We start from the raw sequence: 135,233 nt of genomic DNA, 5'->3' as shown, positions 1-135,233 counted from the left end.
ATCAAAGCTTCTATGACTTCTGTACTGGGACATGCCCTTAACCCACTGGAAGGTGCCTCTCAGTGGCCTCCCTTACCTCTCCTATTAGTTAAGCCAAGCTCCTTTCTCAAGGCTTTCTTCATTGCTGGTGGACACCTGCCGCAGACCCCCAAACTCAGGGGGTCTTCACAGCTACATGTGACGCTGTGGCTCCCCCACCAACCCTACCCAGCTTCTTTTCTGCAAGCTGTCTCATTTTTGTCTGAGCGAGACTGTGGTGGTTCTTTACTCCTACAGGAACAGACATGCTGAGTATATGGTGGGGGAGACCACATCGAGGATCATGAGCTTATCTACCTGTCCATGGACAGGTGAACATGTAGGCAGCAAACAAAGACACCCCTACCCCGTCACTGGATTTCTTCTTGCATTTTTGCATTTTTCCTACTGGAAGACAGAAATAGCTGGTTGTCCTCTTTGCCATGGTCATCTGGTGATTCTTCCTTGTGCGACCATGTCCCCAAAGTGATTTGGATCCTGTATTGCGGGGGCTAACTCTGGATGCTGGTTTTAATCTCCTGTCTCTGGACAGGGGTAGGAAAGGGGGCTAATGAGAGGCAACGGGAGTGCTTGGGGCTGCAGGCAGTGCAGCAAATTTGGGTGCAGAGAAGCCATATATGCCAGCTGCCCTGTGGAGCTACACAGAGATAATCATCTGTGTCTACATACCCAACTGTCCACCTCTGCCAGGCTGCAGCATCTCTAATGCGCTTCAGTTCCCAAGCCGGCAGAAAGCATCTGGCATTGCATGTGGAAGAAAATTGAAAATTTGGGTCTTGCGTTGCACTGTGGCAAGGAGGCATCAAGCTGAGATTGAAATTCTTCTATCTAAATGGAAATGAGCAGCACCTCTGCCACAGGGGAAAGGATCACCTGTCCCCAGTCCCCAGTCCTGGCACATACAGAGACCGCACACAGACCAGCTGTACTGCTGAACGGATGATAGCAGAGCTGGGCAGGCACAAAACAGGGATGCCCCCACTTCCAGCACCACCATGAGAGACCCTGTCACATCCCTGCATCAATCCATGGGAGACAGATGCTCTCACTCCATGACCTGAGCAACCTGCAAGCGTGCCAAAATTATCACCCGCCACTGGGTGACCCAACCTTGCGTCCTGATGGGCGTTTGGCCTCGCTAACAGGCAGCCATTTACTGCAGCTGCTAAGATGGGAATGAGATGTATGATGATAAAAGAAGAATCTTGCTGCTAATGACCCTGAGCAGGACCAGCCCAGCAGGTACAATTATCACAGTGCTGATAAAGGGAGCAGCTGCTGCCAGCACGAATTACCATGCTGTTTGTGGCGCTGGCAGTGCCAAAGCCACAAAGCCTGGTGTTGCCATGAATGATGGACTTCCAGAGGGACACTCAGCCGAGCCCCTGCTCAGCAGTGTGGGGTCTGCGATGCAGAGGCGGCGGAGCAACAACCCTGTGCTTGCTCTCTTGCCTGCCCTGGTGTATAATGTGTTGCTTCCTTTGGGACTGGCTGAAAGTCAAACACAAGGGCAAGAACCCTCACCACATGGGTGATGCACTCTCCAGCCCTTCCTAGTCCCACCTGGACCACTTCCCCCAGCCCATGGCTTCTGGGAGCTCAGCCAGACGTCACAGCAGAGAGGGCAAGATGCATTTTAGCTCAGCCCCTCTCTGGGAAAGAAGAAAACCAGGAACCACCTTCCCTACAACAAACTGGAGAAGTCTCAGCTTGTACCTCCTCCTTCCCAGCCCCAGCCAGCTCCAGCTGGCAGCTATCCCTGCATGCTCTGGTCACCAGTATCACAAACAGGGCTGGAGACCTTGCCAGGGCAAGGAATGGGACACCCTGCCTCTCCCGTGCTTGCTTCACAGGTTGCTGTAGGTCCATCGGTGTGGGTCATGCCTTCCTCACCTTTCTTGGTGTAGGCCTGGATGGGCACATTCTGCAACTTCTTTGAGTGACAACAGTCTCATCTGGACTGAATGGTCCCTTCTGCCCTCTGAAACATTTCTGGGGTCTCTGATAGCCCAGTTTTCCCCTTTTGCTCTCCCAAGCCAACAGGTCAGTAGAGGAAGCCATTGGGATCCCATAAACATCCCCTGAAAAGACCTCAGTTACTGGAGCTGCAATGTGGGGAGTGCCTGGGACTCTGCCTTAAATGGCATCCGGCAGGACACCAGGTCTTGCTGCCCACCACAGACACCCTCCATTACATCTGGCAGGACTTTAACACCTAGTCACCACACAGCTCACAGTTTCCAGAGCAGGAGACGAGCCAGGACAGCCCGGGATGGTGGTGCCAAGCTGCATCTTAGCTCTTGTAAGACAGAAGAGGGGCAGAGCAGATGGGGGTAGAGGAGGCTTGGACAGCCTGTGTATGCAGAAGGAAAAGGGAATTAGGTGCAGCACAGAGCCCAGAGTCTTTACCATAAATTACCAGCTAGAGCTGGGGGGTTGCTCAGAGGTTGGGACATGATGATAGTGCCTTGCACACATGCAGAAAGCACCACTGTGATGTGCCTGCCCAGGGGCCACAAGGCACATGCATGGGAAAGCAGCTAAAACATGTGCAATGAATTAGGATGTTGTGAGCACATGGAGGCCACACTACACCGCGTGAAGTGCCCACCCATTGCACACACAGTAAATCCGAGACTGCCGCATGCACAAGGGGCAAATCAGGCAGACTGTTCCCCCTGGAGAGGGGCAGTGGCATGTGTAAGCAGTGACTGAAGGCTATCTACACAGAGGCAAAGAGATGCAACAACCTTCCCTGTAAATCAGGACACGCCGTGCATGGTCAGAGAGCACACTGAGCACAGGCATTAAAACCAGACGTGCTGTGAATTTGTGGAGAGGTAACACTTAATGTGTGCAGTAAATCAGAATACACTGTGCATGCGCAGAGAACCTGTAATGCTGCATACGGGCAGTAAATCACAGTGCACTGCACATACACAGCAAGGCTACTCCATACAGGAACAGTGAGAGAGGACACACATGCACAGAGAGCCCATCGGTCCCATGCAAGCACAGATCAGGACTTGCTGTGTGCTGCCATTTAATGGAGAAAAATTCAGCATGCATACATTTATCCTGGAAAATAAGAGAAAGACTTGTAGTTGTGCAGGTCATCAGGCAGAGCATGACGTGAAGGACAGGGAATTCCTGAGGCAGGACCACCAGATGAGGACACACTTTGAATGCATGAGATGAGGGTCAACCAGGAGGTGCTGCATGAGACTGGGGAGGAAAGGAGCAAGGTCACCTCACTGTGAAGGAAGGACCATATTTAGGATAACCTTGATGTGACTCAAACAGCAAACAAATGCAGCAAATGTGCCTCCTATGGCCAGAAAAGGGAAAAGAGGGATTAAAACACATATAGACTTTCATCCCCTTCTGAGCTTTTTTTTAAGGAAACCCAGATTCAAGAGAGGAAGGCAAATGGAAACAGAATTTATCACAGATGCATTGTCTCAGTGTAATGTAATGATTTTTCTTTGATAATTAACTTAGACAAGGCGATGCAGGCATTTAGGCTGGTTAGATTTAAGGAAGGAGTTTGATTTGCCACCCAGTATGAACCAGTTTCCAATACTGGAAGTCAGGGGTATGGGTATGGATATAGCAGAGGAGGAACCAGCTAATCAAGTAAATGATAGATTGTATTAAAAAGGGTGTCTCTGAGCAAAGAGATGCTTCTAGCACTCTTCCTCTACCCTAGTATTGGGATGACCCCACTAATGTTAATAGCAAGCAGTGCAGGGCTGGGAGTGTGGAGTCGTCATGCCTGGGATTCAGTTTTGGGAGGGACACAGCCACATCACCAGCAAGACACTGGGAATATCTCACCTGGGAGATCTGCCCGAGCATGCTGTTTTGGAGACGTGCCTCCAAAATTGTGCGAACAAAAGGAGAGAACTGCTCACAAGCGTAGACTGAAAATGAGGTGGAGGCAACAGGACCCAGGTATGGATGCTTTGGGACAATTTTCAAATAGGGTACCAGGAGCAAGTAACTGATTTGAGACGATGCTGGGCAAGCATACCAAAGGGACAGGGCAAGGGTGGTCTCTGCGTTAGGAACGGAAACTTGCCCCTTGTGTCAGACACATTGGTCTTTATGAGCAGATTTCAAAGGAGGCATTCAGTTGGGCCATGTGTGTGCCACATGCATGTGCATGCTATGTATGTGCTACACTGCACGCTTTGGTGGTAGCCTGCAGGGATCAGGAACAAATTTCTCTCCTTCGCTATAAACATTGGCAGCTGAGTTATTGGGTAATTTGATCCTTCTGCAGATTGCTGTGGTGGGAGACAGAATACAGGGCACTGTGTTTTCAGTGACATTCAAGCAACTTAGGCATCACTGCTAGGCCTGGGGTTTTAAACTAATCATTAGGCCTGGGCTTAAGGGAACTTCTCCAGGCCAGAGGGGTAAGGAGGGGGCATGGATGGTGGACCACACCCTACACTCATCTGAGGTTTTTACCCAGTCCCACAAGGATCAGTTACTCATGATGCTCTCCAGCCTATGAGGTGTTCAGGAGCCCTGATGCCTTGTGCTGGGGTGGGCGATGAGGCTGATGTTGGGCTTGAATCTAACCCAAGTGCTTCATTTCCAGCAGGTGGGAGACATGAGGGACTATGACAAGAGTTCCAGCAAACACACCCCAGCTTCCAAGGAAGGCAAGCTCAAATTTTGCCCTGAATCAGCCTTTCACCCCTCTTGGTTGCCTTCCTCCTGCAAGACTATATCTTTTGGCCAGTGAAGTCCTGTGCAGGAGTAAGCGCAGCCCCAAGCTGGCCCACAACCACACGAAGCAGCACAGGGCTTGGGGGCCACGCCAGCTCAGCCCTGACAGCCATGCAAGAGTGTTCCCAGCAGTGCTAATCCAATTACGAAACAAACTTACTTCATTCATTATCAGGGCCTGCAGCATGCTAAAACAGCTTGGCGATTATGGAGGGCTTAGCAAGGGACTAGAGATCAGGCTATGAATGACAGCTGTTTCACTTGCAGGGAAGAGGGACAGAGAACAGAGGATTGCCGGGACACATGGATTGGGAATTGCTACAGACAAAGGTCTCTGATCAACCTTCATCTCCCAACAGGGTTAACCTCAAAACTATATCAGGTTGCTGAGGCCCTTGTTGGTCCTGGGGTTAGTACCCTCATGAATGGGGATCCCCCAGTCACCACTCTAGCTCTGTCATACAGCTGCCCCCCCTCTGATTTCCAAACAACACTCATTTCAGTCATGTGACAGCAAAAGGTAGCACTAAAATACCCTTACAAGAGAGATTCAATCCAAATTTTCTGTGTACATCCTGATCAGCTCACATCACAGAGGATTCAATGCACCAGCCAGACCCAGAGTGGGTCTTCCAATACTTTCTGTGGGAATCTCAAAAATGAGACCTCCCCAGGTCCAAACAGGACCCAGGACCTGCTTGCATCTGCCCCATTTGAGATCACATCCATCCCCTGACCTGATGTCAAGGTGTGGGCTGGCTCTTTGCTATGGCTCTGCATCCTGCTCCTCCATCTTGTTGGACGTCCTCCAACACATGAGGGCCCACATAGAGCTGGAGGCTCCATTGGGCTGGAGGTGTTTCCCTCAGGTTGCAGTGAATTTGCAGCCCTCTTCATTCATGGTGCCCAGTCCCTCCTGGTAATGCTATGAAGAGGGGGAAAAAAATGTATCTGTGTTTAGGGCAGTTCTGCTGCTCTCAGAAAAAAAAACCCTTCTTTACTCTGGTCAATGCTAACACTTGTTGGAGCAGGAGGGTGGACTAGAGGCCTCCTGAGGTCCTTTCCAACCTAAGTTATCATATGACTGTAGCCAGCAGGTCAAAGGAAGTGGTTGTTTCCCTTTATTTGGCATTGGTGAGGCTGCATCTGGATACTGTGTCCATTTTGGACCCCAAGTACAAGGACAAAGTCCTGCAGAGGGTCATTAGGATGGTCACGGTTGGAGAACATGCACAAGGAGATGCTTGAGGAGCTGGGCTTCTTCAGCCTAGAGGAGAGAGGGCTGAGGAGGGATGTAATTGCCACAAGAAGGATTGAGAGCTGCTTAGCAGCACTTGGACACAAAGCCCAGTTCCAGAGCAGTCCTGCTGGTCTGTGATTGTTTCTGGGGAGCTGGTGTGGTGCACACAGGTCTCACACCCCTTAGCACTCAGCAGGGATGCCCCTGAGATGGAGCCAGGCTGCTTGAGCAGGATCTCACCATAACACAGTGAGCTCACTGCTACAGCCAGCACTGGCTGCCAGGCAGTTTGCTCCCTGCCAGTTTCTAAAAAAAAACAAAAACAAACAAAAAAAAAAACCCAAAAACAAAAACAAAAAAAAAAAAAAAAAAAAAAAAAAAAAACAAAAAAAAAAACCCACAACAGAATATGTGGGGAGGCTCTCCTCTGCTTTCATTCCCTGGCTGCATGGACCCAAGAAGCCTCAGCTTTGCCAGCCACAGCCACAGAGAAGGCAGAGTATCCCCTAGGATACTCTGGATGTGCTGGAGCTGTCAGGGCACAGCAGGGCTGCTAAGGGCCCTTGAAACCTTTCAAATGCAGCAAGGGCACCTCAAGATGCAGATTTCTGCATCTCCAGGCCTTTCTGCAGGCTCTGGTATGGCACTGCTGGGAGAAAAACCCTCCAGCTGCAGTCAACTCTGTTCCCACTGGACAAGATGCCTCCCTGGGATGGAGAGAAGCAGCCAGAGAGTTGCCAGCAGCCAAGCAGGGCTGTAAGGAGACACCGGGTGCTCAATGAGCTCAAACTGCTGCCTTTTAAGGAGCGGTAGAGGCTGAGGCATCCTGGAACAAACCAACACAGTTTCTGCAGGCTCCCAACTGCAGCCTGCACTCAGGGACCACACTGGCCGTGCCTGATGGTCCCCACAGCAGCTCAAAGCCATATTGTGCAGCTGGGACAGCAATCTCCCAGCTACAGATTATGTCTGGAATACCCCAGAGCCCAGGATGGTAGAGCAGGGTTCCTGTTGTGGCTGCAGCGCTCACCCATGCAATGTCCACACAGTCCCATCAATAACCGCTGTGCCCAACAGCAAACCTGCAGGAGCAGCTCCTTCCTGGGAGCAGGCAGTGGGGAGGATGGTGCTTTTTCACAAACCCTTCATCAAGCCACTGCTAACACATGCCACTAACTCCCCAAGCACTTTGCTCCACTGATGCAAAAGGTTTTGCTGGTCCAGCAGCGAATTTGCAGCTGCCATCCCCTCTGCTGAGCACACCAGAACACCTGGGGAGCAGAGGGGAAAAGGAACATGCTGCAGGGGAGTAACAGGGAGTCTGCGCTTAGCCTGAAGTATGGATGGAGGAAATGTACGTGCATGAGTACAGTTAGCAAGCAACATTAGGGACAAGGTTAAAAGGCAACGTATGCATTAAATGCTACAGAGCACCAGATGTAGCTTCAGCCAAATGAAGAGAAGGAGCAAGCTGGCCCAAAGACAAGGTGTCAGGAAGACAAAGAACAGGGATGGAGTCACCCAGAGGAGGAGAACAAGAGGTCTGTGAAATTTAGGGATATTGCCTAAGATTTACAAGGGATGAAGGAAAACAAGGACACAAAAGATCCCTAAGAGCACTCCGTTCTCCAGGGAATAACAGGCAAGTCCAAAATCAGCTCATTGCTGCCCACAAAGGGTCCCAAAGACATAGCAAGGACATGACCACTGACATCCCCCATCCCATGTCTCAGACGAGTGAGCTAGCTGATCTGCTTGGGCACACAGGTCTCAGTGTACACAAGAGCAAAGGGAAAATCAATTCACTTAGAGCTTTTGTGTAATAAAATCCCCCTCCCCGCCATTTTGCCACACTGATCCCCCACTCAATGTTGTGGGATGTGGGTGCGCTGTCCACATGGAGCAGGAGGCGACCATGCACCGCTTTATTAGGCAGTAGTGCTGCATGCATGGCCAAGACCAGTAACTATTTACATTTGGCAAAGGATGGCAGTGAGTACCGAGCACCCGTGGGGGTGGGGGTCACTGCTGGCCTGGCCCCCTGCTCGCCCCCCGCCCCCACCCCCAGCCTCCTCACCTGCGGGCACAGCCATTTTCTGTCCTGTAAGCAGAGCCAGACACCCTCATGGAGGCACCTCAGGCCTGTTAACGGATTATGTATCCCCCTTTTCCCACACATTGCCCCCTCCAGGCCTCTCCAAGGCCCCAGCTCCAGTCCTTCCATCCCAAGCTCTGCCTGGAGGCAGGCAAGGGCAGGGGGCAGCCAGTGAGCCCCTCTCAGCTCTTTGCATGAGGGAGCACCCTGGGGCCATCCCAGCAGGCAAACCAGCGCACAGGAGCCCCTCTGAGAGAGCGGGATGAGGGGTCCAGCTGCAGCAATCCCCAACAGTGCCGTCTGTGCCCAGAGGGCTGCCCATGGGCTGCTGGTCCAGAGCCTGTCCTTGGCACGGTAGTGCTTGGCCCTGTGGACAGGCCAGTTTCGGGTGCATCCAGCCTCAAGCCTGGCTCCTGGTGGGTGAGGACTATAGGGTGCGGATAGCCACTGGGTAAAGCAAGGACATGTGCTCAGCCCCCTTGATGGGCAACTTGCGGCTGGCATAGTGATGAATGATCTCTGGCACGCTGTCGAAGGGCGGGCTGTGCTGACCCAGCACGTACTTATTCTCTTGGGTCCGGGACAGTTTCATGTGCATGAAGCCCTGGCTGCTCCTGCAAGGAGAGATTGAGGCAGGGTTACAGGTGTAGTTGGCCCCAGCATCCCATCAGCTCCTGCACCCCCCAAGACAAGCAGCCTGCCCCTACAGCTGAGGGGGACGCTGCTGGCTCCTGTCCCCAGCCTCAGCCCTGCCCGCCCCATTGCAGCTCTTGGCTGACTCCAGACAAAGCCCACAGTGCAAGGGAGAGACATGGCTGGCCATGCTGCACTGTGTCCCCTGCAGGGAGCACAGCCACACAGTGGGGTATGAGTGGTCCATCCGGGGACAAGGACAATGCCCAAGGCTGGGGTGGGTGCGTGCAGGCAGGGAAGCAAGGGCACAGCCCAGGCAAGAGCAGCAGGGGCTCTCGCTGCAGGGTGACATAAGGGCAGCAGCTTTCACCCCTTGCAAGTGGCAAAACCCCTTTTGCAACCGCCATGTTCACAGAGGAGGACCATGGCTCATGTATCCCCAGCCTCACTGTGGCAAAGCAGGATTTTGTCCTTCAGCCCGCAGCCCATTACCCCTCCCACACCAACACTGCATACTCCATAAAACCCACTCAGCATAGAGAGGCCATTTCCCGGCACAGCATGGGCACGGAGCCATGTGAGGCTGCACAGGCAGACCCTGCCACAAGCACTGATTCCAAGTGACGGGCTAATGGCCCTGTTGCTATTAATTTGCGTCTCCGAGGAGAGCCACAGCCTGTCTGCAGTGTCTGGAATGCACATTACGGCAAAATATTGATGACTTAAAAGCAGACAGGACCTCATCAGCAATGCTGAGCCCCTTCCAGCATCGCACAGGCCAGTCCCATCCCCCCAGCTGGAGATGGCGCCCATAATGGACAGCCTGTCTACATTAGCAGAATGGGTTTGCAATCCATTTAGCAGAGAGGCAGGGAGCTGACCGCCCCAAGGGAGGGCAGGGGGGAGAGCTGCAGCCCCCTGCCAGGGGCCAAGGAAAAGCGATAGCCAGCCGCATCCTGAGTCCCAGCAGTGGGGTGCAGGGAAGAGCTGTGGGGGCGGCACCATACATGGCACCCCATGAAGGTGCATGGGTTTATCCTGCACACAGTCGCACTGCTAACACACAGAGCTGCCCACAGGTGCTGCCTTTGGCGCTGCACCCTGTCTGCAGGCGGACCCAGCCCTTGCTTAGCACCAGCAGGGAGAGACACACAGGACCCCAGTGCAGGATCAGTGCCAGTCCAGAGCCTTAGCACTGCCATACAGGTCGACAGAGGTGATGCTTGTTGTGTTTTGCCCAAATCACTCATTGGGGCTCTGTCACAAGCTGAGGGATGTAACTGAGACCAGAGCATCAGAGATATGCCCAAGGGAGCATGCTGCAAATCCAACAGCCTCACAGCCAGCAGTGGGGATGGGATGAGGACAAGGGGCAGGCACTGCTCCTGCCGAGCATCTTACAGACATGAGGAAGGACTCAAACCTTTGCAGCATAGCCTCAGCCACTCTAACAGAAGTGCAAGCCAGGAGGGACTCATTCCCCAAGCATTTCAGGCAACACTACAACCCTGCCCACAACAGGCAACCCCCGGGGCTGCTAGCCTGAATCAGCCAGGACTGTCACAGCAGGGTTAAATCCTTCCGACTACTTGACACCATATGGGTACAGCCACTCCTGCTGCTCTCATGTATATTTTTTTTTCCTTTAAAGCAGCACAGAGGGGCTTTAAGTCAGCACAAGAGCTCTCTTTCAGACCATCTCCTCAGCTGCACCTCCTTCTTCAAGGGAAAAAGGAAAGAGTTAAAAAAAAAGAAAAGACATATGCAGACAGTCACCTTACAGCTGTATAAAAAGCATCCCAGAGGATTTTCCTTGAAAACAGTCTACAGAGAAAGACAACAGTGTAAAAATCATGCTCGCAAGGCTGCGGGCTCTCTGCAAGCATGGGCAGTGAACAGGCAATGCCTGAGCACCTCCTGGATGGGCTGCAGTCTTCTCTGGGGAGGTGGCACGCTGCCACAGGGCCACAGCCTAACCACACATTCCATTTGAGAAGAGGATTTTGCCATGAGGCTAAGGATGGGGAGTAAGAAGTAAGGAAAAAACCCCAAAGAAAAGGGTGACTAGCTTGTACAGAGGTGATGGAAGGGGGCACCCATGATGGCAAGGGAGGAAGGCCCATGCACAACCCCAATGCCACGTCCCAGGTTCTCCAACATACATGCTGACTAATGCCACCCACGAGGCGATGGCTGAGAGGACCTTTCACAGCCTCAAATACAACCAGCAGAAGCTGTTGCTTCAAAATTGGTTGCAAGCCAGGGCAAGGAAAAAATATTGAGAAAATTAAAACATCGGTAAAAATTCTGAAGAAAAAACCAGAGCTTTTCTGGAAAGGTCTGTTGCCTGATCTGAAAGCTACAAGTGCAGAAGAAAGTATTTTCAGCTAAAGTTCTGCCCTGGTTTGGTGCTGAAGGCAGCAAAAAAGTGTAAAAAAAAAAAAAAAGAGAGAGATGGAGCAATCTAATTCACAACTGTGCCACTGGGAAATAAACAGGGGAGGCTGAAACCACCAGGGAGCAATGCAGGTACAGAGACCACCGGGGAAACAAAGTATATTGAGAAAAGCACAGGGATACATGGCCTATTGTTGGGCAGAGATGACTAAAGTGCTCAGTAAATACTTTTTTCACATCTGCTGGGAACAGAGCTAATATACTTGTCCAGCAGGAGGGCAAGGAGGTATTTGCTAATCCATCATCATCTTCAGGACAGTAACAGCTTTGATTTCCTGGGTTTAGTCTGCCCCAAGAGTCCCAAAAGAGCTGGATAAGGAGCTATGGGCAGCTTCTCTCTGGCAGAACATGTGCAGCGATGCTTCATGCAGTTTTGGCACTAAAGGAATCTGGAAAACTTGGGGAGGGTGCAAACATCCCCCACAAGAACCCAGGCAGAAACCAAGCCATGCTGTGGGGGTGAGGCATCCCCGCTGGGAAACCAAAGCAGCGTAATGCCCTCTGTACATCACGCTGAGCAAGGGCTTCAGTGGTTACAGGGCTGGGAAGGCAGGGATGGCTACCTGCATTTCCATCAACAATGGGATCACACTAACTTTATTTTCCATGAAACTAAGCTACAAAAAAACAAAAAAGGAAATGGTGTAACAAGAAGCCAGAGCTGGAAGTTGTAACCAGACACATTTGAGTGAGCACATCATTTTATCCAACTGAGGGATTACTAAAACTCCCAAGCATAGAGCAGCGTGTCTCTAGATCTACAAGCCCTCCCAAGATACTTTTGCCAGACACCAAACCAGAAGCCTGTGCCACACCATGGAGAAGTGCAGACTTCACATTCCAGCTATTTCTGACCACCCCATGGTCATCTCAGTTACTCCATCGGCACAGGCACACATTCGCATGGGGCACCCACCCACAAGGGGTTACCCACAGCACTGGGTCACCTCTGCTGTGAGTCCGCAACCCCCCCAGCCCCACCCAGGCTCACTCACTTCAAGGAAAGGGAGAAGTCGTTCTTGCTGGTCTCGCTGTTGCGCACCAAGTAGCTGGCCTCCTTGCACAGCCTCAGCAGCGTCTCCGCATCCGTCCGGCTGATGGCCCCATGGTACCAGCTGCAGGCGAGAGAGGGACGGGCTGTGCCAGGCAGAGAGTGGACACCCCAGACAGGACTTTGCCCCACGGCAGCAGCAACACCAGCACCCCGGGCACCCCCCCAGGGACAGCAGCCATGTTCAAGGTCAGGGATGTGGGTGGCACCACCAGGGTTGGAGGGCAAGGGACAGAGCTCCTGCTGGGCAGCTTGCGGGGATGCAGAGGGTACATGGGGACACCATGACTGTGAGAAGGGCAGCAGGGACAAGCAGGCAAAAACACAGGGCCAGGGGAGAAGGAAAGAAGCAGGTCTGCCCCAGGGGTCCTCATGGCATGGCCACATGGATCCTGGAGCAGGTGGAAGGGTTGGGCAGCGCTTGGGGCAGGCAGGACTCACCACTGGCTCTCTAGGGGCAAGGCAGGGTCAATTCTCTCCCCAACAAAAGGGCCAGGCTCAGTGATGAGTGTCTTCGTGCTCTTGAGGCTGCTGGAGCCATGCCTGAGGGCAGCCCTGGCCTTCTCCTCCCTGCAGGGTGAGGTGCGGCTGTACCCCAGCCCCTCCGATGGACCTGCAAGACAGACACGTGTCACAGCTGACAGCAGAGACAGGTGGACAGGCTGGGCTCCCAGCTTTCCCCCCCTGGGGGGAGCCCATAGAAAGAGCCACAGCATGTCACATCACATCACACTAGGTCCCCTCCCCCTTTAAGCAAGGGCAGGGCAGCTCTTGGACTGCTGCTTACTGCAGTGTCCCAGGATAGACAGGTCGGGTCCTCACAGCACCTGAGCCCCTGGAAACATTTTCCAGGGAGGCTTCAAAAGCTCAGAGAGGTTTTGCTAATGCAACCAAAGATTCAGCAGTTGCGGCATAGAGTTAAGTGAGGAGCAGTAAGGACAGGCTCTAAATCTTGGGGGGGGGGGGGGGGGGGGATTAAATTAAATTAAAAAAAAAAAAAAGAGGAGGGGGGAAATGGAGCTAAAGGGAACAGTCAGTTTGGAAATGGTGGACACATTTCTGCCAGCACAAGTAAACCTCCTGGGGTGAAAAAAATAATTCCCCAAGGTGAGAATGGGACATTTCAACTGCAAGGTCCCTCCCCGACACAACCGCCTGCCCAGCACCAGCCCAACCATGGCCCCCGCACACTGACAAAGACAGCAGCCTGGTGCATGCTGCCCGGGGAGTGGCGGGGGATTAACCGAGACATGCTCCAGGGACCCAGCCTCCCGCCAACTATTATTTCCATGCAGGATGATTTCAGCAATAACAATATTGTTTCTCCCACCTCCAGAGAGTTCATTATTGCTCCCCTGCAACACAAGCCCCCTCGCACAAATTACTTATCGATCCAATAGAGCTGCCTTGACGTGAGGCTCCCAGTGGCTGATGCCACGGAGGCACAGGCGCCCTGTGGAAGCACAAGCACCCTGCGGAGGCAGCCAGGTGCCGCAGCTCCCCTCACCCCCAGGACAAGCTGGACTTCCCCAGCTGGGCAGCTTCCCCTCCTCGATGTGCTGGGGAGGCTGGTCCTGGCTCAGGCTCCTGCCCACTGCTGGTCACCAGGGCTCCGGGCAGGGACAAGACTTTCGGAGCACCCCCATCTCTGCAGGCAGCAAGGGCATGCTCCAGCATCCCCCCGGCCAGCCCCGGCAGCAAAGCAGAGCAATGCAAGGCCACACTGCTGCAGGGCAGAGGCAGAAAATACCCAGAGAGGGACATTTTTCTCTCTAGCAGGACATCCCCTAAGATAGCTATTTGAGAACAACCCTGTCTGGGCCCTGCACAGGCAAGCAGGTCTCCAGCCCCGCCCCAGCACTGAGAAGAAAGGAAGGCGGCCAAAAGGAAACCCAGCCAAAATCCTCTGCAGCTTAGCATGGCTTAAAACCCCCTGAGAAGGAGCTTGGGGAGGAGGTACCCAGCATTAGGGTTTGACAAGCCCTGCCTCTGCAGCAGTCTGGCTTTTCACTGGCCAGGCTTGCCCTTGTACATAATATCCAGGCTTCAATTTCAAGTCATCACCTTAAAAAATTGGGGCTATCGTTAAAAAGCCAGACAACAAAACACCGAAGTGTTTGCTGGCGGCACAAAGTCATCATGTTAGAGGCTCACAAGAAATGCACTGCACCTGTCAGAGAGAGGCAGAGGCATGTGCATGATTAAACAGGATATTAAAAACAAGCCCCTAGGAGTAAGAAGATATTCTTCAAGAAGTTCAAGTCGCCCCCAGACAGTGGAAGTAGAAAATGATATGAAAAGTCTGGCAAGATAAACTTAACACAACAAAGCAAGTCAGGAAAAAAAAAGAGACGCTGTGTCGCTAAAACCAGGAAAAATGACAAACTGATGTGTTCATCAGGGGCAGAATGCATGTCAGAGCAACTGTGGGGATAATAAATGATGGGGGAAGAGAGGAGGCTGTGTAGCAAAAAAATTAATATTTCTTGACACCTGCATTCATTGTAGGAAGAGGATCAGGAAGTTTCTGCCTGCCAAGATGTTTCTTTTTCTGGACTGATCTCAGCCTTTAGAATCCCTATGAGTTTGGGACAGTACCCTGATGTGGGCCTGGCAGAGCAGCCACATTGCTCTGGGGTGCCCCTTTGATCAGCAACAAAATCAGCTGTCACATACAGCCTCATGCTCAAATCCAGCTGGGAGGCAGCAAAAGCCATGCTGTTGGATTTGGTTTGGTTTTGGTTTGTTGTTTTTTGTTTTTTTTTTTAACAAAGCTCTGCAGGGATCTGGGTAAATGCAGATAAGGAAATCAGACATTTGCACCTGGCATGTCCCGGTGTCTACCAGGAGCAGCATTAGTGATGCACAGGCAGACGCAGCATGCCAGGGCGCAGCTGCCAGTTTGCAGAGAAAAAGTCACGTCTCACAGATCCATCCCAGTTCCCCGCAGGAGCAGCAGCACATGAATGAGACCAGTCCAGCCCTGAAAGCCTGGGTGGTTTTCAACAACCCCCCCACCTAATGCCCTTGGCAAAAACCTAATCCACGACAGCATAACAGCAAAGTCCTTAAAAATATTAATAATGGGTCAAAAGAGAAGCAGCAATATCTGGCTTTCATAAGCGAGACTGCTAGTGGAGTCCAAGGGGGATTTACACAGGGCCTCTGCCACTCGGCACACACAAAACGGACTTGACAACAAGGCAAACCTGAGATGACAAAGCATGCCTGGGAGATTTAGCTGTTCAGGATAGGAAAAACGAGAGCGAAGAATCCAGAGGGACCTCCTGCCACTGAGCAGTACGGTAATAAAATAGCGGAGGAAACAGAGCAGCACTAAATGACGAAGTGAGGCGCATGGGGGAAAAAAACAACCTCAACCTCAGCAGCAGGATCTGAATTAGCTGCTACCACACCTGTAAGGGATCTGCGTATTAAGAGTCACAAGAAAACATCAGCTAAATGCTCAGAGCAGTTGTCAAGAAGACCATAAAAGCAGCCATCAATTGGGAATTTGGAGTCAAAGAGGAGAGAACAAAAGAGAAGGTAATATCTCTGCCACCAAATAATCCCCTGGTGCAGCTTGGCTGCTGCATGCAAAGAGGTGTTGTGGAGCTGGAGAAGATGCAGAAGAGGCAAGGACAAATGTCTGGTATCCAGCACAGGACAAGTAAATGAGCCAGGAGGAGCTGGGGGAAAGGTGGAGGAGGAGGATGGATGTCTGGCAGCGCCCACAGACAGCTGGAAGAGCCCTGCCAGGTCTGGACAAGCTCTGAGGCATCGCAGCATCCCGGCACCAGTGGGGCAGCAAGGCAGGGTCCAGCGAGCGCTGGCCACAGCCCCCCTGGACACCCCACTGTCACGCGAGACCCACCGTTGGCGTCTTCATAGCTGGGCTGGCCATGCTGCGGAGGGACGGAGGCACTGGACTCACCGTCCAGGGGGCTTTCACCGCTGTCGAGCTGTCCCACCGGTGGTGGCCATGGCAGGTCTTTAATGACCTTGATTTCAACTGGATGGGGGGCAGGGAGGTGGCAGGGGTTAGGGGTGAGAGAAAGAGAAAAAGAAAGAAAGAAAGAAAGGGCTTAGAAAAAACCATCAGCAACACCAGGCCCATGGAGAAGGAGAGCAGTTGTGGGGGAAAGACCTGAGGACTAAATTCCCGGGAGCCCTATGCCACCATAACCATCTCATTCCCTCCCCAGCACAGAGGAGGAACAGGCCTGACGTGGGGCACATTCCCATAGGAAAGACCCTGCTCCTCCATCAGCTTTCCCAGCCGACCCTCTCTGGGGTGGGGGGGACCCTGCAATCACCCCTGTCCCACGTGCACATGAGACTGGGGAACCTTGGCCAAGCATCCCATTGCCATCTGTCCTGCCTGTGCATCTGTCACCCTGGGAGCTTCCCAGCCACCCCACAGGGTCCACATTCCCTGCCAGGCACCAGCAGGTTGCTCCTTTGTGCCAGTACTGGGTGCCCATCAGCAGGGCCCTTGCAGGCCCCCCAAGGGGGGAAAAGGGCCAGCAGAGAAAGCCCAGCATTGCAGAAGAGGAGAAACATCCTGCAAGCCACAGCAGGGCCTGCTCTGGCTCTGGAAGAAAACAGGCAGCAGATCCTAACGAGGCCCAGGGCACAGCAACCTGGCTCCATCAGGACTTGGAGCAAGCCTGAAGCACCCTGGGGTGCACCCATGTGCATCCACGTGCAAGCTAGGCCTGTGAACACGCCACTTCCACACAGAGACATCGAGCAAGGTGGCTCATTCACCAGAATCCAGAGCGCAGATCCCTCAGCTCAAACCCAGCCCGGCAGTGCACTGCATTTCATGACGGAGCCCAACAGACTGAATCCTCGGTAGCACATGCCACCAGTACTAGCCCCACACCTGGCTGAGTCCCAGCGGCACGAGCACAACCCCAGGCACAAGCAGACGCCACAGCATCGAGCCCAGGACACACATCTTCAGCTCACAGAGCCCAAACCCAAAAGGTGAACCACTCCCAAGCCCAAGTCTCCACATCTCTCTCTCCACCAGCATCCCTGCACAGCACCAGTAACTACCAGCTCAAGCACCTTGCGCACACTGGCTGCAGCGCAGACACACACTGCTGCAATTAAAATGCATCCTCGATAAGAGTGTGGCAATTAGCCAGTACCAGCGGAGGAGCCAGGGCTAATGCACAGCATGGATTTCCTCATTAACAAACACAAACACAATTGATCCCACAGCACAGATAAATAGGTCACGGAGCTGGACGATCACCTAGCCAAAGGCTCCTGGGGGAGCACCCAGCTCTCCTCCTGTCCTGAGGGAGAAGGGATCTGCTCGAGCCCAGAGCTGAGCCTCTCCCCTGCAGTTCGGGGGGGGTGTGTCAGTTTGCACCAGAGACTGTGATCAGTAGAAGGGGAAGAGGCAACGAGATGGGCTCTGGACAGGCTGCCAAGGAAGCTCTATCCACCACTCCACCCAACCTTGCTCCCTGCTGAAGAGGAACAGCCTCTGCAAGTACGTGGGTGCTCCCCAAGCCACGGAAATGCAGAGGCCAACACTACTGAACCCCAAAAGACAAAGGAACCTCAAGGACTCAGTTTCCCCCCTGCAAAACACAATGCAGCATCAGTTGCTTTATGGCTGCTATTCATCCTTTACAGCTGCCCCCACCACTCACCTGCAAAGGCTTTGGAGATGCGCTCCTTCTTCCACTCCCAGGGCTGGTCATACTCCTCTGGTGGCCGCTCATCATCCTCAGGCAGCCGGGACTGCCTGGGGCAAGCTGGGCGGTCACTGTCCATGTCCAGCCCACCAAGCACAGGCTCATAGGGTGTGTCGTAGAGGTGCAGCGGCCGCACAGGAGCCTCCCGTAAGCCCTTCTGGCGGATCTCTAGCCCAAGAAGAGGGAAAAGACCATGAGCTTTTTTGCCCAGCACAGCCCAACCATGGTCCCCAAAGCCCTGCTAGGTGACATCGGGTAGGGAGAATCAGCGATGGAGGAGAACCCCCCAAACCTGAGAAAGCACCTGCCAGAAGCAGGGGAACTGCTGGGCAGCCAGGTCCTGAGCAGTCACAGCACCAAGATGCCTTCTGCCCCACAGTACAACATCCCCACTCTCAGACGGCCCTGCAAAGCAGGATCCTTGGGGACAGACCATCCCAGAGCCCGATTCCCTGCGAGCAGCAGGACTGGGTTTTCTTCCCTGGACACCCAAAGTGGCTAGTTTAATAAAATGCCCTTCGCACCAGCAGTACAAAAGTCTTTCCCACAGACACAAGCAGCCTCTTCACCACTTGCTCATTTTTCCAAGAAATGAAACGATCTTGTCCAAAAAGCCGCATGAGCTTTCCAGAAACCACTCACTCCAGCAAAACCATGGGACTGTAAAGCAGAGCCAGAGCCTGGAGCACACAAGCCAGCGCTGCAACCCTGCGTGCACTGGAGTGGTAACAGCAATGCTTTCAGGAGTGCACACTCTCCCCTCACCTCCTTTGCAGCCATAAACAAGCCCACTGGGGACCCTACTGCTGCAGCAGACAACAGCATGCTCTGGCCCAGTCCTAACTGAATTAAACAGCTCCCACATCCATCTTAGCATTATGCCAGACGCATGCATCAAATGTCAGATCTCTCCTGGCTCAGCCAAACAGGCACACACTGTGGTCCTGGGGGACAGCACTGCAGGCAGAAATATCAAGGGGCCTTTATTGCTTGGGTGGCCTTTGCAAGTGCTCTGGCTACAGCAAGCCCATTGCACTCGGCTAAAACTGTGAAAATTTGCCTGCAAAAGCAGCGTGCACCACCACAGCGATTGCCCAGGTTTGCCCTGTCTGGAAGACCCAATGCCATCACAGACTGCAAGGAACAGAGTACAATGGCCACCAAATTCACACAGCAGGCATCAGAGGCACAAAGAGTGGTCTTTGCACAGAGCCTTCCACTTTACCAGCCATCATCTTCTGGGCTTCATATGGCTCCATGTATCCATCATTCTCCATCACCTTCTCCAGCCCTGCCTGGCTACCAGCCACCTGCGCCGCATCGAAGGGATCTGCGTAGTCCTCCAAGACAGCCAGCTGGAAGAGGGGAAGGGTAGGAGAAGGGTTAGGGTACTCCCTGCTTTTTTGGGGGAGGTCAGGGACCAGTTGAAGACCCTTGAAACCTCACCATGAGCTCTGCTAGCAGCAGCCAGAGTGGCAGCCGGGACCCCAAGCCCGCATCATGGCAGCCCTGTAGAGCAGGTGCTAGCAGCCGGCGGCTTTCCAGGCACCGGCACTCAGCTGTGGAAATGCTCCAGCCTTTGTCCCGAAAGCTGGGACAGAGCCAAGCAGAGCAGAAGGCAGCCTGGCTGCCTCCCTTACCATCAGCTTGGCACTGCCTGCGCAGACACCCTGGCAAGGCCTCCAGCCATGGTGCAGGGCTGCCGGCAGTGTCACCCCCTCCCATCGCACCCAGATGCTCTCCCTGCATGCAGCCACATTTCCTCACCCAAGGTAAAGAAGGGGCACAGATCTTAGTACAAGAGCGTCAGCTGACACTGGCACAACTGGGAACTCACTGGTTATTTTCCAGGGCTCCTGCAGGCTCATTTGAAGACATTCTTAAAAGGGCTGCAGCCTACAGCTTCTTCTCCCCTCCCTCCCAGGCCCCTGCAACATCCCAACTCATGTCCCAAGTAACACAAGACAGGCTCCTCCATACTATCAGAAGTCACTGGGAAGCAGGACCAGGAGCCTCTCAAGTGCCATGTCACAGGGACATCAAAAAAAGCCCAAGGTTTACCTTTACTAGCAAAAAGGAAACAATCCTGCAGTAGGATATGGGGTGTGTCCCAGAGCTTGATCCCCTCCAGCGCTGGAGCCACACGTCTGCTCCAGCACCCCATCACATGATGCCACAGCCTCTGGCAAGCCTGAAGCTGTACACACCACCTCCAGCCCAAAAGCCTGGTCCCAAAATGGGGCCAGGAAATATTTCCAGCAGGGTCCGAGTGCACCCAAGCACCTTTGCCAGGGTCTGCTCACCCACCAGGATGCAAACCCTAGGCTGGACCATCCAGTAATATGGGTTTTGTCACCACAACGCGAGCTACACAGCGCTCCTATAGCAAGCACCAAACAGCCTGAGCACGGTGTGGCGGCTGCCTAATTCCACTCGGCATCAGGCTCTGTCCTCACTGCCATGCTGTCCCTTCTCCTGGCCAGCCTTGGAGACCAGGGCCACTCGCGCATTCCCCTCCAGCTCCCATAATCAGCTTAAAACAAAACACTTCTTCCTCCTTCCTGTGTAAAACGGCCCGACAATAGCCTTGAGCACCAAAACCCAGCAGGAAAAGGGAACAGGAACTGGAGCTGTAAACACCTCCACACAGCCCTGAGCCTTCACATCCCTCCAAGCTGCAGGAGTATCGCAGCTCCCTGTACCCCAGCTCACTGCATCCTCCGTAAATGTCTCAGCTCCACGCTCCCTGGGGTGGCCAATGCAGTGGGGAGCTGAGGCAGCTCTCCAAGCCTGGCCCCTCCATACTGGGGCATGAGCGAGCAGCAGAACATCATCCCCAGAGCCAACCCTGCCAGCCAACAGGCCTTGCAGCCACCCCAGGCAAGTGCAAAGAGGGTTCAAACATGAGAGCAAGCAGACGCTTTCACCCCTCTGCAAGGCAGCAGCAGGACAGATGGCTGCTCAGGGTATCGGCCTCTGCCAGATGAGAGAAAAAGCAAAACGTCCCGCTGGCTCTGCAGGCAGGGCCCGGTGCCAGCAAGCCGGGATGGGGCTGCAGGAACAGCCAGCCCCTGGCTTTGCATTGGAAGACAGGAAATCTGCTCTCACCTCCATTATCTGAGGAAGACACAGCATTGCTCAGCCACTGACAGACACCAGGAACACCAAGGGGCAATGCTGAGCCCAGGGGGCTGCAGCCCTTTCGTTGCCACCACTGGGGCGAAATCCCCCAGGGAAATCTAGGTTACTGGTGACTTTTGCAGCTGCTTGGTCGCTGGCGCCTGACCTAACACCTGTGGGGTGGGGGAAGATGAGCAACAGTGACTGCAAATTCACTGTGGGAAGCCCCTCTGTTTTCTAAAGACCCTTTTCTTCTCCAAGGCAAAGACAGGTTCAGCCTCCAGCAGGCGGGTGCTTCCCACCCTCTGTCTGCGAGATCCCGAGGGCAGATCAGCGCCCACCACTCCAAAGAGCTGGGAGAACCTGTGGGCTGCTTTGGATCGGGCTTTTGCAGGCAAAAGCCTGCAAAGAAGCTTTTCCTCTGCCGCAAGTGACACCTGCAGAGCACAGCCCCACACCAGCAACAGCTCATTCGCACATGTGCTAGTGCCAAGGGAGGCGCAAGCACGCAGGCAGGCATCCCGACATGCACAAATGCACAGGCTTGAAGTGCAAGCAGCTGCAAGACAGGTGGATGGGCAGTGCCATGCCCAATGCTCACCTTTTGCGAAGAGCTCTCACAGCTCCACATGTGCTGCAGGGCTGGGAAACACAGTTTGCTGACCCTCCTGGCCTGCTCATTCCTCCTGCCCCAAGCCCAACCTGCCCACATTCAAACCTGCCATGAACTCTATTTCCTAGATGCATTCTGCTAGATAGACGTAGACCCAGCTTGCTGCTGGTGCCGGCCCTGGATCCCCCCTCTCCCACCCCATAAACACAGAGCAGCTTCAGACAAGACAGGGCACCAGCACAGCAGCTCAGCAGCTGAGAGGCTTCTCCACAAGCGGTGATTGTGCTTCCCAACCAGAGGAAAGCCCCCTCTGTATTTCCTCAGTGCCTGGGTCTATCTTCCTAGGGAGGGAGGGTCACATGAGCCCCAGCAAGCTCACAGGGCGGCCCCCACTCAGATGCTCCAGCTCCAGGTCTAGAAAGCAGAGGATGGTTGAGAATCCCAACACATCTCTGCTGAGAGCCCTAAAACTGGGTATTTTGCTTGCAGGGAGTTGCAGAGGTGCTCAGCAGCAGTTAGATGGGATCTGCTGGGCTTAGCTCAGACCCAGAGCAAATGGCTCAGATCAATGGCTCCCTGGGTATGGTGGGGTTTTGCCATACCAGCTTTAATCCTCAAGGATGACTCTCCGTAGGAGCTGAGCCTCCCCACCACACAGTGCCAAGAACGTAAACCCATTTCTTTTTTAAATGGCCAGATATTACAGTGGAGAGCAATGCAAAAGTTGGGAAGGGAACTCCTAACTGTCTCCAGGAATACTGCAACCTCAGGACGCACATAAAGCAAGTGAGAGCCTGAGTCCCAAGGCTGGAGAGGCTGGAGGCTTCACGCAGTACCAGGAATGGGGCAGGGCTCTTAGAGGGCAAACAGCGGGGATCACGCAATTACCAATTGCATCCTAATGCCCTTGCACATGGGGCCGAATTAAAGTTGCCTGGGAAACTGCATCTCTGACAATTCCTAATCCAAGCGCTGGATTTTGCAAGCTGCGTGGGGCGCTCTGCGGCAGCCGCGGTGCATGAGGCGCTCCCCCAGCGGAAGAGGGGGCTGAAGCCACAGGCAGGGCAGCTCCCAGTGGTGCCTCAGACCTGCCCCACTCCAGTCAAAGGCCAGGCATTACCATGCTTTGCTCACCTCCCATGTCACAGAGGAAGCTGCTCACTGCCTGGCCAATCCCAGCACACCGCTCAGATGCCCGGGTATCAGGGCATCACCCGCTCACACACAGCACAAGCTTGGCTAGATTTGAAATAATTTGGGTGCAAAGCACACGCCTGACATGCAAAGCCACCAACCCCAGACAGCTCTGGGTGCAGAGTAGCCAGGCACCACCAGCACTTGAATGCACGTCCTCTCTGTGCACGCGAGTGTTTTTCACGCATTTGTCTGCTGTGGCAGTGCACACCCAGGTCCCTGCTGCAGTACCGAGGCTGCTCTTGCCCTATTATTTATGTCCACTGTAAGAAAAAAAAAGAAAACCAAAAGAAAATTAAGGCAAAGGGACAGATCATCACTGGGTTCTCACAGTGAAACAGTTTTTATGCTGCCCACCAGGGACAGACAGTGGCTCTTCAAGAGAGTTCACAGTTGAGACACAGAGATCCCAGGGCAGAGCAGGGGCTCTGCACCCCATCTTGCCTACAGACATCCCACCTGCCCCCACATTTTGCACAACATGATGCTCCACTCTACAGAGAGGTTCTGAGAGGACACCTGGGGAGATCCTTTACTTTATAAACAAGTTTCTTGCCCTGGAGATAAAGCGTGTTTGGGGTCCCCCCAGGAGATTGCTGGGTTTCATGCTGGAGCAACTCTGAGTTACAACCAAACTTACTTTGTTCTTTCTGTCAGGTGAAAATTTCCTCAGTTTTACCCATCTTGCAGCTTGGCTTTCAGTGGACACCAAAGCCAAACCCAAAAGCAAATCAAGTGCTGGCCTTCCAAAAAGGGTCCAGCCCCCTGCCCTAGGGAAACGGCTGGGCCAGACAGTGAACCCACAGCTGCACCTTTGCCACAGGAGGAGGGAGTGTGGGCCAGACAGCATAGCATTGCACAGGATGACTCAGTTCGGGGAGGCTCTCACAGGAAAGACACACGCCCAAGAGCTTCCTGGCTGGCGTTCCCACACCCCACGGCACTGACCCTGCACTCCCAGCAAACACCAGCGGCTGGTTCCAGCAGGCATGAGGCAAAGCCATCCCCAGACAGATGCCCAACCTCATCCCCAAGCACACTGCGCCCTGGGTGTAGGCGTCCCCAAGCAGGGAGGTCCCTCACCAAATCTCTCTCCACTGCATCCTTGTGGCATTGCTCCTCACGCCTAATTCAAACACGGCAAAGAAGACACCTCTGGGGTATCTGCCTCGCTCAGGCAAGCCATACAGGGCCAGTCTGTTGTCCACTGCTGTAGGGAAAGGACTGCCCAGACCAAGCAGATGAAGAAGGACCTGTGCTGGTCCCCACCATGTCCAGCAAGCATTTGTAAAGGAGCAGGAGCCACTGCAGAGCTCGCTCTAAGCACATCCCCACAAGATGCTGCAAATCCCATGAGAGGCAGAAAGGTGGGACAACTCATGCTATGATGGCAGAGCATCACATGGCCCAGGCAGGAGGGACACCATTACAAAGATGCTCCTGCCCATCTTCAGTTCTCCAGAACAGTCAGGACAGCTACAGCAGGCACTGGGCTCCCAGGGAACATGGTCAGTCCCCCAACCTCAACACAGCGCCTGTATAGCAAACCACACAGCCTCAGCCAAACCACACAACCAGGAACTGATGGCTGCTCCTTCCACTTCTGTCCATCCTCGTCCTCCCTGTTCTGCACATTTTATTAGTCTTTTTCACTGTCAATCATTAGCAAAAACCCTCTCTGCTCCAGCAGCCTTGCCTGTACCTAGAATTGTACTTCTCCCTTCATCTTCAGCATCACCACAACTCAAGGCCCACACCCATGGGCTTTCTGAAGTCCCAGTCTCTGCAGCAAGTAGGGAACACCTGCTCTTCCTAAGCCCACCACCTCTTCCTAAGCATGGAAGCACTGAACCCCCACTCCCTCCCACAACTATCATCTTGGCTTGAAGAGCTCAGCAGTCTCCAGCCTGGCCCTGGCATGCTTTCCTTGCTCCAGGACATCTTGACATTGTCACCAAGAACAAGAGCCACAGGCATCAGCAACCCCCCAGCAGGTACCTCCATCCTCCTGGACCACCTCCAGAAAGGACTACCACAACCTTGCAGCAAGCAGGGAACCCTCCCACTACTCAGCCGAACGTCAAGGCCAGCAGATGGGAGCTGCAAAGGGTGCTCAAGCCCAAAACAGACACTCCATGTGGCAGACATTCCCTGGCTCCTCCAGGGGAACCCTTTTAATGGACTGTTGCATGCACTATCAAATATTCCCACCTTATCCCCAGCTTCAGCCAGCCTCCAGAGCTCTGCCTGTGTCCATCATGTACTGGAACCCTGAAGAATTAGAAACCTCCTCCCCACAGAGGCATGCAGGAGACCAGGAGATAATCTAATCACCGTCGATCTTGGATAAGATGAAGGGTCGTCTTCAGCCTCTTGCTGTTAGCAGGGTTTCCCCAAATGTATCCCAGCTTTTGGCTCTTCTCTAAACTTCCAGGCTTCTCCCCAGCCCTCAGATGCCCTTGGCTGTACCTGTTGGCAGTCCCCGCTTCCCGCAGCTCCTGCTTAGCCCTATGCACATCTCAGACCAAATCCTTCCTACAACCACTACCCACTGCTGGTCCCTCTGATTCCACAGTTCTGGAAGAAAAACCATCCAGCCTGCCTCAGCAAACCGCATCACTGCAATGGCACCTCCGGTCCCTGCTGCCAATGCCCTCCTCCTCCTCTGCTGCCTGCAGCAGCAAACGTACAGGACCCTAGCTCAAAAGGGGTTTCATGCAAGGCCCCTCCAGAAACCTCCTGGAAGCAATTAGTCAGTACGAGCAACTTTCCAAGATCCAACAGCAACAAGTTTTTCTATCTGCTTAAAATATTCCCGAGCAGGTTTTGCCCAGCGCTTGTTTTGTTGTGCCGCGTGGGAATGCCAGGACCACTGATGGGATCATTGTATCCACCATTCCCTCCGCCACCCAGATCTGCAATCCCATTGAATAAGCTTGACAAGCCCCATCTTGCAGGCAGCAGCACTGGCGGGCACTAATTACCCCTCCTGCCTTCATTTGCGCACTCACCACACCAGCCTCTCCGCAAAGAAGCCTGGCACCGATGCCCACAGCCCTGGTGGGTTTATTCCTCTACCAGGTCCTTGTGTTGCTCAGAGCCCATCTCCCCACGGGGCGCTTCTCCCCGGCTCCTGCCTCTCACCGAGGACGTTTCTTGCCTCCTTTCTGGCACCAGCAGCACCAGGCTCCGCTCTCATCCCCAAAGAAGCCGGCTGGGAGATGGCAGACAAAGAGGCCCTGGGTCTCCCTGACAAAGCAGCACGGCAGCTCAAGGGAGCCCGTCCGCCACCACTGGCACTGGCAGGCCCTGGCAAGTGGGCAGTGGGAGATCCACGCCACCAAGTGCAGGGTGGAAAGAAGCCCGGGGCTGCTGGCCCCGGCCTCAGAGGCCACCAGAGACAGTCCTGTGCCATGGTGGGGCCTTCCCGGGCTGGAAGGTCTTCACCTCTATAGAGCACCAAGCACTTGGCTGTAAAGAAACGGCAAAAAGGGAAGGGTAAAGGTTGCCGGCAGGCCCTGCGCTCTCACGCTTCGGCAAGAGACACTTCCTGCTGGGGATTATACCTGCCTCCCGCGGGAGCTGGACGAGAAGCCGGAGCCGCCCCTGCAGCTGACGTGTGCTCGGCATGTCGGTGCTGCACGGGGGCACGCAAAGTGGGAGACCCCGCGGAGCCTGGCCCCAGCAAGCCCTCGGTGACCGGGCTCCGCCTGTCCCAAGGGTCCCGGCCCTGCTCCCGGCAGTGGGCAACGAGGGGCCGGCGGGGCAACCCAGAGCAGCCCCACCACCACCACCGCCACCCTGGCCGTGGGGCTGGGGCACCCCGGGGGTGCCTGTGCCGGGCCACTCACCTCCTGAGGTGGCTCGTCGGGCGGCTCGGGGCCAGCCGGGGGCGAGCTGGGGGTGGCGGGTGTCAGCGGCGGCGGCGGAGGACTGACGGGCACCTTCTCCATCGCTTCCACCTTGATGAGCCGGTGCTTGGGCGAGACGTACCGGGGCCCGTCGGGGGCGGCGGGCGGCGGCGCCCCGCTGTAGGGGTCCTCGAAGTCGCGCTCCTTCTGCAGCCGGTACGCCGCCACGATGTCGGGCTGGGCGGCGGCCAGCGGCTCGGCGGCGCCCCCGGGCGGCGGGGGCGGCTGCGGCGGCGGCCCGGCGCGGTAGTCGGGCTTGGGCGGCGCGGGGGGAGCGGGTTTGCCGCTGCGGAAGCCCAGGTGCTCCCGAAGCCAGCGGGCCATGGTGCCCACACACTGCGGGGCCCCGCCGGCCCCCGCCCCGCCGCCGCCGCGCTCCGAGCCGGCCGCCGCTCCGCTCAGCAGCATCGGCGCCGGCGGACTGAGCGCGGCGGCGGAGCCCGGGCCGGGGGGGGAACGGGGGAGGCGGCCAGTGCCACCTGCCGGAGCCGCCGCGCCGGCTGCTCCGAGCGGGGCTTCCACAATACACACACACACCCCCGCAGCCCCTGTTCCGCCCGCCCCGGTTCCCCGGACCCGCTCCCCACAGCACAGCACGGCCTCCCCGCCGCCCGGCCTGCCCCGGCTCGGCCCTCCTCCCCCGGGGCCCGCCCCGCTCCCTCGCCGCCCGGCCCGCCTTCCGCCGCGCCCGGCCCGGCCTTCCCCGGCGCTCCGGGCCGCCGCCCCCCGCCCTCCAGGCTGGCTCTTGGCTCCCTGTCAGCGGCCCCGTGTCCCGCTCCGGCCCCGGGGGAGACTCGCCCCCCGCAGGGATCCCCGCCGCCCCGTCCCTCTCCCTGTGGAGCCTGGAGACGTGGGCCTCGTCCAGCCCTGGCAGCTGCTGCCGCTGCCCGTTCCCCCGAAGAATAACCCGGCTCTGGAAGCGGAGGAAAGGTGCCTGCGGTGGCACCGGGGGAAGGGCTGCTGGGGAGGCTGCTAACAAGAATGGGGCAATAAAGGGTCCGTCAGTGGCAAAGCCAGGAGGTGTTCATGGAACCAGACCCCATGTAGGACCTGCAGAGCCGATGAGGCTGGGGAGAGTCACTGAAACACCGGGCTGGCACCATGGACCCCCACAAGAAACACCGCGGGACCAAGGTGAGAAGCCAAGGGAACGCATTCAGGAAGAAAGCTGAGCCAAGGCCAGATGTGCAAGGGCATCAGGCAAGCATGCAGAGCCCCAGGACACGTGGGGCCAGGACATGGGCTGGAGGACGTGCCCTTGGGTACAGCCCAGGCAGGGCTGGATTTGCTGGTCAGAGGCCAGCGGTGACAAGCATGCAGAGCAGGGAAGCGGTGTTAGGAGTGGTGTGTCAGAACGTGGCAGTGCCTACACTGCTGTCACAGTGGATAACAGCACACTTAAACATGTTCTGACTGTTACCCCTGCACACATGTCCATCACCAGCTATCATCACCCCTGCTCACCCACCATCCAAGACCGACTGTTTCACCGTGCTCTCCTAACCCTCAGCAGCCACTGTGCACAGCCCTGTCACCAGACCTACACTCCTGAATCCTCCAGACCCCTTCCTATACATGCACCATTCACCCAAACCCACTCCTAGCCATGTTCACAGGCTGAATCCCTCAAGGCCATGGTCAACTGTGCCCGAGAGGGAAGGGGGACAGAGGCATCATGCTCCAAAAGCAGGACCACTGCAGAGCAGGAGCCATGCAGAGGCATGCAGTGAGGGGGGGAGATGCCATGGTGTGGTCCTGCCTGCCTTTACACTATGGGCCGGGCTCCTGCCCCACTATGGGAACAGATGTTGGGATATGACTGTTGGGGTGCCTGCTGCAGGGAGGAGAGGATGCCTGGAGGAGCTTCTCGTGGGGACCCCTCCCCCTTCCTTCCAGCCCCTGCACAGCAAGGAAGGCTGGGATGCATTGTCAAGGAGCTCAGCCTCCTGTGCCAGCATGGCATGGCACATGCCGAACGCATGCCTAGTGAGCCCACTGAGTCACAGATTTGCTGATTTACTGAGTATGCTCATACTGCACACTCCTGCCCAAGAAACCCAGCCAGATACTCCAGGTCCAACCAGACATCAAGGAAGCTTCCTCCCCAGGGCAAAGACAGCCATGGCACCCAGAAACAAGAGTGGAAATTTCAGAGCGTAGGGAATGCAGGACACAAAAAGCATCAGGAGGAGAAAAAGTGTCTGCCGGGAATAGATTGAATAGAAGGCAGTGTTTGAGGTCTAGCAGCAAAACTCAGTCGTGGCAGATGGGATGATAAGATTGTTATTAAAATGCAGACAAGACAGAGGTTCTCAATATATCTGTCTGTCCGGCATTTGGAAGGAAGCAGGATGCAGCACTGATGGCACATGAGATTGAGAGTACTTCCACCCTCTGTCAGTAACCAAGGAGGATGTTAGGCAACATCTGTCAGAGATGGCTCTTGTTAAATCCTCAGGCCTGGAAAACACGTGCTCAGTGTCTCCTGAGAGGTGACCAAGGAGTGATCTAGCTTGTGGTGGTGGTTTGGTTTTTTTTAAATACTACCATATCAGAGGAATTGCAGAGATCCGTCCTTCCCATCCCATCCTGTCACATCCCTCCCCCCTTGGTGAGGAGCTGCACCAGGGCCATGCTGGGGATCAAAGAGGGTCTGTGGTCTGAGCCCACCTAGGACCCTAGCACCTCCTCACCACTTGCTTGGCCTGTTTCTCTTCCAAATTCTTCTGTGGCCTTTTGACAGGTGGGCACCTGGCCCAGCATAGCCCTGTTCTCTGATCTGTGCCCTGTGAGGCATCCTGTTCTCACCTGAGGCTTCAGCAGAGCCTGGAGTGCATCAAGAAAATCATCCCTGGACCCATCTGAGACCTCAGATTTGAGCATGATATTGGCTTCCCCTGGGCCAAACCACCTGGACAGCAACACAGGGGTGGGAGACTCCCTTGGGAGACTTCTTTGTGCTTGGACAACTTTGAAGGGGGCTCCAACCCAACCAAATGAGCTCCTTACACCCCACGTGGCTCAGCACAGGCACGGGCTGCTCATATTTTTTCTGCAGTCATGACAAGACGCTAGCGATATCCCTCCATTCACAGCAGTTTATTTCAGGTTTGAAGAAGCAGCGACAGATTTCTGCATTCACACCACCAAAGTCAAGCTCCATCTGCGCCTCACACTGCAGCTGGTGTTTCTCCAATCCCAAACTGTTTACATCCCTCGTATCTGATGCACGTTGGGACCCTGGTTTGATGCCTGCACCATAGGGACTGGCCCCAATGCCAGAACAGTGGCCATGGTGCCACTCCACCTGCAAGTCCCCATGGCCCGGCAGATCGCCGTGACAGATGGCTGTCACGTAGTATCACTTGTGTAGGGACTGGCAAGGGACACGGGGCAGGACTGGCAGATGGGAGAGGATCAGGGAGCACACGCTGCGCTACTTGCATGCCAGACTCCACATTTTGGCTGCTCTCTCATGCAGCCATGGCAGGAAACCCGCCAGTGGGGTGTGCAACCCCAGGGGCTGCCTGCTGCTGGCACTGCCTGCACCCCATGGAGCCCCCAGGAAGGAGGGAAGGATGGTGTGTGCACAGTCCTCAGTCAGGAGGAGAACAACCCGTGGCTGCACAGAGGTGATTTTTGGCTCACTTTTACAGGCTACAGGAATAGGGGAGACAGTGGCCTGCAAGGACCTGGGGCTGGACCTCTGCATTGGGAGTTCTGCTCCCACCCCCTTCTCTGGAGGGTCCAGAAGCTCTTCTCTGTTGTCTCTGGGCTGGAGCTCACAGCATGGCCCTTCCTTTCACCAAGGGCAGCAATAGCTGCTTGCCTGGGTAAACACTTCCCAGGCAGGTTGGAACACGAACCAGGAAGAAAAAGACAGGCAACGTCTTCCGGGCTCCTGCCAGCCCTGCAGGGAGCTGTGTGCATCCTCAGCCCTCACCTGTCCTCCTGGGTGTGAGGAGCTGCTTCGGCCATCCTGAGTCCTCCCTCTGCACACCCACCACTGGCGACAGGAGCCCTGTTTGGCAGCCCGGGCCAAGAACAGGACACAGGACCTTCCCTGGGTTTAGGAGGGCTCAGGTCACATGGCCCCAGTAAACCTTCCCTTCCAGTTTAACCCTGGGTGGTGTGGACACAGCCCAGTGTCCCCCAGGCAGCAGTTTTTTGTGACTCAGAGGAGAATGTCTCTGCTTCTGCACGCTTTTGAGGAGGTGCTGGAAGATGATTCACCCACTGGTGATGTGGGGGCTGAATTTAGTACTTGACACTTGCCAACGTGTCACTTGAGTCAGAGGCTGGGTCTGCTGCTACCCCTGACGCCAGCATCTCACCTGGCTTACAGGAAAGCATGCAGCCCCGTGAATCTCCAAGCGCTTCTTCCACAGCTGCGAATAAAAGCCATCCTTGGGAACTTAGAAATATCTGTGGTGACTCCAGCCCCTTCCCTTCTCAAGAGCACCCTACACAAGACCTGCTGCAGAGCAGGGACCAGGAGGGTGTCACATCTCCTGGGTGACACCCCTACCTCCCCCAAGGTCTGGGTACAGCAGGGGAAGCAAGGACTGGAAGATGGCAACTGTGACACCAAAAATGCTTCTCAGGAGGCGACCAAAGAGCCACAGACTGATAAATGACACATCTGTTCTCTACAAATGAACAAAAATTGGCATAAGGAGTAGGAAACTGGCATCATTAGGGGACAGATGGAGAAGTATGCCATATTGGGAAAGAGTCGACTCAGCTCTCTTAGAGTTAATTTCTTTTTTTCCAAACCTAGTGGCTTTCTTGGAAAGAGCCAGCAGTCACCTGAGGGTGATCCAGCTGAGAGAGGTCAGCTGCATTTCCACAAGCAGATTCTGTGATGTGATGAGGTCAGTAGAGGAATGACAAAATCTGCTAATAATATTGAATTATTCTGGATACTGTGAATGAATGCTAAGAATTGCAGGAGAACTTTCAGAGGCTGAGCATCTTGGCGATAAAACGAGACGAAAGCCAGTGTCAGGGAAGTGACACACATGGGGAAACCAAGCCCTGCCTCATGTCTATAGTGATGGGCTCCGAGACCAGGGGCTTTGACAGTCTGTGAAGACATCCCCTCAGCACTCAGCAAAGGTCAAAACTGCAAAACCTCTCTGTCAAAACTCATAGGAAAGGTTAGGGAAAGGTAGAGGTGACATTAGAGGTGCCACTATTCCCTGGTCAGTCCCAGCCTGTGTGCGGTCCTGGTCTCCCCATCCCAAGGATACAGCGGAACTGGAAAATGCACAGAGAAGGACAACAGGATGATCAAAGGTTTCTGCCCATGAGGTGCATGATGAACCAGGTCTCTTTGGCATGGAAAAAAGACAACTGGGGTCACAGGGCAGGGATCTGCGTGGCTGGGGGAGGGTGGGGAGAGACTGGTAGATCAGTGATAAACACAAGGAGGTGACTCAGCACACAGCAGCCCTCCCTTCCACGGGCTGCTGCAGATGCTACATGGTTTAGGAACAAGACTGGACAAATCCACAGACAGAAATCCATCAAGCACTGATAAATACAAAGACTGGCACAAGGAGCCTTGCAAATATTTTGAGGCAGGGGTTGCATCCAGGGGAAATGTTGCTATGGAGCCCATGCACCAGGAGACCGTCAAGGACTGGACAGTGGGTGAGACGGGCCACTCTGGCCGCAGCAGCTGCCCCTGTGCAGGGATACTGCTCCCAGATATATTATGCCTTCATTTGGCAAGCTGTTCCCAGGCTGGAAGCATCCCTCTTCCAGCAGCCCCTTGTCTGCACACTAAGCATAACCCCCACCAGATGTTCCAGAGCACCTAGGAGCCTACAAGCTTCAGTCATCCCTTCCAGGTGTCCCAGCTCCCATCAGGCTGGAAGGAAACAACACTGAGCAGTCATACCCACCCATCCCAACTTGCTGCCAGGGCAGGGAGCAGGTTGGCATGGAAGGGATGCTCTGCACAAGATGCTCTGCAGCCCACTCTTACTCCCGCCTGCTGTAATGAGTCGTGCAGGGGTGGCAAGGGCCCAAGACAAGTGATGTGTTCTGGGAAAGCAAGGAGAACATGGAGAACATGGGGGAACCTGCACCAAGTCCCATATGTGATGTGACATATTTCTCCTCCCAAGCATCACAAACTAGGACATTTCTTCATCAAGACTCACACACATGACGCAGACCCAGGCTCTGTAAGCATGTTCAGGCCACTTGGACTCTGTCTGTCCATCCAGACATGCAGGGTATGCCCAAAGCACATGTATTTACCAAATGAAGCAAATGCTTCCAGACACTTTTTGCAGCTCCCCAACCTTTCTGTCAAAAGAAATCATTATGCAGTTGATAATATAATTGAAACCATGCTAATTGACCAAAAGAAGAGATGACAACTCACTGACAAACATCTGCCAGCTCAGAGCCAGTTACATCGTTTGTCGCCTCAGCCGCATGGAGCACCTTTTCTGCCTCTGCTCTCAGCGCTGACAACCCTCTGCATATCCACGACCCTCAGCAACGTAACTGCTCTATGGTGTGATTCGTTATTTCATTAATACTTGATGAGGTGTGGAGAGCTGTGGGGAGCTTCATTTCTACAAATCCAGGCGCAGCATCCTGGAAACGGGCCAGATAGAAAGCTGGGTGACAGATAGGAGAAAAAAAAATTACTTCACACAGTGTGAAGTAATGACTGACACAGAGTGTGAGAAATGCCTGTTTCACTGACAAATGCCACGTATGCGCGCTACGTAAACTCTTTGGCAGGTTTGTTTTCTGTAGAATTTTTCACATGGGCTCAAGACCTGGAGAGCTGAAGCTGCACTCAGTGCCCACGGGGATCGGGAAGCCAAGCCACAAGAGCTCTCTGCAGATGACCTTCAGTATTTCCCCAGCAAAACCAGGCTCGTGGCAGGGAAACTCCATGACAGATGCCCGCTCGGTGGCAATAGCTATGTTATATCGTGCAGATCTCATGGCCTCATCCAGCCACCTGCTTTCACACTCTGCCAAGCCAGGTTGATACTTTCAAGGCTCCAGCCGTAGCACAAATTCAACCCCTTCATTGCTGGCCCTCTGGTGGGGAGGGCAGGGACGAACATCTGCGTCCGCCCCTACCAGGGGGCTTGACAGAGGTTTCCAGGTGGAACAAGATGCCTGAATTCCTCATCTGAACGAACAAAGGAAGCAGGACCAGCTGGGAGAGCACGGATCTGAACTCGGTAGCAAGCGGTAAAGTGGAATTGATTGGAGCCGCCTCCACTCATCGATCTGAGGCAGAGCAAACTAAGGAGCTGGAGCATTTGCAGCTCAATCAGAGCAACTTGCTGGTTGGAGGCCCGTGCTCTGGGGCTGGCAGGGGACCTGCGTCCCCCGGGAAAGTGTTAATGGTGGTTTTGATTAATCCAGCTGCAAAGCCCACGCTCACACAGCTGAGTCCTTCTCCAGACAGACTCTCACTGGCTTTACATTGCCTTGGGGCTGTGAACTACCCCGGCGTACCCCTTATAACTCTTAATAGGGCTGTCAGCAACCATCAGGGAGATGGGCATGGCGGACAAGACCAAAACAGAGGCCATTCTCCGCACGCAGAGGGAGAGCAAAGTGCTTTTTCCACCAACCCAGCCCTGTGTCTCCGAAAGGACCGGGAGGCAGAAAATTAAGTTGAATTCAGAGACCTGAAGGGGGGGGCAGACTGCCTGACAGCGCATTGCCGCCTGTCTTCTGCCCACTCAGCATCACAAAGAGGGCTTAAGAGGTGGCTGTGTGCAGGCTATAAATCCCTGCTGCGGGAGAAGGCTTCCCGCTTGTGGTGCAGACAAAGGCAGGGTAAGAGCTTTTTGAGCTCCCGCTGGCAGCTGAAACAAGGCAGGGCACACACGAACATGTGGCAGCATTTATCTAGGGCTGTGGGGTGGCCGACTCTCCCCTGGGATGCTTTTATCACATCTCAGCTCCATCTAGATGCTGGACCCACAAGGAAAGGGCTCAAGAGGCTGCTCCAGGCTTTATGGTCCCTGGAGGCTGGACAGGACAGCTTTGGTGAATGCCTGCTCCATACATTTTGGGGACCATTTTCCTTGCTCTCTGGATGCTGGAGCCAGGCAAGGGGATCCCCAAACATAACAAAGCAGAAAATCAGTCCGTTGTAGCCTGTTTGCCTGCCCTGCATAGTGCTAGCAGGCTGGAAAATGCCCTTTGCAGCTTGGGCTTTAGAAGAACCAGTACCATCTCAGACACTCTTGTGGGCTCATAAGGCCTCTGAAGAGCACCGCAGCTGAAACATTCAAGTCAAAAAATGCTTGAGTCCTCCTTCTTCAGTGCTTGGCACACATGTCTCATGAGCTAGAAGAGGATGGGAGGTGGACGGTGGGGACAGAACCATGTCAGGTTCTAGGCAACTGTGTCCTAGCTCAGATGTGCTGTCCTTCACCCCCAAATCCCACCTAAAACCTCACCTCCAAAATTATCCCAGCCCTAGGACCCTTTCCTGGCCTGCACTTTCTCCAGCATCTGGCACTGGCCCGGCAGTGCTAGTCGGTATGGGAATATGGGATAGTGGGCTAGATGGTATAACTCAGTGGAATTGGCATGATTTCCTTAGGAAGGAAGGTGGGCTTTCAGCAGCTGAGCAAATTGCAAGCTGAATTTATGGCCTCAGAATACCCAGAGATGACAGTGCTGGACTGCATCAGTGCACAATTTCCTATCACCAGTAAAGCACAAAGCGCCTCCTCGCAGCACTGGCATCCATCCTGCCTCCCTGGGTACTGGCACTGCTCCTGGGGCTGCTTTAAGGATCTGAGACCAAAAGAGGAGGTGCTGGGGTTCAGTCTGCCTCCCATCAGCCTCCTTGAGACCAGAAAAGGAGGCCAGGGGCTGCCCCAGCGATGGAACAGCTGGAGAGGCCGCTCAAGGGGCAGAAAGGCCAAGACAGCTGCACAATGATGAATTGTTCTTGTCCCTGTGCCAGCCAGAAGATTTATGTTTGAGCCACAGAGTGGCAACATCTGGGCCCAGCAGACTCTCTGCCTGGCTGCACCGGCATTTCGACATTGCAGACACCTTTAAAGTCCTGACGAACATAACCCCACAGGCATCAGAAGGCTTGGAGAAAAGCCACTGAGGGACAGAACAGGGTGAGAAGAGCAGAGGAGCCTGCCTGGAGCAGCCGTCCTCCTCAGGTGCTGAGCAGAGCCCAAAGCGATCTTGTCATCCATCAGGCAGATGGTCCCCCAATCCCCTCACAAGCTCACCCCTTTTCCTTCATGCTGCATGAACACATCCTGGCAGGTCCAAACCATCCAGGCCAGAGCAGCAGCATCCTGTGGACAACACCAAGCAGCAAAGGGCACTGACAACCTGGCATGATTTCATTAGGAGCAGTCGTATCCGAATCCTGTTGGAGAAGGCAGCCCATGGGCAGGGAGCTGTGCTGGGGTAGGGCCACCACCCACCAGTGATGGGTTGCAGCAGCTTCATGCCTCCTCTTCCACATCTGCCAGGCCCCTGCCACTTATCTCCATGTCCACTCACCACCTCCCTGCTCACTTCCATGTTTGGCCGGCTCCTCCTTATCGCTGCAGCATTTATCTCAGTCATGCCTGTCCAGCAGTTGAGATCATTGTTATTCTGCCAGCTTCCCCCTTCCAGAAATGTCTGTGGAACATCTAAAGCACGAGCCCTGCTGCCTCCTCCCTGCCCGCTGAGGAGCCTGTGCTGTGCATACTGTGTGAGCAGCACCCAGCATGCACCCATGCAAGCATGAGCCCTGCACCACACCAGGCCAAGAACTGGGATCAAGACCATGGTGGACACCAGCCTCAGGGGCCCTGCTCTGCCTGCCCATGCAAGTGCCCGAGGAGGGTTCCCCTGATCGCTGCATGCATCACTGTAGGTTCTCTGTCCCTGCTGGGCACAGGAGCTTGTCTTGCCAGAGGTGCTCCACATCTCCACCCCGTCCCACCTTCTCCCTTGGGTGCTTCTTCCCCACCACGGCTGCACTGACCCAACATGGCAATTGTCCAGGGCCATATGTGAGAGCAGGCCAGCATGGAGCTGGGCTTGTTGTTTCACTGGTGACACAACCCAGCTCAGTGGAATTGTGTCACCACCAGCTCAGCCTAGAGGAAGGCACAAGAGGCCAGACACAGGGCAGCACAAGGACCTCTCCCCTCCACAAGCTTGTGCCTTGAGATTCAGAGGTTATGATGACCCTACCTCTACAGCTCAACTGCCCTCTGTCCTGCAGATGTCTGGCTGGTCAGATCTCTCTCCATGGTACAGCCAAGGGGCTGGTGACAGTATTAAACTCCATGGACATGGGAGGAGACGCCTGTATCTCCTACCAGTGACACTGCACCCACCTTGGGGCCAGCATGAGGACATAGGTGGTGACAGGGTTGGCCACAGATGAGCAAGAGCAATGTCCCTGCAGCCAGGAGGGACAGACTGGGATCCTTGGAGGGCAGGCAAGGGAGGGAGAAGGGCAGCACTGGTGCAGGAGGGCAGTACCAAAAGCCACATGGACACCCAGGTCATTCAGTGATACCACCAAAGAGCCCCTTCTCCCCCATCTCCTGGTCAGCCAGGTTTGATGTGGTGGAGAGCATCTCCCACTGCAAAGGTTCCCACCAGCGCTGAGGGACCAGCATGCACACCAGTGCCCAGGGCAAGTCACCAGTGAAGAGGCTGAGGGAAGAAAGAGGTTAGCATAGAAAATGGGAGGACATAAAAGGGTGTTCTGTCTTCCTCCACCACTCTGAGCAATTCTGGTGTGGTTGTGAGCAAGGTGAGGTCAGGGTGGCAGGATTAATCACTACATGGAGTAATCAAGGCACACAGAGCCTTCCTCTGGCTTGTCCCAAGCCTCAGGAAGACTCTTTTAGATTTAGGATTCACCAGCTGCAGCAGATATACAAGTACGGATGTGGTGCAGGGGCATAACCCTGCCCAGCACAGGCAGGACGGCTGCATGAGACTTCTGCCTCTTCCAGCACCCCTCACGTGCAGGCAAAATGCATAGGGGTGCATCTATGTGATGCTGAATGATCAGCTCATTACGCATGCAGGGGCAGAGGTTTCCGTGACCAGCTCTTTCCCATGATGTGATGCCGCACAGAGGTGTGAGTCATCTGGGCCATCCGAGTGCTTCGAAGTGCCATGATTGCTCTAGAAACATTTTACACAACAAAATCTTTTTGATCCCAGGTGTTTTGAATTCTTTGCATATCTGTGAAAATAGAAGAACCTTTAATACTTCAAGCACTGTAAAACTTAGCAGCTGTGGTGACAGTAAACAGCCAGTAACTATTAACGTGTGTTTCACCAGGAAGAAACAGGAACAGCAGTACAGACTGATGCCGGCTGCTGTTTTGGGCCACAAAGACTGTTACATCCCTAGTCCCGCGTCTTCCTATCCGCACCCTGGTGTGCCGAGTCTTAATGCTTCAGCAGAGAGAAACTTTGTTCCCTGAGAAACACCCAGGGGCTAGGAAGCGGGATTACAGCTAGGACACAGGGAGGGCTGGGATGTGGGGCAGGATGCGGGGAAGGGTCAGGATAAGGCTTGGGTGGGGGTCTGGGCTACAACTGGAAACAGGGCCAAGATCACAATGTGGAGTTGGGCCAAGGCCAGAGGAGAAGGGATAGGGTTAGCTGCGGGGTTCGAGAGGGTTAAAGCCAGGGCAAGGGGGGGGGTTAGGCTTGGAATCAGGGTTAGATTCGAGGCTGGGGTCGAGGAAGGAGGTAGGCCGGGGTTAGAGATGGGAGCGAGTCGGGGATAAGGATCAGAGTGTGGAGAGGAGCACGGTCACGTCCCGGGCGAGGGTCCAGGTGGAGGAGAGGGTCCCGAACCCGGGTGGGACGGGGGCAGGGTCGGGCCGCGCCGAGCCCCGCGCAGGCGCGCAACGGCCCAGCCGCGGGGATGGGAGGGGGAAGAGCGAGAGCGAGAAACCGCCACTCATCTCGCGTCTCCATAGGGACAGCGGCCGGCGTGGGCGGAGCGCGGAGTCAGCGGCCCCGCCCCCCGCCGCCAGCTCAGCGCTGTCAGGGCCAAGGGCGGCCGCGCCGCCCCGCCCTTGCGTAGCCCCGGTAGCGCGCCGTGATCGTATAGTGGTTAGTACTCTGCGTTGTGGCCGCAGCAACCTCGGTTCGAATCCGAGTCACGGCATCGCCTCCGCGGTACCACGGCATACGGGCTGCGCTTTTTATTTCCCCCTTCACGATGATTTCATTAATCTTCGGTGTTTTGGTTTTGCACGTTTAGTTTTTGGTTTTGATCCCCGCCCCCTGTTCCTGGCTGTGCTGCGGGGTCGGGCCGGTTGCGCCCATCCCGGAGCCTCCGCAGCGCGGTTTGAGGAGGTGGGTAAGCAACGGCGCGAAGGGAGATTAAAATAAAATAACATAAAAAACATGAAATGACGCCGGAGAAGGGGAAATAAAAAGCGCAGCCCGTATGCCGTGGTACCGCGGAGGCGATGCCGTGACTCGGATTCGAACCGAGGTTGCTGCGGCCACAACGCAGAGTACTAACCACTATACGATCACGGCGCGCTACCGGGGCTCGACGGCAGCGAGGGCGCCGCGGCGGCCCTTAGCTTTGGCAGCGCTGAGCCGGTGATGCGGGGCGGAGCCGCCCGCCCGGGGGCGAGCCGTGCGTGGGCGGGCGGGCGCGCGCGCGGCGGCTGGCACCCCTCCTCTGCGCGGGTGGGCGGGAGCGGCGCTGGCTCTGCACCAGTGCCCGGTGAGCGGGCAAGGGGTGCCCTGCGCGGCCCACAGGTGTCACAGCGAGGAGCCCCGCTCACGTGGGGACAGGTTTGCACCAGCGTTGGACCAGCCACGGCCAGGGTTTTACTCCTTGTCATCCGCAGGCTGACTTGCACGGGCGGGCGCTGAGCGCCCTCACGCTGCACCAAACCCAAATTTGGGCACTTTTAGCAACAGAATCACAGGATAGTTTGGGTTGGAAGGGTCCTCTAGAGGTCATCCAGTCCAACCCCCCCTGCAGTGAGCAGGGACATCTTCAACTAGATCAGGTTGCTCAGAGCCCCATCCAACCTCACCTTGAATGTTTCCAGGGATGGGGTCTCCATAACCTCCTCGGACAACCTGTTCCAGCGCTTCACCACCCTCATTGTAAAAAATGTCTTCCTTTGACCTAGCCTGAATCTCCCCTCTTTCAGTTTAAAACCATTTCCCCTTGTCCTATTGCAACAGGCCCTGCTAAAAGGTGTGTCCCCACCTTTCTTATCAGCTCCCTTAAAGTACTGGAAGTCTGCAAAAAGGTCTCCCTGCAGCCTTCTCCAGGCTGAACAACCCCAACTCTCTCAGCCTATCCCCCTAGGAGAGGCATTCCAGTCCTCGGATCATTTTTGTGGCTCTCCTCTGGACCCACTCCAACAGGTCCATGTCCTTCCTGTGCTGAGGGCTCCAGAGCTGGACGCGCCACTCCAGGTTGGGTCTCCCCAGAGCAGAGTAGAGTGGCAGGGATCAAATCCTCCCCAGGGATTTGATCCCCGTCCAGCAGAATGGGATCAAATTCACCGGCAGAAAGCACTGTCTGTGTGTGCTAGGGAACTGGCTCAGGGAGCATTTGCACAGGGACATCGTGTGGCACACGGACACCCCAAGTATCCTGTGGCATTGTTAATCATCAATCTCTGAACCACCTCCTTCTAATCCCTAGTGTTGGCACCCTTGGGGCCACATCACTTCACCAGCCCGTGTGCAAAAAAAACCCACCAAACAAAAAACCAGGGAGATCCCAGCTGGGTGCATACCCGTGGGGATGCAACTCCCACCGTCCCGTGTGAGAAAATGGTTTCCAACACACACTAGCAGGCAAGATTTTGCAGCCCTCTCCACCCCCCACTGCTCAGGGACCAGGTGACGTGACTTCGTACCACCGCAGCTTTGGAGGCCGCAGGTGCCTGGCTCTTTTCCCGGGAAGCATTTCCCAGGATGGGGTAAAGGTTGCATTTCTGCTTTTAACATCTTCCCTCAAGCCTGGTTTCTCCTGGGGGTCAAAGTATCGCAGGCAACCTCTTTGGGACTGCACAGTGCCCTGTATGGCCACCCCGCCTGGCTCCTCTGTATGTCCTTGCGGGCGGCTGGGCGTGAGCCCCAGGAGGAGTCAGGGCGTCCCCAGCCCCACAGTGCCCAGCCCAGCTCTTTGGACCAAGCTGTTAATCGGTAACTGGGGCGTGAGGCCGGGAGCAGCGTGGCCGGTGGAGCTGGTGGGTGAGTGCAGGGGGCCAGCAGGCACCAGGGCCAGGGAGAACCGTGGGGCATGGGGAGGGCGTGAGGGTGTGGGGCATGAGGGGCATGAGGGTGTGGGCACAAGGACATAGGGGGTGCGAGGGTGTGGGGTGTGGGGACACAGTGGGATGGGCAGAGGGACTTGCAGCTGCACTGCACCATGAGGCCGTGGGGGGACGGCAGGGTTGGGGGGACACGGCAGGGGGCCACCAGGTGCCATGGGGTCAGATGGGGGATGTCAACCTGCTGCTCCACTGATTGGCTGCCTGTCAATGTGGTCCCACCCCTGAAGGGAAGGCAGCCAATGAGGCTTCACCAAAACAAAAGGTAGATGAGCCACTGGGGGGCCATGGACATGGCGTCAGCTCTTGGGTCCTGGATGGCGCGGAGCCGGGGAGGGATGGGGAGAGCCAGGAGACCAGCAGGGGTCCCAGAGACCTGGGGCATCCTGGGGGTCTCTTGGAGCCCTGGGGTTGTTGAAGGGGTCGCTGAGCCCAGAGGGGTCCCAGGGTGAGGATGCAGTATCCCTGAAATGGCAGTGGGCCTGTGGAGGGAGGGTCGTCCTGATCCCTGACAGGGTCCTGGTGAGGGGTCCCCAAGCTCCGGGGAGCACTGGGGATGCTGGGGGCCCTGGAGGAGGTCTGGGGTCCTGGGTTCCTACTGTGGCCCTGGGTCCTGCCCTGCTGCTGAGGAGCCATGGGCCCAGGGACATGGTGGGGGCCAGCATGCCTCAGTGGTCCCCCTTAGTGGCTCCGCTGGACCATGAAGCCTGCCATCACCTTCAGCTGCCATAAGGTCCCATGCTGAGGGGGATGTTCTCCAAAATGCCTCACCTCCACTTGTTTCATTTGGGGATGGGTTGCTCCCTTCAGTGGACCCTAATTCTCACACTGTGGGAAGCAAGCAATGACCCTGCTATCTCCACCTTCTCCATGCAGACCTCTGTGACTCTCCTACAAAGCGAGGGCAACTGCTTACTCCCTCTGTCCTCACACAGAAGTGCTCCTACTGCCTTCTCTGCAACTTCTCTGCTCTTCCCTCATTCTTCTCCAAGACAGATGAAATAGGCATGTGTCCAAGTTGACTGCTCCAAGGGTTTCTGCCCTGGCATAACACTGGTTCTTATGGCTTTCCCAGACCAGTTCTCCCAGTACGATCCTCCTTTAGGACCAGTCCCCATTCTGACTACCACTTATTCCTGCACTGTACTAGTTATCAACATGAAAGGGCCTTCTTCCTTACCTTATTTATGAGTTACACCAACTTGGAGGAGGAGTACCAGTTCTCGCTGCTGCATCTAATCCTCTCCTGTAATTCCTTGGAAGCACAGAAGAGCAAAGACCTTTCCAGAGTTACAGAAGGAGTAAGTCAGCACACCAGCTCCATGGCTTGAGGACCCCATGGGGTGTTCTTTCAATGTGTTGCTGCAGGAACTACTCTGAATCCCTACTGCAAAGGGTGTTCTCCTCTCGGAGACCCAAAATTGAAAATTGGGGTTGGACATTCATCCTCCCCAGAGCTGATTCCATTTTTCTATCCCCAGCCAGAGTTTGTCCCTTGCTGTGCTGTTTCTCTAATGCATTGAAGCTGCGGCACTTCTGGAGATGGAAGAAAACCAGATAACCCTGGACAATCTTGAGAAGGGCATAGATAACCCAGCTTTCAGCTCAGTGGTGAGTCCCCCTTTCCCCCTCCGTCAGGGTACAGGAGCTCTTCAGGGTGCTCCAGCTAATCACATTTTCCAGGGGGAGGAGAGATGTTATGAGGAATGTGATGGTCCACGTGGTGAGAGCAAAGAGGAGAGGAGAGGAGAATGGAAAGAGAGATTCTCCTTCTACTGCAGGTAGGATAACCCCTGGAAATGCATGTATGTAGGGTACTTCTAAGGGTCATAGCAAGTCTGCAATCCTTGGCCCAGCAATTATCCTGGAGCCAAACCTGATCTGGGAGCAGAGTAGGGTCATATTAACCACATTGGGGGACAGTGTCTGATCTCTCCATGTGGCTTTGTAGGGTGGCAGCAGCAGGTCTCTATCTCCATAGCAGTCACCCAGAGCAAGCCTCTGCTCATGGTGCCTGGGGTGTTGGGGTGTGTGGTGGGGTTTCCCCTGCCATAACGGGCCACCTGACTCCTGGTAGCGAGCAGCAGAGCTGCTAGAGGCCATGGCACACCTATACCACTGTGCTGCTGCCACAAGCACCCTCTGGGGGGCAGGTCATGACCTGGCTCCATTGAGTTGAGTTGGGTTGGGTTGGACTGAAGTTCAGGATCAATCTTCCGTGCCTCTCACATCCCTGGCACATGACTCCCCCCAGGAAGGTCCTGCAGCCGGTATCCAAGGCAAAGCACTTCTGCAAGGCTCACTCCAAGGTGTTGAGAAGAGTCATCCAGGGGATGCTTGGAGTAGGTGAGGACTTCCCAGCACTGAGACACCATCTCCGCATGCCTTTGGCTGGCCATGTCCCCAGCCTCCAAGCACTGGGCATGGCCACCTGTCTGGAGGTCATATCCACCCTCACCAGCCCTGCTGCCCGCTCCCTCCTCACCCCACCACTCCTGTCCATGAGGGCTACCTGCATCTCACTGTCCTCCCCTTCCCTCACCTACCCAAAGGGCTTGCTGTGCCTCTTCTTCTCACTCCCGTGTGCCCTTAGACAGCTGAGATGCTGTCACCAGTGAGCCTGGCTGATGGGGTGGTGCTCCCTAAGTCCTCCTTCTGCACAGATGGGAGCCTATGGGGTGGCCAGGGAAGGACATTTGGAGGAAATTAACCTCATTTTTGGCCCCACTTAGTGTTATGGATCTGTGATCCAACAGCCGTGACGATTCTGACCCCTCAATGTGCTTTCTTCAGCCTACCTCTGCTACTTTATTGTGGCCTGTTCACTCAACTTCCAGCGAGCCCTTGCCCTGGTTATCATGACTGCTGTGGTTGTCTTCTTCTTCTGCTGGAGCCTTTTCAAGAAGCACTGTGGGGCAAAGGTGTTGCTCCTCCTCAGACCTGTTTGCAAATGCTTCCGAAAGGTCTGGCCATGGCTGAAATGGTGAGTCAGGAAAAGGCAGGGCCAGATCCCTCCCAGTGTCCAGGTCCCCTCTCCCATGGCTGCCCTGCCAGCATGACCAACAGCTGGTGGCATTGGGCACATGCCCTAGTGCCATGCAGGCACCTCACGAACGATGAGGTGTGGCCCAGCCTGGGGACCACTTAAAAGCCATGGCAGAAATGCCTTGCTACTCCACCTCAGTAGTGTGATGGCTATTCACACCCCTGATTTGTGTCACAGCCCCAGGTTTCTTTGGATGCATGGACCTTACAGTGGCATCTCCTGCAAAATTAGCTCCCGCCCTTTGTGAGCTGCTCTCCCCATGGGGACATCCTCTCTGTGACAGTCTGGGATTTCCTTTGCAGGCTGCTGTGCGTGGCCCCCCTGGTAGGCCTGACAGTGTGGATGGCTTTGGACACCTCCAGAAGTCCAGAGCAGTTCATCTCATTAGCTGGCTTCTGCATTTTGGTGCTGTTCCTGTTTGCCTGCTCCAAGCACCATGGTGCAGTATGTGTTTCAGGTGTGGCTTGGCCATTGGTCGCCTCACAAGAGGTGGCCATCCAGAACTGGGGAACAAGCGCTTCCTTCCCACTCACAGTCACTGGAGCACCCTGGACGAAGCGGAGCAGGGCTCCTGGGCAGAGCTGGGCACAGCCTGGGGAGCCAAGCTGTTTGGGTGGACGGAGCCCCAAAGGAACCTCACTGATCTCCTTCCCACTGCTCTCTTTCCCACTGCTCAACCCAGGGCTCCCCCCCCAGTGCCTCCATCCTGTTTTCCACCATGTTGTTCATAGTGGGTCAGACCATGAGACCCAGCACCAGACCCATTCCTGAGTTTCAGGTACCTGTGAGTGGGGGGTGGGCCTAAGCTTTGGATGCCCTGGGCGAATTGGGCAGAAGTGATTGAAGTCCCAGGGGCTTCCAACCCAACCTGCTTCAACATTTTGGGCAATCCCTCCATCCACCTCCCCCAAAGGATTAATGAACAGGAAGCTTTGATCTAGTGGGTCTGTACTACCAGTCAAACCACCAGAAGGTCTCTGTGCCCACCTTCTCATGGGTAAGCCGGACAGGGAAGTCTGTAGGCTTTGCTAACCTCTCAGTCCCCATTCTGCTGTTGGTCCCCAGGTGTCCTGGAGAGCTGTTTTCTTGGGTCTTGCCTTGGAGTTCTTATTTGCACTCTTAGTCCTCCGAACAACCATCGGTGTCCAAGCTTTCCAGTGGCTGGGTGACCAGATCCAGGTACTGCATTTGCTCACCCCATCCCGTGCTTCTGCCCTCCATGTAGCCCCTCTGGGATCAGCAAGAAAAGCAGAGGGTGGCATGGGGCAGAGAAGCTGCAGGGACTGCACAGTCAGGAACATTTTTGTTTGGGACTGGAGAAAAGCCATCTTCTTCCTGGTTTTCTGCAGCAGCCCTTTGGTGCGGTGTCCCTTGCAGGCTGGAACAGTGCCCCGTGGCTTGGAGACAGCCCACTATGTCCCCAGCTTAGGTTTCAGAGGGTCATTCTCTGGCAGGGTAGTGAAGTGAGCTGTGGGGCTCGGGGTACAAAGTGAGATGTCAGGGAAAGAGCTAATGGAGATCTCCATCCTACCATGTAACTTCTCCACTTGCAGTTCTTCCTGGGCTATACCACAGCTGGCTCCAGCTTTGTCTTTGGGAACACGCTCATTACAGAAGTCTTTGCCTTTCAGGTCAGCTTGGGGAATGGGGTATAGGGAGGGAGAGGCAGAACCTGGTTTTCTTCTGGTCTGGCTGCCTTGCTGGGTCCTAGAGAGCACAGAGCTATATGCAGCTGGGTTTGCTGCAGGAGAGCTCAACCAGCTCAAGGATGGGTCTCCCTCAGCTTTGTACCCACCTGTGGACCTCCTCAGTGCCATGGGGGGCTTGCACTGGTCCCTGTCCCTCCTGCCAGCCTGACCCAGTGTTGTGGCACCCCAGTAGTGTGGGCTGGCTATGCAATACCATGCCATGCCCAGCTCATGGGACAGAGGGGCCTGATCCCCAAATGTACTTAGATGTGTTGCTCAGCTTCCCCTTAACTTTGTGCCCTGGTGCCTTGCCTGCAGACTCTGCCCATTGTTGTTTTCTTCAGTTGTGTGATGTCCATCTTGTACTACCTCGGCGTCATGCAGTGGCTCATTGTCAAGGTAGGACCTCACACCTGGCTCTGGGATGGTGGTAGAAAGAAGAACCTGGTGGGTTCTCTGTTCTGTGATCAGCTGAGGGATGCCCAGGAAAACTGGCATGGGACTAACTTGGTGTGATTTGTCCTGCTTAAAAGAATAGACACAACGCCCCTCTTTCTTGCATGTCCTCCTGAGAAAGCCCAGCACCGGAGTTGTTGTTGCTACCTGGTCTGTGGGTGCTTCCCAAGATCACCTCTGTGCAGCTTGAGGGCCAAACAGTGCCCTGCTTCATGGGGTGGGTGGCAGGATGCCAGGAGCCTTTATGAACATTGTGGCCTTGTCTTTCCTCAGATCTCCTGGCTGCTTCAGGTCTCAATGGGCACCACTCCCGCTGAGACCCTGAGTGTGGCGGGGAACATTTTTGTGGGACAGGTAAGGTTCTGGGCAGGACATCCAGCTCCTCAGCCTTTGCAGCTGAGCCTGCCCTGCCTGGAGGAAGGGTCTTCTCCTCCCTTCCCAGAAGATCTGCATCCCTGTGTGGGCCTTTCTTACGGACAACAGGATTTTCTCTCTCACAGACTGAAGCCCCACTGCTCATCCGCCCATACCTTGCAGACATGACCCGTTCAGAAATCCACGCGGTGATGACTGGTGGCTTTTCCACCATTGCAGGCAGTGTGATGGGTGCCTACATATCCTTTGGGGTGAGTGCACAAGCAGATGTATGCCACATGCTCCCTGCTACAGGGTCCTGCCATGCAAGAACTGCCCTGGATTTGCAGGTGGGAGAAGACTCCCAGAAGGTTCCCATGGTACCCTTCCCTAAGAAGGATGAGGTCAGGGTGCCTTTGCTGGACTGGTCAAAACTCCAGCGCCCTGCCAGGTAGAAGGCACTGCGGTGGGGCCCTCACTGCATGTCCTTGCACAGCGAGCAGTGCAAATATCACTGAGTCATGGGATAATTTAGCCTGGAAGGACCCTCTGGGGGTCTCTGATCCACCCTCCTACCCAAATGAGGTGATGGCAAAGCACAAGGGGATGCCTTGTCCAGGTTGGTGATGAACATCCCCACGGATGGAGATCTCCCCTCACCTCTCCAGTCCATCCCACAGGTGCCTTAGTCATGGGGAAGAATTTTTTCCTTATATCCAACTGGAATTTCCCCACTGAAACTGTGCCATGGCTTTTAATCCTTTCACTGGGCACCTCTGAGCAGTCTTCCCTTCAATCCCCTTTTAAGTAGCTGGGAGCAGCAACTACAACCCCCCCAGCCCTCTTTTCTCCCAGCTGAACAAGCCCCGCTTCTCCAGCATTGCCTTGGCAGTCCTGTGCCCCGACACCCCTGGGGATGCCCTCTCCCACCCATCAATGTCTCAGCCCTGGGCACGGTGTCCAGACGTGGCCTCATCAGTGCTCTGTAATGGGGAATAAACCTTCCCCTTGACCTGCTGGCTGAGTTCCTGCTATTTAAACATTAATTAGTCTCCTTAAATGGGGAGATAAGGGTGAAAGGTCAGGGAAATGAGATGTTGCCACTGAGCACATAGGGAATGGGTGAGACTGAGAGCTTGGCTCTTTGTCAGCAAGTAGAAGTTCACAATGTTGCACAACCTATTGCTCTGATACTGGTAAAAAGGGACAAGGGAGGGACAAAAATCATCATGATTAGGTCAAACAGCAGGAGAGGTTAACACCTCTGAAGCCACAATTGCTGCAGCTCAAGCAACACCTCCATGCGAGCTGCCATAAATGCCATGGCCTGCTGAGATAGGAATAAGAGACATTTTTCCCACCCTGAGCAAACGGAGAGCCCTGAATTGCTCCAAACATCACTGGCTGATGCCAGCCACATGCTGGGGTGCCTTGGGGTGGCACATCGTGGGGCAGAATCTTGCACAGAGGTGCCTAAGCCCAGAGTCTGTGCATTGCAGATAGATGCGGCATCACTGATTGCAGCCTCTGTGATGGCTGCGCCCTGTGCCCTCGCCATGTCCAAACTTGTCTACCCTGAAGTGGAAGAGTCCAAGTTCAAGGACAAAGCAAGCATCCGCCTCTCCAGTGGGTGAGTGTGAGGAGAGGGATGGTGGAGAGGGGCCTGTGCAGGCAAGCCATGGGGGCAATCTGGGTGCACGAGTGGATGTTGCGGGTGGCCTGAGGTTGGGAGAGCCTGTGCTGTACAGACGTCCATGGAGTGAGAGATGACCTTGCACAGGGGATGCCCAGCCACAGGAGCCCATTGGGGTCTTTTTCCACGCAGGGAAGAGCAGAACATCCTGGAAGCTGCCAGCAACGGGGCTGCCACCTCCGTGGGGCTTGTGGCCAACATTGCAGCCAACCTCATTGCCTTCTTGGCAGTGCTGGAGTTTATCAATGCTGCCCTGCGCTGGTTTGGAGAAATGGTAGACATTGAGGGCCTCTCCTTCCAGGTATCCCCAAGGGCAACCCCATAGTCTGGGCTGCCAGATCCTGCATCCCCCCACCCATCCCCACCTTTGCCCACCAGCTCAGTAGGCTGCTGAGACCCTTGCTGGGTGTTTGGCAAATGCTGGCAGCAGGTGTCCAAGCCAGGAGCTATGCAGATGGTCAGCTCTAAGCATCTTTCTGGGATGCTTTTCCCAGGTGATCTGCTCCTACGTCCTCATGCCTGTGGCCTTTCTCATGGGGGCAGACTGGGCAGATTCACCGCTGGTGGCTGAGCTCTTGGGGATCAAGATCTTCCTGAATGAGTTTGTGGCGTACCAGCAGCTGGCCCAGTACAAGAAGAACCGTCTGTCAGGCCTGGAAGAGTGGGACGGGAGCCGGAAGCAGTGGATATCTGTGAGGGGCACCTGCCACCCTGCTGGGCACAGGGCAGGGATGGAGTCAGCCGAAACAGGGCATGGGACCTGGCTGGGCAGACGGGTGGTGGGCAGGCAGGGGATTGATGATGCTAGGGATGGGAGGGCACCTATGGCCAACTAGACTTGGATGTTCACTATCTGCTGGGTACGGGGCCATCCTGAAGGAGTCAGTGGAACTCCTTCCCCTTTATCCTGCTCCTTGGTGGAGCAGAGCATGGCTACAGGACCCCTGTTCCCCCCCAGCCCAGCCTCTCCCACTAGCAGGCTGCCTACCACCTGCATCCTCACTCCCAAAACCAGAAAGGATTGGGGTGGGGGACTTGTCTCCATCATATCTGGCTGGGCTGGGCACGACGACATGGTGCTCAGCTCTGCATGCTCTGGGGCTGCTGCTGGGCAGAGGTGACTGTCCCCTGCTGCTGTGCCCTCCAGGAGCGAGCCGAGAGCATTGCCACCTTTGCGCTCTGTGGATTTGCCAACCTCAGCTCCATTGGGATCATGCTGGGAGGCCTGAGTGAGTATGACTGACGTCCTGGGTGCCTGGGCATGATGGAGGGGGGATCCTGAGTCCAGGGAGCAAGAGCTCAGCTGTGGCAGGAGAAATTTGCTGCCCTCAAGCCTCCATGTTTGGCCTCTGCCACTACACAGGTAAGAAACAGGATTTACATGAGGTGATAGGGATGATTCTGCACTGCATCCATGGGCATGTCCCACAAGCCCAGGTGACACCCAGCCATGGGGCAAAGAGCAGACTCCAGTGCTGAGAGTGCCGAGGGCTCTGGTTGATTACTCATGGGTGCAGGGTGGGCACAGTGCTCTGCCAGCACCCACTGCTGCCAGGACAAGCAGACAGCGTGCTGGGTGCTGGCTGGGATCACAATGTCCCCAGACACCAGGGGCTGGGGTGGGCAGGACATTATGTTGCAGAGCCAGCTGGGGACCTGGGACCCATCCCTATCTGTACCCAGCACAGGGTAGAGCCAGAGCAAGGATCTGACTCACCCTGGTCTCTTTTGCCCCCACAGCCTCCATGGTACCCCAGCGCAAGAGCGACTTAGCCTCCATCGTGCTGCGAGCCCTGCTCACTGGCATCTGCGTCTCCATGCTCAATGCCTGCCTGGCAGGTAGGTCCCTGTCCACAGCCAGCAGGGCCAGAAAGAACCAGGGAGGGATGGGCAAAGGGCTGGAGACCCCTATAAATGCAGGTGCAGGGATGGGTGCAGCTAGCCTGTCCTCCCCATGGCTTTGTCAGGGCCTCCAAAGCCTCTACTCTCCCCTCATGGCTTTGCCAGGGGCTGCGCAAGCCCAATAGTTCTGCTGGTGCCCCTCATACTCAGCTGGACTGGGATGGGGACATTTCAAGGGCAGTTTTTGGGGCACTGCAAGGAGTTCCCTGGGGTCATAGGACCCCAGCGGTTACAGCAGTGCAACCATCTCTGGGGTGAGGTGGGACGGTGCATGGCACCTCCAAGCAGAGTCCCAGGTACGGGATTTGCAAGGAAGCAGAGTTGGAGTATGGAATTTGTGAGCAGGCCTGGGGTACAGGATTTGCAAGCATGCTCAGGGTATGGGATTTGCATGCATGGTCCCTCAAGAACCCCAGCCAGGAGATCTTGTCCCCCAGGTTTCCTTCATGTGCCAACAGAGGTGGGCAACTGTGTGACCTTTCTCAGCACTGCCAACTTCAGCTCTACCAGTTACACCATGTACACGTGCTGCAAGCAGCTCTTTGCCAGGTGGGTGTGAACAGCCCCAGAGCCATGTGGCCCTTGCTCAGGGACCCAGGTGGTGGGGCAGCAGCTCTTCCTGACCATGCTTCTCTCCTTCCAGCTCAGTGCTTGAGAATGAGACACTCTCCTTCACAGGAGCCTGGGCCAGCGTGGCAGAGAGCATGCTGTGCCTGACACAGTGCTGCGGGCACTACAACCACACATCCTGTGTAGGGACAACCTAAAAATGTGCAGGCAGCTGCGTGCTCCAGGGTCAAGGGCCTGGGAGCACCAGGGTCTGCAAGACCTGGTCCCAAAGGTAGAAAAAACCCTGGCAGAGACCTATGCATTTGGTCTTCTCTGCTCCAGTGATGACAGCCAGCCACGTGCACCTTGCAACCAGCACCCTTAGGTGCTGGACCCACAGACACAAAGGAACTGCTCCCAAATAAATGACAGAAATCCCCATGTGCTTGCCCTTAGTCACCTCTGGCCCCTGACCACGGCTGTCCCACACAGCACGAGGTGCTTTGCTCAGGCTGCACCCCACAGCCACAGCTGCTGTAGCCAGCATTCGCTGCAGACCTCGCAAGCGGAGCCTCCACCAGTTGCCAGCTTTAGGGTCTGGCCCTGGCCACCCTCTTCTCCTCTTTGGGCTGCAAATGGGGGTAAAGCCGTTACTTGAAGTGGTTTCCTTCCTCTGAACACAAAGCTGCCGTCCTGCTGTGCTTGGGTACATCTTTTCCGCAGGGACCACAGCACCAGGGAACAGGCCAGTCCTTCTCGCTTTATTGCACTCGAGAGCACCCATTTGCCAAAGGGGCCACGTTATGTACATCGTTATTTTACAATGACCCAACAACAAAGCACCAGGACCCCAGAGCATCCGGCACTCCCAGCCCGGTCCCTTCCCTCCTCTGCCAGACTGTACTGAGCCACTGTTTCAGACAGCACCACGTGGGGTAGCAATCCTGGCACCTGGCACCCTCCTCCAAAGCCCTAGGGAAGGTGATGCTCTGTGGCAAGATGAAGCAGGCAGTGCTGGGGCTCTTTGCAAGCCTTGCTGCCCACTGCCACGCTCTGCCAGCTGCTGCATGCCTGAGCGAGCTGACAGGCACGTGGGAGGCTTGATGCAACGCAGGGTGCTTTACTTCCCAAGCATGAGCATCACTGCCTGTCTGTTGCAGCCTCCCGCTGCGGGGCAGTGAGATCTGGAGCGGGTGCTGCTAGCTGCCACTGGGGCACAGCATGTGCCAAGCAGGGGTGACGCTAAGCAAGCATGACCATGTCATGCTATGGGGCTGGGCGGGGTATACAGGGTCTGCGTATGACAGGTGGGCAAGGAGGGGCGAGTCCTGTGGGCAGGACATCCATGTGTGCCAAAACAGTGCCTGGTGTGGAGGGGAGGTCTCCCCTTCACACCGCTCCTGGGTGTGGCATGTGAGGTAGAGCATCCTTACTGTGGTGCTGGCTGGCACCCATAGCAGCACCACCATCCTCAGCATCCGCCCAGCAAGGGGGTGGGAGGCTCGTCCCAAGGCGCAGGGGAGGCCGGGATGGCAGGGGTGCAAAATCCCATCTCCATGCAGCTGCTGGTACTGACACCAGCGCCCCACCAAGGGACTGAGGGACTGGCCTGCACCCCAGGGCACCACACAATAGCAGCAGGAGCCCTGCAGCTCACCGCTAAACCCCTCTACAGCAAAACCTTTTAAATCACGGTGTGCCAGGGCAAATGAGACCTCCTGGATCCTGTTTCGGTTCACATCTTTGACACAGAGCGCTGACAGGGCTTGGCACAGTCAATTTATGGAGGACACAAAGAGGGACACAAGGTCTGGGAGCCAGGAGGGCAGCCTGGACTCCCAGATCACTCAGGGGAGCCAGACAGGGGACATGGTGCCTGCAAAGCATGAGGCATCAGGTCTGACAGCCCCTGCCTTAAGGAAGGCAAACAGAGAAAGTCAAGAGAGGAAAGCGAGCCCGGGCATGGAGGGGCACGTGGCCCCACAGGCTCCACCACAGGCAGCAGCTCTTGTAAAGAGATATTGGTGAAGGTGTCCATGCTGCCCACAGCTCACAAGCCCCTCATGACCCCAGCTGAGCTGCTCACACTAGCACACACCACACAATGCTAGCGCCACAGGCTGTGCTGGAGCCAAAGGGAGGAGAGTGGCGGCAGCGGCCGCTGCTAAGGTCTCCCCTCCCCAGCCTGGTCATGTGCTGTCTCCGGGCTGCTTGGGCTGGGGTCAGGAGTTGGGGTTCCCAGCCACCGTGGCTCTGGCTACTGTGGGTGGCCAGACCTGCCGCTCTCTCCTGACCCAGGTTTGGAGGCTGCCAGGGCCTCCCCTGTTTCTGCAGCTCTCCGGGAGCTCTTGGGGCTCACAGCAGCCTTGCGGGTACCCTGAGGACTTGTTAGCCCCTTCTTCTGGAGCTGGGGGCTGGACTGGGCAGATTTCCTACCCATAGAGGGGCTCTTGGAGCCCTTCGGCTTGGCTGGCTCTAGCGTCTTCAGACCCAGGATGCTGCAGTAACGGTTGCACTGGTGAGTGGCTGCGAATTGCTCCAGCAGGGAGGGGAAGCAGCTTTCCTTCAGCCCCTGGTACCTGCCAACACAGCTACCCTCAGCCCCTGCTTCACACCAGGAGTCATCCCGCTGGAGCAGGGAGCCAAGGACAGAGCCCAGACATGCTCACCATAGTGGCCCTTCACCATGTGAGCGGCAGACCTGGGGCTAGCCAGGGCCACCCTGCGCCAGTAGCTCGGCGTCACTCACCCTTTCAGGTTGGTAGCAATCCGCACATTGGTCATCTTCCAGCCCACTCCTGCAATGAAAGGAACAACAACCAGTCTCTGCCCAGAGGACAGGCACCATCACCAAGGGCAGGTCATCCCCCCACAGGCTCCACAGCACAGGGGGAAAGAGGCAGAAGGGCAAGGCTGCGGCTTTTCCTCCTCCTTTCACAGGCCAGAGGGTGCTGAGGAGCCATGGGAATCAGATGGGAGATCCCTTTACCTTCCATGTCAGTCACAAGGATGTTTCCATTTGTCCACTGGTAGACCCAATGCTGGAAGGTGCAGCATTTGAGCACGATCTCCGAGGTGCCTCGTGCCACCAAGGTGCCACCTCTCTCAGTGACACAGTACTGCTCGCAGGGCCTGCCCAGGTCCTCTTCCATTGTGGCGTAAGGGATGTTGTTGGCTGGTCGGTAAATCAGGTACAGAGGAATTATCCTGCACGGGAGCAGACAGAGTGAGTCAGCACCAGCTGGTGAGCTCTCTCACAGCAGCAAGTGGAGATTCACACCACAGTCTGCAACCCTGGCTTTTGCCCTCCCCTGCAAAATCCCTTCCATTTGAGGGTGGGAGGAGAGCGCACCACCCTTTGGGATGTCCCCAGTACCCACAGGGAACTCTCCCACCATCCTCCGGGATGCTCTGCCAGGATATCAAGCCAGCGGAGCCGCAGCACCTTACTTACTCAGGCACTGCTCCAAAATCAGGGATAGCTCGTGCCTCAGCGGCAAAGATCTTGCAGTACTCACGGCTGGAGTTCTGGATTTTACATTCCTGGAGATGCAAACAGAAGAGTCAGACACCTGTCCCATCTTGCATCAACACTTCCCTGGGACCCCCTGCCCGGCCAGGCATCCCCTGGGACCACTGCCAGTTGTTTCCCTGTCTTGGTAGTCAAAAGATAAGTGACAGGAAAGCTCCAAGCAGCTCCATGTTGCCCAGAGAGAAGAGCTGAAGCCAAGAATAACAAGGACATCGCCAGCCTGCTGGAACATGGCTCGACCCCTCCAGAGCATTCAAAAAGTGGAAGGAAGCAAAGGAAGTGGGCACACAGCTAGGGACCATGGCACAGACAGATGGGGAAGGTGTAAGGGAGACAGGTGGAGGATGCTCCACAAGGATGCCCACCTGGATGGTGATATCATAGTTCTTCTCAATGAGGCTGTTCTCATTCTTGGTCCCAAAGCCAATGAAATTGTGCACTTTGATGACACAGGTGTGGCCAGACTCAAAGACAGGCTCCAGGCCATAGATGGCTCTGGCACGGCAGGCTTTGCGCAGAAAACCGGCACTCACTTCCATGTCCTCGCTCACCACGCGCCCGAAGAGCTTATCCCCCCAGTAGCCTGCATCAGCCAAACCCTTCGCGAACACCATGGGCGTCATCTCGATCTCCTCTCCAACTGGAAGAGGGAAGAGCTGGTGAGGCGGGAACAACACAGGCACGTCCTGCCCCCCACGCCGCAAGGGGCAGCAGTTGCAGCTAATCGGCACGTGGCCCTTACCTTCAATCTCTTCCCGCAAGATAAATCCTGACAGCACTAGAGGAGACAGAAAACAAAGAGGTGTCAAGGTCCTGCCAGGATCCCACCCTGCCCCGTGCACTTCCATATCAAGAGACAGCAAGGAGGGTGGTGTGAATCACTTATAAATTAGCACATGGAGGCAGGTGCAACTCGCAGAGGTGGTGTTATGGGGTGACCAAGCTGCCCCTTAACAGCCTGGCACCAAGCCCTTCTCCGCAGTTCACCACGCCACCCCACAGCACACCCAGGCAGCTGGGAGAGCTGCCAGGCTGCTGAGGGCTCCTCACCTTCTGGGCTGAGCAGAAAATCGGTGGAGTCAGTGCCATACTCGTTGGTGATCACGCACCGGTAGACCCCGCAGTCCTTCTGGGATGCCTGCACAACAGCCAAGGCTGCCTGGCCCTCATCGCCAGCGCTGGAAGAAACCAGAGCATGGCCTCAGCCCCATGTGATGCATGGAGGCACACAGGAGCCCTGTCACAAGCACTGTGGGTGGGCACTGTGCTGCTCTTGCAGGGCTGGAAGAGGGCTACAAAGAAAGACAGCCCAAGGGTATCCCAGCTGCTCCCCTGCACCTCATGGCACCAGGCGTCCTGCCCTGCAGTTTGTACTCACAGAGATGTTTGTCTTTCAGGCAAGCCCTGCAAATGTGGCCAGGATTGGGCTACAGACTGATAAAGGTACTTGCCTCATAGTGTGGCTGGATCAGGGCTGTGCTTGGGCTAACAGACCCGCATCTGGATGGGACAGCTGGAAGCCGAACAGCCACGGAGGTGCCCAGCTTCATTTTAAGCTGTTCACAAGTGAGGGCAGACACCACTCCCCATCCTGCAGCCTGCCCCCTCCGAGGGACCAGTACAGTTCTGTATCAGCAGGCTGTCAGTCTTCTCCAAGCTTTGGGCTGGCAGTTCCTCTTGCCAAGGTGGTGACACACCAGGCAGACAGGTCTCCACAAGAACCAAAGGTCTGCTTCTACCCTGCATGGCCAGCGTGAACCAGCAAGGGGATGACAGGCCACAGGGGGCAGAGGTGGGACCCTCATCTTGAGACCCGCTGACTGAGCACGATGTGCTCTGGTCAGCTAGAAGCAATGGCCACTCCTGGCCCATCTGCCCCAGCTCAAATATCTGCCGTAGGAGATCATTTCTGCCCCAGAAGCACCTCCTTCTGCCTCCTCATTATAAAGGGAGCTCAAGGGATGTTCAAAAGCATCAGGCAAATCCTGTCCAATGAGGATAATGTTGCTCTCCATAATGCACCCAAAGGAGCATCCAGGATACAGCAAGCCACCCAGCTGTCTGAACATACTCTCCCTGTGCAAGGGTAGTGCCAAGGGATAGAAAGGGCACAGCCAGAGCTAGTTTTTCCTCTGTTGGTGCTTGCCAGTGGTGGTTGCATTGAAGTGCCAGCTTGGGTGCAGACCCTCCCAGCACAGGTACCACCCTCACACGTAGCACTTGGGGTCCCAGTTTTGCTGCTCATACCCAGCTTTCAAACTCTGAGATGGACACAGCACTTTCCCTGCTCCAGCTTCAGCCCCTGCCCTCTCCAGGGCTCTGCTACTCAAAACATCAGCCCTTAAGCCAGGCTGCAGATGGAGCATCAATAGGACAAATTTGGCAGCAGTTCCCCATCTGGGCAATCCCTCCCTCCCCAGGCACTGAGAAGATAAAGTTCACAACATACCATGCCATGCAATGAGCTTCCCATGCAGCCTTAACAGAAGGGGCACTTTCACCCCAGGAAACACAAGGAGCTGGATTTAACACACAAACCCAGGGCTATGCACAAGGACTACGACGAAGCAGAGCTGGCAGGTTACCTCCTTTGGGCTTCTGCTACAGGGATCTCGTCCTTGTACCACATCAGCTTAGAATCACTCAAAATATTGAAGAACTGGCACCAAAGTTTCAGGTTTCCTGATGCATCAGAAAATTGTTCTGCCCTGATCTTACGAATCACCTGTGGAGCTAAGAACAGGGTGCAAAGAGATCGATGGTGAGACACACAGTGCTGGCTGCAGCTCCGGGGGCAGGCCAGCCTACCCTACTGCTGCTTAGAACCTTGGTATTGGGTATCACACGTATGTCAGCACAACCTGGTATAACATCGCCTTTCCAGGGATGGTCTCAGAGCTCCGCTTGGATAAATATGGTGGGATACAAGTGGTACAAATTCATTTAACGGCGCAGCACTGCAGTACCTCGTGGGACTCAGCCAGAGGCAATGCAGAAAAACACTATGCAATGTTGGAGGAAACATTTATCTGCTGAAGCAGGGATTTATCAAGGCTACCCTTACTTTTGCAAGAGTGCTGGTTTCTGTGAGGATATTACCTGGCTCCCGCAAGCACTTCAACACCCAGATTAAGCCTTTTCTGATTTGATGACATGAGGGATCAAATCAGCATTGACCATGGAGGTGGAAAAGGAGCGGACACCCTGCTGATGTCCACTGGACCCCCAACCAGCATGAGGCATGGTGAGGACCAGGACATGCAGACCAAGAACAAGAGGATTCTATGATTCCTTTGGCCAGGGAACTCCAGGCTGTGGAGACATCCAGTCTCAGTGCTACTGTCTCTTGCTTTCCTCTGCCCTCCCTGTGCTAGGGAAGAAGTCTTGGCGCAGATTTTTGGCTTTCACATGACTGAAGGGCAATGCTGAAAACCCTGCAAATGCACAAAACTCACGGGGCCCCAGCTACCACTGGCTCTGTTGACCAGGCTCCCTTTTTAGGCAAGAAGGAAACACGTTTCATAAGGATTACTTCTTCCCCTACCTTTAAATGGGTTATTTGCTTTCTTGGACTCTGCTGGCTGTGCTTCTAGCTTAGCATCTTCAAGGACCTCATGGTCACCACTGTTGTCACCTGTGGGGTCCTCATACAGCTTAGGAACCTCCAACATGGCCATCTTCCTCATGAGGGTTGGTGAGCGCTGCTCTGTGGGAGGGGACGGAGCTAGGGCAGGCGACTGCAACGGGGCTGCGTTCTTCCTGGATTGCCGTGGCGAAACAGTAGGACTTTTCATGTGCCCTGAGCTCTCTGGGGTTGCCTCCTCTTCCTCCCCCACTTGCTTGGTTTTTGGCAGGTATATTTTGCGCCGGGCCCCAGAAGCAAGCTCCTCTGGTGTGGCACAAGGTAGCACTGCCAGAGGGTCACCAGAGCTCTCTTCTTCAGAGCTCACCAAAGGCAAATTGGAAGTATTATTAGGAGGCTGCCCCGCTCCTGCTGCTGGCATGCTGCCCACCACAATGGAGGGCACAGAGAGCTGGGGTGGCCCCTCCGCCTCAGGAGTGACCCGGGTATGTCTCTTTGGTGGCACAGGCCTGCATGCCAGCATCTCCTTGCTGGTGATGAATTCCTCGTTAATCATGCCTGTGATCCGCCTAGACGTCCTGGGGGTCAGAGGCAAGTTCTCTGCTGTCTGGAAGAGCTGATTGTTTTGTACCTTTTCCAAAACTCTCCTTGAGGTGCGGGGGCTCAGGCCTGCAATGCCTATCTCTGGGAGCATGACTTCCTCTGCATCAGGCTGCTCCTTGTCTCTGGGGTCAGCATCTTCTTTTGTGGCATCCTTACTGCTATCTGACATTTTTAAAAGCAAGAGCAGATAGTTCTTCAAGGAGGAAATGAGGTTTTTGTGCTGCATCTTCTCCTCCAAAGACATCTCCTGAGGCCTCTCAGGGCTAGGCAGGACCAGCGGTACTTGTGGCTGAGCCTCAGCACCTCGTTCAAAACTGCCTGAAGGTGCTGCAAGTTCCTGGAATGGACCTGTGGCTGTTTGCTCTCCTCCCTCCTTCCCCTGAGGTCCCATAGGCACTGGTTTGGCACTGTCCTCCCCTAACATGTTGGCTGAAAACTCCTCTTGCCGGGCAGATCCATCTGCCTTTTTGATTTCTGTTTTTCTGCTTGCAGGAGGCAGCAGCTGGGCTCCAGACAGGGCCTCTCCTCCTGTGGCCTCCACCCCTGGGGTGCTGTGAGCTGCAAGCTGTGCATCCTGAGCCACTGACGTCCCTGCTGCAGGAGTGAAACGCGGCTCTTCCTTGGGAAGTTGAACTGAAGCAGGAGCTGGCATTTCAGTCCCGTGATGTCCCAAAGGTATCCCTCCTGCCTCTCTGTGCGCAGTCCCAGGATATGGCTCTGCTGCACTGCTCCCCCCTGCCTCTGCACTGGGATGGCTGCCAGACAGCTCTGCTCCTGCCTCTTTGCTCTTCCCATCCTTGACTGTTGTCTGATGTGTGATTTGCTCAAGAGGAGTGTTTTCTACAGGTTCTAGGGGACTTGATTTCTTTAGCAATGGCTCTTCATCACTTTGGCTTTTGTCCTGTTGATTTAACAGTCCTTGTTGGGTCTCTCTGCCCTCGAGAGCACGGGAATATCCTTCTGCCTGTTTCCTAGAGGCAGGGTGCTCCTTGCTGGACTGCACATGGCCTGGAGAAGGTGCTGGTGGCTTTGGTGGCTCCTGAGGCCTCAGACGAGGATTTATCCTTTTCCCAGATGCCCTGGTCTCCTGGCAGACAGGCATCTCTTTCCTGAGCTCCTCTAACTTATTAGTTTGCTGACCGGTCTCTACTGTTGGACTGGACACTGGATGATTTAGGTCACTATCAGACTGTCCCACTGTTGCTGCAACCTAATCAAAAAGGAAAATAGAAAATTAGCATCATTTTACTGCCTGGGTCTGCTCAGTGGTGCTTGTGGTCCATCTGTACTTTATGGCACTGCCCAACATCTGCTTGAATCCTGAGTATCCTGGTATTGCTGATACTCATCCAGGGCCTCCTAGCTTCACCACTGTCCCACAGTAGTGGGTCCCACAGACCCCTGCACAAAATGTTTTTATTTTAATCAGCTCCAACTCTCCTGCCTTTCAATGTCTTGGTTCCACAAAAAGAGTCTAAACATTCAATACCTTTTACTTCAATCTCCTTTGACACAGTGCCTTCCCAAGGAGCAAAACTTTCCTGTTTTCACCAGCTGTTGCTGAGACTATGTATCATTTCTTTGCTCTTTTTTAAGACTCAGTGCACCCCCTATACTATATCTGCAATCTCCATTCTGAGATGGAGTGATCAGCATGTCACACGCTATCTGGATGAGGCTGCCTAAATGATTTATAGCGAAACCATACACCATGACGTTATCTGCGCTATTCAACCATCCTGTTTCTTTGACATTCGGGAAGCTCAAATGTTTCCGACTACAGCTGCACACCAGCAGGCGTTTCATCAAGCTGCTTGCTGTGATCTGTTGAAATCCGCCAGCCAAGGGGCACTATCTATTTTTGTAGGATAAGGTTCAGGGGAGGCAGCAATACCACTGATACACACTGTGCTCGGCTGATGCTCAGCTAGCAACATCAGGACAATGGCATAGGAACAGAGCATGCACACAACAGGTTTCCTTTCCATTCCAGAGCATCTGCTGCTAAGGATTTTCTCCTGAGGTCTATGACTTACGCTTTAAGCCTCCAAAATGAGGTCCACAGGAAAGGAGGGCTGTGGCACTTAGCCCTTCTATTTTGTGCCACCAGCTTCATTTGAACGCTCAGAAAAACCAGGAAAGGTAATGCCGGTCTCTCAGCAAGCCCTTCCCCAAGAAATTATTATGACAATGTGAACATCAGAGGACTGGGGTGGGAGAAGCAGCATTAGGTGGGGTCATTCCCCTACACAAAATTCAAGTCTATTTCCTTGGTAAACTCCAAAGGATGCCAAAGGCCAGGTAGTTTGTCTCTGCACACAGGACGTGCAGAAATAAGGCCCCAGTTCACAGGGTTGCGCAGATTCCCCCAGATGCCACACGTCCCTGCTGCTGTTCCCCTAAAGCCACGTCCCTAGCCTGCTTCAACAAGCTGAGTGTCACAACACAGAGCACCCCAGTATTCAGGCTTAAAAGGTTTTATTTTAAGATACAGACAGGCTTCATGCAGTGAAACACCCCTGGGTTTTAGCACAGTATTTGGTCCTCCATGGCACGGAAAGGGATGGGGATGGACACAGCTCAATCTAACCTCAGGGCTAGCCCTGGTCCCCCTGCTCAGGGGGCTGAGCAGCACAGTGCCCAAGGGGGCTGGAGGTGGACCAGGGCCAGTGGTTCATAGATGGATGCCCAGAGGTGGCTCTACGCAACAGTGCTGGTCAATGGGGACATCTCTTTGGCTGAAGAGGACATGGGGCTTGGGGGAAATCTGTCTATCATTGGTGCATGAACTAAATCTTATACAGAAAAGCTTTCTGGGAGCTTTTCAGAAAAGCATCTGTCCTTAAGTAATCGTAAAACACTCAACCTAGGGGCATATAAAAGAAATATAATAAAAGCATCAGTTTCAAAGTTAGACAAGAGTTATCATCAGGCAAATCCAGTTTCTCCTATGCTCTTATGCATGAGGATGTTCAGAGCCTGGCTACAGCCTGGCATCTTGCAAAGCCCTTCTGCCATGGATAAATCCAGCTCAAAAGAGAAGTCCTAAGCATGAGGCCCAGTTAGGTCCCAAGGCCAGGAGAACACTCATGCTATGACCCTGTCCTGTTTAAGGGAAAGACTAAAAAACACAAGCAACTCGGGTCCTGGGGAGAGAAAATAACTTCAAACACCTCCAGAGGCAGCCTTAAAGGGCTTTAAAATAGCTTATTTGGTCACACAAAAGCCTGAGCACTTTCCCCAGCATCACCAACTAGCTGAAGCATTCAAATTCAAATCAAAAGCATTCCCTTTTGCCTACTCCAAGGCACACCAGCTGACAAGTTACAGGTTTCCCTCTGTGAGCAGGTTTTTGAAGATGAAAATACCTTGATGCATGACTTTGATGCAGGCTGGATGATACACACCAACACTTTCCACCCTTCTTAAGAGCAAGGGATATAAAAATGAGCAGAGAGGGAGAAAACTAATTGCTTTGCCATAGGCTCACATGCACAGCAATAATTTCTGCAGCCATATGTGATGCTGATGGGTCAGGTTAAAGATGGGTTCAGGGCACTGCACTGTGGCAAGGCCAGGACACAGATGCTTGCTTCACTGCATAACAGCAGGTTTCTTACCAGTAAACAGTGCTCCTACCTATGGCTAAAGAAATCTAGAAGAGGAAGACAGGAATTTTTTTTTCAGTGGAGCACCTTGCAGTCCCACTTTCTGTATCGCGGATGTTTCCACATCCTGAAGTATTTGCGTTACCTACTGAGGGAGACATGCTGCACCCAGAGTGCCTCCTCTGATAGCCTCAGACTATACTGAAAGCGTGCACCTACCATAGTTCAAACACCAAATCCTCATGGCACCTGCAAATTGGACTCAGAGATCATTTGACCACAGAAGGGGTCATTAAAGAAAAAAGGGAAAAAAAAAAAAAGACTGGTAGCTTCCAGTCCAATATTTTCATGGAAAACGCTTCAGGTTAAGTGATAAAAATAGAAGTTGACTAAAAGATGCAGTGAGGGTCAGGAGCAGGTGCTGTGCCCTGGCACTGCATCACCACCACAATGAGCCTTGTAACAGAGTTTTTCCAACAGGGAGGAGCCAAAATAAAAGCCCAGATCTACTGTATACATGTTGCACTGTAAACAAAATTCAATGCCCTGCTGGGCGCAGCTCACTGGCGTACCTGGCACGCTGTGCTCATTTGCATGGGGGGCTCATTAAACTCTAGCTGAAGCTCAGGCTCAGTTGCTAATCTGAACAGATGTCATCAGCCTCGCTGCCTGTCCTCTGCACAAGGCATCCACCCCCGACTATAAATAGCCATTCAGTGCTCCCTGCTTAACTGATTTGGAAACATTTTGCATGAGGTCAGCCTGCTGATTAAACAGGAGACCTAACAGCATGCCCCAGGCCACCCAAAGACCAGCTGCTTGGCCTGGAGAGCCCTGACGTGCATCTCTCCTCACCAGATCCTCTGACATTTATTCAGAGATGGGGTAGAAGCTCTGCTGCCTGGCCAGAAAGCCCTCTTCCTGGGTGTTTTAGCCAGTTGAGACCTACAAAGCCCCACCAGCAGATCCCATGGGGTACACAGAGCCTACCAGGGCTGGTGCCACAATACAACCATGTGGCATGAATATTTTCTTGTTGCCACCCCTGTGTTGGTTGCTTTCTCTCCTAGTTACCTCTGGACTGATGGCTTTGTTTCCCTCTGACTTCTGTGCTTGGTGCTGGCCTCTCTGTCCCTCAGACGGCACAGGTCCTGCCTCCGATACCTCTGAGGATGACGGAGCATCCTCTGTCTGTCTGCTGACCGCCACAGGCTGCAGGACAGCCTCTTCCTTGGCTCCCACCTCCTCCTTCCCTGCTGCTGGCTTCACTTGCTTATCAAAATACATCTCTTTCAAAGAGAAGTGCACGTCGCCATTGATTTTAGTGTCCTGATTCACAGGTTTCCCAGGCTCTTTGATTTTTGGACTGTTTTCCACTTCTTGATCATTTGCTGACCTCAAACGTGCATTCCTGCGTAAGGGAACAGGAGGGGCAAACCTTGGATTTGGAGTGGCGTTGGCCCTGTCTCTGCCACTTTCTTCTCGCTTGGAAACTTCCCGCTTTGCTGCTGGAGGAGCCTCCACCTTCTTTTTCTTTTTAGCTGCAGAGTCTTTCACCATTGGCTTAGTCGCTAGTTCCTCTACCGTTTCATAGATGTACGCAAGAAAACTGTTCCCATTCTCCTCCACACTTTCCAAAGACGCATCTCCATTGGTGGTCACCTCTGCTTTCAAAGGTGCTATCAGTTTGTTTGGAAAGCCTGTCATCGCATTGATCGGCTGTTCCTTTGGCTCAGTAATATCCTCATGTAATCTGGACTGAGAATCGGCAACGTGCACTTTTGCTGCATCCTCATTCTCCCACGGAGAGGCTGCCGACCGGAGATTCAGATCCTGGGCCAGCCTCCGCTTTCTCTGGAGACGATCGGGACTCATTCCCTGCAACTTTTCCATCTCCACATTTTCTTTCCCTCGTTTCTTGCCCTGTTCAATCTCTCGCAGCTTTTCTTCAGCTTTTCTCTTAATTTTGTCAAACCACTTCTGATGGATTTTGAACTCCGTCATGGTTCCCACTTCCAGCACGCCAGAGCAGGACACAATGCCTTTGTTATTTCTAGCTGAGGCCTGGTAAATGCCTGCATCTTCTTCTCGGCACCTGGAAACCAAAAGCTCTGCATGAGACCTGCCCATCCACCCCAGGCACTACGGCTGGCACACAGGCATGCACGCTCTCCCACTTCTTGCTCCGGAGGGGCCAGAAGACAAAAGATGTGGCCTTTGAGGTGCCCACAGTAGGTCTGGAGGCCTGGGGCTGGCCTCCCTCCCTGGGCTCTGCCTGTTGTCAGCACTACCAGATAAGCAAGTTGAACGTTAAATCAGTGCCCAGCTCTCCCCTGGGCTGTAACTCTGATAAGGGAGGGCTGTGATGGAGGAGAAACAGCTAGCACCAGGCTTCTGGACTGTTCTTGGCCACATTCCTCTGCAGGATCTTCTCCTCTCAGCTCTTCACAGCCTACATGACACTCCTGTTCTTCCTCCACCCTGCTGCCTTACCAAAGCCTTCCCACCCCACTTCACAGGCATCAACACAAGCATGTGCATGCCGTCACCCCTTGGGAACACCTGGCCCATGGAGATCCCTGCTCCTGCGAGAGGTGAGCCAGCCTCTGACAGAAACCTGGAGCACACCTGGGGCAACAGAAATGCCCAGGCTAGAAGCACGAAGATGACAGGAGTATCAGCAATACCGATATCCTGCCCTTTCAGACAGTGCCACACCTGTCTGACATCCCAAATCCAGACTTGAGGTGCGACAGGTCTCTGCTTGCTGGAGACACAGTGTGCCTGGCTCTCCAGAAACACAGTCTTCTTTTAAAGTTAGAAGAAACTGGTAGTCAGAGCTGAATAAAAGAGGCCCTTGGCTCCATCCGTCGAGTGCCAAAGCAGCCCTTTCCCTCCTTGATCTCATGGTGAGAGCTAGGAAAAGCCACCTGGGACAGGGCGGCAGCCCTTTCCTCTCTTTTCCCTTGCCTGGGACACTCCTATAAACTATTTCTTTGTCCTGCCTGATCCCCTGGACCATCATCCTGGAGGCAGCCAGTGCTTTCCCTTCGTTCACCTTCGTCCAGCCCTAATGCTCAGCTCCTGTCTGGTGCAGGCATAGCACACATTGCTACCAGCACTGGAAGGTTCCAGAGAGAGGAATTTTTCCTGACCTTCCTATTGCTTCCGCATGGCAGCTATCCCTGGAAGCAGTAATGGATCTCATACTGATGTGATCAGGCAGTCATCAGAGCAAAGAGCTGAAGGGAAAGGACAGCTAGGAACATCACAATGGGGAGCAGAAGGGGCCAGCACAGGTGCTGGGGGGAGATTGCTGCTGACAGCCAGCTCCTCGAAATACTGAAAACATGTTCAGAACTCCCACCATCAAATCCAACCACTCTCCAGCTTCTTTACTCACTTGTACAGCTGCAGGGTATGGCGATTTCCATGACGGAATATCTCATACTTGGGTAAGCCACAGTAGCGGTCCATCTCTTCATCATCCTTATACCACGTAACCTCTGGTTGCGGGTATCCTGGGAAGGAGACAGATGGCACATCAAGGTGTGAAACACTGCAGCCAGTAGCACAGCAAGCCTGCTCCCACGGGGACAAGGTATTCGCAGCAAAATAAAATGCTCCAGCAGAATAGGATACATGTTATTCTGGGCTCACTGCATTCTTTAAATCACACAGCAGAAAAAGTATTGTGAGTGAAAACCTGATGGACTTATCCAAGTCTTTTATCACTCCTAGGAGCAGGGCTATTTTTGAGAAAAAATCCCAGCACTTCATTCCTGAACAGAGGGGAGTGGATCACATGATCGTCTCCTGGAACATTGGCTGGGAAGAGAAGGTGAGCATACTGTCACTTTTATATGTTTTGATGAGACTAAGGCTAAGGTTAGAAAACAGGCATTCACCCCTCCATGGAGCTCACAGCATTTTGCTAAGTGTCACAGCCTGTAAGCCGATCCAAAAGTTTCCATTGAACAGAAACAACCTTGATTGCATCACAGCCAGCTTGGTGTCCTAGAAATGTCACTTGACAACAGATGTCACCTGCCTTTTCAGTAGAATGACATCATGATGTGTGTGACTGGCTGTCTAGCAGGCTGGGCATGCAGCCACATTCCCTGCCACCAACAGTGGTGGTGGATCAGCATGAGTGCCCCACATCAACCAGTGCTAGCCACGGCCCTCATCTCCCACTGACAGCAGCTCTCTTTCTTTCTTTCTTTCTATCTTTCAGGGGAAAACTGCTCAAGCCAGTGGCCAACATTGGTTTCCGTACTTCACACAGGGCTCCCAGCACATCCAAGCTGACCCTAGGGACATGGGATAAAAGTTTCAATGATCACATCATGCCTCTGCTTAAGTCAATGTGCTCAACAGTTGTTCAAAGCTCCAAGGTAGACAACTGAAGCTTATCTCCTGCAAATACCCCTGCTGGCTTTCTGTGCTGCCAAACAAAGGAGGCTGGCACTCTGCTTACCTCCACCAGTCCCCAAGGGTCTTCCCACCAGCCCCTAGCACCCACAAAAGTAGAGGGGCTCAGCTCTCATGGGCAGCCCTGGCATGAGGCCAGTGAGGGCTCTCCAGGAATATTCAAAATATCCATACTCGATGGCTCTGAAGTAGAAAGAGGGCATGGACAGGGCACTATCTACTGATATAAGAGGCTTGCCAATGTGATGCCCATCTACAAGAAGGGCAGGAAGGAGGGTCCAGGGAACCACAGGCCAGTCAGCCTGACCTTGGTACTGGGGAAGATTATGGAGTGGTTCATCTTGAGTGCACACACCAGGGATGTGCAGGACAACCAGGGGATCAGGCCCAGCCAGCTCGGCTCCATGAAAGGCAGGTCCTGCCTGACCAACCTGATCTTCTATGAGCTGGTGACTGGCCTAGTGGATGAGGGAAAGGCTATGGATGTTGTCTACCTGGACTTTAGCAAAGCCTTTAACACTGTCTCCCACAGCATTCTCCTGTAGAAGCTGGCAGCTTGTGGCTTGGATGGGTATACTCTTCACTGGGTAAACAAACCTGGCTGGATGGCCAAGCCCAGAGACTTGTGGTAAACAGAGCTAAATCCGCTTGGCAGCCAGGCATGAGCAGGGTTCCCCTGGGCTCAGTTTTGGGGCTAGTCTTGTTTAATATCTTTATCAATGATCTGGATGAGGGGATTGAGTGTGCCTTCAGTAAGCTTGTAGTTGACACAAAATTGGGCAGGAATGTCGATCTGCTCAAGGATAGGAGGGCTCTGCAGAGGGATCTGGAAAGGCTGGATCGATGGGCCAAGGTCAACTGTATGAGGTTTAACAAGGCCAAGTGCCAGATCCTGCACTTTGGTCTCTACAACCCCATGCAACACTACAGGCTTGGGGAAGAGTGGTTGGAAAGCTGCCCAGCAGTGGAGAAGAACCTGGGGGTGTTGGCTAACAGCCGGCTGAACATGAGCCAGCAGTGTGCCCAGGTGGCCAAGAAGGCCAACAGCATCCTGGCTTATATCAGGAATAGTGTGGCCAGCAGGAGTAGGGAAATGATTGTGCCCCTGTACTCAGCACTGGGGAGGCTGCACCTCAAATACTGTGTTCAGTTTTGGGTCCCTCACTGCACAAAGGATATTGAGGTGCTAGAGCATGTCCAAAGAAGGGCAATGAAGCTGCTGAAGGGTCCGGAGAGCAGGTCTTATGAGGAGAGGTTGAGGGAACTGGGGTTGTTTAGCCTGGAGAAAAGGAGGCTGAGGGGAGACATTATTGCTGTCTCCAGCTACCTGAAAGGAGGCTGTAGTGAGGAGGGTGTTGGTCTCTTCTCCCAAGTTACTAGTGATAGAACAAGAGGAAATTACCTCAAGTTGCATCACGGGAGATTTAGACTGGATATTAGGAAAAAAATTTCTTTACAGAAAGAGTGGTCAGGTGTTGTAATAGGCTGCCCGGGGAGGTGGTGGAATCACCATCCCTGGAGGTGCTCAAAAACCATGTAGACGTGGGACTCCAGGGCATGGTTTAGGAGGCATGGTGGTGTTAGGGTGACAGTTGGACTTCATGATCTTAGATGTCTTTTCTAGCCTTAATGATTCTATGATCCTGGATATTTCCCAGCTGCCAACCCACAGGTTTCAGGGCTGACCTGGACCCTTTTCATCTCCAAGGTGAGAAGTGTCCTACTTGTACCAGGCAGAGATGCTGGCAGTTCCCATAAACATCCCATAGCGGGAGCAAAAGACCAGGAGCAAAGATTCATCAGCAGGAATTCACCCTGGGTTTGGCCAATTCAGAATGCCTTTGACCAGAAAAGCAGCATATGCCAAGTCTCCTCCTCATGTATTTCTTGGTTCACCCCACCCCACTCTGCCCTTCTAATACACTCCCGGTCCCCAGCCCTTGCTTGTTGGGGCTCTCCCACTGTTCTTTGGCCCCTCGGGGGACTTAGCCCAGCAGAACCAGACAGGGTTGGGGAAACAGTCTCAGAAGCATTTTCCTTTCCTACCCTTTTCCATGAATACCAGCCATCCCCCCATAGCCCAGACACACCCACAGACCAGATTTTACTGTTATCTTCCTTTCCTCACTGAGGTCTCTTACTCTGTGCTGCCTCTGGCATCTACCCTCTCCATCCTCACTGCCTGTACATCTCCTGCATGCTTTGCTACTTCATACCACTCCCACTGCCACCATCAGCAGCTTTGGCTTTCTGCTGGTTAGTACCTCATTCCTGCTCTTCTGCAGGAAGCCAAGTCATGACTTTCTCCTGAAGCCCTTCCTGCAAGGCTCTCCATCCTCCCCTTCAATCCCTGTCTTGCCACAGTCTGGTTTGGAGGGCTAGAGCAGTTTCTAGAAAGTGCAAAGCCCTCAGATCCTTGTGGCTGAAGCCAATGAGCCCTAAACTGCTAGCTGGAGGAGGCCATGAGAGTATCACAGTGATGGGATCACCAGGGATTGATGCTGCTGCTTGTATTTTCCACAAATATTAGCTACTGACTGTACTTGGCAGCAGGACCCTGGACTGAACGAGCCTGCGTCAGTTTCTTTCCAATCCCAGGGATGAAGAACAAAACTATTTTCAAATACAGCTCACACTTTGCCCAGAGCAATCCTGCCCCTTTCCAAGGGCTATTCTGCAGACAAGACCTTCAGGAGGCTCCCACAGTTTGTAACACAGGGAGCTGACATGTTGATTTTCCTAATACCCTGTGAACAGCAATTCTTCATTCTGGGAACTGCAACCGTATCATTTCCAAGAAGCCCTGTGATGTCCCTCCATGGCCTCTGCAGCTGATTCCCATTCCCAGCTGACATCTGCCAGAAAAAGCTGCAATTTCTATAGCTGCGCAGTGCCTTGATGAAAGGCTTTTTCTCCTGCTAAGCCTAAACTCCCTTTGACCTGTAGCACTTGTGTCATTAAAGCTACCTGCTCCCTATCAGGGGCGACCGCCATATCAGCCCAGCACAGGCAAGGAGGGACTAGTCCCTGGCTGCATGCTCCAGCCTGCAGTGAAAGGGAGCTACAAGCAAGTGGTGGCTGGAAACCCACAGGCAGACGGATGCTGAAAGGCTTCTCACCTCCCACACAGAAACAGTGGCCCCAGCTGCCTGTTCAAACACCAGCCGTCCCTCCCCACGGGCTCTAACTGGAGCCAAACGGGATGGAAAGATGCCTGCACAGACACAAGGCTCCCTGGCATGCCCTGCGCTCGCTGGGGAGGGGAGCTGCTGCTGATTCTGCGGGCATCCATCTTCAGGCTGCCAACCGAATAAATTCGCCCGGTCTGGGGGTGGGGGGCAGGCATCACTCCCAGCACAGCCCCTGCAGCCACATCATCTGCAGCTTGCCGGGCTGCTGCAATAGTCAGTTTTAAGGGTCCCAGTGGGACGGGGTGGCTGAGCCAAGCGCTCCATCAGCGGGCATTACCACACTGCAGGAAGCCAGATGCCCACCCTTAGCATAAGCGCAAGACAGTTGCATAAGCTGCAAGACAGAGCAGCCATTCATAGACCAGGCACTCGCAGTTCCAAAACCTGTCACTCCTGCAGACCCTCTGTGCAGCTGGTGCCAAGAGGGATTTGACAGCAGCTAGTCCCCTGCATCTACCAGTGAGTGACCTACACTTGCAGACAGAGCAGTGCTGGGCATCCCTGGGGAGGAGGGCAGGCATCCGCTGCACATCTTCAAGACCAGCAAAAGTTTCCTGGGAAACGTGTCTTCCAGCAGCATTGCTCCAGCATAATGGCCAGTCACTCAGGACCCAGGAAAATTCTGAGCAAGGATTTTTTTTCATGGAGATTACCAGGCTTAGATCAAACATTCGTTTTCCCAAAGCTGTTAAAGTCTGAGAACCTTTGGTGATCGTATCCAAAACGGTTCTTGCAATAGCTGTCCAAAATCACCCACAGACACCCTGTTTAAAGCAACTTACTTTTTTTGGGGGGGGGGGGGGGGGCAGAGGGAAGTTAGTCTTCTGAGACTTGGAAAGGTAGAAAGAGTACAGAACAATTACACATAATCTCCATGGTTTTCCTGTTTCTGCTCTACACAAGCTATGTGGCGTAGGGGCTTCATGCAGTTTTGGAAGGAAAAGTCATGGTAAGATCTCATCCTTTCTGGCTTTATGGATTTAAGCCTCCCCGTCACCTGAAGACAAGGAGGCTTCCAGTAATGCTGACAGCAGGGACAGATACTCACTAAGTGCAGTAGTTCCCTATGCCACCAGCCTGCAAGCAGTGCTCATTCTCCCTCCCTGTCTTGCCCTGGCTGCCCCAAACATAAGCATCCTCATCTCCCACCAGCCCGCTCTCTGCTCTTGCAGTCTACCCATCCCCAAACCCACCCATCCACTCCTCTTGCAGCCCTTGCATTTCACCAGATATCCTTCATCCAAGCACTTCACTCTCGTCCTTCGAACATTTCCCTAAGAAGGCCACCACTGATAAAACAAGTTGAACTCCTTTATGCTTTCTAAAATCCTCATCCACTGAGCACGCAATTGCCTACTCACTTTACCCCAACTCTCTCCCTAAGCCATGGGAAGAGCCCTTTACTCTCCATAGTCCTACAATAAAACCAGACTGTTTCTGTGCATGGTGCTTTGTTCCCATCCCCTCCAAGGACATGTTACTCAACACAGTGCAGATGCCCACATTGATCAAACACCTGCATAGCATGGGAGAGGTACCAGGCTGGACGCTTCTTCAGCACAAGCACCTACCCATGAAGGGAGTGATGGAACTGAACTCCTGAGCTAATGATTTGGGAGGCCAGGTCAGAGGAGTTGAACCTGCCAAAGGAAAGCTGAAATGGTGCTGAAGAGGCAGCTCTGCAATAGCTGGCAATACCTGGTACTGAAATACGTTGGTCTTGGCTAAATTCAGTCATCACTTCTCCTGTTGGCCTCATTCCCTAACAAGCAGTCACAGACCCAGGCCCCTTCACCCAAGCCTCCGTATTGCATCAGCTGACATCTCTCCTTGCCAGCCAACATTACACAGTGACTGAAGAGTTGTAAAATCCTTGTAACAGCACCTCCAATAAGGGCCACTCTCTGAAGAGAAAAGCCCAATATCCACTCACTGTGAAGGATCTGTGACAACCCTTGAAACTCTGAAGTCCAGACAGACCCACCAAGGACAACACTTGGTGCAGAAATGTGGCGTGCACTCTGCTCTCTGAGAAACTGCACAGTAAATGGAAATGTTCTTGCTCCCTTTTTCACATCTCTCCGAGAACAAAGAGTGAACTAATTTTGTCTAAAAAAGAAAACATAACTGATGCAAGATTTGACCCAAAACAGTCAAATCAGACATACTAGGGACACAGGTAGCAGGCAGAACTAGGCAACGGGAGGAAAGGAGGGTTTGTGCAAACACCCAAGGGCATCAAGAAGTCTGCCTCTGCCTGACTTGTTTTCTTCTTGCCTGCAACACCCAGCACATTTTGGAGACTGGCTCTTCAAACAGTTGCATCCATCTTGCTGCCTTCCTAGGACATGTCCAGCAAGTCACTAGTATTCACAGGTGTCAGGCTACCCTGTAACTCTCATTATTGGTCAAGAAGCAGCAAAAAAAGTATTAAGATGTAATTGTAGGTCATGTATCCATATTTGGGGTTTTAGAGTCAAAACAGGAGCAGCTGATAGTCTGCCCTTTGCCTCCTGCAAGTCTATGAACCAAAGAGTCCCTGGACTCCAGCCACAGCAAAGGGACTGAGCTGGTTCCACACTGGTCATTGGCCAGGGATGCAACCACCACTTCCTTTCTCCCTGTAATGCCTCACAGTTGAATGGCAGGGGGAGATATCCGAACTACTGATCAGACTTTGCAGTCAGAGTTCACTTTCCACCTTGTCCCCTTCTCTCTCAAAGAGTTCCTAAGCTCCTAAAGCAGTCCACAGGACCACATGCAAGAGATGACTATATGGCATAGGTGGTCCAGGCTGTTTTTAAGAATGTTTCCATGAAAACTCATAATTTTGTATGTTTATTAATTTAAGAGCATAAAGACATCCCCCAGTCTAGTTTACCAGGTACAAAAATACTGCAACATGCTACATGCTGAAGATGGTCATCTGACACTTTCCTTCACTTGAGTAGAAAACGAGATCAGCATCAGGTCAAGTTTTCACCTTGGTGTAATACACCAGATTGTGCTACACAGCACCACCAAGTCATCCAAAACTGGAAGGCATCGTCCTGCCTACCAAGAGCAAGAGTTGGCTGCAGGAGGGCTACAAACTGGACAGAGTGTATCTGTCTCTAGATGTTGATATTTTGATTTCAGTACAAGGAGAAGAGGTTATTCCTTGGCAGCATGTCTCCTGCACAATATACAGTGAAGAGTTTCTCTAGCTTATCCAGGAAAGGTACTGGAAAGGACATGGACATGGCGTTTACCAGGCTTCCTTGGTAGGGCTGACTGAATTCTCCCTCCTCTATTCTTTTGAGAGGAACCTGAGCATGCTGGCATCATGCATGCAGGGCACATCCCACCCTGTCAGCATCCAGTCTAATGGTGGACTAGAGCTCAGCTGCACAAATGCATCTCTCACCTTGACAAAGCCCACTTGGAGCCGATGGTATAATTTGGACTTCCTAGGCAACAAAGTTTGTTAGAGGGAACTGTCAGCCTCAAGGTGCAGTTGGTAAAGACTTAAGCCAGGGAGAGAAGCCAGGACTAGGCACTTTAAAAAGGGTAAGAAAACCTGAAAGGGAGAGCAGCGCTAGCCCCTGTCCTTGCACTAAGCAGTCATGCTCTGGGACTGCAGCACTTCTACACTTTCCAGCAGGGATGGTAGAAGAGAGAAGTGTATCTGCTCTTAGGATTTCCTAGCATATCTAAACATCACTAAGTTTTTTTACCTCTGACACTCACAGCTTGCGGAACGGTGAGTTCCATGCTACACACAAGATGTCAAGCTTTTGCTTTTAGAAAACTAACTGGAAAAGCTCTTCTAATGAATCACTGAGGGACATGGCTTGGAGCTATCTACTTAGCAGCCCACTTTTGCCTTAGAAGCAGGAAGTGGTCTGCTGAAGTTAAGCATCAATAAAACCAATATATCAGTCATACTCCTGCAACTTCAGAAAGTCAGACCTGTAAAACAAGTGAATCCATATGAGAAGAGCCAAGAATTCAAAGCTAGCAGCTCGCAGAAGAGCTCGGCCTGCATTTCCTGGTACACAGCTTATTTACAGCATGTTTCTAGTGGCAAACTAGATTTCCTAAATCTTAGGGAAGTCTTGGTCCTTGTGACTAAGAGGCTTACCAGAGATACCCCTCTCCTTCCGAAACATACAAACTTGTTTAATGTCTCTCACTGAGTAACCTGTCAGAATAAATAACATCTGCAACATCAGGAAGGATCAGAGTTGTAAACAAGTACACACTATGGAAAAAAGAGCTCATCAGCACAGAAGCCACCTGCCATTACACCGATGCACTGCCACACCACATCAACAAAATGCCCTCTTTTTCAGCATCCCCCTTCTCCTTTTATTGGCCTAACCCCTTCCTGCCCAAGGTTAGATTTTAGCTTGTTGGGCAGAAACAGGCTTTTATTTCAGATGTTGACAAACACAGAAGTTTATCACTGATGCAAATGCAGCTGCACTCTAACCATTTACAGCCAGCAAAGGGAGACAGAGTTGGCTCCAGTACGATGGCCTTAGTCCTCAAAACTGCACATTCCTGAGTTATGGAGTCTGGGATTAGCAGAGATTAGGACTATAAAATGTAGCTGTCCCAAGGAGCAACCAGCATATTTCATTTTCAGTTTGCCATGTTTGAGATGTTATAACCTAACATCTCTTTACAATCTCAGGTGTTTCCCATCCACCCCCCCTTAAATTAAAGCCGAAATCATCATGCAATTGCTGAATCTTGACAGTCTGACAACAGCAGACTTGTTAAGGTGTTGCCTTTTTATCTCTTGCTCTAGAGTTTAACTAGCACATGTCCAGCAAGTGAGGCAGGACCAGGTTATTCACTGAAGACACTGTTACCTGTCACTATGCACGTGAATTTAGCATCAGAGTCTTCGGATACAGAACGGGATTTGATAGTGGTTTCAAATAGTGGCTGGGTTTCCTCCGTCAGCTGAGAAATGATTGCGCAGAAGGTGCTCCTGGAAGATTCAAGAAGCATTTCTTAGAGATCAAAGCACTAGAAAAATCGAAGGGTCCCCTTCCTATCTTGTCTCAGAAGCCTGCGCTCTTGTTGTAAATGGTCTCCTTCCCTCCCATCGTCCCTACTCTCGGTTGTTCATGGTCCAGTTCAGTGTCAGTGTATGGTGACTGTTTCTTTCACTCCTAAAATGACTGTCACTTTAAAGTGTCATTTGGGAGTCATTCCCTTTGTCTTAGCCCTTATGGCTATCAGGGTAACAAATGTCAAGAACCATTTTCATTCTTGATTACACCAGAACATTTCTTTGCTCAGCCAGCAGGCTCAAAGCAAGACTCTAACAAAGGCAGTTTCATATTCCTGGTACTGCATGATCAGTGTTTCGAGTGTTGTTCTGTCCACTTGGATGTGACTTTACTTGTGAAGACTTCACATTGTAATTTCAGGCAAAGTGTGAACTGAACATGCCTTCCAAACACAACAGCCCCCTTTCAAAGATTTGAATTAAGAAAGGCTGCCTGCTGTGGGGACAGCTCACTGAAGGAGATCTTGTGCCTGTCTTGCAGCTTTCTGAGCTCACAAATTATATCTGAAGCTGACATCCATTCCCTGTTTAACCTTTCACTGCTGCAGGTAGGCACTCGCACTACATACTCCAAGAGTTCAGGCACTGGCCTCAAAGTTCAGTCTGAGAAACCCAAATAGCCAGAACTATCCAAATAGTGCAATCTGTGAAGCTCAAAATGGGCCTTAGATTCTCCAGTCAGTTAAGCACTATTCAATGATAGCAATAAATCAGTGTATTCATACAGCACTGCCAACCCTGCTGGAACATCACCAAGAGAGACCACAGAAGATCTGGGCTTTCTTAAATAAAGGAAAATTATTTAATTCCAAGTTGGGTCTTCATTTGGATAGTGCTCTGGGGCTCTTGGAAGGGAAGAGCTGCTTTCATTTTTCCCTCTGCAATTAAAACGCTACATGTTTACACTAGGAGAGAAGAACCCAAGGCCTCAAGTGCAAGGATCTGCAGAGACACAGCAAATATCACAAGAGAACCCGTAGCCAGCAGCTCTACTTATATAATTTTCAGCAGTAAATACATTCCTTAAACAAGTGATCAGCTTCTAGAGACATGCAAGAGGTGAAGCAAACCCTCAAACCATTCCTGACACAGCTCCACCATGAGCAGAACGGGCTCATAGCACATGGTGTAGGCTCTATGAGGAAGATCCCAGCCTCACAAGCAGCCCGTCTTGTAGGCAGGATGCTGATACTGATGCTACTCATCCTCTACCTACTGAGGAAGCAGACTTGTTCAGGAAAAAACAAAAATACCCCACATTTCACATGAACCCGGCAAGGTCAGGTGTACTGAGAGGCTGTGCAGCAGGGACTGAACTGCACGCACGGCTGAAGGTGCCAGGATAGCTCCAGCCACAGCAACTGCCTGTTTCATCCACCCAGAAAACTTACCTGGAGGCTGCAGTGCTATGATTTTCACTCTGGCTTCCTGCTAGAATGGGTTTGTAAGAGATGCAAGGAGATTAATCCCTGAACAACAAACAACTGGGATGCAGCGGGAGCCTCATCTAGCTCCCAGGCACTTTGTGTTGGGTAAGGGTACAGGACAGGGGCAGCTAGGACTGTTGCAAACTTGACTCATTTGCTGAACGAGGGTTATAAGGACTGTCTGTATTCAAATGCATGTGTGGGATTGGGTAAAAAAACAGATGCCCCAGCTCAGAGTCTCCTCTGTGGAAACCAATGGTCCCCAGGAGACTGGCCCTGGCAAGCAACTCTTCACATAACTACAGGGCCAAGAAAGGGCTGCAGGAGCCAACAGCTGTCTCAGACCAGAGAAACCCTTCCATGCTCTGACCCCAGGAGAAAAACCTCCCATTTCCAAAGGCAAGGCAGACAATCCAGTACCAAGGCAGTTACTGGTGGGGCTTTGATGGCCACTTCAATACAGATCCCCAGCCCTAGACCAGTAAATTCCTTTTAGATCCACATAAGGAACTTTCCAAGCATCAATGCACATTTCTTACTTGAGCAGGAGAGCAACCAGATCAGCATCTTAAAAAAAAGTGACGCATGCACATAAAGTGACTCTTGGGATCAAGTTTAATCCCAGTACCATGCTATTGATATCAGCAGGCAACACCAGGAATAAGTTTGGTCCACTCAGTGCAAATCCCAGAGTAAGGTGAAATAACAGCCAAGGCTACTAAATGCTTTAGGAAAGCAGCGTCACCAGAAGCTGGGGGCTCCACAGGCACAGCAGATGAATCAGAGATTTGCCCACCACTCCCTTGGCAAGAAGCCCTGGAAAGTCTATTTAATCTTTCAAAGAAACCATTGTATTAGTCACAGAGGGGTTTTAGAGACTGCAGCACCGTGGGGCTCTCAGCAGACTGACTCCAGCTGCAACTAGACTTGTCCAATTCAAATTGCTTTCTATATCAGTAATTCAGAGCAGTCAAGAAATCTGATACAAGGTGGCAGCTGCTCTTCCTCCAGGCTTTCCTGAAGCTGCATCTTTGTTGCAGAAAAAGCCCTGGAGCCTAGGAAGAGGACACCAGCAATTCAGTAGCCTTTTTACATTAAAGAGGGATTTCCATACAAAAGCAGTCCGCAGGAAAAGGAGATTTGAGAAGCATATTCCTCTTCATCATTATTTTCTTTTCCTGACTTTTTGGTTAGCAATCCCCTGTAGGGATGTTCTGGAGAGGCCCCTCCCTCCACGCTCATTCCTCTACCTGCTTCTGCAGCAATCCAGTAATGCTGACTGACTTCCAAATGTGTTATTTTGCCAGAGGCAAAGTGCAGCCCTACAAGTACATTTCAGTGCAGTCCAAATGAAGATCTTCACAATAAAGCACAGGATGGCAGGAGGAGAAGAAAACTTCTCCTTTGAAAGTCTCAGGGCAGGCACATCTAATTTTTAATGTCTCTGTATGGAATTCTCACTTTAATATCAAGAAGTAGCTGAACACCCATCATTTGGCTAGGAAAGAGGAATATTTATTGCACTTTAACAGGAATTACGATGAATATTCACTTTGCTGTCTGCAGTTCAAGCAAGTACTAGGGATCCAATCATGCAGAATAAGGCTGTTAGACCACTTCGGGGCTCTCTATTAATTAGTACCAAAGCATTACAGATTAATCCTGTGCAGTCAGATTCAGCAAAGTGGTCAAAGCAGTTTAATGCAATGTAGTTTTACCTTCCTAAACTGGCGGGAGAGTATCTGCTGCTTGATAAGCTAAGCAAAAAAACAGCATAAAAACCATTAGACAGAGAAGCATGGAAAGGAGCTGAAATAAACAAACCATTACAGAGACATATTAATGATGGATCATTTTGCACAGGTCAGAGTTCCTATTAAAAGAAAGTAGAGCTGCCTTACTCATGCTGACTGCCAGGACCAGCAAGCCACATTGTCAATTCAAATCAAAGGCTGTAAAAATGAAATTATCTTTAACCGCAGAGAATTAAGTGTAAGGACATTTATACAAGTAGGTTTCCAAGAAGCAGCACCTGAGCCTTCCATGCACCATCCGCAGCATTGTGCTCAAAGCAGGCAACTCCACTCTAGGAGATGTTTGATTAAATGGCAGGCAGGAGTACAGACCACTGCAAGCCCCCTCCTCTGCTGGCCTGAGCTGGTGACCCTCTGTGCTTCCAAGGACAGCTCTTTGGAGAAGCTGAAAACTCTCTGCTCACTATGCATTGCTTTCCAGCTTGCCAACCAAATCACTAAGGTCTGGCAAAAAAAAAAATAAAAGAAGTAGACTTTACAAGAATCTATCAGTTTTGCTTTCTTTGCAGGAACATGTTATAACATTAACCAATTCAGAGAATAATAATAAAAAAATAATCAAACACACAAGTCCTACACAAAGGACACCCAGATGAGCTACTTACCAGTGGCCACCAGCTCTCCAAAGGGGTGTCTCCAAGGTCTCATGTTCTTGCCAGATGGCCACATTGCCATTTTGTGGCAGCAGCCCCTTGCAGGCTGTAGGAAATAACCTCTCAGCATTGACCCACAGCAGTCAGGGGCAGTTCCTCAGACCCTGAGCTCACCCACATGGCAATCAAAAACTAACTAGGTACCAGCTAATTAACATCATGTAAACTCTGTGATTTAATTACACTGAGATGTTAGTTATGACTATGCAATAACCTCACCATATAGCCTCAGAGGTGGGTGCAGTGTAGACATCCCCTGTGGGACATAAGAAGTCAGACTCCCGCATTGGTACATGCAGACAGGTCAAACCTTCTCAGTCTTATGCACTGAATACCACCATTGAATAACCACACTTCAGTGCTTTATGATGATGACACAGAAGACAGCATGAAGAGCCAAGAAAGCTGCACCTCTTCAGGTCTTCTACCCAAATGACCACATCCAGGCTCTGTGCAAGTCCTAATGGCACAGAAGTCAGCAGGACTTCAAGTCTTGCCCTAAAAATGACCACAGAGGGTCTCTGAAAATCGCTACTGCCAACCATGTACCACTTCTGCCTGTGAAGGCGGAATCTCCATTTGAATTATAAGTAAAAAAAATAGTTCAGCTTGAAGGCCTGACACTTTACACAAATTGCACATTTTCACTGGGGGAAAAAACTCAATGCTCTGAGGAGCTCACTGGCTCCTCTCCTTCAGATCTGGAGAGCAAAGACAGATCTGTTAGACAGCCATTCAGGAACAGCTTTAACCCAATAAACATGGATGGCACTTGCCCTTTTGGCAGCAGCTTCACCCTCTCCACCCCCAGCCACACGATCCTGATCCCTCCCCAGTGCAAACTGCTGTTCATGAAGCCAGAGGATGAGCAGACCAGGTGTCATCCAGCTGGAAAAATCAAACACTAACCATAACAGGCTGAGGATCAGCCACTGGATCCATTGTGCACATGCTGCGCTGGCCCATGGGAGAAGTCAGACAGAGGATCTTTCTCTTTCCAGCTGAACCCTACCACGTGGGGCATCCTTTTGAGCCCCATGTCCTTTCCAGCACTGCAAGGCATGCCTTTGCATTACCTGCCTTATTGACCAGAACGCCACCTTGTCCTCATCACTCCCAGCCACCCTAACAGCTTAGAGAGCTCAAATTCCACCTCCAGCTGCTCTCACCCTGCCCTGACCTCCCAGGAGGATTGAGCTTCCTCCTCCCCTCAACCCTCCCAAGCACAGCCACCCCAGGTGATCCCAGGGGCAGCAGCACAGATGCACTGTGTCCCTGCGCTCTGGGCTGCCCTTAGCCAGCTCCATCCAGCTGGAAACACAACTCACAGGCATAAGTACAAATTATGAATCACCTCCCAGCTTTGCAACAGCAAAGGAAACAAAAAACCATTGTATACCACTGCAAGGGAAAAGCATCCTTTTGGCCTCCAGGAATACTAAGGTTGTGGGCATCACTTAAGAAGCCAGCAGTGAAGATCGTAAAACCCTTGCTGGAGAATGCTAGCCTAGGAAAAAGGGTGGTTTTAATCATGCTTTCTTGTGTAAGACAAATGGGAAGGTCTCTTGGCTTGGACGTAAAGGAAATCACTCAAATAACAACAGCCAGAATGAAGGGTGCCTGTGCCACAAATTCCTTGCGCTCATGAATGTGATCAAACCATGAGCACCATCAGTACTTTCTTTAATCTCCTGTGTGAGGCACAAAAGCTGGGCTTTATTCACTGCACATCCTGAAACATGGTGCTGAATACCAGACTGAAGGTCTCTTGAGAAGACTTGATATTATCAAAAGAAAAAGGCCATCATTACAAAGATTCACATATTAACTGAAGTTTAACCTCAATATGCTAAGGAACCAAGCAAAATTTGCTTTACAGACTAGAGATTTAAGCCCAGAGAGAACAAGATCAAATTCTGAACACTTCAGCCAGAACAGCCCTGCCTGCAGGCAGCTGGCGTTTCACTTCGTTTTAATTATGTTCACAGCATTGAGCTGCAACAGCATAACTGTATCAGACTCTAAATCAGACCTATCCACTTGGAAACATAGGGCTCCTGAGCAAGGCACAATAGATGGGCCAGTGTGTCTAGTCTGATATGCTTTGGGACTGGACTGTTTGTGTCCTCAGCAATCCAGAGACTTGTTAGTGAACACAGTAGAGGTCTCTGCTAATGAAATGCAGCATCAACAGTGGATGTGTCTCCCCTGATGAAGAGTCTGCTCCAAGGATGTCTGGATGGGAGGAAGCCTTGTCAGGTGTCTCACATCTATAAAGGAACACACAGCTTGTTAAAAAGAGGGCCAGGAAGGCCAACAGGATGCTGGGTTGCACCAAAAAGGGCATCGCCAGCAGAGATAAAGAAGTCATTATCCCACTCTACTCAGCACTTGTCAGGTCACACCTGGAGTACTGTGTACAGTTCTGGTCCCCTCTATACAAAAGGGATGTGGACAGGCTGGAAGGGGTCCAGAGAAGGGCCACCAAGATGATCAAAGGACTGGGAAGCTGCCATATGAGGATAGGCTGGGAGAAGTGGGTTTGTTCAGCCTTGAGAGAAGGAGGCTCAGATGGGATCTCATCACCATGTACCAGTACTTAAGGGGTAGTTACAAAGAAGATGGAGACTCCCTTTTTACATGGAGTCACATGGAGAGGACAAGGGGGAATGGATACAAATTGCTCTTGGGGAGATTCCAATTGGACACCAGAGTGAAATTTTTCACACTGAGGACAGTCACCATTGGAATAATCTCCCCAGGGAAGTGGTTGACTCGGCCACATTGGACACCTTCAAGAGTCATGTGGACAGGGTGCTGGGCCATCTTGTCTAGACTCTGCTCTTCCTAGAAAGGTTGGACTAGATGATCCCTGAGGTCCCTTTCAACCTGTGATTCTGTGAAAAACTAGCCCTGAAAATACAGATTTTGTTATTAACCACTGTTGCACTGAACCATGAGAATTATGCCCCCTCTACTATGTGCCTTCTACCAGCCTCAATTCTTTAAATTCTGTTTCATCAGATGCTTTCAAACTCCTTTGGACGCTTATCATCTACTTAACAGTTTTAGCCCTTCAACTACTCATAATTTTCTTCAGAAGTGAAGGCAATCTTCCCATTTTTCATGCACTTGCCAAATTTCCATCTTACTGCAAGGGCAGGAGGCAGAACTGTCAACATCACTTTTTTTAATAACTAAAAATATTGCTCAAGTTGATGGCCTATGCTGGTACATTATCCCACTGGCACTGAAAAGTTAACTGCCTGAAAAACAGATTTTTAAATCTAGCATTTCTGCATTTAAAGCCTCTCATGCAATTACTGCATGAAATTCTCCTCTTTCTGTAAGTCTTCTTCCAGAGATAAAGAAATCTTTCTCTTTCCATCTCATGTCCTTATATGGAAGCCAACAAGAGCTCAGGAGACCCTGAAATAGGCTTCACAGTGGCTCCATCCTCATATGTACCTGGACTTGACCTGCAACAACCATTAATATATGTCAGTGCTCTTCCACAGCATGGAAATTGAGCCACACAAGCTGTCCAGTGCAGCAAGTAAACAGCAAAATGTGACAATGACAGCAAAGCTGAGACCTCCGAGTTATGTTTGGACGGAAACAGCATTGCACAAAAGCTCCTCAGAAAAGTCCACCGAGAACAGGGTACTCCTTCCATCCCAGGAGCAGGACAGAGGGATGGTCCTGGCAATCCCCTGCAGACGCTCCCTCTTGCTGGCACTCTGACCCGTGACATTATTGGGCATGTTTTGCACATGTAGACTTCCAAGTATAAGATTTCATATTAACTTCTCTGCCTCCAAGGTTAATACTACTTGAGACAAATACAAGCCATTCTGCATGTCTCCTCAGCTGTCAGAGGCCAATCATTTTCAACATTTAAAAGCCAACAAAAATTTCATGCATGTATGGTTATGCTTAAGGCTTCTTTCTTGCCTTGTGTCCTGCTTCTTATCAAGCACTTCATGTACACACAGAACAAGTGTGTTTGTGTTTCCTATACCATGGCAGTAATTATCAGCAATGCTGTGATAAAGTGGCTGTGAGTGCTATGGAGCTGTACAAGACACATTGTTGTTTTACAGACTGGAAAACGGATGTATTGAGTCTTTGCTTGTCAAGGTCACAGAACGAATCAATGTCAGAGCTGGAGAAATATAGCTTTTTTTCTGCAGGTAATTTACTTTAAGCCGAGATGAACATGGACTTGCATGTAACCATTTAGAGCTAGATTTCATTAACAGAGAAGGTGAAAAACAAAATATTAAGTTACATATTCCTGTATCAGCCTCTGTAATACTCTGAAGATGTCTCAGATCTGTGTGTTTTAACTCTGAATTATTGCTGCCTTTATGGCCCAAATTAAATTGGCAGCTAGTTGAAAGACATTAAGGAATGAGAAAGGACAAAAGAAAGCAAAGCAAATATTGGACAATGAGGTGCCCAGGAAAGTTGACATCTTCCTGGCAAAGAAAAGAAGCAAAGTGAAAGTATAGTTGATCGTAACAGCTCTTCTGCCTTCCTCTTCTTGGACCAGGTGATGCTATGAAGTGTGAGACTGAGTTGGTGTGAGAAAACAGTTTCATTCACCTAAGACCTTCCTCCTCCCCTTGCTGAAACAGAGTGAGGATAGAGCATGTTTTCATTCCAACTCCTGGAAACTGCCTCTGCTGTGGCAGAAGAGGTGCCTTGTTCAGAAGAGACCATGCTCTCCACTCTATGCAATTGGATAGGATCCCAGGCCTGGGAAATATCTCCGTTTATGAGGTTTTCAGAGAAAAGCAAAGTTCACACATGTGATATATTCTGTATTTTAGCAGTGGTCCTGATGGGCACCATTTGTCCAGCTCCACATCTTGATCTTCCAGCCTAGGTTATCAGCTCAGCCTACAGACTCAGCTCTGCTTGACTTTCTAGGAGATATGGACAGGAGGCTTTAGAAAGGAGGCTGTAAAATGCAGTTTGGGGTTATTATTCACTGTGCACAGCTGGCAAGGAGCCACACTCAAACAGGGCACCGCTGTGCAGATAATTACACCAATTGGAAAAAAGACACCCCTACCCTAGAGACAAACCCAAACACCTTTACATTTGCCTTTCAAGTGGATACTGGATCTCCCTCATTTCAGAGTTTGGGACGTTTCTGTCAGACAAGATGGATGCGCTGAACTCCCTCAGATGCCACAGTTGGTTTCTTAGTGGGGAAGAAAGCTAAATATGCTTTTTAGGAACTAAGCACTCCTGTGTTTTCAGCTCACTTTATTATAGCAACAGATCTTTCACCTTCATTTGATATTATGTGCAAAGCAAGAGGTACAAGATTGGGAATGGTTTCTAGCCAGAAAATCCAGGTGGCAAGGCACTCTCCTGAGCTCAATTGCCACTATAACCAGAGACAGCCGTCAAAGATCAGAGGCAATGTCACTCTACTCTAAAAATATCTGCATATGATGAAGCTATGACAGTAGAAAAGATATTTAAGCAAGGAGGCAATGCTGCAATGAGACCAAGGAGCAGACATCTGCATTAGACGAGAGGTGCAGATCACTTCTAACAGAGAAGCTTGCCTAGGACTCAGATGAAGCCTCTGCCGTAAGATTTTACATAAAATTGCATCTCTCTGCACAAGATGTTCTCCAGACTCAGCTAGTTCTTACAAAAAGGACACCTAAAGAGATATCTTGAAGTTGTGGCCCACGACAGGCTAAAGCAGACCCTGGACTGACAGCTGCTCCTCTCACTTTGTGAAGTAATTATAGTCAAGTGCTTTGAGACATAAGAGGGTTTTTTTTAAAAAAAAAAACAAACAAACAAACCCTCAACACAAAACCATACACAAAACAAACAAACAAAAAAACCCAAGCTAAACCAACACCTACCCCAAAACAAAAAAGTCCTGCTAGCTGCCAGAGCAGAAGAAAATTCACCATAACCATAAGCTGCTCCTTGCATTGCCCATTATCAGGTATGTTAAGACTGACAAAGGAAAGCCAGTGACCTCTTGCCACTGAGCTATCTGCTCACAAGGAAGATTCTTCCTAAAGTCCAGTTCCTAAGGGCATGAAAAGTAAACACCGTGATACTCTAATATAGGGATGGTGTTCTCTCTATGGCCATTTTAAAAACCTTCATTCTTTTGGCCTCTGCAGCACCACCTCTGATGAATTCTACAAGTTAAATAAAAAAACCACACACACAAAAACACAGTGTACTGGTTTCTAAATTAGTATCCTTCAATTTACACAACATCCTTTGTCTCCTGTAGGATTAGGGAGACCAGGTAAGGCAATCCACACTATTTTCTACATGGGTCATGAATACATGTGAAACATGTTCCTGAGTCAGCCAGATGCAGTTTCTTTTCATAAAGATATTTCCATGTCTGTACCTCTATCCAGTCACTACACTTTCTACAGCTTTAAGAATGGGTGAAGAGAACAAGCAAATATTTCAGTTAAACACAATTGACAAATACATATAAAGACAGAAGAGAAGCCTGAAAACCCCACATGCTTTCTTTGAATCAAATATCCATTTTTGTTTTCTAACCACCACAGTGACCTCCCACCACAACTCTGTCTGTATCACTTGTCCTGTACTTTTGTTAGCACCAACATCAAATTCAAATACAGTTCTGCATTAAAGAAAACTGCTGAATGTTATCTGCCATTATGCATGTCACTCATCCTGCTTTTCAAGTTCTCCCAGGCAAGATCTCCAGATGTCCCTGAATTATATTAAACTCCTAATTGCTTTCTGAAAGTCTTCTTGCTACACCATTCCACTCACTTGCTCTCCAGAATTGTTATGATACATTAATTAATTATAGGACTAAAAGCCCAACTTCACTCAAGCCCTTGCCCTGCATCATAAACAAAGTTTCCACACACCCTGGCTCAAGTCTTCAGCACTTGTAGGCAGATTCAGAGAATAAGACTTTTATATTACTCCTCCTTTACTCGTTAGAGGAAAGGTGTCATGAAAGTGTCGTGAAAACAGGGAAAGGTCAGTTTTGTTATTCAGCGAGTATTTATTTACTGCAGCCACTTAAGTTAACAGGCAAAAACGAAATTACCTTGCCATCGGCTTTCATGACCAAGTATGTAAGTGGGTTGAAAAAGGGACTGGACAATTTGTGGAAAACTAACACATTGCTGATTTAAGCATAGCAGTACAGTGTCCCTTTGCCTGCAAAAGCATTAGGCTCCCATGGATGGAAAATGGGGTGCTCCTACCCACAGCACTAGCCTGACAAGCTCAGGGTGTTCAGGACTCAGACCTTTCCAGACACATGCTGCATTTACCACGCCTGAGCTGCAGCGTCAGCCCAGCCAGAGGACACCAGGCTCACTGCATGAGAGCCTTACACTGCTCTGTGCATTCCTCAGCGGCCTCAAGCAAAACTTCAGCTATGTGGGGAAGTCAGCTGGGAAGATTGGAGGTATCGCTTGCAGGACTGACAAACCCTGCTTTATGGCTAAGCTGATTAAAGCTGCAATTCAAACGTGCTCAGGAGGGGAACAAAATTCAAGCTACAGGCAACAAAAACACCTCCACATCTTATTTATTAAAGACATTCTCTACTTGTAATCCACAGAATGGAATCATTGGACACAATTACAGACTTCCTTTGCACTGTATGGTCTGAGGTCACAGATTGGTGGTGGACGCTATATGGGCATTTGTTGGTACTGAAGATGCCACGGTATGCAGACAGACTGCTATTAGATCACACGCTCAAAGGAACCAAATTAAGGCAACTTAACTTTGACATTACCCCAGTTTTAACATCGGAATTCCAGGCAGCACGTTTTTTATCTCTTTTGGTCCTGTATTTATTTCTACAAATATCAGATTCTTTGAGGCATCAGCCCTTGACACACTGGAAATGGATTATTTATAAATCATCAACAGGGAAGAGACACACTCTTTTCAAGAGTTTACAGACTAAAGAGCATTCCTAGTGAATTCAAAGTAATTTATAGGCTTTACTTTGAACAACTAACACAGTCACCAACACCTTTCCTTCACTGGCACGTCACCATGTGTTTGCTAACCTCAGCCAGTCTCAGCCGGCATCATGTTTATCATACCTTCTGCCGTATGAACAAAGCCTTATTCCTACCACAGACCCCCTGCCTAAGGCCATTTCTGACCCAGGAATGCTGTTCTCATCACTGCTCCGCCTGTATCTACATTGCAGAAATACCTTTTTGGCAATAAGATAAGGCACAGGCACAGCAGGCCCCTTGCTCCGAGTCTGGTGTTGGTAACATAAGCAGCTTCACTACAATGAATGCAGGAAGGTCAGCGTGGTATCCCGTATGCAAGTTTAACTCGAGAGACACAGAAGCTCATGTCCATCAGGAATTCACAGCACGGCAGTCAACTCCGCACACCTGCCCTGCTATAAAATGACATGCGATGCTGACAACCCCTGCCCTGGCAACAACCACAAAAAAACCGGCAGCCCTTTTCTGGGCAGCCACGGGCTGGCCCACAGCAAACAAGATGTTTTGGAAAGCCCAAGGCATCGCTTGGTGTTTCCGCCCTGGAGAGGATCCGGGGAGGGACAGGCCCAGGCGGCCCTGCAGCTTCCAGCGCGGCCATCACCTCGGTCCGTCCGGGGCTGGGATATTGCCTTACGGCTTGGGGCGCCGGCAGCCTGCTCCCTTCCCACTTCGCCTCCAGACACGTCGTCCCCGCCCCCCCCACCCCGGGCCCCGGCCCTCGGCCCTCCGCCGCCCTCCGCAGGCTGCATCTGCGTCCCGGGCCGGTGGCACCAGGCATCCACGGTGGCAGTCGGGCGGGGAGACACCCCCCTGCCACCAGCCTCCTCCCCGGCCCCTCACCTGTTCCGGGGCCGGATGGCCAGCAGGTAGCTGCGCCGGTCGGGCCGGGAGGCCCAGGCCGCGCTCTCGGCCTCCTCCGCCCCCTCGACGCTGCCCGTTCCTCGCCCGTAGAGGCCAGCGAGGGCCCGGCGGGGCGAGCCCATGGCGGCGGCCGGGCGGCGGCGGCCGGGCTGCAGCTGCCCTAGCTCCTGCCCCGCCGCCGCTGCCCGCCCTGTCAGTCACCGCCGGCATTTATAGCCGCCCCCACACATGCTGCTGTCAGTCGGGGGCGGCGGCGACGTGACGCGGCGCAGGGGGCCCGGCCTGGCCCGGCCTCCCCTCCCGGGCCCGGGGGCCCGGCGTCCCCTCGGCCTGCTCCCGGGCGGGGGTTCCGGGCTCTCTTCCCGGGCTGGGTGTCAGGCCTCCCTCCAGTCTTCCTCCAGGGCTGTGGGCCCAGCCTCCTCCTCCTCCTTCCATCACTGCCAACTCGAGTTGATCTTTTTGGGAGAAAGCATATTTTATTCTTTTTTTTTTATTCCTCGCACCTCGAAGATGTCTCAGGACCAGCTAAAACATTCCCCCATTTCTTGCAGGCACAAGGCTCCTGCCCCGGCCAGCAGCACTGCTCCATGCAGTCACGGGGGTCGCATCCTTCCATCGGCCTCAGGAGCATCTCATGCCTTGGCAGCCTGGTCTTTAACACAGAGGTGTGTTGGTATCTATTTGGTCTCCATGAAAAAGACAGCAGAAAAGAGGGCTATAAAAACTGGTTACATATCACAAACTATTACCAGCAGTGATTTAATACCAAATGAAAACATAACACATAATAAAATCAGATTTATTCTTGTTCCACCCTAGTCTTGCCTGTCAAGCTGTTGCATCGTGCGCTGCAGGCACATCGCTGGTGGCACTGCATCCCTCCAGCACAGGATTGACAGATGGAGCAGATTTGCTGGGCATCGGCTGTCTGCCCATGACGGCACAGCAGCGATTACTGCAGAAGTGGGAAGGTGATGGTAGAGAACTCCAGACTGGGAAAGCCAACAGCACTTGAGCTGGTCCTCCCTGGGGAGGAGAAATAACAAATGCAGCAGCAAGCAGCGGGGCAGGTGACGGCCACAAGAATCACTTGGTCCAGAACACCCTGATTCCTCTTCACCAGCAAACACTGTGATTTGGAAGGTGACTTTGGATAGGGGCTGGCACAGGGGCGTTCATGGACACACACAGTGTGTGAATCACCTTTACAGGAATGGGGGCACGCACAGAAGCACACAGTGTGTGCAGCACCTATGCACAAGCATGGCATGTGCATGGACATGCACACAGGTTGTGCATCAGGTTGATGTAACTCAGCTGTGACCTAAGCTGCTCTTGTCACTGATGTATCAAGCCTCAGTCCAAATGGAAGGGGTGGCTACAACTTGAGCCAGATCTGCATGTGGAGAAACTGATGTCCACCAAGAAAAATGCCAAGACCAGCAGATGCCAGAGTGTGGGCATATGGGAGGGCAGTGACATCTGTGGACCAGGGATTTGGGGACAGGTTTGTGGGGAGAGGTGGTGACTGTGCGGGATTCAGCCATGCAGTCTAGTAGAGCAGTGCTTGCAGACACCACCAGATCCAAAGCCAGGACCCTCAAGTGAATTTTACTCTCATACAAAGTTTCTTGGATCCTGTTGACCTGTCAGAATCAGTGTACATTGGGTCAGCAATTTGGTTTTTTGTGGTTGCAGTAGTTATGATGTGGTCCTAAGCACTGCAAATCTGGATTTATCCAGTTGGTTGACAGTGGCCTGATCAGACTTTTAGTTCTTCCACTCAAGCCCCAGTGAAATGCTTTCCTGAGCTCAAATCTCAGGACAGTCTTGTGTTTGAGCAGTATTTTGGAAGGAGCCTTCTGTCATCTCAGGTGTGCGTATTGGAGTTCATTTGCTTTTTGTGGGCCACCATGGCAGGAAATGACATTATCAGGCATGTAAATAGCTGGATTTGTGATACCAGAGAGGATGCTTGGTCTTGGCAAATGCAAAGGAGATGGACTTCGTATGACATTTGGGTGCCGTCCTAAGAAATATGGGGAAAGAAGGTGGTCCCAGAGGGCTGACTGAAGATCTCACCTTCACCAGGCAGTAAAATAGAAGATAAAATTGCATTTTAAAAAGTAACATAATCCATAGGGGAAACAATAATACTCATTTTCCATAGGCAGCAGTGGGCTCTGCATGGGTTAATGCCACTCAGGAATAATCCATCTCAAACAGAATACAGCAGACCTGAAAAAAAAACCAAATGCAAAACTCACAGAAAGGCAGCAAGGATGACAGAGGTCCAGGACTGGGAGCTGCATAAAGAATAACTATGTAGACTGGGACTCTTCAGTCTGGAAGGAACAGGTGAGATGCATATGACTAAGGTATACACAGCTGTGAGAGACAAGGAGAACAAGACCAGGGGCATCAAGTGAAATTAGGAGGAGGTAGAAATCAGTAAAAGGGAGATGCTTCCTCCCTCACATTGGCATTAAGCTGCTTCCACGCATTGCTGTGGCAGCTCAATGTCAAGAGTAGTTAAGAAACACCATAGGACAAATCTGTGGAAGGAACATCTCCTGAGATTTACTCAGGACAAAGAAACTATCTTTGGTTCAAGAAGTCTCTGAGCTGCAAAAGAATAGTCACTCTGTGTGTGCCCTGATCTCACACCCTTCACTGCACCCCAGCTGCTGCCCGATATGGGAGGCAGTATGCTAGGCTGGGAGGACCCAAGGTGGCATTCTGCTGCTCCCATCTCTTTCTGTGAAAGGAGGATGAAGGCTTTCAGGTCCCACAGCTTCACGAGACCTGATTTCAAGTCCCAGCTTATGAACTACACTTTATTTTACCATCCTATCACCATAAGTCCTATCTCTTGGGGCTTTGATCTGATAGAAGAGAGCCCAGATCATCTTCAGAAGGGTGTCCAGAACAGGTGGGACTCCATGTCGGGCCTGGAACTGTGTCCAGTTTCAGACTCCTTGTCATGGTTGTAGCTGGGATAGAGTTATTTTTCTTCACTGCAGCTGACATAGCGCTGTGCTTTGGACTTAGTATGAAAACAATGTTGAGATAACACACCAATGTTTTGGTTGTTGGCGGGTAGCACTTGTACTAGTCAAGGACTCTTCTAGTTTCCCATGCTTTGCCAGGTGCACAAGAAGCTGGGAGGGGAGGGGGCACGCTGAGAGAGTGGATTCAAACTGGCCAAAGGGATAGTCCATATCATGTAACGTCCTGGTTTCAGCTGGGATAGAGTTAAATTTCTTCGTAGTAGCTAGTATGGGGCTATGTTTTGGATTTTTGGTGGAAACAGTGGGGATAATGTGGAGATGTTTTAGTTGTTGCTAAGTAGCACTTACACTGGTCAAGGACTTTTTCAGCTCCCCATGCTCTGCCGGGTGTACAAGAAGCTGGGAGGGGACACAGCGGGACAGCTGACCCGAACTGACCAAAGGGATATTCCATACCATATGACGTCATGCTCAGTATCTAAAGCTGGGGAAGAAGAAGGAAGGGGGGGACGTTTGGAGTAATGGCATTTGTCTTCCCAAGTAACTGCTACGTGTGATGGAGCCCTGCTTTCCTGGAGATGACTGAGCACCTGCCTGCCCATGGGAAGGAGTGAATGAATTCCTTGTTCTGCTTTGCTTGCACATGTGGCTTTTGCTTTACCTATTAAACTGTCTTTATCTCAAACCATGAGTTACCTCACTTTTACTCTTCCGATTCTCTCCCCCGTCCCACCAGGGGGGAGTGAGCGAGTGGCTGCGTGGTGCCTGGTTGCTGACTGGGCCTAAACCATGACAAATGTCATGCCCAGTATATCACTGGGAGGAGCTGGCCGGGGGAGGGAAGCAGCAATCGCGGCTTGGGGACTGGCAGTGTTGGTTGGCAGGTGGTGAGCGGTTGTATCGTTTGTGTTTCTGTTTTTTTCCCTTTTTCCCTTTTCCTTTTTATTATATTATCATTATTGTTATTACTAAAATAATAATCATTATTATCATTATTATCTTAATTATTAAACTGTTCTTATCTCAACCCATAAGTTTTTTTGCTCTTCCAATTCTCTCCCCCATCCCAGAGGGGTGGGGGGAGTGACCAAGCAGCTGCGTTGTGTTTAGTTGCTGACTGACAGGAAGGACACTGATATACTAGAGTCCAGTGAAGGCCACCAAGGTGATCAAGGGAGCTCAGGCACATGACATAGGAGGAGAGGATGAGAGAAACTGGGTTTAAGTCTTCAGGGGACGGCTAAATGTAGATCACCTTGCTTTCTTCAACTACCTCACAAAGCGTGCAGACCAGACAGAGCCAGCCACTTCCCAGGGGTGCAGAGTGATAGACTGAGAGGCAACAAATGCAAGTGGCAAGGAGAAAAGTTCTGGTTAGATGTTAGGAAATTTCCCTGTGAAGGGGGGATTAGACAGTACAACAGGGTCCCAGACAGGTGGGCGATCTCCATCCTGGGAGACAGTCTACTGTGGGTGGGACAAGGTGCCAAGCAACTGATTGACATTCTGCTTGGAGTGGAAAGGTGGACCAGAGACTTTCAGAGGTCCCTTTCCACCCTATTCATACCATGGTTCTGTGCCCCACTCTGGCAGTGGAGGCAAACCTGGATGGTGAGCGCAGGTTTAGCTCAACTCTGGTGAGACAAAGTCTGCTGTGGTGGTTGATCCTTCCCCCAGACACACAGCGGATGTATTTTTTTTCTGCCCTTTCAGGCTCTGAATGGTTCTTGTGCCTATTGCTCTGCTGAGACAGAGCTTCCTCTTACAGCATCTGTTCTCCTGTCAGTGCCCTCTGCTCCCATCTCCATTTGGAAATGTGCTCTCTCACCATTTAGTTTTTGAAGCCTAAGCTAGTCAGCCACAAGGCTTCAATCCTTGTTAGCAAAGCTTTCGTCCTCTGCCTGCAAATCCAGTGCTGACTCACAGTAAGAGTCGCAGATGTTTTCTCACTCTTCTCACACAACATATCCTTCCCTTTCTCAGCCTGCACACATACCCACAGGTTCCTTCCTTTCTAAAATCACAGGCTTCTTCCTGCTCTCCAGTGTGATGTCAACAACTCTCACCGCTGTTTCTTCACCAAATATTCATGCAGACCGTGCCAAGGCAGGGCTTTTACAGAGGACAAGCATGACGGACTTTTTGTCTAGGTATTTGATGGAGGATGCTCTGTGAAGCCCAGAGGAGCCATCTATGGGGAACGCAGCAACCTCCAGCTGTTTGAAGCTGCATCAACCAGAAGTGTGAACTTTAGCTCCGGGAAAGTGCTGGGGTTAATTTAATGATAATTTTTATGAGCTACCTGCACTGCATCACAGGCATGACACAGAGCTACTGGCACATGTGCTGCTGGAACCTTCATTTGCAATCCATTAATATTTTTATTTTAAGCCTGCAAGGGTTTATTTCCAAATGTGTGGCTGGACCCTTTAGACATTAAGAAAGAGGGACTGTGTGATCTCAGAGGCAGCTGGGGAGATGAGCACAAAGAAAGGCCCTACGAGTCTATGCTAAGCATCACTTTCCCTGTATCCAGGAAGGAAAAGGACCAGTCGCTGTAGGAGCAGGGATCACTCTGGATCATATTGGATGGACAGGGTGTAGCACGTTTTCCTACTTTTGCAGGAACGCAGCATGAATGTCCCATCCTACACCACTGCTGCAGCCTGGAGAGAAGAGAAATATCAGCAGGGAGCAAGGATCTCTCTTGCAGCTTCTTCTCCAGATGGTCTGTGGTCCCCCTCCTGGGGAGGCACCTGTCAGCAGGCCCCCCCCCCAAGTCTTGAGCTCAGACCTGCTTCATCCCTGTTGGCTTTGTGTCACACTCCCTGCCCAGTTGCTTCAGAGTTAAGTTCTTTGGGAACAACAACCAGTCACTCCTGTTCACCCTCTGTCCTCTCTGGCCATTTCACAGACCTCTAGCTTCTTTCCACATAGTCCTCCCGTCTCTTGAAAGGTGATGAGTTTTGATTTAATGCACCTGATATTACTGTCCTTAACTTTGTAAATGAAAGTCATGACACAGCAGTAACAAGTCCTGACACTCACCACCATGTTGTTTCCCCTGTGGGAGCTGGCTGTCCCCGGCTATCCCAGTTCTGCCCCATCCTGGAAGGGCTTGTGCAACCTCCAGGCCGGCTGGCCCAGTGCCACTTCCCCTGGGGCCCTCGTGATGCCCTGGCCAGCCAGTGGGGATTTCTCGGAGGAAGCAGCCCAGAAGGTTTTCCACTTGCCCAGACCACAGGCAGCAGAGTGGTGTCTCCACCATGAGCCTTGGGGCTGAGGCCCATGGGAGAGAGGTGAGGGCGGCCAGCTGTGGGGAGTGGGGTGCAAGGGCAGTGGGGAGGGTGGCCATGGGGAGTGGGATACAAGGGTGGTGGGGAGGACGGCCCTGGGGAGTGGGGTGACAGTGGCTGTGGGGATGGGGTTGAAGGCGAGGGTGGTTGTGGGGATGAGGCAGGACCCCTGTGGATATAGGGGTGAGAACATCCATGAGGAGAGGGGTAAGGACACCTGCGGAGTGGGGGGTGAGGAGACCCGTGGGGACGAAGTACAAGGACACCTGTGGGCATGTGGGCAAGGAGACCCGTAGCAGGGAGAGAGGAGAGCCGTGGGGACGGCATGAGGGACACTTGTGGGGATGGGGGCGAGGATACCTGCGGGCAGGGAAGGCACGGGCAGCCTTGGTACACGAGCGGGAGGCACCTTGGAGCAGGCCGGTCCGGGCCATGCCGTGCCCTGCCGGCCTGCGCCGGGGAGGCAGCCCCGGCGTCGCTCGGCGCCGCCCCGCGTGGTTTCGCCGTGGGAGCGGGGCGGGCCCGGCGGCACGGAAGTGCGGGGCCGGCGGGGCCTTCCCCGGACGGCGGGGCCGGCGGCAGGTGAGTGCGGGGCCGCGGCGCGGCCCCGCGCGGGGTAAGGCCGCCGAAGCCCCGGCCCGGCAATCCTGGTTTACCCCGCCCCCCCGAGCCCGGCCTACCCCGCCCTGGAGGCCGCCATGCCCGCCTGCCGCCGCGCTGGCTGAGCGGCCCCGCCGGACGGGTCCGAGCTGCCCCCCCGAGCTCCGGGCGCCGCTTTCCCGCCCGCCGCAGGTGCTGCTGCTGCTCCTGCTGCATCCCCGGGAGAGGAGCTGCCGCGGGTTCGGCCGGCGGCCGCTGAGGCCGGAGAGGAGCTGCCGACGAAGCGATGCAGGAAGGTGAGCGGCCGCCTGGGAGTCGGTGGGCGGCTCAGCTTGCGCGATCCCCCCCTTGTCCTGCAGCGCAAAAAGCGCCGCCGCCCCTGCCTTTGGGCCCCGAGAGAACACCCCGAAAAGCCCCGTGGCATCCCCTGGGCAGGGGAAGCTGAGCATCCCTGGTTTTCTACATCTCCCTCCCTCCCGGGGTGGGTGCCGGGGCCCCCCTCGTGCAGCCTAGCGTGCCCAGCCACCGAGTGGGACCAAACCCCTGGCTTGTGCCTGCCCGGTTGTTTCCACCAACGCGTCCTGTTTCTCCACAGCCATTGTGATCACCGAGCAGCCGGTCTCTGTCTCTGTCCCTGTGGGATACTCCTTCACTCTGCGGTGCAGAGCTGAGGGACGGACGTCGCTGCAGTACCAGTGGTTTTGTCAGCATAAGGTAACATCGGGAGCAGAGGTGGCCCTCGGTATGGCACCCGGGTGATGGGGCTGGTCCTCAGCGGGCAGACCTGGTGGGAACCAGGAGGCTAAAGAAGAGGGGGGGTGTGCACATGCTGAGGGCTTCTGCAGATGCTGGAGGGGGTGTGGAATGGAAAAGCTCCTTCTTGTGCATCCTGCTGGCTGGAGGAGTTGAGGAAACTGGGGATTTCCACTTTTCCTGCTCTTATGAGGGGCCTGCTAGTGCCTTCTACTACCAGCGATAAGGGGGATTTGCTGCCCACCACCTGTGTTTTCCCTTTAGTCTGTCTGCTCCCAGATTCCTGGTGCCACTGAGCAAGACTTGCCCATCACTGCACAGCAGACCCAACTCTACACCTGCAGAATCAATGACCTCTACAGAAACACCATCTTCTCTGACTGGGTGAAGGTGGAGGTCCATCAGTGTGTCGCCAGAGGTAAGAGCATGTCTTCTAGCTTTTCTATATTTTATGCTTTGCCCACCTTTGGAACAGTGATCCTATGCAGTTCCTGGGGCAGTGTGTCCTCCCAGCTCAAAAATCACAATAGAGAAGGATTGCTCCAGCGACATGACCCTGCAGGTCTAAGCCAGATCTCTGCGTCCACCCTCTGGATGGTTCAGATCCTTGTCATGGTCGCGGTAACCCTGGCTGTATGTACCTGCTCCTCCTGATCACTTGCTGTGGGTTTTCCAGAGTTATACCAGATGTTTGCCCATTTGTACTGGGCAGAGGGACTGGAAGAAGCAATCTGGATATTTCAAAGCTGAGGAAAAATAACTCTGGGTGTGGCTGACCTCAGCAGGTTGACTGCACCCTTGGCAGGAAAGGGCGAGCGTCAGGTTTGGGAAGCCAGAGGCAGGACTTTGGCGTGTCATTTACTATTGCACGTGTCGCTTTCAAGGATTCTCTGCTTCCAGAGCAGAAAGGCGCAGCAGTGGCATCCTGTGGGATGGCATCTCCTGGTGTGGATGGAAAAAGCTCACTTTTCTGGTAGTAGGCACGGAGTCCTATACAGGGGGGAGGAATCACCTTTGTTTGCTGCCCTTGCGGAGGGAGGACCAATTCTGTGCTGCTGCTTTGCAGGACTGCCCCCTCGGCTCTGGCGAGGAGAACCGGTCATTGTCCTCAACCCTACCAAGCAGAGGGTGGAGATGGGGAAGCCACTACAGCTTCAGTGTGCTGCCATGGGGGTCCCAGCCCCCACCTACCAGTGGTACCGGAATGGGAACCTGCTGGAACACCAGAAGAAAAAAAAACTCTGGGTAACATTGCCTTCGTTCAAAGTTCAGAAACTTTGGCTGCTGAGGTGGGTGATGGGAGAAGCTCGTTGCTGGATGGGGGGCATGGGAGAGCCTCAGAAGCCTTGGAGAGACTGCTGAAAGTTGTGTTATTGTCATCCTGGACATGACAGGTCGCAGTCCTTAAGCCTTGCTTGTATCTGCGTGTCAGGGCTCAGGCGTGCTTTGATCTGTGTGATTAGGTGGATGCCAGCAGAAGGCTGCCTCTCCTTGCCTGTCCTTCCTGTCTCTCCAGCCCTTGAGAAGCAGCCTCATGCTCAGCTCTCTTTGCCATGTTGCAGGGTTGTGAGAAAACACTCCATGTATCACCATTGTTTCTTTGATAGCTGACTGAAGGACTCTGGGTGAAGAGAGAGTATGTTTTATGGGCTGCTTTCAAAGCGGTGGATGCTTTTCTAAGGAGTAATCGATTCATAGATACGTTAACGGCTCTCAGCACATATCTTGTGCCTTTTTGCAGCAGTGGCCCAAGACAGCTATTGTATTTCTGTGCAGGGGACTGTGGAGTGATGGAGCTGCAGGAGTGCTGTCTGCCTGCAGGAGAGCTAGAAGGGAAAGTGGTTAGTCCCGACAGAAAAGAGTCAGGGAGACAGCAAAAGGCCTCAGTATATTTTGGGTCACTGGCTGAATGTAAATCAGTGCTGTCATGTTGATGCAAGAAGGGCACATTTACTTCTGGGGCATCACGTGAAGGGTAATGAAAACAAGAGATCCAATCTCTTCTCAGTAGTGGTAGGTGATATTACAGGGGACAGTGGCCTCAGATTGCATTTTTCTCAGGGAAGCTCAGGCTGGGGATTAGGAATATATTCTTCATTTGGAGGTGGGTGGTGCTGCACTGAAGCCAGAAAGGCAGTGAGATCTCTGTCCTTGGAGGTTTTCAGTACTGAACTGGAAAAAGCCATGGCCAACCTGACATGGTGGTGGCTTTAGTTCCTCTCTGAGCAGGAGCCTGTGCTGGAGAACCACAGAGGTCCTCACCAGCCAGTGCTGCTCTGACTCTTGTCCCATGTCAAGAGAAACGGGTAAGAGTTGAAAACTTGCTGGAAGAGAGCAAGAGGCATGATCAGAAATCTAGAAAGTATCACCTAAGAGGCAAAACAGGCAACCTTCTGATACTGGCCACGCACCGTCCTCCCAGCGTGGCTCCTGGGGCAGAGTATGGCTATGACATGGGACCTGGGGCCTGCTGAAAAAAGAAGGGAAGGCATTTGAGCAGAGAATTCTTGCGCTTTAGAAGCTGAGGTTGGCAGCATGTGGCCTTACTGAGCTCCTTAGAAAGACACAAGTAATGGGGAGGTCTCTTAGCTTTGTTAGGCAAGGAATGAGGTCTTAGTGAACAGCAAGAAAAAAGACACTTTATTCCAGAAATCCAGGTGCCTTTGGCAGATACCGACAGGGGGTCACAAATTTTCACCATAAATAATGTGATTTAACTTTTGATCTATCTAGATCACCCATGCAAAGGTCAGTGACTCTGGCACGTACCTCTGCTGTGCCTCCAATAGCCACGGAGAGCACTGGACCAACGCCGTGGATATTCACATAGGTGAGCAGAGCCAACCCATGTCTGCTTTGCTGCAAATCACTTTCTACCTGAAAAGTAATTAGAGGGCAGACAGGAGCTTAGTGCTCTCCTGGAAGCTCCTGAAAGCTGCCTGGAAGTGCCGGGCTGGTGAACAGGGAGCCCAGTGCTGGCATGTTACCCTGTGGCTCAGTCAGTGCAGGGGAAGCTGGGCACTGGGGCATGGGATTAGGAGAAGGGGGATGCATGCCTCTGACACTTGAACCTTCCCCCAGCTTGGATGGATCTTGCACACTTTTATTAACAAAAGGAAGGACAACCGGTTTTAGATACCACTTCTGCAGGGGGCCAAAGGTAAGACACCTCAGAGTAGAAAAGCAGCATAGGGCTGTGCAGGGAAGCTGGAGTGGCTTGGCAGTCCTGTGGCGGCTGTCACAGGAACAGCCTGCAGAGCACAATTTCACACCGTGGATATAGTGGATGCGATGATCTCAGCAGAGCTGCGCAAGCCCTGCCGAGTGGCGGGCGCAGACGTCTGTCAGCCCTGTGGTAAATAGGATTCCTTGATATCAGGGTTCAGAGGTAGCAAGGGAAGTGGCATCTGTAAAAGAAAAAAAAAACTCAAACCTGGTCATCCGCTGTACTGTAGCATGGGATGCTGCTGGGTCCTGCAGTCTATCGGAAACCTGCCACGTTAGAGCAGATTGAGTGCTCTCAGATGCTTGCTGCAGTTTTCTTGCCTTGCCAGGGTGCTGGTTTAATAACTCCCCAGCCAAATTGCAGCAGGGTCCTTTGCTAAAACTCATTTACAGCCTTGCTGAGATGGAGGGATGTGGTCAGACACATAGAGCTGGAAAGGATGGTGTTTATTTCAGGAAGGTTTAGGCGCCTTGGGCTGGCAGCCCAGGAGAAGATGGGACCCTAGAGCCTCAGGCATGCTCCACTTTTGGTGTGACAGCTACTTTGGCCCTTTCCCTTTGCCCTGCTGTGAGACAGGAATAGCATGGGTGAGCTTTGCTGGCTCTTTACTCCATTTAGAGATTTTTCTATGCCATAAGCTTCTCATCTTCATCTTTTAGGCTGGCTTTAAAATGGCTCCAGAGTGCAAATTGGTCCAGTGTAGCCAGTGACCACTCCCCCTGCCTTCTTGCAACTGGCAAAACAGCATCCCGGGGGGACAGGCAGCAAGAAAGGGGCACAGCATTAGGTTGGGTTCAAAATGTTATGGCTGGGTAGCTTTAACAGGGAACAGTCAGCTCTGTCAGTGGCAGAAAATCATAGAATGTCCTGAGTTGGAAGGGGCCCACAAGGGTCATCGAGTCCAACTCCTGTCCCTGCATGGGGCAACCCCAAGATTCACCCCATGTCTCTGAGGGCATTGTCCAAATGCTTCTTGAATATCCTCGGGCTTGGTGCTGTGACTACCTATCTGCGGAGCCTGTTCCAGTGCTCCACCACCCTCTGGGGGAAGAACCTTTTCCTAATATCCAACCTAAACCTTCCCTGGCACATCTTCCTGCCATCCGCTTGGGTTCTAAAGACCCAAAAAAAGAAAAGTATGAATGGGCTTGTCCTGATAGCTTTCCAGGCATCCCTGGAACATTAGCAACACTGGTTCAAGTGCTAAAGGTCTTCCAGACCTGTGAGATTTATGCAATTAAAAAGAAGCCCTTATTTTTTTCTTTTAGAGCCTGTAGGGCTTTAGGGTTTTCTCCTGGGCTGGATTTTTTTTTTTAATCACATACAATTTAAATAGGAAAAGCTGGAGTTGTTAGGGTAATGATGATTTTAAGAGGCTGGGAGTGCTTGAGCAGGGGAGCTTTGTGAAAGTGAGTCACATTTGGAGTGGTTTTCTGAGCCGGAACCGCTAAAAGGCAGGGAAAGCCAAAGCAGGGTGGTGAAAGGCTCTGGGAATATTACTACAATCAAAAGCAAACAGTTGGCTTCCTCTATGCTGACCACTCATGAGCAGAAGGCCTCTGTTTTGAAGCTTATGTTGATCTTAAGTTGTTGTGTTTCCTTTGCTTTTGCTGCAGCAAGGAAGCAGGCAAGTCACCTTGGGAAACACAGCAGCCCAGGCAGGGCTGGTACAAGTGGCACAGACCTGCTGATGGGTACAGCTCCTCTGTGTCAGCCCTCCTTCCACTGGCCTGCCCCTTCTCCAAGCTTTCCTTTCCAGCTGCTCAGGATTTCATAAATCAGGCAGGATTTCATAAATCCTCCCAAAATCGCCAGACCAGTGTCTTTAAGGTTAGCAATCAGGCTATGAAGAACATGCCTGAGGAGTGTTGCTTGTGTGGATGCTCTGTAGTGTTTAATCCAGCTTTGCATTGCTGAAGGATGTTGGAGCAGGTTTCAGACCTGAGATGGGAGCTGGCACTGGCGTGCTGGGTGCTGGGCACAGGCTTATCGTTTCCATCTTTCTTTTCCAGGTACGTGTCACTCTGAAAAGTTTTTTGGTGAGTACTGTCATCTTCTTCCTGAGCAATTAGTCCCTTAATTAAAAACCAGGCTCCAGGGTGGATGGGAGGACAGGGCATAGGAATGCTTTTCCTGCAGAGACTGCTTCAAGACTTTATGTCCACATTGTCGTGGGCTCTGTGCTTTTGGGAGCAGGGCAAAGCTCCTTGCTCCCACTACTACTAAGTGCCATAAATCTGGTTTTCCTACAATGGAAGGGGGAATAAAACAAAAGGAGGAGCCCAGGGTTTCTCTCCTTCAGCACCATGGAGGAAAGGACCTCTTAGTTTGGCTCAGTGCATCCCCCTCCCAGGCACTGCTGGCATGCAAAACCTGCAGTTGTGGTAGGGCAGGTGCCAGATAACCTTGGTAGTGCAGATCGTCCTACATTCCTTCGATTTTGGTTGTCAAGTGAAAACTCTGCAAATCTTGCTTTCAAAATAATGGTTTGTGTATTTTGTCAAAGCCAAGGTCTTTCTGGAGGGCGCTCTGGGCTCATAGCAGCGTAAGATGCCTAGATGTAAGAAAAGATTTCCTGTATCCTCACTCTGCCGAAGGAGGTGAGACCTTGCCTCCTGCTGAGCATTTACAGTCTTGTCACTTGATGTTTCCATTAGCTACAGGCAAGATAGCACTTTTAGTGGGCAACAACTGCTACCAGCATCATCCCAACCTGATGGCTCCTGTCACGGATGTGTTTGAGCTGAGTCTTCTTCTGGAGCAGCTGGGCTTCCAGGTTGTCTCCCTTCTGGACCTGAACAAGGCAGAGATGGTGACAGCAGTCAGTCGGTTCCTGCAGCTCCTGAGGAAGGGAGTCTACGGTAAGGCAAAGCCAGTAAGGTAAGATAGCCAATGTGCGGATAGCAGTGGTTGATGCCAAGGAGGAGCAGGGATTTAGTAATTTTCCAAACAGCTGTTGAATTTAAAGAGAAGAAATTTGAACTTTCCTTTAGGGGAGGCAGAGGAGCCCTGTGGCACAATCTGCAGTGGTGCCAGGCTTGGCAGAAGCCCCCAAGTAAACGCTGTTCAGTTTTGGCCAGGTTACAGGCAGGCAAAGCAGGCTTACCTCCAACTCTAACAGTGTGGACTCGTGCTGAGGTTCTGGGGACCCAGCGCTTCTAATGACAAATGGAAGAAGGTCTTTTGATTTTTCCTTAGATGAAAAATTGAGGAGATGGACTGTCAATTGTCCCCACCATGCTCCTTTGCAAGGAGAGGAGCCCCTTTTGAGCTGTGTCTGCTACAGCCGGCCACAATTTCCTTGTTTCTCTTTCCTGATGGTCTAATTTGAGCCTCTGACAGCCTTTTTACAGAAGCATGTTCCTAGCTGCAGATGGCTTTGAGGTTGGGCTTTGAGCTTTTCGCATGCTGTCCTGAGCAGTAAGCGTTCCTCAAACACAAAATCACCCAGCAGATCTTGTGGGTCTTAAAGCAGGTGTTCAGATTTGGTGGTGAAAGTAGCTTCTTTGGGGTTTCTGAGGTTCTCCCAGCCTGATGGATACCCTGAAAACACCTGGCAGATGGTTGTTTTGCTTCCAGACGTTAGGGTGAGGCTTATCTTCACTGTCCTCCCAGCTGAGCAGTATACCAAGGCACTCAGACAGCGAAAGTCAACACGGGCCAATTCCAGCCCGGCACTCAGTGTGAAATTTGGAGGTTGTGCAATGGATAGGGACATAGCCACAAGTGAAATGCTGCTAAGTGACCTCGTTCCAGGAAGTACTGACTCACTTGGGGAAGCTGAGCTGGTGGGGAAAGGCAGTACACGGTTGTTGCCATTCCGGCCAAGCACGTCATCTGATGACAGCATATTCCTATGACTTCACTTGCAGCTTCGTTTTGTGGTTGCTTTGTGAAATCCCCTTGCATCTTAGGCTTTACCTCCTCTCCCAGGCCACAGTCATCCGTGGGGGGCTGCTATGCTTTTCCCACAGCGCTGCTGTTCCTACCCTCTATCCAATACCATCCAATAGTAAAAAGAGGCATTTTGTCCATGGTGCTTCCCTTGTTTTCACAAGCATTGGAGAGAAAAAAGATTTGAAAATGTCAAACCTTTCATGCTGTCATGCCTTATTTAAACTTATAGTGCTTTTCTGCATTTGTGGCCACTGATCCGTCCTGGCAAAATTGATTTTGTGCACTGGCAGGGGAAACGTTAACAGCTGAGTTACTGGTCCTTGGTAAGCCTCAAGTATTTGCTATGTGTAACCTGCTCCGGATGGTGGTTTTCTTTACAGCTTTCTAAGCTGAGTGGTTTACTATTATTTGGAGGCAGTGAACCCCACCGCAGGCTGGTCCCAGCAGTGTGATTGAGTTGAGGACCCTTTCCGTAATTGGTGGCATCCAGACTTAAAGGTGGGGCATTGGGTCAGTCTGGCTTCTGATTGCCCCAGGGTTTCTCCATCTGAAGTGTGCTGCCTCTTGCTGTGATGCATTTTCTAGCATTTCTTCAGCTGTTTTCCTTACATAAAATTAAAAGAACCAGGCAAAGTGCAAATCATTGAAATGAACTTGTCTTGTTAATAAAAACACACATTTAGAAGAAGCTAACAACTCCTCCTAAACCCTATATATCAATTTTTCAAGGCACTAGCTCCAGGATAAACATCTAGAACTGACTGAGAGGTTTAGGATTCACATAATTCATACGCATGGAAAGACAGTGTGGAACAGCAGTTCCAGGAACAACTTAGGTGGCCTATTAAAAGGCTACAAAGACCCCAGGGGTGCCTGTGATAGCCAGTCCTGTACATCCACGTGGGTGTCTCAGACCTTCATCTACACAAAGACATCCCAGTGTTTCCACCTAGTTTTTCCTGCTTAAGGAACAAGGAGGTTCCATCTCCCATGTAGCAGCCATCACAGCTGAAGTCAGGAGATCTTTGCATAGGTGTACAGAGTGAAGCACGGAGCTGGGAGGAGAGGGCTGACTGGTGAAAGACTGTCACTGGTCTGAAGTGGGAGACTGGTGTTACACAGACACACCTGTCAGCATGCCCGAGAAGTGAGGCTGGCTGTCTTTGGAAGTTTAATTCCAGTGGCAGAGACACTGGGGCATTCATGCATCTTTCTGCTGGTGCAGATAAGAAGAGAGGACATAGCCTGTGGGTTAGTATTTGAGCACAGTGCTTGTTGTTGCTTCCGGAGTTTTATTTAGCTTCAGGATGCTGATAGAAGCTGAAGAAAATGTGCCTGACTTCCCTAGACCTCTTTCCTGTTGTGGGGTTCTTTGGATGGCTGGGCCTCCCCTGTGTGTCCTTACTGACCTGTCTGTGATTTACACTCCTACAGGGCTTGGTGGGAATGGTCTTTGGAATCATCAACACAAGGTCATGGTTGGTTGTGGCTCTCCTTATCAGGTCTTGAAGACTCCCAGGCATGGAGCCCCCCACTTCTCTACCTGCCCGTCCCAGGGCTGCACTACCCTCCAGAGAAGTTTTTCCTCCCATCAAACATGACCCTCCATGGGTTGGTGCTCATTGTCCTATGTTCTATGGTCCACACCTACATGGAGAGTTGGGCTTTGTTGTCTCTATATCTGCCCCTCCAGGAGCTGTAGGCTGTTGTTAGACCTCCTTTCACCTTCATGCGTCCAGATCATCACAGCCCAGTTCCTTCCCCCTCTCCTCACAGGCCTTGGGGCCCAACATCTTGGTACCCTCTGATTTTTCTAGCATCTCCACCTTCCTCTAGAACTGAGGTCCCTAGAATAGACAGAGGATCTAATTGGGGTCTACCTGGGGCCAAGGAGAGTGGTGACAGGTTCCCTGGCAATCCTGCATCTCCTAGCGTAGCTCTGTCCCCAGTCAATGCTGGCTCATCTTCAGCATGGTGTCCACTGTGACCCATGGCTTGCTGCTCAACCAGTGCTCAGCCCCAGCCAAAATGCCACCTGGTCTTATCTGCCCCCATGAAGGACTTTGACCATCTTATTATTGAACCTTCTCTGACACTTCGTAAGCCCAGAGCAAAAACTGGCTTTGTTTTCAGGCACAGAGTTACTACATGGCTGCACATTCAAGGTGATCCAAAGGCTTCTCTAACTCACCGTATGGAGGTGGTGGCTCATCTGGCCACTTCTGACCATTTGATTTTGACCTTTCCTCCAGACCTCCTCTTAGAAAAGATGCAGAGGATTTTTGAAGGCCCCAAACATCCCCGAATGGTCTAATTACACAACCCTCAGATGAACGAGAAATCCCCCTAGATGTTATTTCAAGCATCTTAAAAAGTCCTGACTCAAAAAAAAGTCTGAAATGCAATGAGAGCAGAAAGTTGCAAGTGAAATACTAGGAATATGCCATCATGCCTTAATTAAGCTGCATGCTGACATTTCCTGTGTTAGAAACAGTGCCTGGAGCTTCCCCTTTTTAATTTGGTACTTGGAAGCTTGTCTCTGATCAGCAGTTTTTGACTCACAAGATGTGAGCAGAACGTTGAAATGTTAGCTCGGAACAAAAGCTTCCCTAAAGAAGGCTTTATAGCCTAGAAGAAGAAGAGTGCCTTCTCTAGGAAAATTGTTGACTTTCCTGTTCAGGAGGAGAGACCAAGTCCAGGAGAGGTTTGCAAGGTTGCTCAGCTGATGTGAAACTCAAATCTTTTTTTATTGAACACGAGCCTTTGTGGTTTATATAGCATGGGGAGCACTTGACAGTGCATTCAGGGTGCACAACAAGACCTCAAAAGTTAGAAGATTTAGTGATTGAATGATCTTTGTGTGTGTGTGCTTTTCTTTAACATTTCAGTATTTTCCAAGTGTCAGTGACACTGCCTGGTAACGGGTGTCATCACCTCCCTTTCATGTACAGAGAAGAGGCAGAGGGATGAAAGCCATCAGTGCTCGATGACTTGAAGGGCCAAACCTGAAGTGCCTGCATCTGATTTTTCCAGAAGGCTTCTTTTATAGTCTCGGGAGGGTTTTGTGGCTTTGATTTGCAAGTTATGAAAGTTTAAAATTTCTGCAAATCAGAGCCCACTGTCTCTGGCTGGCCATCCAGAAGAAGAGGAACCCAAACCTTGTGGGCATCTGTGAAAACAGCCATTTGAGTAACTTTCCATTGTCCCCTGAGAGTAGAAACCAAAGGTGACTTGAGGCCTTTTTTACTATGAGATCATGCTTTCCATCCCCCATACAATGAGATCATGCATTCAGTTCTTTGGCTCCTGCCCCAATCACCACATCCCTTGCAATCAGAGATCAAAGCAAGTGTCCTGTGAACTACAGGGGCAAGAGCAGTGGAGGGAAACACAGAGAAGAGGTTACTCAATGAAGCGTGGGCTTTGGCAGCGAATCTGACTGAAGAATTTCTCCGGCTTTTTCCTCTTAGCCACTTGTTCCCATTTCTGGCCTCTTGCTCTTCACTGTCCCTCAGCTGTGGTAGTGTAACTGTTTGCGTCACCTCACAGAGCTATTTTTAACCCATTTCAGTTCCCCGAGTTGGCTTTCGCCAGCATCTCCCAAGCAGTGACATCAGTGCTGGGAAGGTGTAGCCAGCCACTGTGCATCTTCTTTTCAGAAAGCTACAGCCCACATGGGGATTCCTGTGCAAAAGGAAAGCCCTTCACTGAACACAGGTCGGTGAGAAGCACCAGCTTGGGCCACGCTGAGCTCCTCAGTGCTGGCTTTCCAAGCTGGATGACCCCGTGTTGCCATCTCTTGCGAAGGCAGAAACCATTTCTAAGATTAATGTGCTTAAATCTCGAAACCAAAATTCTTGTTGGCTATTTGACTTCCCACCAACACCTGGATGAATCCGACTCCGCTCCCACCTTACAGGGCTGGTATCTTGTCAGGTTGTTGAAGCATGTGGTCCATGTGTTCTGGACATCTGGAGAATGCATCTCTCTCTGTCTCTATCTCATTTTTCATCAGCTTATAGGTGTGTAAATACAGGCAGATCTTGGAAAGCTGGAGAGTGTTTCCCAAAACCTAATCCATTGCTAGTCTGTCCTCCAAAACTAGGAAGCTGAGGAGCTTTTAATTTAAAAGGCTATTAATGAGTTTTTCATTCTGGTAAAATACTTAGTCTGTTGTTGTATTCTTGCAAAGAGCTGATGGTTAACCAAAACTTGTAACAAAGGTGGTATTCAGCCTGGCAGATGCTGAGCTCCGGTGTTGTAGCACAGATGGTTATGGAAACATGTAAACCCAGTGACTTTGGGGTGTCCTGACAAACGGTGCTAGAAACTACAAGTACAGGAGAGCCTCTCAACTCTGCTGAAGGGAAAAAAGTCAGTTGTGAGGTCAACGTAGCTCCAGTTTCATAGGTGCTGCTGGTCTAGGTCTACTGCACCATTGTACCTTCAGGACAGGAGGTGGGACATGGCCATGGGGAGCTGGTTACAGACCTGCAGGTTCACATCATGGCTCATCCTCTCCTCTCCCTGTTCCCAGCTATATTCTACTATGCTGGTCATGGATATGAACATTCTGGGAGGAACTACATGGTCCCCATTGATGCTCCACAGCCCTACGCCCCTGAGAACTGCATCAGTGTGCAGAAGATCCTCCAGAAGATGCAGCAGCAGCAGACGGCCTTGAACCTCATCCTGCTGGACACCTGCAGGAAATGGTAGGGTGCTCTTCCCCCTTCCTTGCCTGGGATGGGCAGAGGGTGGTGTTTAGAGGTGCTGGGGAAAACAGCTCCCAGCCTCAGCCCCTGCTTCAGCAGTGGGCTTCTACATAACCGCGTGGGGTGTTCCCATGGATTGCTGCGGCCATGTCCCCCATGGTGCTGCTGAGCCCAGGCCTCTGTCAAAGTTTATCAGGCTGTGTGATAAAATCAGCAAGACTGCCAGGCCTTGCAGGATCTTCTGGGAAGCTCAGTTGGTCATGTGTTAGGTGCAGAGAGCATTAGATGCTGCCTGAAATCTGCTGGAGACCCTCCCTTGATTTTTAGGGGTGAAGAAGCCTGGCAAATACAGGCAAGTCACCTAAAGTCTGCAAGAGGGCTGGCTGTGCCCTGGCATAAACTGTTGGCTGAAGCTCAGTGTAGGGTTTGTCTTCTCTGTATTTCAACCCCCTGCCCCAAACCACCCAGCCCTGGCAGGCTGTAGCAGCATCTCGCTGACCTTGGACTTTCACAGTGGGTCTTTCCCCCTGTGCTCAGGCTGGGACTGTTTAGCTCACCTCTCTTCTCCTGGCTGTGTTTTCATTAACATATCAGTGAGAAGAGTGCAATATCATGGGGAAAATATTTTGAGCCATGCTATTTGTTTTTTACTGGCCTTAAATTCTTCTGAAGTGGTCGTGTCATGAAGTGGGACCCAGGCTGCTGCTGAGGTCACGGATCAGCTTTTTTCCCTCTGTCTGTGAAAAGCCCATCATCCTCCCTTAGCCTGCAGATCTCCATCCTGCAGCTTGTGGGCTGCAGAACAATGCTACTTGCCTATTTTCAGCAGAGGTAGGTAGAGAATTCCAGTAGAAGTTGTCATTAGTTCATTTGTTTTGGCCTCCTGAGGCAGATTTACAGGTCAGAAAAGACCTGGAGGGCAAATGCAGAAAAGTCTCCCTCTTTCTTCTGTGGTTCCTGCACTAAAAACCAGAAAGATGACAGGAATTTTGATACTGCTGCCCTGAAGAAGCTGCCAGCCCCTGGAAAGATGTTAACTCTTTGATGCCTTTTAGCTGCAGAGGAAGGAACACTGGCTTTGAATAGCTTACAAGGTGGCTGTGCTAGGACTTATCCTGCTGCCGCAGTTCTGAGCTTCCAGCATTGCTGGAGCTTGCTGTCCCTTGGTACCTGCCCTGAATGCCCCATAGCAAAGCATCCCCTTCATCCCTCTTGCTCACTGCTGCTGCTGAGAGCAGAGCAAGTTGCTTCCCTGCACTGCTGAGTACCCTCCACCACACACGGCAGCACGTTGCTGCTCTCCCCACCACGATACCAGGCAGAGGAGGATGGTTTGCAGCTGAGCAGGAGCATGTGGTTTTTGCAGATGCATGGGTGGAGATGGGCTAGCGTGCCTCTGGGCTGCTGGTAGCCCATCCGAGAGCAGTGACACAGAGGCTGCATGGGGATTGCTTACACAAATGGCGATGATCTATGAAATAGCTTTTGATCTGATCTCTCCTTTCTTGGCATCACCAGTGGTTTCTGTGCTTAGTGGAGTCTTAATGGTGCTTTGGGAAAAGGATGCAATGTGAGATCTGCTGTAACGTTTAGGCATGGCTGTGCCGCTCTTTTTATCTCTCCCGCCCCAAGATCTCACACTTCTTTCCTCCTCTTTCCCACAGCAAGCACAGTGCAGTAGGTGTTATTCCCAGGCATGTGGGGGATTGCTGTAGAAGCTCTCTCCTGAGCTCATTTTCCTTGAGAAGTCACCATTTCAGCTCACCAAAGAGTTTGGATTTTATAGTTGTGTGTTTTTTACGGCACTCCTTAAAACAGGGCTCCTGGGGCCTCCTTTCCCAACCCCATTTTGGTTGGACTGGTGCTGTGAGCTTGTCAACAGTACACTCAGACACGCATGAATTTGGAGGAGCTGTGTCTGTGCTAAGAGGGGTCTCACTCGAAGTATCTCTTCACCCCATATGACAGCGTCAGAAGTGCCGAGGCGATGAGAAACACATTCTCCTTTGCCAAGTGGTAGCAGATGTTCAGCTTCAGCAGAGGAGGAACAAGGAACGCAGAGCCTGTGTGTAGCCTTGTACATTTATGTGCTGATTTTGGGTGGATGCGATTGCCTTTTCCAGGAATTCCCTGATTTGTGAGAGTTTCTAGCATCTACTGATTAGGACAGAAAGATACCATCTCCTATCTGGGATGCAGATCAGAATTGGGTTGCATGAGATGTGCTGTATAAATGAGACTTCTTTGGGCCTGAAGCAGGAGGGAGCACTGCCACCTCCTCTGCTGTCAGGTCTCTCCCTGTGTTTGGTCAACGTCTGGAAACACCCCTGGAAATTCAAGCCCCTGCTGAAGCTTGTCTGCTGCTGGGGCAGGGGACCACGGCCAGCATTTCTGCTGTGTGTGGATGCCTGCTGTTGCCATCATGACAGGTTTGCATCAACTGGTGTCTACATAGCCTAGGGTGGATGTCCACAGCAGGGGGACAACAGGACCTCGGTTTATTTTGGGATCCCATGTCTTGTTTCTCCTTGGACCTGGAATCACAGATTTCTGCATTCATTTAGGAGTAGCACCAGGAAACTGTGCTGGAATTGAATAATACGGAATAATGCCGCCCCTGTGTGCAGCTCTTATCCCTGTGCAATCTGAAGCAGCTCCAAGTCACTGGTCTAAATTGGAGGCAGCTGGTCCCCATCCTGTTCAGTCTGGCTGCAGTCAGATGGGCAAGGCTTGGCCATTAAGTGCAACCATGGTATCTTTTTCAGTGGAAACCAGGAATGTCACCCCAGATCTACCTGATCTTGAAAATAACAGGGTCTGTGCTCATTAAGCTATATCTAGACCAGGGTGCCATGACCAGTTTTGGGCTTCGAGACCTGGCTGCATGTCCTGATCCCATCTCTCAGTGAGATCTGGATGCGTATCAGCCGTACCATGCTTTGGTGTCCTGGTGCAGAAGGTATGTGCATGGGCTGGAAGGGAGCTGTAGTGCTCCCCAGACCCCTGGACAGGCCGTTGAGCCGTAGCCTTGCGATGTGCACACCTCCGAGTTCTTTAGGGCCCCTTGGGCCACAGTGAACATGTATGTGCTCTGCACTGTGGTGCTGCCTGGATTTGTGACAAACCAGCCTCAGGACTGAGGAGGCGTGGTTGCACCCACAGCTCCAGGCTCGCTTGCAGGGCAAGGACCACTTCACCAGCACAGATAGGTCAAAGCTGGCCCTATCTCCTCACTTTCCTGTGGTTTAGGTTTTTTGTAGAACTCCTAGGTTTAGCCTCTCTTGCTGACTAAGTAACATGGGTGGTTATATTTGATGTGAGGGTTGATCTTACTGCCATCCATAAGAAATGGACTTGGTGGAGCACATGGGCTCTGCCCCCTCCAGGCACTTGTTCCTTTATCTTCTCTTCCAGGTACAACCCAGAGTGTGCCCTCTCCCAGGTACAGCCGCTGGAACCCTGGGGCAATACCGTTTACGGCTACGCCACGTAAGTGCACTTTGCCATGCCTGCACCATGGCACAGGACCAAATGCTGGCACAGCCATATCTCCTTGCATCCCTTCATGCATGGTGGCTTTGGAAGTTTGAGAGAGCTTTGCTTATGTTTCCTGTGGCTCTCACCATCCATCTTTTGTGTTTTCTGTTCAGACACTTCTTTTTTTCCTCCTGACATCACTGGTGGCAGCCTATACCTCCGCTACAGGTTATGTGTGAAGGTGGCATCAGCTCTTGTAATCTGTTCTTCCATGCCTGAGTCTGTTTCCCAAGGCACATGTGTCATCTGAAGCCTCCTGAGATGAGGATGAGCATTCCTTACTGCTCCAGTTCTGCTGGCTTTTCAACTGCTGTCACCCACTTAAGCAAGCAAAAGAGGCTGTGCTTTCCTCTCCTGTCCCCCCTGCACTGCTTTTTTCCATCCCATGCCCTTCCCACCTTCTCTTGGGCCAAAATCAAGCACTTTGTGCTGTTGTTGCATGAGGAACTAACCTGGACTCAGCCAACAGAGTCTTGATGGAGTCAGCAAGCCCTGAGAATTGTTCTGTTGCCAGAAGTTCAGGACAAATCCTTACTCTTGCAGGAGCGAAGATGCAGAAGCCTATGAGTTGCAGGATGGGGAGTTCAGCTCTGGGATCTTCATGAAATATCTGAAGAAACATATTCTGCAGGAGAAGAAGGTTACACACATGCTGGAAGATGTGTTAGAAGGTAAGGGATGAGCTAGAAACCACTTGCTTCAGTAGCAGGGATGAAAAGAGGTATCAGCAGAAACCAAGTGGCTCCATGCCACCCCATCCCAGCCATCCCAGCTAGCCAGCCATCCCTAAAAGCCAAATTGCAAGCCATACCCTGTGCAAGCTTTTAGTAACCTGGCAGCAGTACCAAGATGTTCATGTATGGTCTGAAAGGTAGGGTGATAAATAAGGAACTTGGAGTGACCTTTGCGCTTCCGAAATCTCTTTCCCAGACATTGGCCGGGATCCCTTGGTCACTGGGAAGCAGGTGATGGAGATCAAACACACTCTGAAGGAAGCCCGGTCCCTGACAGACCCAATCTGTCCCTTGGGAGCAGCTGCCCACTGCTGGGGATGCAGCCACGGTGAGCCATGCAGGGCACAGGGAGGGCTACCGGGTGGGGAGGAGGAGAGGACTGGGGGTCCCTGTGTCTCTCAGGGACACTGATCTGTGGGGACATGTTGGTGGGACCCTCTGAGGAGCTGACCCCGCTGGGCTTTCCCTTCCAGAGCCGGTGAGCAAAATGGTGACCTTCCCCTGCGGGGCACAGGTGGAGCTCCGCTTCCACCGTCTCTTCTCCAATGTGATGTATGTGTGCGCGAAGCTGCAACTCCCCCCACCCGACATTGCTGATGCCCATCTCCTGCTCTGCTGGCCCACCGTGAGTCCTCTGGCAGAGATGCTGGTCCCCTTCCCCTCAATTCCTGCTGGGCTCCTTTCCCCAGGGCAGAGGAGGGAGGAGGGTTATGGCAAGCCCAAAGGGTCCCAAGGGCTGGGAAAGGCTGAACCCACGTGGAAAGGGATCGCCTTCTTTCCTACCTCTGATGCAAATAACTCTCTCTGCAAACACCTCTTTGAGTGTTCCTTCCACGTATCAGTACCCTGCAGACTGCCTGCCTTGCTCCTAATTCATCACAAAATAGATTCGGTGCCAGTTTTGATGCCTTTAACTAGTTACTCCTCAGACCAATTTCTGGCCTGCCTGATTAAATTATTGCATTTAATCCAATTGAGATGAAGAGCCTTCCTCTTTTCTGTGTTTGGAAGCAGATCTGGCTTTTTGAATGATGCCTGCCTAGCCTGCTGTGCTAATATATCTTAATGCAATGATATATCCTCCTGTACCTGTTCCCGGTTGAGCTGTACCAGCTTCTTTGTGCCCTTTCTCACACCTTTTCTAACAGACCACGTGCCCAGCGTGGTCTTTTCTGGTGGTCTCCATGCCACCTCTAAGGATTTCATTTGCTGCTCCTTTTTGCTAACCATCTTCCTCATTTTCTGTAGTCCTTCTGCTGAAGCATAGCGTGACTGTGGTGGATTTTTCAGTCCTTGTTGCTCGTGGAGGGACGTTGCGCCTGAGTATGTTGTGGTGACTGATGCAGAGTGGTGCATCCAGCAGGAGGTTTGGAGCCTGATCCTGCCCGTTACCAAGCCGGAGCGTCGTTTCCCCTCGTGAGCTCCCGAACCACGCATGAAAATCGTGTGTGCATGCGTGTGTCTGCACGTGTTTGTGTGCATCCACCCCAGATCAGCGATTGTGGGGGAAGGGGGACCCAGCTGCTTGCTCCTGCATCTGGACCTGGTTCAAGAGGGACTGGGGAGATCAAAAAGGGACCACAGTAGAGCCAGGGTGGTAGGAACCCCATCCCTATCCTGCTCCACAGCGGTGCTAGCTCACAGCGACCTCCAGTGGTGTCTGCTGATGTGGCAGCACAGCCTCGCAAGTGCGTTGCAATTCATCTGCCCCATGTTAGACATCCACAGCGAGGTCATGCGCTGTCACCTGTGGGACCACAGAGAGATACACGGGTGTCTGCAGGAGGGCATCTGGCTCCTTTCAGGGTCTGGAAATATGGGCCGACTGCTAAACGGGGCAGGATACCTGGTGACACAGGACATGGAAAAGGCCAAGGTACTCAATGCCTTCCTCACCTTGGTCTTTACTGGTCAGACTAGCCTTCAGGATTCCCAGACCCCTGAGACAGACCCCTTCTTCAGCAAGGAAGACTTAGACCTGGAAGAGGAGGACCAGGTCAGGGAGCACTTATACAAACTGGACATTCACAAATCCATTGGACCTGACAGGGTGCACCCATGAGTGCTGAGGGACCTGGCAATGAGACTGCAAGGCCACTCTCCATCCGCTCACAGTGTTCTTCCTGAGTCCTGGAAAAAAGGCAGTGTCTCTCCTGCCTTCCAGAAGGGCAAGAGCGAAGATCTGGGGATCTAAAGGCTGATCAACCTCATCTTGATCCCTGGGAAGGTGATGGAGCCAATAATCCCTGAAGCCATTTCCAAACACAGCAAGAACAAGAAGATGGCTGGGAGCAGTCAGCATTGATTACATGCCTGATAACCCAGTAGCCTTCTGCATTGAAATGACTAACTTGGTGGATGAGGGGAGAGCAGTGGATGTTGTTTATCTTGATTTAGCAAGGCTTTTGACACTCTCTCCTGTAGCATCCTCATAGACAAGCTGATGAGATAACAGACTAGATAAGTAGATGGTGGAGTGGATTGAAAACTAGCTGAACTGCCAGACTCAGAAGGATGTGATCAAGAGCATAAAGTCCAGCTGGAGGCCGCTAGTGGGGAGCCCCAGGCATCACTACTGGGACCAATACTGTTTTACATCTTCATTAATGATCTGGATAACGGGGAGAGGTGCACCCTCAGCAAGTTTGCTGCTGACACAAAACTGGGAGGAGTGGCTGATGCACCAGAGGGTTGCGCTGACATCCAGAGGGACCTGGACAGGCTGGAGAAACGGGCCAACAGGCTGTTATGAAATTCAGCAAGGGAAGTGCAATGTCCTGCACCTGATAATGAATAATCCCATGTACAAGTACAGCTGGTGGTTGACAGGCTGGTAGTCAACTTGGCAGAAAAGGCCCTGGGGGTCCTGGTGGACACCAGGTTGACCGTAAGCCAGCAGTGTGCCCTTGCAGCAAAGATGATGAATGGTGTCAGGCTGCACTAAGAGGAGATGCAAATTCCTGCATGTGGGCAGGAATAAGCAGTAGTGTAAGCACGGGATGGGAAATGACTACAGTACCAGTTCTGGTCAAAGTCCACAATAGCTAGTGCAACAAAAGCAGGGCAGAAAACTGTGCCAAGGTTGTAAACAGAGCTCTGAGATTTGCGTGAGACCCTCTCTGGCTCTCTTCACTGTTGCTGAAGCTGGAGCACAAGGTCCAACTTTGGGTCCATGCATCATGGAAAAAAGTGTGCCAACTAAAGCACATCCAAAGTAATAAAAGGAGGGAGCAAGAGAGAATTGTGGTTTAGGCAAGAAAAGCAAAAATTGGTGGATAGGGGGCCTTCATATAAAGTTTTTTTCCAGCATGGAAGGAAGTAATGGTTTGAATTGCAGTAAAGAAGATCCAGGTTGGACATGACATTTTCACGGTAAAAATAATGAATGTCTGGGAGGGGTTTTGCCTAAGGGTGTTGCAGAATCACCACCCATGTGGATCCCTTGGAGCATGTGGATATGCATCTGTCAGATGTGATGTGCATCACCAAATCTGTGTTCTGGGCCATGTGATGCCTTTGGTCCCCTCCCATGTAGGGTCGATATTGTGGTGGAGAGATTCTTAGCCTCAGGAGCAGGACACAAGCACAACCTCATGTATAGAAACAGGTCGGCAGCACCTGGCTGGCTGTCAAATCCAAAATCATTTAGCAATGCAGTCATTTAATCTGTTAATCTCTCGGGTTGCTGGGAGATCCTCACTGCCTGGATGCTGAAGGGACTTTGAACATTTCCCCACAGTCCTGAGCATTTGCTCCTTTGCTTTCAGATGCTTCTAGGTCTGTGCCAGAGAGAAACAGCATGTCTATTTTGGATGTTCAGCACTTGGTACTGGCTTCATTCCAAACCGGGTATTTGTTAGACTGAAAGCAAAGGGTGGCCCAACTTCAAGGGGCTCAGAATTGCAGAGCAATAAACAGATGTTTGGAAGAAGAGTCCAGTGCATTAGCACAGATTTGAGCATCCCAACCCTGCTAGCATAAACCCAACTGCAGTGTTAATCGCTGAAGATTCACAGTCTGCAAAGGCTGCTAACACGATTGCAGAAGCAGGCACTTAGAGGTTATCTGATCCAGAGCACATCCATGTCTGCTAGGAGACAAAAGGGAATGTGGCCTAACCCCAGCTCCAACAGGCTGATGAATCCCTGGAGGAGCCACTCTTGGAGAGGTCCCAGGTGTAGGGATACCAGGGGAAGGCAAGACTGTGGAAGTCAAAAGACATATGCAGAAACAGCAATGAGGTGGCTATGGAGAAGGTTGGAGGAGAGCACTATGGCATCATCAGATATGGGGAAGAGAGGGGACTAATGGTGGGTGACTATGAGGAGGACTTCTGGCCATGGACCGTTTTCCTCCTAGCAATTAGGATGTCATGGGTATTAAAAGTCCAGCAGGGTTCAAAAATAACTTTGACACCTTTGTAAGAGTCCATAAAGGCTATTGAAAGAATAGACACCACATTTGACTGAGAAAATCACTGATTTTCCCATTACAGGAGGCTGGCAGGGTAGGTTCACCCTGGGCAGGGCTGGTGGCATGCACGTCTTGTCCTTCCTTACGCGTGTGCCAGAGGATGGAGCTGTCTGGACGCAGTAGGTCCACTTCACTCCTTTTTGCATTCCTCCTGCCAAAGCCCTGCATTAGTGGCACCCAGGCAGATCTGCTTTGTCTCTCTCTTTGGTCTCCAAGTTTAGTTTAACTTGGCTGCTGGGCTCAGCGTAGCAGTGACAGCATCAGGGTAGGTGGGAATGCAATGAGCCAGGGAAGGAGAGAGCAGGAGAGGGCAGGCAGTGTTCATTTGAAGAAGGTGCTCTGCATTGCAGCTTGTCTCCTGTTTCAGGCACAGTTCAGGCTGGTGGAAGGAACCAGGACAAGGCTCCCTGAGCAGGAGAGCTGCTCCATTCCTCTGTGGGCTTTGTTGTCCCCTTGTTGGCACACCCTTCTCCTTTTCTGCCAGCTCCATTCGTTGTCCTGATCTTTCCTAAGCTCCCTCCAGTTTATCTTTCCAGTAATGAGTTGCCAGGTGCGGAGATGGGATTTGGTTTTGCTTTGTATAGAGATAAATGGTATTTCTTTAGCCTGCCTCCAGTGTACCTACTGTATCAGCAATGGTGTTTACTCCTGTTCTTCCAGCCTTGCAAGCAGGGGTGACCCTGATGCCTGCAGATCCCAGCCAGCATTTGGGATCCAACATTTTAGCTTCTACCCCTAGTATTCTCCTGGCCAAACCCAAATTGCTTTGGCTGCTTACAGGCATCAGTTTGAGGAAGGTCTGTAAAGGCTAGCAAGAGCTCCCAAGGCTTCTTCAACCTCTGCCTCCCTGCAGTGATCTAACAGCCTCCTTCATCACCTGGTGCAACTTCTCCAGCCAATGACAGAAAGTTTTGCAAGGGTCAGATCCATCTTAACATGCCACTGGCTTTATGTGTGGCTGCAGTGAGCCCACCTGGGTTGCTCAGCTCCCATGGCCAAAGGCAGGCCAGCACATTCTAGTGTTGGCAGGTCAGCAGGATCAGGCTGTGGTAGCTGCCAGAGCCAGCTGGCAGAAGGAATCATCTTTGCATAGAAGGGGCTGGTGGACTGTGGGCTGCCCCCCATTCTAGAGGGTTCAAATCCAAAGCAAGATGCTATTTCATAAGGCATATATTCCCTTGTCTGTTCTTGTGCTATTCACACCTCCAAGATAAGACCATTACTGAAGAAGATCTCACAGAGATGGAGCCATTTTGGATAAGTTTGAGTAATTGAACAAGAATTATCAGTTCTGTAGATGGTGGGAGCACAACTCAGAGCTTCCTCTAGCTATGCCCTCGGAAAACTTGTTCTCTCCTCGACACACTGCTTATGCTACAGATGGCTGTGATACGAGCTGTTGCTGCTACCTACACTGCTGGAAATCCCATTATACCACAGTTTTCCCAGTAGACACCTTCAGGGGGTGCTTAGCTAGGTCTTCTCATTGATATGCTCAAGGCGGGTGTGTAAAATTTCTGTATTTCTGTTGCTTGCACTCTGTAGTACTTCCATTAGGGTATGCAGCATTTCCACCAGCCAAAGCGTCAAGGGCACAGGCCAGCCCCAGGCATTGCTGTGTGTAGAGAAGCAGCATGTTTGATGGGCAGTTGTGCCTCCATGGGCAGGCTGATGCTGAAATTTCCTTGTGTTTCCTCTTGTTTTCCTGACCCAGGAGATGGATGATGTGGCCGTCCTGAAAGAGAGCCACCTGGACCAAGTGGAGTCTCTGCTTGCCTCTGTGTACAAGCGGGAGGAGCTGGACTGCGTCTTCCAGCTCTGTGGACTACAGAAAATTCAGGTAGAGCTGCCAGGTGCAAAGCTCCACAGTTCTGCAGCGTCACGTAACTGGTACTCCCCATTCCCACTGGCTTGAGCTGGCTGTGCCCCTCTGACCTTGTGTCTTGTGACTCTATGCAGATGGTGCCTGGGATGCCTGTGCCAGTGCAAACATCCAGATCGATGTTAGAGGAGCTTGTTGATCTTCAAGGCACAAAAGCAATCCCCTTTCTCTTGGTTCACACTGTCCTTCCATGCTGCCAGGCCAGGGAGGCTGTTCTTTGCCTCTGTCAGCCTAGGGGAGATCGGACTAGCCCAAATATTTCAGATGAAGGATGTCTCACTAGGCTGTGTGCTTGCCTGAGAGATGGGCTCATGGGCTGGCCAGGATCTCAAGCAGCAGGAGGGTTTATCCCCTGCCATCAGGGAGACACTACCAAGCCTGATCCAAGCTATGTCTCTGGCATACTTCAAAAGACTCTCAAACTATTTAAAGACCATGAGAGAGGCAGAATTGCTAGTCCACTGGCTTATGTCTTCCAGCAGATTATCTCTCCCCAAATAGCAGTGTGCACCTTGTTTCTCATTTGACTTTTTTTCCCCACTCTAACACCCAGCCAGCGGGTCTTGCCAGCTGCTTATCTGCTCTGCTCCACGCAGGCTCACACCAAATGTTGCTGTTGAGCTGCTGCCTGGATCTGCCTACAACGAGCTGTTTGCTGAATGTGTGTCGTGCCTCAGTATATGGCATCTCTTTCAGTCCTTGATTGTTCCTGGAGCTCTTTTCTGAACCTTTCCTAAGCATTCAGCATTGTTTTTAAGTGCAGATGTGAGACCTGGACCCTGCGTTGCCTGACAAAATCTTCTTCCTGCTCCATTATACATCTCCCTACTTTGTACAGCTAGGCATCTCAGGCACAGTCCTGTGCTAGGGGTTCATGTTCAGGGATTTACCTGCCGTGAATGTGGTTATTTTCTGATTTCTTCACCAGCTTTAATAAAAATCTATAATAGAGCTAGACTGCTAATGGTTCCCTGTGGAGTGCTGCTTTTAAAGCTATTGGCTTTTACTGTGCAGTGTGTGTTTTAAGTTGTTCATATCCCTCCGCTTACATGCTTTCCTCTCACATGTGCAGCAGTCCAGTGCCGTGGCCAGGATGGATGTTGTGCCGTTTCTCGCCTGGGTGCAGTCCCTCTCCCCTTGGCTCCCCTGTGCCAGCATCCTGGGGGTGATGCTCTTGGTGACAGTGCCCTGACTGGGCTGATGAGGTCTGAAGTGAAATGGCCTGATTTCAGAAGTCCTGAAATCCAGAAACTACGGCTCAGGCCCACAAATGTCATAAGCATATGTCACAGCTCGTTTTCTCTGGCAGTAGCATTGCTCCATCACACCACAGCATGGGGCTGTGAGCCTGCAGAACAGCCAGCCAAGTCTATAATTTCTGTTCATGGTGGCAACAGTGAAAAAGCTGTGTTTCAAGTCTTAGTCTCTGATTCACTTTGCATCTTTTGCTCTTCCCTTCCAGACGGATGTGGTCCTGCAGTTGGATTTGCATTACACCCAGCTGAGCACAAAGCAGAGGACTTGTGAAAGCCTGCAAACGACTCTCCAGAAATCTCTGCTAGGGCAGTTTTTCAGCCAGAGGAATTACTCCCAGCCAAACTACCAGAGAACTCCTGCCTGCGCAGGCAGTGTGTGCCTCTGGGACGCGTCGGCACTGAGCACGGACCTGAAGGGGCAAGCATCTTTGAGGACGGGCTCTGGCCGCAGCTTGCCCAGCAGTAACCCCTCCAACTCCAGCAGTGAGCCGGAGGAGAACGATGAGAGCGACCTGAGTGAGCTCTGTTCGGCACTGTTCCGGGCTGGCCCAGGGCAGGACTACCCCTGACCCCCTGGGCTGGCTTGCCCAGCCTCGGGAACTGTTACTTTTAATAGAGGCAACAGTTATTCAAGTGCTGAATACATCAGAATCCATCAGCTGCTTTCCAGCCTTGGCGATCGCCCTGTCCAAATGAGGTCAAGGCTGCTTTTTCAGAAAGGCTTCTCCCATCTGCACCCTCCAGTGTGTGGGGACAGGAGCCCTCTGGAAATAATCCTTGTCCTACAGGAGCAGTCGGGATCAGCAAGGAGTTGTTGTCGTGTCTGGCAGAGGACAGGGCCACCTGATAAGTCATAACATTTCCAGGCAAAACCCAATGTCACTTAAAGTCAAGGGCACTGGCTGAAGTTTTCTGCAAATTAAGCTTTGCCTGAAAGCAACCGTTACAGCATCAAAGGTGTTAAGAAACCCATAAACACTACAGACCTGTGCTACAGCAGCAGCGCAGCCTCAAAACCCAACTACAACTGATGACTCTCATCACACTTGTGCAAGGGACACAAGGCTTGAACAAGGGACCCAGATAAAACTGTGTGAATGTATAAGCTCTCCCCTGGGGTCACAATGTGTTTCTCTTTCCTCATGAGTCCTGCCTGTGTCAAAGCAGGTTTTAAATTATGCACTTATATATTTCTAAAGAATGTATTTATACTTAGGGCAAGGCAATTGCTTGCGAGGAAAAGGAAGGTCAGATTTTCCATCAAGTGTGTGTTTACAATGAAGGCTGTTTTTTTATCAGTAGTAGCCACTGGGCAGGTACACTTCAACATGCCCCTTCTAGCATGGTACACAGGGGCATTAAAGTGTGTTAAGTGCTGTGCAGCCCTGAATTCATCTGAGATGCAGAATGTCCTACATATGGGGATGGAAAGATCAAGATGGAGGAGGAAGAACCTCAAAAAAGTCATTATTAGTGCAAATTTTATTTCTAAGTGCCTGACTCTGTGCATTCACTGTGGGCAACCTCAAGCACTTCCTTTAGTGGCAAACCAGCTGTCTAGAGAGAGCCACAGCTGAGCAGGGCCCAAAGGACAACCCAAGTAGGCACAGTCCCCTCCCTGTCTGCTTCACTAATATTTGTCTGATAAAGGTTTCAGCATAGCTCCAGGTGATTGCTCAGCAAGGGCCTTAGAGGGTGATCAAATAGTTCAACAGGGGCCAGTAACCCCAGTGGGGTGTGGGATCTCCATCCTTGGAGACAGTTCACTCTGGACTGGAGGAGGTGCTGATGAACTGATCCAAGTTGTCAGGGTGCTGGACAGCTGGAGGTCCCTTTTGGCTCTTTTGGTCCTGTGAAAGAAAGAACTTGGAGATCAAAGACTTCTTAAGAGGACAAGAATGATGGGGTCAGGAGAGAGCCCAAGATCTGTCATCTGTCTTGGTCCAAAAGAGGGATGTAAGAGAGCATTTTCTAAGTTTCGGTTTTCCTCAGAAAGGATACTTGCATCTCTGTCTATGGTGTCTGTTGCAGCATGGAAGAATATGAAATGCTCTTTCCAGATAAACCATCCTACAAGTGCTGGAAACCTGTCCAAAGAGAACAGAGGAGGCTTTCATTCTCACAGTGAGTAGAGCCAAGGGTAAGAAGAGAGGCCCCATTTGGCTGAAGTCTAAAAAGTCTCCTAGAAAAAAATGTCAAAAAAATTTACCAGGTGTAGTTTAAATAATATGGACTGATAGAGAAGCTAAGCCAGAAAATAATCAACTAATTGAAGGGAGAACCAAAGATAACTCACCACCAGCAGAAGCTTCAGACAGGTCAGTGGGAATGGCTATGCAGGTGTTTGGGAGGAGCTGGGAGTCTCATTCCCTGTGAGGATTATACACACCCTCCTATACTGTTGGGGTAAAATATGTTTCTGGCTCATGTAATCATGGCTAATGTCATCTCAAGTTAATGTTAATCTCATTCCAAGCGAGGCTGTTTATTTTTTTCTGAATAAAACACTATTGGTGTTTTTGAATGCATAAACCTTCATGTGGCTCAGAGTTAACTGTCTTTATTTTTCCCTCTAATTGCCAGGGTATGACTTAATATTGACCTGCTGTTTTTTATGCTTTGAACTCTAGCTTCTACACTCTTATGTGTGAGGACTGTTTCTTTTTTTAGGTAACTGCATATTGAAGTTTGTATTTAGAAGGTGGATCAAATGACACTAGAGAAGGATTAAACAATGTCAGGTGAAAGGTGTAGATAAAATTTCAGGATAAATTATGAATTATCCATTGATATTGTGAAATGTAGCCCTCAGGTGGCTGGGTGAGGCTTAGGAAGCCTCCTGTCCCAGTGCGAAACACAGGACTTGTCCCTGTCACCAGCTTTCCTGCTCCTTCCAGGTGACCCTGCAGCCAATGCCAGGGCTACCACATTTCCATGCACCTCAGTCGACATTGTGTTACTAAGAATGCAAGTACTTCAAAGTTGAATTGCAAACATGGGGTTTGATTGTGTCCTGGGTCTCTGGCCACAACAGCATGCTGTCCTGCACCAACTGGGTTCATTATAGGAGGGTGTGAAGCTGCGTCTGCCTTCATCCCCTTACCTTACACATGAAATCCAAACTCCCCCATGGTGGTATAACTATTTAGTGCCAGTAAATTTTCCCTTGAATCTGTGTTTTCCTCTCCCAGCATGGAGGACAGACAACTCATCCAATATTACTGTGCTTCTCTTGACCACATCCTTCCCAATCTGCAGCCATAATCCTTGGGCTCCGTAACGTCCCTGTGGCCAGCCTGAAGGGTAGGAAGGAAGGAGCACCCATCCTTGTGCAATGGACCAATATTTCATTCTCTGCTCATGGCATACCTGTGGTGAGTAGTCCCAACAGCCTCTGCCTGCTTGACCTTTAATTTCTCTCTTCATTGCTGCTCCTTCCACCCATTGCCTCCCAGACAACACCGCTTTTCCCCCACCTCTGTGTAACCTGACCTAACCTCTTGCTGCTGCATTTCTCTGGCTTGCCCTCTGCCACAGCACTGACCCTGCAGCAAGCAGTTGTTCTTACTGCTTCCCTTTCCCACCTGGCAACACGTATCCCATCCATCTTGCTATGTCATTTGAGGTTATCCCTCCATCCCTATTGATTTTGAGTAGATTTCCATGCCTTTTCATATATTTTCTGAAGTAGCAGACAACACCAAGCTGGGTGGGAGTGTTGATCTGCTTGAGGGTAGGAAGGCTCTACAGAGGGACCTGGACAGGCTGGATTGATGAGACGAGGTCAACAGTATGAGGTTTAACAAGGCCAAGTGCCGGGTCCTGCACTTTGGTCAAAACAACTCCATGCAACGCTACAGGCTTGGGGAGGAGTGGCTGGAGAGCTGCCTGGAGGAAAAGGACCTGGGGGTGTTGGTTGACAGCTGCATGAACATGAGCCAGCAGTGTGCTCAGGCGGCCAAGAAGGCCAACAGCATCCTGGCTTGTATCAGGAATAGTGTGGCCAGCAGGAGCAGGGAGGTGATCGTGCCCCTGTACTCAGCACTGGGGAGGCTGCACCTCAAATACTGTGTTCAGTTTTGGGTCCCTCACTGCACAAAGGATATTGAGGTGCTAGAGCATGTCCAAAGAAGGGCAATGAAGCTGGTGAAGGGTCTGGAGAGCAGGTCTTATGAGGAGAGGTTGAGGGAACTGGGGTTGTTCAGCCTAGAGAAAAGGAGGCTGAGGGGAGATGTTATTGCTGTCTCCAGCTACCTGAAAGGAGGCTGTAGTGAGGAGGGTGTTGGTCTCTTCTCCCAAGTTACTAGAACAGAGGAAATGGCTTCAAGCTGCGTCAGGGGAGGTTTAGAGGAAAAATGTCTTTACAGAAACAGTGGTCACGCATTAGAACAGGCTGCCCAGAGAGGTGGTGGAGTCACCATCCCTAGAGGTATTTAAAAGACGTGTAGATGCGGCACTTCAGGGTATGGTGTCCTGGTTTCAGCTGGGATAGAGTTAAATTTCTTCTTAGTAGCTAGTATGGGGCTATGTTTTGGATTTTTGGTGGAAACAGTGGGGATAATGTGGAGATGTTTTAGTTGTTGCTAAGTAGCACTTACACTGGTCAAGGACTTTTTCAGCTCCCCATGCTCTGCCGGGTGCACAAGAAGCTGGGAGGGGACACAGCGGGACAGCTGACCCGAACTGACCAACGGGATATTCCATAACCTATGGCGTCATGCTCAGTATCTAAAGCTGGGGAAGAAGAAGGAAGGGGGGGACATTTGGAGTAATGGCATTTGTCTTCCCAAGTAACTGCTACGCGTGATGGAGCCCTGCTTTCCTGGAGATGACTGAGCACCTGCCTGCCCATGGGAAGGAGTGAATGAATTCCTTGTTCTGCTTTGCTTGCACATGTGGCTTTTGCTTTACCTATTAAACTGTCTTTATCTCAAACCATGAGTTACCTCACTTTTACTCTTCTGATTCTCTCCCCCGTCCCACCAGGGGGGAGTGAGCGAGCGGCTGCGTGGTGCTTGGTTGCTGACTGGGGCTAAACCACGACATATGGTTTAGGAAGCATGGTAGCATAGGGTTGGTGGTTGGACTCGATTATCCTAGTGGGCTTTTCCAACGTTAATGATTCTATGATTCTATGATATCTCCAAACTTAAAATCCTGGAAATTTGATTCTATCCCATTGAGTTGCTCTGTGGGGTCACAGCCTGGACAGATCCTATGGCTGGGCGGTACAGGTGGGCTCCCCTGTGTCTAGTCTTCATGCTACCTTTAAGGAAACCAGTCCATTACTTAGACTCTCCCAGAAGGACTACAAGACCCATTTACGGCTAGGACTTTTTCATTATATGCACAACTGCAGGCAAAGTTTGACCAAGAAATCAGCTCCAATTTACATTCCTTCTCTGCCTCCATACCTTCACTTACACATGCACAACGGCAGCCATTGCCCTCTGCTTCCCACTGTTTCTGGGCCAGTTAGTGCCCAGAGGCTACAAACAGCCACTCGGTGTTTAGAAGCTTTTATGTAGGTAATATAGCTGCTTTCCGTTTTCGCAAGTCTACTGTGTTTTCTCTGAGAAACACCAAGCTAACCAAAGCTTTAAAACATTCATTAATCTCTGATGAAAATAGCAACACCTAAATGTTCAATAATTTTATTTTTAGATAGATGCCCTTTTCTTCCTCTCTGCTAAAGCAGATGTATTGAAGGGAAGGACCTTGGTCAACAGGCTGATGTGCTTTTCTGCTACAGACAGAGCTCATTTGGGGTGCAGTTTTCAGCTCAATTGCTGGTATTTGGTGGTTCCTGACAAAACAAGGCAAGTGTGCCCAAAAGGAGTGAGAAAACAAGGCAGTGAAAATCAGGGAAATACTATTTCTGTCTGGTTTATTTAGCTACTGGAAAGTCATTGGCCCAGCATGCAGTTGAGAAATGTGTTATATGTGCACTGGCATATATATATCCGAACCTGGCACACTTCTGTCAGCAGCAGATTCCTTAAGGTTTGTTCTCAGTTGGCTTTTCTGTGACCAAAGCGAAGAATGGGTAGATTTGTCTGGATCAGCCACTCTCCAGCCTCAACCTGGCTAAGGCAGGTCTTTCTGCATCTGAAAAATTGGTCATGCATGTAAGCCAGCAGGTTAGAGATAAGAAGGCAGCAGAAGCAAAAGGTTCATGTCTCAGGCCAGGTAAGGACACGGCTACGGAGGCAGATGACACCAGAGCATGTCCTCATGCCAAGAGGATCTTCCTGGAACCTTTGGATAGCTGTCTGTCACTGTGAGTGTTTCAGACACCATGTGCTGTTCCTGTGTATCCAAGAAGCAGCATGGAGGCAGGGTAGAACATGGGATGTTTCTTGGTTCGTACAGCCCCTCACTGGGCACTGAGCCATTCCTGCTGGCTCTGGGCAAGACCTGTCTCCTATTGGACTCAACAAAGGTGCTGGTACAGAAGGAAACATCTGGGACCCACTGAAAATATCCATCCTCTGTAGCGCATAGGCATGTTTTCTTACCTATCTAGAGTGTGCAATAGAGGAACAGAAATGCCTCCACCAACTCCTGGGTCATTTCTCATCATAGTGAGTACAGAAAAAACAAACTTTCATCGCAGGTGTATTAGCCAGCCATTTTGTTCTGCAGCTTATGTGGTAAAACCTGGTGATATTCAGGTGGTTGGTGACATGCTTGTAGCTGGATTAGCCCAGCTGACTGAGAAGATTTGCAAGCTGTGCTGCAACCCAGGTAGGTTACTGAAAAATGGGTGGCACGTATGCTGTCAGCACAAAGTGAAGGTAATAAGTATACCTGATAGAGTGGTAAGTGCTATGTGGATAAGATCAATGGATGCTGTGTGGTTTCAGCAAAGTGGCCTCAACAGGATGGAAAATGCCTCCTCCATGCAAAGCAGAAGCTCATCATCTGCTTTCTCAGGGTTACACTGCATACCGTGCAGGTCTGGTTGCTGTTGGGGCCGAAGGAGTGCCCCAAAGGTGTCTCCTCTCCTTGAGCAAACTTAGGAAAAGCCCTGAGTGGGGTCATGTAATGTCTGCAGTCCAGCAGTGTGGCAGCACACCTAGGGCAATGGCTAAAGCATAATGTCATTTAAAGAGTTGTTTCTGGGGAAAAAAAGGTCAATATGGAGGAATGGTGAGCTGTTTCTCTTACCAGCTCACTTATCTCTTTCAAGCTTTTTGGAAAAAATCCTTCTCCTTCATGCGAGACTGAATTTGTATTTACTCTTTAGAAACTGGTAGGTTCTCTTTATTTTCTACTTGATAGAGATTTTTCCATAATAACTAGTACAGAACCTGCCAGATCATTTCCTACTTTGCATTGCAGGGCACAGCTAGTGGTGCTGTCTACTAGATATACTTGCTTGACACCTCCCAAAGCTGTCACACCAATGAGCTGAAATTTTCTATGCTGTGGGGCAATCTCATGCTGTTTTCTGGCCTTTCTGACAAGAGGAGCATTTGAAATTTTGCAACCTTGAGCATTTTCTTTCTTTTATCCCAGGACAGCAGGGCCTGAGGAGCCTCCTGATATACAGGCAACCTAATTGGTCTGGGCCTGAATGGCCCTTTATGGAAAGGATGTGTGCAGTATAGTAGAACATATAGAGGGACATACAAGGAAACTGCAAGACTCAGGAATGCTGGTTTGGTCCTCTTCCCCTAATTTTTGGAAGTAGCTTCTCATATAGGCAGGAAAGATCCTGAAGGCATTAGCTGGCCATTCCTTCCCAGGGAAGGAGGGAGCTTCCCAACGTGCAAGTTACCAAGCTCTTTAGCAGCTATGGAATCTTTCTTGTAGACAAGGATTGAACAGGAAGATTTCTTGAACTGGTCTAATAGAGGAATTGCCTTTTTTTCTAAAATGTACTCATTAAGTCATTAGCTGAGGATTGCTTTTGAAGTACTAGGTAGTGGCAGTCTACTTCCTATAGGCATAACAGGACAATACACAAGGCAGTAATTGAAGATACCAAACTCAGGGCTAGTAAGGAGGTCTTGAACTGTTAAATCCAGGTGGTGTTATCCAAGGCGGTGTGTCACAGATGGCCTTTCTCCATCATGCTTTGCACTTGGAGACACCCACGGTTGTGCTCTCCTCTCTCCTAACATTGGCAATCGTCCTGCTTTGAACAGGAGGTTGGACTAGGTCCCTTCCAACCAACGCTTCTGTGATTCTGCTACCAGAATACATGCCCAAAAGAGTATACATGTTCTGAGTGATTCTGAACAGCGAGAAAACCAGGAGATGAAAGGCTGTGTTTTCAGTGAACTAACTCTGCTCCCTGTCTAAAGAGCAAATGAGGACATTGGTTCAGCTCAACTGGTTCCAAAAGTTTTAAAAACAAAAACTTATGGCAGGTCTAGAAGATAAGGGAAAGGTGGTAAAACAGTTCATTTGAAAATGTAACTTGGGTCAGATGCAGTTCCTCCAGGCTTCCCCAACAAGCAGATTGTTCAGTAATGAAACCAGGAGGATAGTTTTAAATAAAAGGGGTGAGTGAAGTCATCCCCAGTGAAGACAATAAACCAGAGATTACTCAAATTAGAAAGAAGATAAACATTGTCGATCTGCATTCAGGCAAGCTACCCCTCTGCAGAGAGCTGGGATACCTCTTTGGAAAGCAAAGGCAGAAGCAGGTTTGGTGTCATGGTGAAGCCTGCAGACTAAGACTTCATTAATGGTGAGAAATTATTGATAGCCTCTATCATATGGTCCCAGTGTTCCCTCCTCTATCAAAGATTATTTCAATTACTGTTTTGCCATTGTTACTAATCATTTCAAGTTAGGTCCATGACATCGTGTGGCAGTGAAGAGAAAAGCATATAACCAAACAAATGAGAGTCCTTGAAGTTCCTGAGGTTGCTTCTTATCTTCACAGTTTGGATAACCTTTTGCATAATAATCAACAATTTTAAATATATTGGTCATATTCCTCAAAGAGATGGAAAACACTCTTTGAAATGACAGACCAGACTTCATACACACAAGAAGAGCTGATGTGGTGTCACACAGTAACGAAGAGCTAATGTCTCTTTGATAAAGCTGTCTTCACTGTGTTGGATTTTCTTGCCATGGTGTCAAGAATAGTTGACGAGACACACGTGTTATTAAGTGGTAAAAATAAACAGATGGAAGAGACAAGTGAGAGATTTCCAGAATGTTTCAGCAAAGAGTAACCTCCTAATTTCCATTCCTTACCACCAATGAAAAATACGAGATACTTACCCAAGTGCTGCATGATCATAGATCATGTGCACCAGTGGGGTGCCCACTGTAATGCCAGACCACAAGGCCCTTGAGCCAGCCAAGAGCTTGTCCCTGCTTGACCACAAGGCCCATGAGATGGTGCAGTTCGTGGGCCCAGGGGTGCTGGTCCTGACCTGCTGCTACTCCAGATGCAAAGTTATCATGGAGAGCATTGATGCGTGTCCATGTGTCTGCTGACAGGCTTGGTTCCTGCTGGACATCATGACCTATTTTTGAGCCCCCTTCCTCTTTTCTCACTCTCCCTCCCAGTGATCTCTTCTCCTCAGCTTGCTTTCTGTCTCATCCCTTCCCACCGTGGAGGATGTGGCAGTTTGGTCAGGGCTGTGCCAGCACCATGCCTGCACCCTGCCCAACCAGGGGAAGGACAGAAGATGACAGGCAGGCTGAGGATGTATCATCCCCTGGGATTGCAATGGTTAGAGTGTCAGCTCCTGCAGAGATGTGATGGTGAAATAGTGTTAAGTGGCAACTTTGAGACCGTGGAGGAGACTGCCTTTGCATCTGGGGTCCTTACCACAGCAGGGTATGACAGAAAGTCCCCTGTTCTGTAGAGTCAATAGAAAAGGGCTGTTGCTCCCAGACCTGGATCCTGCCCAGCCCACTGGACAATACGTTAGTGGAAAAGTAGAGGGCAGCTTCTGCCATGTCACTGCAGCCACCTCCTGCCTGCCTGCCATATTATTCTGTGTTGCTTAATATCAATTATAAAATATTAAATCAGATAAATACCTTTGACCTTTCTGGATGATAAGAAAATACATTGTTCTGCCTCCTAAAATGCCGTTGTTTTCACTGGAAATGCTAATGGGATTATGTAAAGGTTATGTCAGCCTCCTCTCAAGTCTGGAGACGTGGCAAAACAATCATGGTGCCCTTTGTTTATGCCTTTTTAACGACTGCTTTTATCTCCAGGTATCTGAGGACTCTGTCTTCTCGGGTGCTCACTTGTGGGGTCCTTGGGCTGCTTTTGAGGGGAAACTCGCCAGAGAATATAAATGTATCTGCTGTCATATTAGAGATCTGGAGAAGAGCTGGTGTGGTGGAGTGCTCTGGAAGTCTGGCAAGGATTTGATGTCTATGTCTTGATACTTGTGGGTATGTGCTCTTCTGCAGTTTGCAGTATGAGCATCAGGGAGTGTGCATGCCTGGGTACAACATGCTCCTGTGGTGCATCTGCGCAGCAGTGTCTGCACTAGTGTGCACCTGTGCACCCCTGGGGCTCAGTCTTCTGGTTTCCTTTCTTCGAGGCATCTATCTGTGAGCCTGTGCCAGGATGCACGCATGAGCACCTGCAGTTCTCATGATGAGCAAGTTGAGTGGCACAGTCCCTGTTTGCAGCCTCCAGTCTAGACTGGCCTTCACTGCACCGTGCAGAAGTGATGGGCTGAGTAAGAAGCATAGTTCACAGGGCAGAGACAGCTACAGAAATAACCATGGTACTCCACTTGCTTTGTTCTCTGGGAAGGTGCTTCCAAAAAAGCATGTTTTCCTCTAATTTTTAGTTCTTACTGTTTTTTTGCCCAGGCCCTTGATTTTTACTAATTCCCTTGCATCCCAAAACATCCCCATGCTGTGCAGGGGCCTTGTGATGGCCTGAAACCTCATTGCTTTCTAGAGAAAAGCAGACAACCAAGATAGACTGTCATAATCTCTAACACCAGAAACATCAGGAAAGAATTGGTTTTCACTGAAGACCCCCCACGACCCTCCCTCCATGTGGGCTGATAAATACATTTCTTTAAACTGGCACTGTCTTGAACATTAGGGTAACAGACATCCTAGGCGTCAGAATCACAGCATCAGAGAATGGGTTGGGTTGGAGGGGACCATTTAAAGATAACTTAACCAACCCCTGCCATGAACAGGGACACCTTCCACTTGATCAGGTTTCTCAAAGCCCCATCCAACTTGACCTTGAACGCTTCCAGTCATGGGGCATCCACAGCTTCCCTGGACAACCTGTTCCCATGCCTCACAACCCTCATTGTAAAAAATGTCTTCCTTATATCCAATCTAAATCTACCTTCTATTTCAGTTTAAAACCATTGCCCTTTGTCTTGCCACTACAGGCCCTGGTAAAAAAGTCTGTTCGCATTTTTCATGTAAGACCCACTTATATATTGAAAGGATGCATTGAGAGTGGCCTGAGCAAGCTCTGAGCAAGTTGATTGGGCTCTGAACAAGTCAGTCTAGGTCTGTGAACAGCCTTGCTTTGAGCAGGAGGCTGGCCTGGGCACATCCAGGGCGCCCTTCCACCCCAAGTCCTTCTAGGACTCTATAAAATTCCTGTGAGATTCTGTTTAGCTGAAGCCTCCCTCCTTTTCACGCTCTCCCGAAGCTTGGTTTTGATAAGGAAAAGATAAAAACAGAAATGCAGCCAACACAAGGACACTCATCCCTGCCCACACCAGCTGAAGCTTCAAATTGTCCTGGGTCGTTTGTCCCATTGTTTGGTAAAGGACAGGCAGGTGTTCTGGGGGCTGCCCGGAGTAGCAGGATGGGGATCCACACTTTTCCTAAAAAATTCTTTTATGAACCTGAGTGAGGGAAATGGTATCTTGGGAACAATTCTAAGCATAGCTTGATTGTGTTAACAGATTAATTTGAGAGGAACAAAAGATGGTTCCTGGAGAGCAGAGGGGCACATTAGCTAGCACAGCCGGGATTACGTCTTTCACAGCTAGCAGAGAGAGAGAAAAAGAGAAGGCAGTTTTCACTGCCTGTTGAATGCAAAAGCATTTATCAAAGAGCACAGGCAGAGAAAGGTGGTGCATCCCTGGTGTTTGGTGGAGATATGAATTATAAATCCTGTTGCTAAAAGTTGTAATTCTCTCTATTGAAGTTATTTTGTAGATCTCCCTGGAGGATCATGCCTGAGAGGTGAGAGAGTGCAGAGCAGCTGCTTTAGGATGGCAGTACTTCCATTGCTGATGGGGGGTTTCTCATGCATGTTGGCTATGCAAATTCATGTAGTAGGTTTGGTTTTCTCACCTAGTTTCAGTGAGACCGTTTGAATCCTCCTGGTCTGGAGGATTTCACAGTGTGGGATGCACACAGCAAAGGCCAATCGTACTATGATGGGCAGTGATCTTGGCCATGTCTGCAGGACAGGATTTGCATTTGGTGCTCTGGTTTGGCATGCTTCTCTGCAACTGCTGCTTCCTGCAAGTTTGTTTTGGATGATGACTTTGGTAGAGTTTGAAGGGAGAAGAGGGAAAAAACTTCAAAGGACAGTTATTTTTCCAATATATGTGCCATTTATGTAATTTCTTTTCTGGAGAGGTGCCAGATGAAGAAGGTATGGTACAAGCAGTGGAAGTTCAACAGGGGAGCTTGTCTTTTTTCCCCCCAACAGTATCAGCTGGTTTAATGAGATTTATGCAGTCTCTCTACAGCCCTTGCCAAGTTGTATCCTTAGACCACTATCGCTACTGCTAAATTGATCCCTTCATTCACTATGCTGTTCTCCAAAGTCCCACTGCTACTGAGTTACTCTCATCCTTTCACTTTCTGCATGCCTTTCAGAAGTCTCCCTGTGTTAATTAGAGAAATTTAATTACTAACACATCATTTCCAGTTTTGGGATCATCTTTCCCAGTGCACTGCTGGCATGACAGAGCCACTGGATTCCCTCCCAAGACTGCTGAGACCCACTGAAGTCTTGCAGGTGCCCATCCGCAGTCACCCATCACATTGACATTGCTGATGGGACTCTCCATGATGCTGGCTGCACTGGGTCAGGTGCCCACAGCCTCCCTCTCCTGCAGCCAGGAAAACACTGTGGACCCACCCTGGTGACCAATATGACAAGAAGAAACAAGAGATAATCTGCAGCCGTAAGCCTGGAGGAACACTATTGGCAGGGAGCAACCTCAGCTTGAGCTCAAATTTCAGTGAATTTTGGATACACATGTGTCTTCAGCACTTTTGTGCATGTAACCCTTGAATCAAGTGTCTGCTACTGGTGAAATGGTAATGTCAAAGGTGATAGCTTCATATGAAAGGTGAGATCTTGGCACTGATTTGGGACAGTCCTCCTGAGGATGCAATGGAGAATACCAAGAAGCATGCTGAAAAGTACAATCAATATGGGAGGAAAAGTTGAAGGATCTTGGGCAGAAGAGCAGATTTATGGAAAGCGTAAGATCAGTCCTTCTCAGTGGTCTGCATGCTGTGTCTATCAGGCTTTCAAGTTCCTCAGGTGATGGATGCTTATCACTTAGTGAGACAAAGCAAGAGCCTATTTAATGCTCTTCCCTTTGACATCAGCCCATCTTGACTCCTCCAGTAGGAAATTAGGAAATGCATCGCAAACCCCCAGCACACCAGCAAATTCCAGTGGTTTCCTTCGGGCAATTTAAGTGGCTGGATCAAAAGCACTATCTCAGATACACAAGGTCTGTGCAGTTGGCAGAATTGCAGCAGCTCTTCCTGAAGTGCTTATGTGATGTGCATCCTTCTCTGCTGGGCCTGACTCTTCAGGGCCTGGCTGCAAAATCAGGGTCTAAGTCTGTCTGTAGAGCAATGCATCGCTCCTGCTCTCTGTCCTGGGAAGGCTGGTGGCTACTGAAGAGAAATGCAGAAGCCAAGGTCTGAAAAGAGACCATGATCCACTCCAGACTCACAACACCATGCTTTGAGTGGAAGTGTGTTTCAGGCATGATGTGCAGGTGCTGATCCTGAACATGTGATCTACAAGATCAAACCCTCTCTTTGAAAAGACCCTTAATTTTGGGGGCTTGTAGGTAATGGCGATAGAGTGACATTAGAGAACAATGTGCTGATGCTCAGAAAGGACTCTGTCCAGCTTGGGCAGCATGGCCCTGGGGAAAAGGCATACAGGAATGTTCACCAAAAACCCCTTCAGCCCAGTACGTTGCCTGTAGCAATGTGACATGGCAAGATGCTCCAGGAGAAGATAAGAAACCTGCTGCCTTCCACACAGGCCAATTCCTTTATTGCTCATTTCCTTCCTACCCCAAAGCTGTAGGTTATAATTTTACCCTGTCTACCCCATCATAATTTTACTCTTTGTCTTCATCAATGCTTTAATGAGCCCTACTCAGCCCATTCATAGGAAGAGGTTTTTTAATCCATGAAGCAATAAGGCTGCTTATTCATTCCTGGCTCTTCTCCACTATTTTCTCTCACAGGAAAAGCTTCTGCTTCCAGATAGGTTGCAATAAGAGTGCTTAGCACATCTCTCTGCTGCACTAGTATGAGTCAATGTGAGTTCAGCCTTTGGAAAATTGTTTCTTGAAGGCCAGAGACATTTGTTTGTCCTATACTTAAACGTCTGTCACTGACACACCAGAGCTACCACAGCCCATCACTTAGCATACTGAGTGATAGCACAGTGTAACTGAGGGCCCAATTAATGTCTAAAAGGATGAAAAAGAACATGAAAATACTGTACCATCCACAGTTAATAGGGTCAAAGGAGGCCTACTATGGAAAACTTCATTTTCAGATGACTTGACTGTGCTAGTACAGTGCTTTCTTATCATCACAGTCCCTAGTGTTTTTAAGGCATAAAAAGAATTTTCTCCATAACAAATCTGACAACCATTTTCTTTTTTTCTGAAAAGCTTGTTTGTCACAGCCCCTTATACTTTCCTATCTTCATCTTTCTCCCAAAGCTCATTTTGAACAAAAAGTATTGAGTGTCCTGCACCTCTTACAAGATGCTGTGTCCTGACACAGTGTTATTTTTTTCCTTTCTCTACACCCCAGTCATCTTTACAGAAACGTAATCAGATGAGATAGCTTCTACTGTTAAACAAAACAGTAAAATGTTAGTACCTTTTATAGCCAGAACCCTCCCATATTTTATTGACTTGTAGCCCAAATCTGCCAATAGGGCACAAGCCTAAGAAACCTCTGTATTACAGGCCTTCCCAAGGAGACAAAATTTGGGAGCCAGACAGTCACATGCCCTGCTGACAGCACTGCAGTTCCTGTGTCAGTGTACAGGCTGCAATTCCTCAGTTACAGCCTGACTCTGTGTTCAGGAGCTAGCTCTTTTTCCAGGAACATATGAGCATGAAGGCAGTCAATGGCAGAGTGGAGACCAGTTCTGCCTGCTCAGTCTTACAATGCAGTGAAAGCCTCTGGGACACACAGGACACACCATCAGTTGTCTTAGTTAAAGCTAGGTTTGAATTTAAGGACAAAGCAAGGAGAAAGAGGAAGGAAAGGTATGGTGTATAAATTCCCAAGGTCCTTCTCCCTCTAGGGATAAAAACCCAAGGGTCTGGAGAAGAAGTGAGAGAAAGTCATTGGCAAGCAAAGATCAACTTTTAGGAAAGATTTTGCAGCTAAAACTGCTGCTCAGGAGCTGCAGCACTGAGAGATGTTGCTGAAGGTTGTCACATCTCCAAGGGAGTAATTACTGCTGCTTAACACCAGCCTTCTCCTCCATCTTTTTCTCAGTAAGGCCTACAGAGAGGCATTGAACTATGTCCTGTGTGGCAGCAGTATGGGCTGCCCCAAGCTGAAAAGGCTCTGCCCATGCCACCTCATGTGGGGCAGATGATGCAGAAACTGAAGGTGATTCAGCAGCCAAAGGTAATGCAGAAATGAGAGAAAATGCAGGAGGCAGAGGAGATGCAGGAGGCGGAGGCAATGCAGAAGGCAGAGGTAAAGCAAGAGGCAAAGGAAATGGAAGAGACAGAGGTGATGCAGGAGGCAGAGGCACGCATGTGCCAGGCAGCACAAGCAGAGGGGTGAGGAAGAAAGCAAGATATGCTGCAACTGCAGCGTCTTGTCTACATTTATCCCCCCAGCTGCACAGATGTGGGGTAAGAGAGCAGATGTGGGGGGCTCTGTCCTCATGTGTGAAATAATGTGAGACACAAAGATGAAGGCAAGACATTTATGTTACCAAAATCCAAACAAGATTGAAAATTTAGCAGTTTTTCTGAAATGCTGATCTTTCCTTTGATGAGA

At 51.5% G+C, this 135,233-nt stretch overlaps 4 protein-coding genes, 1 long non-coding RNA gene and 2 other non-coding genes across 14 annotated transcripts; 3 read left to right on the top strand and 4 right to left on the bottom strand.

Annotated features, from left to right (window-relative positions):
• Positions 1-3,037: 3,037 nt before the first annotated feature.
• SHF (Src homology 2 domain containing F) lies at positions 3,038-27,444 on the bottom strand. Of its 7 annotated transcripts, XM_064456972.1 has the most exons (9): positions 26,751-27,441; positions 19,198-19,327; positions 17,928-18,140; positions 16,130-16,267; positions 12,697-12,868; positions 12,200-12,319; positions 8,097-8,728; positions 5,517-5,704; positions 3,180-3,264 (listed from the first exon to the last, which is right to left on the bottom strand). In XM_064456972.1, exons 1-7 carry the CDS (start codon positions 27,216-27,218, stop codon positions 8,542-8,544), a joined length of 1,428 nt encoding a protein of 475 aa, XP_064313042.1. In that variant the 5' UTR covers positions 27,219-27,441; the 3' UTR covers positions 3,180-3,264; positions 5,517-5,704; positions 8,097-8,541. The 7 variants fall into 7 exon arrangements, with proteins under 7 accessions (XP_064313043.1, XP_064313041.1, XP_064313045.1 ...); XM_064456973.1 differs by lacking the exon at positions 5,517-5,704 and having other exon boundaries at positions 3,038-3,264; positions 8,678-8,728; positions 26,751-27,444; XM_064456971.1 differs by lacking the exon at positions 5,517-5,704 and having other exon boundaries at positions 3,038-3,264.
• Positions 27,445-38,907: 11,463 nt separating this feature from the next.
• Positions 38,908-38,979, top strand: TRNAH-GUG (transfer RNA histidin (anticodon GUG)). The gene has a single exon. It is a non-coding gene; the product is annotated as a tRNA-His (tRNA).
• A 308-nt stretch (positions 38,980-39,287) lies between these two features.
• TRNAH-GUG (transfer RNA histidin (anticodon GUG)) lies at positions 39,288-39,359 on the bottom strand. Its single transcript has one exon. It is a non-coding gene; the product is annotated as a tRNA-His (tRNA).
• Positions 39,360-40,986: 1,627 nt separating this feature from the next.
• Positions 40,987-51,251, top strand: LOC104048784 (sodium/nucleoside cotransporter 2). 2 transcript variants are annotated; one of them, XM_064456966.1, is made up of 18 exons: positions 40,987-41,048; positions 42,610-42,739; positions 42,812-42,909; positions 43,383-43,474; positions 43,922-44,111; positions 44,477-44,618; positions 45,240-45,353; positions 45,728-45,805; positions 46,181-46,261; positions 46,592-46,672; positions 46,819-46,944; positions 48,172-48,302; positions 48,498-48,666; positions 48,860-49,057; positions 49,513-49,594; positions 50,106-50,204; positions 50,705-50,816; positions 50,911-51,251. In XM_064456966.1, exons 2-18 carry the CDS (start codon positions 42,671-42,673, stop codon positions 51,032-51,034), a joined length of 1,986 nt encoding a protein of 661 aa, XP_064313036.1. In that variant the 5' UTR covers positions 40,987-41,048; positions 42,610-42,670; the 3' UTR covers positions 51,035-51,251. The 2 variants fall into 2 exon arrangements, with proteins under 2 accessions (XP_064313036.1, XP_064313037.1); XM_064456967.1 differs by lacking the exons at positions 48,172-48,302; positions 48,498-48,666.
• A 305-nt stretch (positions 51,252-51,556) lies between these two features.
• On the bottom strand, positions 51,557-87,973 carry ALPK3 (alpha kinase 3). The gene is given in 15 exon segments (XM_064456965.1): positions 51,557-53,395; positions 53,566-53,614; positions 53,806-54,023; positions 54,271-54,359; positions 54,714-54,988; positions 55,091-55,126; positions 55,399-55,526; positions 56,934-57,081; positions 57,893-59,744; positions 63,217-64,237; positions 65,546-65,663; positions 74,627-74,748; positions 77,978-78,016; positions 87,597-87,794; positions 87,796-87,973. Coding segments are annotated over 15 exon segments (4,647 nt in total). The 5' UTR covers positions 87,828-87,973; the 3' UTR covers positions 51,557-53,073.
• A 90-nt stretch (positions 87,974-88,063) lies between these two features.
• Positions 88,064-94,674, bottom strand: LOC135314319 (uncharacterized). The gene is made up of 3 exons (XR_010373816.1): positions 94,285-94,674; positions 88,432-89,855; positions 88,064-88,303 (listed from the first exon to the last, which is right to left on the bottom strand). It is a non-coding gene; the product is annotated as an uncharacterized LOC135314319 (long non-coding RNA).
• On the top strand, positions 93,847-121,544 carry LOC104045628 (mucosa-associated lymphoid tissue lymphoma translocation protein 1-like). Its single transcript, XM_064456968.1, has 15 exons — positions 93,847-93,927; positions 94,717-94,820; positions 95,120-95,238; positions 95,542-95,695; positions 96,344-96,522; positions 98,011-98,107; positions 100,516-100,542; positions 101,161-101,364; positions 106,938-107,115; positions 110,530-110,604; positions 111,196-111,323; positions 111,583-111,714; positions 111,860-112,011; positions 117,574-117,699; positions 119,204-121,544. The coding sequence occupies exons 2-15, from the start codon at positions 94,811-94,813 to the stop codon at positions 119,564-119,566; spliced, it is 1,944 nt and encodes a 647-aa protein (XP_064313038.1). The 5' UTR covers positions 93,847-93,927; positions 94,717-94,810; the 3' UTR covers positions 119,567-121,544.
• Positions 121,545-135,233: the final 13,689 nt, after the last annotated feature.

This window comes from Phalacrocorax carbo, chromosome 7 (genome assembly GCF_963921805.1).
Source record: "Phalacrocorax carbo chromosome 7, bPhaCar2.1, whole genome shotgun sequence".
Lineage (NCBI taxonomy): Eukaryota > Metazoa > Chordata > Aves > Suliformes > Phalacrocoracidae > Phalacrocorax > Phalacrocorax carbo.
The sequence above is the reverse complement of the archived record's forward strand: the minus strand, read 5'-3'. Positions and strand labels throughout refer to the sequence as shown.

Coding starts and splice junctions, on each gene's coding strand:
- SHF (XM_064456971.1), bottom strand. CDS start 27,218: ATGCTGCTGAGCGGAGCGGCGGCCGGCTCGGAGCGCGGCGGCGGCGGG. Junction 16,268..17,927: donor CATCTCCAAAGCCTTTGCAG/GTGAGTGGTGGG, acceptor CCCCCCATCCAG/TTGAAATCAAGGTCATTAAA. Junction 12,320..12,696: donor TTGCCCCTAGAGAGCCAGTG/GTGAGTCCTGCC, acceptor TCTCGCCTGCAG/CTGGTACCATGGGGCCATCA.
- LOC104048784 (XM_064456966.1), top strand. CDS start 42,671: ATGGAAGAAAACCAGATAACCCTGGACAATCTTGAGAAGGGCATAGAT. Junction 42,740..42,811: donor ACCCAGCTTTCAGCTCAGTG/GTGAGTCCCCCT, acceptor CACATTTTCCAG/GGGGAGGAGAGATGTTATGA. Junction 48,303..48,497: donor AGCATCCGCCTCTCCAGTGG/GTGAGTGTGAGG, acceptor TTTTCCACGCAG/GGAAGAGCAGAACATCCTGG.
- LOC104045628 (XM_064456968.1), top strand. Junction 95,696..96,343: donor CCATCAGTGTGTCGCCAGAG/GTAAGAGCATGT, acceptor GCTGCTTTGCAG/GACTGCCCCCTCGGCTCTGG. Junction 107,116..110,529: donor CTGGACACCTGCAGGAAATG/GTAGGGTGCTCT, acceptor CTTCTCTTCCAG/GTACAACCCAGAGTGTGCCC.